Source organism: Hippopotamus amphibius, chromosome 16 (assembly GCF_030028045.1).
Source record: "Hippopotamus amphibius kiboko isolate mHipAmp2 chromosome 16, mHipAmp2.hap2, whole genome shotgun sequence".
In the NCBI taxonomy this organism is placed as follows: domain Eukaryota; kingdom Metazoa; phylum Chordata; class Mammalia; order Artiodactyla; family Hippopotamidae; genus Hippopotamus; species Hippopotamus amphibius.
Genome location: NC_080201.1, coordinates 57,892,576 through 58,014,471, shown reverse-complemented (window position 1 = coordinate 58,014,471; position 121,896 = coordinate 57,892,576). Strand labels below are relative to the sequence as shown.

Genomic DNA, 121,896 nt, shown 5'->3' with positions numbered 1-121,896 from the left:
CCTGCTGTGTGCTAGGGCCTGTTCATAATACCATCCCATTTAATCCTCACCAGAGGGTGGTTAGTGTGGTATCTCCGCTCTACTGATGAGGAGACAAAGACAGAGAGAGGCCAGAGGAGGGTGCAGTTAGGGACACCTCCTACCTATATACTGTACCCCACCCAGGGTTACACAGGCTGAGGCAGGCGACCTGTGGATCTGCCCACACATGTCTGCTGCAGGAGCCTGTGGGAAATGTGGTCCTGACCCCACCCCACCCCCATCCTTCTGCCCAGTTTGTGCTCTAGTGACCCCTTTGACGGTGGGCTCTCTCCAGCTCCCATCAAACCACCACCGCCAAGATCTTTGTGGAAAGCATGTCTTTATTTTTTATTTAATTTAATTAATTTATTTTGGCCATGCCACGCAGCTTGCGGGATCTTAGTTCCCCGAACAGGGATTGAACCTGGTCCCCACCAGTGATAGCGCCGAGTCCTAACCACTGGACTGCCAAGGAATTTACCAGCATGTCATTATTTATTCAGGGCATACATCAGCGTTTGTCTTGGGGGAAGGTGATTCCAATGGCCTTCCTCACCTCCTCAAGGACGTCAGCCAGGAGCTCACTTTCTGCCAGAGGAATCACAGGACTTTCCTTCAGGCCTGGGAGAGAGTGCAGTTAGTAGGGACTCCTCCTACTCACATCCCAAAGAACAAAAGAACTACAATTCCCAGAATCCCATGAGGCACAGCAATATGTGGTTCCAGCTACATGGATGCCACAGCGGGTCCTGGGAGATGTAATTCTAAACAGTTGTTTGAGTGGCTGAAGGGTGGGGAGGACACCCACCTCCCCTACCAGACTTGCCCTGCCACCCTGCCACCCTCCCATCCCTGTCCTCCACATCCTTACCCTTCTGCAGGCATTCCCGGACGTGCTTGGCCTCATAACTCATGCCCATTCCATTTGTATAATTGAACTCCTTGCCTGGGGCGGGGGGCAGTGGGAACTCCTTACGCTCCCCCTTTACCACCAGCTCTGTTGGACACCAGCAGGGGTTGAGGATCTGAGGGGAGATAAGAGGTGGTCCTTACAGCCCTCACCAACAGGGCTGCAGGGGCTCCTGCTTGGGGATGCTTGGGAGCATCGCTCTCATCAGCTAAGGGCTGATCGCCCTCCATCCTCAGGAAGGTTTGGGTCCCCACCCCCAACCCCTGCCCTGATCGCTGGGGGATTATTCCTTAGCATCAAGATTGCCACACTACAAGCCTGTCGTGTTTGTTCATTTCCCCAGTAACAAACCCCTCTTTAACCCTATGCTCAGGCTTTGTGAAGCCAGCTTATCTTTGCATCTGTGGAATCCCCTTTGCAAGGAGGAGGCTTAGACAACCTATGACCTTCTTATCCACTGGGAGACTTGTTTTTGTTTTAGCCCTGGGGAAGCCTAAATTATTGCCATAGCCAAGTCAAAGTCAAAATGGAAATACAGAGATACAGCTGGGGCAAATTCTGCAGTTCACGTTTGGGGCAAGGTCCCAATTCTTCTGCTGGGAACAGAATTTCTTTCTAGCAGCATGGCTCCAAGCCCCATGAAGCTTCTCTTTGATAATCCCCATATCCTGTCCTGAAAACAATTCCAAAGCTGCTCTCTGAGAAGGGTTGAAAAGAACTGGTTTCTCCTAAGAAAGGGCTAAGGACTTTTGACAAACCAATCGGTTCACCCTCAGGAAGGAGCCTGAAGGTTCAAACCCCATCCCATGGGCAGGTGGTTGAGGATGGATTCCTTAGCAATGGTGTGGGAAGAGGCTGGTTCAGTCCCTATCCAGCTCCAACAGCCACAACTAGCCTACCCCTCTTGCTAAGCGCCATGGTTCCCAATACTTGGATCCATCCCAGCTCGGCCAGTCGTGCCTCACCTGGGCCATGCCCTTGGTACCACTCACAGAGACCGTATTGGAGAGCTGGGCAGTGATGCTGCAGGTGAAGCTGCCGTGGACCCCTCCTGGATACTGGAGTAGCACAGTGACAGTGTCATCCACACCTGGGGGAAGGCACAGGACAGGGGCAAGCCTGGCCTCAAATCCTGCCTTTGGAACCTTGGGCAAGAGATCTCATCTCTAATATGGCAATGAAAGACACTGAAGCCAGAAGCGGTGATGTGTCCTACCACATGGATGAACCCTGAAAACGCTTACATTAAATTAAAGAAGCCAGACGCAAAAATCGCATATTGCAGGATTCCATGCATGTGAAATGTGTAATATTTGCCAAATCCATGCAGCCAGAAAGTAGTAGGGCTCAGGGGGATGGGAGAATTGGGTGTGAGTTTTTAGTTATTTATTTTCGAATAATGAAAATATTCTGAAATTGATTATGGTGGGGGGAGGGATAAATTGGGAGACTAGGGTTGACATATACACACTACCATATATAAAATAGGTAACTAATAAGAACCTACTGTATAGCACAGGGAACTCTACTTAATACTCTGTAATGACCTCTATAGGAAAAGATTCTAAAGAAGAGTGGATAGATGTATATATATAACTAAATCACCTTGGTGTACTCCTGAAACTAATACAACATTGTAGATCAACTCTACTTCCATAAAAATTAATTTAAAAAAATAAAATTGATTACAGTGATAAATGCAAAGCCCCATGATTATACTAAAGCCACAGAATTGTATATGTTAAATGAATAAATTGAGTGGCATGTGAATTATATCAGTAAAGCTATTATCAAAATAAAGAAAGAAATAAACAAAAATATGCTAAAAAAAAAAGAGGGAGAGAGAGACTTCACCTCTCTGAGCCTCAGTTTCCTCCTCTGTAAATACCTGTTGTATAGGTTTGTGAGAATCAGTTTTCTCATCTCTAAAATATAATAATAGAACCTGCCTCATAGGGCCATACACTACAAGTAATACATCACAAGTATTACATAAAATGTACAAAGTACTTAGAAGGCTATTTAGATTACCATAAGTGGTATGTAAGCATTAATTAAAAACTAAACATAGCAGGTAAAGTACTAGCCTTGTTCTGGAACACATCAGGCAGGCCATAGATGGAGGAACCTACTGACTCAGCTCTCTTTGATTTCAGATAAGCCCAAGTTCTTATCCTGGATCTGCTGTGTGAGCCTGGATAAATCACTACCCCTCTCTGCACCTCAGTTTCCTCATCTGTAAAATGGGGACAACCTTAATATATCAGGGAGATCAAATCTATAACAACCCTAATGCAGAAGTAGCACATGATAAATCAGATCTGTTGTTATAGCTACAATTTAGCCTAGAAATTGGGCAGATGTTAGATGGAGACAGTTTTTGTAAAGAGTGACGTTGATCCCATGTATTATTTTCCTGGTTATTCATTGCCTTCTGTGGTACTGTCTGCAAAGATGGCTACCATAATTCCTCTTCTTCCTCTGAGTGCCCGTTTGCAGTAGCACCTTCCATCAAGAGGTCAAGTCTATTTGCCCACCTCTGAAATCTGAGCTGACTTTGGGCCATGGAATAGTGGCAAATATGGTAAAGGAAAGGTTTGAAAAGTGCTTGCACATTGAGGCCTGCCTTCTTTTTGCTACACCTGGAACTCTGAGCCCACAATGTGAATGAACCTGAGCTAGCCAGTTGGAGAGGCCATGTGGGGGAGAACCAAGACTCCCCACACAATAACCAACAGCTGCAAGACATAGTGAGGCCATTCTAGAGCACCCAACTCTGGTGGAACAGCCAGCTGACTGCAGCTGCATGACTAAGACAGCAGAAGAACCACCCAAGCTGAGCCCAGCCCAAATTGCCAACCCCACAGAATCACAAACTAATAAATGTTTGTTATTTAAGGTCACTAAGTTCTGGGGTAGTTTGTTATGCAGCAAAGGCTAACTGAGACAAATTCAAAAAATAATAATTAGTAACTGCTCACCATTTGCCTCAACAGTTACTTCATTAACTCCTTATGATAAGTCTATTATTGACATTTTACCAGGAACTAATTAAGACTCAGAGATGTTGTATCCCTTGGCCAAGGTCACACAGCAAAGTCCCAGCACAGAGCCTGCCCACACTCTCAACTCTGATCCTCTTTGACTTCATGTGGGAAGTTCCTCCAGCTGTCTAACCTGATTCTCATGGATGAGACTTATTCCCAACTCAGCACTCCCAGTAAGAGAGGATTACTGCTATTACCATCGTATAGTCCAGGATAGACTGTACCTGTTTCATGGTGCCTTCCTACAGCTGAAATCTTCTCCGGCTTCTGCCCACCGAAGACCATAGAGATGAACTGGAGGCAGTAGATGCCAATGTCTAACAAGCCACCTCCAGCCTGGGCCCAGTCTACGGCCCGGTGAACATGGGTGAAATTCTTCCCAAAATCTGCTCGAACAACCCGAAGGTCCCCCAGAGTTCCCTGGGCCAGAACAGACCTCAGAGCCTCTACAGCAGGAAAGAAGCGGGTCCAGATGGCCTGCAGACCACAGAGGGAAGAAAGCAGAATGCAGTAAGGGAAGGAAAGGGGTCAGGAACCAGGAGTTAACTAAACAGTCCTTCTCCCTTCGAGGGCCCAGTCTTGAGGGGATATATGCTGCTCCCCAGTCTTCAAATAAGACCCCTCCCTCTTCCTTCTGCAACCCATCAGTCCCCAATTTATGTCCTGCCCCTGACACTCTCTGCCCTCTTCCCTCCTCTCCACTCCCATAGCCCCAGTGCCAGCCTTGTCTTTTCTCATCTGGACCCTTACACGAGTCTCCCAATGTTATGGGCTGAATTGTGTCCCCACCAAATTCACGAACCCCCCAGTACTCCCAATGTGAGTGTATTTGGAAATGGGTTTCTTTTCTTTCTTTCTTTTTTTGGCCTCACTGCGAGGCATGTGGGATCTTAGTTCCCCAACCAGGGATGGAGCCTGTGCCCCCTGCGGTGGAAGCGCAGAGTCTTAACCACTGGACCACCTGGGAAGTCCCCAGAGATGGGGTTTTTAAAGAGGTAATTAAGTTAAAATGGGGTCATTAAGGTGGGCCCTCATCCAATTGGGCTGGTGTCTTTGTAAGAAGAGGAAATGAGGACACAAATGTACACAGAGGGAAGACTATGTGAAGACACAGGGAGGAGACCACCATCTACAAGCCAAGGAGAGGCCTCAGGAGGAGCCAACCCTGCTGACACCTTGATCTCAGACTTCTGGCCTCCAGCGTGTGAGAAAATATTTTATTTGTTTTAAAAATTTTTATTTTATTTTAAAATTAAAACAATTTTTTACATTTAATTAAAAACTTAAAAAAAATTTTTTTTTGGCTATGCCACGAGGCTTACTGGATCTCAGTTCCCCAATCAAGGATTGAACCCGGGCCACGGCAGTGAAAGCCTGGAATCCTAACCACTAGGCCAGCAGGGAACTCCCCAGAAGAGTGAGAAAATAAATCTCTGTTTTTTAAGCCAGCCAGTCCATGGTGGCACTTTTGTGACGGCAGCCCTAACAAACCAACACTCCCAGTCTCTCCCCTCCAGTCCATCCTCTATGTGGCCCATTGGGATCTTTCCTTCTCCTAGAGCTGACCCTGTCTCACCCATGACCAATCCCCTTTCACTGTTCCCCATTGTCCAGCATCAGCTCCCATTTATTGGGACTATATTATGAGCAAGACAAAGTGTACATGCTTTGCATAAAGATGCGCCCCAACACCCCTGCCACACAGCTATCATTATGTCCATTTTATAGATGAGAAAACTGAGGCTCAGTTGAATCAAATTACTTGCCTGAGGTCACAAAGCTAGGAACTAGGGAACTGGAGTCTAGAGTCCTCTGACTCTAAAGCCAAAATCTTGACCTGTCCAAGATAAATTTCATACTAAATACATGGAATCTCTCCATTCTTGTTTTCTTTAAGCCTTAACTCTGCTTTCCCCCTCGGACCTATTTACCTATGCAATTGACTTTTCCTTTAGGGCACTGGTCAGTCCCTACCTGCAGGAAACCTCCTTGACTATCACCCAGGCTGGCCCAGGGCCTCTGCGCTCTGTCAACTGCTCAGTTCTAGGTCCACGGAAGTCCATGCAAGTGGTCACTGGGGTTGCCCATTTCCACCACCATAGGAGACCTTGAGGTCCTTGAAAACTGAGCCTGCGTCTTATACATTATAAGTCCCCAGTTCCTAGAATTGGATCTGGCACACATTAGGGGCCAATAAAAATGAAGAAGCAATAAACTCACAAAATTTTGAAACTGACATCTTGACTACTTCTTGGGTACGTGGAACTTTGCAGATTGAGAGGCTCAGCAATACTGGGTATAGGACAGCTAGATAGGACAGGGGGAAGTAAGAGGTAGCTATTGCAACTACTGGCAGAACCTATAGCAAAGTATTTAAGAACCACAATACTCCTTAACATGAAACTAACCTGGGGGGTGGGGTGGAGATGTGGTCATATGGTGGCCATCTTTTTTTTTTTTCTTTTGTGGTGGCCATCTTAACTGCTGGCATTATCCATTGCTGTTTGGTGGCCATTTAAATTACTGGCAGTGTGCAAGATATCAAGATGTTTTGGCTATACATAGCCAAGTCTGACAAGGGCAAAGACAAAGGCAGCTTGACGTTGAGTGCTGGTAGGGGATTCCTTGGTACTTCTGATCTCTATCTCTGTAAATCCACCCAAACTAAGCCCATTGCCATTTTATGCCACTTTCATTTTTGGCATCTTTTTCTGAAAGGCTGACAGAGGATCCTTCAGGTGGCGGTGTTTGCTAAGGGCCGACAGCAATGACTTCCACCCAATGGGAGATGTTCCTAGTAGATTCCATGACACAGCTCGGCTACATCCTGACAATCGCAAGGACCCCGGTTCATTTTGTGGTCATCTTAACTTTTGGCAACCCACCCTTGTGTTCCTCCAAAAATGCCCACCGACAACCACGTTTAGTAGTGGCAAGTAGTGCTATGTTGGGTTTTGGAAGGGTCCCTCCACACTCACCTCCATAAGGAAGAGGCCCCGGGATCTGGCCTCAGCAACCATTTCGTGCACTTCCAAGGCGTTCACGCCCATGGGCTTCTCGCACAGCACAGCCTTGCCCGCTGCTAGGCAAAGCAACACCGCAGCCTTGTGCTGGGGGTGTTGGGTGCCAATGTAAGCCACCTCTAGGGCCAGAGGAAAGAGGTAGAGATCAATAGCCCCACCCACTGAAACCTCCGGGAACGCCCACCACTTAGAGGCCCCGCCCCCAGCATCCGAGAACGCAAGTCCCTCCAAGCGGGGACTACGTCCTACCACCAGTGGTCAAACCCTAACCTTCTATTAGGCCGGAGCTAACCATTCTCTACCATTGCTCTGTTTCCTCCAGATTATTTCCAGCCTTTTAAAACTATCATATTCAATCATTTAATCCTCACAACACCACCAAGAAGTAGAGAAGATCATCTTGCCCGTTTCACAAACGAGGAAACTGAGAAGTGCTAGCAAAAGAGGGAAATGCCAACTCAGGCAGTCTGACTCCAGAGCCGGGCTGTTGTCCAAATACACGGTCCTGCCTCTCCATCCAGGCTATTCTGGAACGCAGAAGCCTGGGCTACAGGTCGTATTCAAAGCCTGAAAGTCCTCCCTCAGAAATGCAAGCTCCGCTTTTACCGCGGAGGTGTGGCCCCTAGTCTCAGTTTCACACCGGACAGATAATTTCGGACGAAACCGGTACCTTATCGCTTAGCCTCCCAGCCCTAAATCCTTCCAGGAGCCCAGAGGGTTGGCTTATTTCGCAGAACCTTGCATCTTCTACGGAGCAGCCCGAAGGCAGCGCCCGGGTGGCCCTCCGCGGCCTTCCCAACTCACCCACGTTCGGGTCCTTGGCCAGCTCCTCATAGGATCCGTAGGCTTTGGGGATGTCGTGTTTCCTCGCAAACTCCTTCGCCCGGCTCAGGTCACGGGCCGCTACTGCCACCACCTGGAGGGGCGCCTGCGTCAGACTTGAGGGGCTGGGGCAGGTGTGGAAGACAGGTGGATGGAAAGGAGGTGATGGAGAAGGTCTCTGGGTAGGGTGAAATTACATCCCCCAAGATAGGGGAGGGGGAATGTGGTCCTGGGGGATGAAGTCACCGGGGGCTGGACACTTGGGTCTTGGGAGGGAGAGATCTGGGGCAAGCGATTATTAAACCCCGTGATATCTAAATTTCTTCTTTTCACAGCAAATCAGATCAAGACCCTCCCAAACCTCACGGAATTCGTGTTTAAAAGACAGAAGGGGATAAAGGAGTGAGTACGGAATTTGAGGTTATTTCACTGTCTTGTGGACTCAGAAGTCCAGAACCCTAGCTCCCTCCTCCCTCAGACTCAGGAGTCCCCCCTACCCTCCTCCCGCGCTTCCCCAGGACTCCGGAGGGAGGACGGACCTGATGCTCAGAGGCAGGCAGTGTCCGCAGCACCGTCGTGAAGTCGCTGGAGATAAGGCCAGCTGACACGATGCCCCAGCGAAGCGCCATCGCCGCAACCCGGAGTCGCAAAGGCCCCTACCTTCGTGGCGCGAGTTAAAGACGCGATGCCCCGCTCACCGCGAGCGTGGCCCTTTTCTCCGCCCCCTTGCTCCTACGCCGCTCCTCATTGGCTACGGGGCCCCTTCGGGCCCTACGCAAAGGAGGAGGTTTTTTAATTCTAGCGTCCCCATTGGAAGAGCGCACCATTGGCTCCGCCTAATGGGGGTGGACTAGAAACACCTCCGGAGTCGTTGCCTGTGGAGACGTCTAACCACTTGGTACAAGAAGCCGGGGAGGGAGCGTCCTTTTTTTGTCAACGTCGACCCTTGGAACTTACCCCTCTTTTGCTCGGAAAGACGCGCATCCTTAGGAATTGTTCAGAGGGAGAGAGAGGATAGTAATAGCAAAGGTAATATTTTTACGAATTTTTACTAATATTTATTAATGTATGACTATTTATAGAACGCTTGTGGTAGCCCACGCCCCCAGCTCCGCGCTTTACTTTCCCCATCCCTAATTTCTCACCACAAACCTTCGAATGAGGTTCTTTTGCGCTCTATTTACAGAGGCAGAAACAGACCCAGAGAACCATGTTCTTTTTTTTTGAGGTCTCACAGCTAGGAACACGAAAGACCTGCACGTTGGCTGTTTCCAGAGAAATCAGGCGGTACGTACTGCTTCTTAAGAGCCCTGGAGCCATGGCCCTGATGGGTTGCAAACCTCTCCTTGTCACTTCTTGGCTGTATTGCTTTGCACAAGGGGTTCCTCTCTCTGAGTGTCAATTTTCTATTCTGGAAAATGGTGATTTTAATAGCATCTACCATAATAGGGTCCCACTGTACAGCACAGGGAACTGTATTAAATATCCTAGGATAAACCATAACCGAAAAGAAGACGAAAAGAATGTATATATGTGTATAACTGAGTCACTTTGCTGTATGGCAGAAATTAACACATTGTAAATCAACTACACTTCAATTAAAAAAGTAGCATCTATCTATATAGAGTTAAGAGGATTAACTGAGCTCTGTGGTTTATTATGTAAAACATAGCAAAGTATTATTGTCTAAGTCAATTGGCAAAATGTCAGTCAACTTCACAACAGCAAATTAGTCAATTACCCTTGTAGACACTTAATCAAGATTTGAGTTTCACACAGGGAATCACACAAACTGCTGAGTAAAAATATTAATGGATTGCACCAAGGACACAATATCACTACTGTGAAGAAAAGGAAAAAAGGCATTAAAAAAAATGGATACTTCTGGGTATTTATCCTAGCAAGGTCAAAACTTAACATTCACACAAAAACCTGTACACAAATGTTCATAGCAGCTTTATCTGTAATAGTTCAAACCTGAAACAGCCCAAATGTCCTTTAACTGACCAGATAGGCAAACTGATATATAGATACAATGAGATGGAGTGAACAACTACAGGAGCAACAACTTGGATGGATCTCAAAGGCATTTTCCTGAGTGAGGAAAGTCCATCTCCAAAGGTTGAATACTGTACGATTCCATTTATTTAAGATTCTCAAAGTGACAGCATTATAGTGCTGGAGAACAGACCAGTGAGAACAACCAGGCATTAGGGTTTGGGGATGGTGTGATAAAGGGGTAACATGAGAGAATTTCTTTGTGGGGATGGAATAGTTCTGTATCCTGATTGTGACGGTGGATATGAGAATCTTTGCATTTGATAAAATTTCATAGGACTCCACACATAGAACAAAGTTCTTTTTTTTTATAAATTTATTTATTTAATTTATTTTTTGGCTGCGTTGGGTCTTTGTTGCTGCTCACGGGCTTTCTCTAGTTGCAGAGAGCGGGGGCTACTCTTCATTGCAGTGCGTGGGCTTCTCATTGTGGTGGCTTCTCTTGATGTGGAGCACAGGCTCTAGGCATGCAGGCTTCAGTAGTTGTGGCACACAGGCTCAGTAGTTGTGGCTCGTGGGCTTAGTTGCTCCTCAGCATGTGGAATCTTCCCAGACCAGGAATCAAACCCATGTTCCCTGCATTGGCAGGTGGATTCTTAACCACTGAGCCACCAGGGAAGTCCCAGAAAAAATTTCAAGCGTGTATAAATCCAAGTAAAAATTTTCAGGTGCTGAAATCTGAATCAGGTCTGTACCTGATTGAATAATGTATCAATATCAATATCCATAATGTATCAATATCAATATCCATAATGTATCAATATCAATATCCATAATGTATCAATATCAACTCCTGGTTTCCAGGATGTATTATGGTTACCTAGGATATCATTATGGTGTGTAGGGGGAAGCTGGGTGTAAGGTACAAAGGAACTCTCTCTACTATTTTTGCAACTTCTTAAATTAGTTCAAAATAAAAAGTCATAATTAAAATTTGTTGGCAGTGAGTTCGGGTACCCAGAAGAATCATTTGCAGTATCAAGTAAAGTAGAAAATATGCAATATTTCGTGGTCCAGCGATTTCTATCCTGGGTAGAAGATATATATCCTTGTGAAGCTCTCAAACCTGTTCCAGAAAAGACATGTGTTCGAGTATTTATTGCAGCATTGGGTGTGATCACTCAGAATTGGGATTAGCCATCAGTAGAAAAATGGATGAATAAACTGTGGCAAATCTTAACATAACAAGGAAAATGGATGGGGACTAATTCCACATTGTTGACATGGAATCTTGAAAACTTCAACTTTGGTTAAAAAAAAAAACACCAAGTGACATCACAGGGATATATTCTTTCGTATGAACTTTAGAAGCATGTATCAGAGTACTGTGCATTGTTCATAGGTATATTCCTATTTAATAAAGAATTGGAGACATTTATGGGAGTGAAAACCCCAACTTTACGAGTGTGGTTTCCTCTGAAGTCAGAAGGAGAGTAACGTGGTTGGGGAAGGGCTATAGGGAGCTTCAACGTCTACCTGTGACATTCTGTGTCATTAGAAAAGAAATCTGAGGCATTATGGCTATTTAATAGGTTAAGGCTTGATGCTGCATCTGGGCAGTATATCCAAGGGTGTCTGTGATTTTTCTCTAGACTTTTCTCTGTGTTTTTATTTGCCTGGGAATCTACTCTGCAAAGCTCTCATGTGGGGTATCCTGCCTGCCTCTGTTCTAAAGCCTTCCTGAATATTTCTCATATAATCCTCACAACAGCCTTCTGAAGTAGGTCCTGTTATTCGCCCCATTTTACAGATGAGGAAACTGAGGCACAGGGTGGTCAGGAACTTTGCCAGAAGTCACACATCTAGCCAATGTGAGCCCTCAGATTGAAGCACAACCAGTGTAGCCCCAGAGTCCATGCGCTGAACTGTGTCCACTGTGTCTGATTTAACTCAATTAAATAAGGAAAACCACTGACCCAGGACGGGAATCCTCTGCCCAGAAGATCAGGCACCTTCCATGCCAGGGGGCAGATCACAGGGGTTAAGCACATGACAGCAATCGTGGAACCTGAAGTGAGGACCAGGAGATTAACAGGGGGCATAGAAGGGAAGTGGAATTTAGAGGCAGAGGGCCAGTGAATACACAGGAGCTCATTCTCTGGATGTCTTTTGGCAACAGCTGCTTGACTGGGACTTGGGTAGCCACACTGTGGGACTGTACTCTAAGAAAGACCCCCACTGCCTAGCCCTCTTGCTCTCTTTAAGAGACAAGCAAAAGGATGATGTTGGAAATGTGGCAAAATCCATTCTGAACTTGGGTACCAAATTATGTGAGTCTGGATGCCTGCATTTTCTGGGAATTGTTGGCGACACCATTCAGAGACCTTTGAGGAAAATTGAAATCATAGGGAGAGGGGAAGGCCCTTTCCCTGGCAGCTCATAGCCAGGAATTCCAGAAAGAGCTTCCAGAGCCATTCAATAGACAGTCCTCCCCACAGAGCACAAATATTTACTGAGCATCTAATCTGTGTCAGGTCCTTGGGATACATCTGAGATGAGACAGATGCTTTCTCTGTCCTCATGGAGCTGTCAATCAGCCATGGGGGGATGGGGGTGGAGGGGAGGGTGGCATTGGTAGTGTGGGGAACAGCAGCAGAGGGAACAGCATGAGCAAGGGCTCTGAGGTGGGAAAGAATGCTGTATGTTCTAAGAACTGAAAAAAGGCCAGCGTGGCTGAAGAAAAAAGATGGCGGACGAGTGTGATGGAAGATGGGGCTGGGGAAACTGCCAGGGGAGAAGCCATGACGGGCTTGGAGAGGACCCTGCAGGAATGGCAGGGGGGTGGGTGGTCCTCTAATTTGGACAGCTGCTGGTTGTGGCACTGGCCATTGGCATGACTCACATATTCATTCAGCAAACATTTCTACTCTTGTCTGGGCCATGTGCTGGGCAATGCTGGGGACCCAGAGGTGAACCTCACTCCACTCCCTGCTCCCCTCTGGTGGAGGAAAGAGACACGGTCTGTAATGATGCCCCCATCCCAGAGACTTCCCTGGTGGCCCAGTGGGTAGGACTCAGCACTCCCTATGCAAGGGGCCTGGGTTTGATCCCTGGTTGGGGAGCTCCAGAGTGGTTGGTTTGCATGGGAAAGGTGCCGTCACGAGTGGGTGAGTGGTTTACTATCTCTAGCAACTAGCTGAATCTGAGAGGGGCAGTCCCTCCAGGGTCTGCAAGCCCCCAGAGGTCAAAACATCAGAATTACATGGTTACTACAAGGGGGGACAGAGACCCAGAATATGGGGTGAAGGCAGAGTTGGAATCCCTGACTCTCCATTTCATCTCTTCTCTGAGACTCCCAAGTCCTCTCTCCACCTACTCTGAGTCTGTTTACAGCAGGGGTTCCCGACCCCTGGGCCACAGACTGATATATAGGGCTGCACAGCAGGAGGTGAGCAGCAGGTGAGTTAGTAAATCTTCATCTGCCACTCCATCACTTGCGTTACCACCTGAACATCCCCCCGCCCCTGTGGAAACATTGTCTTCCACAAAAACTGGTTCCTGGTGCCAAAAAGGTTGAGGAACGACTGCTTTACAGCACACAAGCTACAGCTCCTGTGCGACAGAACACTCCAAAGACAGTAATCATTTTAAAACCTTTGCGCACAGAGATCAAAAAGGAAGTCATTTTCAGATTAAACATGAAGGGCCAAAATAAGACGAGGATGAAAGTCAGACAGGAGGCAGGGATGGGGGCTGTTGCTCTAGGGAAGAGGTGACTCTGTTCTTGACCATGAACGCAGGGCGCTCTGTTGTATGGGGCGATGAACTTGATGTGAACCCGTCCCACTGCTCTTTTTTGGAATTTGGAGTTTATTGGCGGAGACAGGGAGTAACCAAGTGGACACACCTCCAGATAAAGAATTACAAAATGTAAAAAGCATCCTGAGTGACTAGAATGGATTTCTAGACATGAGAGTCAGGGACAGGCTCCCAGAGACCCTAGTTGTATAGTCATGTCCATTTAATAGCAATAACAGTTATTACTTGCTAACCTTAAATTTCAGGCCAGAAGCTACGCCACTCATGGATACTGATTGTCAGATCCTTCAAAGAATGATGGGAAGCGACTACCATTTTATGCCCATTTTCCAGATTGGGTCACTGAGGCCCAGCTCCCAGTTTTCCAAGAGAAGCAGAGAGAGACTGGGGCTGATGTTTGTGAAGGTCACTGGTGTTGAGGTTCAGCAGGGGAGAACGGTGGGTGTGGCATATGTATCTTCCCAGGAAACTTCATTGGACATTCCAGGGTCTCAGAATATGTATTGCTAATGAGCCTACCAGATTTTTATCATTGGGGCCTCCTTCACATTTCTTCTTCTCTGTGGATGCTAGACTTGTCTCATGCCTAGTGACATGCTGGTAAACAGGCTCCGGGGCGGGGGAGGAAGCTCTGATTTGTAGTCTCTGCCAATTTCCTTTGTCAGCTGTTAGTGCAGACAGGTGTGACAACCAGAGCAGCTGCAGCCACTTTGGGACAAGAGGAGTGCAGCCCCCACACCTGCCACAGCAAGACTAGGAGATGGGAGAACCTGGTTCCCTGAAGGCTTTGGAGTCAACCTACCTTGGGACTTCTTGTTTGGGGCAATAATATGCTTTTCTTTATTGTTTAACCCTAGGTTTGGGTTTTTTGTCCTTGTGGCTGAAGGGATCCTACTGAAGGTGTGTGTGTATGTGTGTAGGCAGCAGACCCATCAGGAGACGACAAGGATACCACGGCAGAGCCTCTCAGAAATAATGCTTGAATTGATTCTTAAAGAATGAGGAGGACTTTGGCAGGTGAAGCGCAGATGGGGTTTCAGAAAGAACAGGATTTACAAAGAAACAGAGAGAGGCATGGATTTGTTCTAGAAAGTCTATTTGGATGGAACCAGAGCACAGAGCAGGACAGGGAGCCATGTGAGATAAGGCCAGAAAGACTGAGGGGTTGGAACCTGATCCTGGGGTGGGGTCAGCTCTGTGACCCTTCTGGGGCTGTGTGAGGAAGGGGCTGGGACCAAGACATCAGGGGGGAGGCTGAGTTGGCTGGAAGCCAGGGGTCAGGAGAGTCAGGCCTCCTGGTCTCAGAGTTGATCAGCTGTGCTGAGGACTCTTCTGGCTCTCACACCCAGCTGTGGAGGAGACACTGTTTTTGAGGCATCGCTAGTGCCACAAAAGGTAGAGAAAGGTCTTGAGGGACCACCCAAGCCCCATAAACCAAGCCCCATAAGCCCAAGAAACTGGGCCTAGAGCAGCAGGCAGGATTCCAGCAGCTGTAGGGATGCGGGATGCCGGAGTGGCCATGACCTGGGCAATGAGGCCAAACCAACTAGAAAGGCAGGCATGGAGCAGACCCTCTCGGGAGGGAGGGGGCTTCCCTAAGTTAGGCTGAGCCAGTGAGCCCTCGACTGGACAGGAGAAGGCAGGTCCCTTGGAGGGGGACAGAAAGAAGGGACCACAGACTGGAAAGGCTATGGAAGCTGAGGCAGCAGATACAGGGCCTGGGCAGCAATATGGAAAGTGCCGTCTTGTCCCCCCACCCCACCCAGGAGGCCACAGGTGTTGCCAGGCCCCCGGAGGAGGTTGACTGTGACACTTCCTCCCCCTTCCATCAGCCTCCTTAGGAACCCAGAGTACTGGGGTCCAGGAAGGATCACACATGCTGTGAATCCGGCTGGGGCAGCCTGGGGGTCTGCTCTGGAGCTTTCTTTTCTGAAGCATCCGCATCCTTCTGGTCACCGGCTGGAGCTGGGACAGGTGCATCACCTGGAACCAGAGGGAGAACACGGCAGCGCTAGACGCTGCAGCCCCTCTTCCCGCAGACCCAGGAGTCCGGGCCCCCAGCTCCCTCCCTGCCCCCTGGGCCCAGGGGCATGCACCTGTGTCCGGGTGGAACTTGAGCTGTCCCTCGGGGCCGGGGGCGGGGTTGTTGTGGACTTGCTGCTGCTGTTTCCTCTGTTCCATCTGCAGAACAGCCTGCGGGGGGTGGGGGAGATCACAGAGGCAACAGGGTATAATGGTGAATCTCCATGACAACCTGCTAAGTGGGGATGGACCAGCCCCTTCTTGATGAGCCTCAGTTTTTCTCTCTCATTGAGAGTTGGGCTTAATACTAGTTAAAGATCCAGTTCTCCCTCCCGTCATGGCTTGGGTCACACCTTGGGACAAGGAAGCCTCCTCCTCCCTCTTTGGCCTTTCCTCCCTCTCCTGCTTACAACCTCACTGCCCTTATCCAACATGGCAGCCGCAGAGCAGCCAGGGATGGGGACCATGTCTGCCCTACCTCAACATGGTGGCTGCTACCCAAAGATTTACTGGTGATTAACATAGTGGCTGTAACCTTCCGCGCTTCAGGACACACTAGGACAAGGGCCACCGGGGACTCAGAGGATGGGCCCACTTCCCTGGCCAGTCACCTGCTGCAGCTCTCTCTTCTGGGCCTCCAGGCGGCCCTGGGAGCGCCCCAGAGCCTCGGTTTCCTGACTGAGGCGCTGGGCCTTGGCATTGAGCTCTGCCTCCCGGGCGGCCAGCTCCTCCTCGAAACGCCTCAGCTCTTCCTCCGTGTAGGCAGGGTGCATCTCCACTGTCTGCCGGGGTGAGGACAGGGGCCATCAGCAGGGTGGCCCTAGCCTTGGCCTTGCTAATGGAGGAGGTTCAGGGAAGGCTGGGAGGCCTGGGCTATGCGTGTGGTGGCGAGACCTGAGTGACAGGTGGCAAGGGGGAGAAAGACCCAGAGTGGAGGGGAGAACAGGGACCCAGAGAGCAGGAGACAAGACCCGGTGGGGGGGGGTGGGGGGGGGGGTGGACAGAGACTAAGAGAGAAAGAGAAGTGGCCAGAGACCCTGAAAGCAGGGTTAGGTCTGGGAGAGAGAGACACTCACGACCCAGAGTATCGCCCGTGTCCTCACCTCCCAGCCCTCCCCGGTGTCCCCAAACTCCTTCCTCTGTGTGGATGCCAGGAACTCCTCCAGGGTCACGAGGCGGTCCTGGTTGGTGTCCACCTGGGGAGCCAGGTGAGGGTAAGTAACCGCTGGACTTCCCTCCACCCCCACCCCCACCCCCACCGTCGCCCACGGCCCGGGTCCCTCCTCTCACATTCTTCATCACGTGCTCCCGCATGCGCAGCCGCTCTTCCTCCATCTCCCGCATGTCATCTTCCTCATTCTTTGGGTCATACACCTTCTCCAGCTGCAGGATCAAGCAAAAGACAGGATGTACTGAGAGGTCCAGGGCAAGCTCCTTCCCAGGCTACCCCATCGCCTCACATACACAGACAACTTCAACTCCCATCAGTCCTTGGGACGCCATGCTACCCCTGGCAGCCTCTTTTTGCCCCAGGGGCTGCTGGGAGTTGTAGTTTCCCCCCTGAACTCACATCCTGAGGGCCTGAGGGGACCACTAGGATCCCGAGGGGCCACATGGCTGATCTGGGCATCCTCTGTGCCCATGGCTTCCGAGACGCTCACCTCCTTAGTGAAGAGGGCCTCTAGCTCCTGCTCATCCAGGACACCATCACTGTTGATATCTGAGGAAGAGACAACAAGGTATCTTGGGGGACTGAGGATGGAGTGGGTCAAATCCCTAAGTAACCTGCTGGAGAAGGAATTTTGGGCTGATGCAAGGTCTGTTCTCAGAGAACAGGTAACAACAGTAGGGTGGTGGTGCCCCATAGGCCCATTGCTAGAACAGCCCTTTCCCTACCAGGGTCCTGAGAATGCAGTAGATGAAGGTCAGGCTCCACTGGGGCCATTCTTTGGCCCACTGTCATGCAGATGACTTGATCTCTAGCTCCCAGTGATCTGGGCACAGGATCAGCCCCTTTGCCCAGGAGCTGGTGGTATCAGAGGTGCCTCCCAGAGAACCAGCCCAGGGCCGACTCCGATTGCCAGGGGAGCCTCTTCCTGCCCATCAGGCTCCTCGGCCACGTGTGCCTTGCTCACTGCTCTACCTCCTCTGCTCACTCAGACCAGCACCCACACTGGCCCACAGAGGCAGCCAGGAACCCTGACCTTGCACATCCAATTGTCAGTCTTTAGCCTGCACCGTCCTTGACTTTCTGCCTTTGGCTCCCCGAATATCATCCTCTCCTCTCCAGCTGCCCTTATTTTCCTTCGCTGGCCCTGTCATCTTTCTGACCTCTATAGGTTGGTGCACCCCAGGGGTTAAGGTCTTCTTCCCTATCAGATATTCAGATCTGTCCAATATGGTTGCCACTAGCCACTTGGGCTATTTAAATTTACATTGATTAATATTAAATAAGATTAAAATTTCAGTGGGTCAGTCCGACTTGCTACACGGTGAGCACTCAATGGCCACATGTGGCTGGAGGCCACCACAGTGGGCAGCATGGAACATTTGCCATCATTATAAAGAGAGCTGGACTGGCCAAGCCTTCCTTAGATGGGTTCCTCCACATCTAATGCCAACCACAAGCTGCCTCCACACCAGCATACCCAACCGCCTACTCTCCACCTCCACGTAAATGTCTAACAGACACCTCTAACTTGACATGAAAAGACCCGGTTCCCAATCTTCCCTGCCAGACATGCTCGCTCTTCCTTCTCCATCCATCCAGTTGCTCAGGCCAAATATCGCAGAGTCAACCCTTGACTCTCTCGTTCCATTACAATCCCCATCCAGTCCATCTGCAAGTCCTACCAGCTTGACCTTCAAGATGAATCCAGAATCCGATGACTCTTCCCTTCTTCCAAGGTCCAGCTATCAGAATCTCTCACCTCCTAACTAGGTTCCTGGCTTTGGCCCTTGGCCCCTACAGCCTGCCCTCAATATAGCACCCAGATGGATCCTGTCAACCCTTAAGGCACATGCGATCAGTTTCTCTGCTCAAAATCCTTTTGTGCTATCCCACAGAATAAAATCCAAATTCCTTACCCTGGCTGTAGGGCTGCTGTTACCTCCCCAACAGTCTCTCTTATTCTTCTTCTTTTTTTTTTTTTTTTGCTGCACAACACGGCTTATGGGATCTGAGTTTCTCAACCACAGATAGAACCCACGCCCTTGGCAGTGAAAGTGCAGAGTACTAACCACTAGACCACCATGTAATTCCCTTTCTTATTTTTCACTTCAAGCATTCTGCTTCAGTGACCTTGGAAACCCACCAAGTTCATTCTCCCCTGCGTGAGCTTGCTATGTCTCCCATCTAGACAAATATTTGCAAGGCTCAACCCCTCACTTCACCGAGGTCTTGGTTCAAATGTCATCTCTCTTGAGCGGTGCTGTCCAATCCAGCAGCCGCTAGCCACGTGGGGCAAATGAAATTTAAATGAATAACAATCAGATACAATGAAAAATTAATTTCCTTGACATTATGCTAAGTGAAATAAGGCAGTCACAAAAAAAGACAAATACTGTACGGTTCCACTTACATGCGGTAGCTAGAAGAGTCAAATTCATAGAGAGAAGAGAATAGAAGTTACCAGGGGCTGGGAGGGGGGTCATGGGGAGTTGATGATTAATAGAGTTTCAGTTTTGCAAGGATGAAAAGACTGCTGCACAATGATGTGAGTGTGCTTAACACTACTGAAATCTACACTTAAAAATGGCTAAGATGGTAGATTTTATGTCAAGTGTATTTTACCACAATTATACATTTTTTAAAATTTAACTAGTCAAAGAAAAAAATCCAGTTTCTTAGTTGTAAAACCCACATTTCAAGGGCTTAATTAATAGCCATACAGGGGCTTCCTAGGTGGCGCAGTGGTTAAGAATCTGCCTGCCAATGCAGGGGACATGGGTTCGATCCCTGCTCCAGGAAGATCCCACATGCCGCGGAGCAGCTAAGCCCGTGCGTCACAACTACTGAGCCTGTGCTTTAGAGCCCGTGAGCCATAACTACTGAAGCCCATGCGCCTACAGCCTGTGCTCTGCAACAAGAGAAGCCACAGCAACGAACAGCCTGTGCACCACAACAAAGAGTAGCCCCCGCTCACTGCAACTAAAGAAAGCCCATGTGAGCAACGAAGACCCAACACACCCAATAAAATTAATTAATTAAATAAATTTATTTTAAAAATAGCCATACAGGAACTAATAAAGACCTACTGTATAGCACAGGGAACTCTACTCAATACTCTGTAATGACCTATATGGGAAAAGAATCTAAAAAAGAGTGGATATATGTATACGTATAACTGATTTATTTTGCTGTACAGCAGAAACTAACACAACATTGTAAATCAACTATACTCCAATAAAAATTAATTAAAAAAAAAAGATCAGGACTTCCTAGGTGGCGCAGTGGTTAAGAATCCACCTGCCAATGCAGGGGACACGGGTTCAAGCCCTGCTCTGGGAGGATTCCATATGCCGCAGAGCAACTAAGCCCGTGCCCCACAACTATTGAGCCTGTGCTCTAGAGCCTGTGAGCCACAACTATTGAGCCTGTGTGCCGCAACTATTGAAGCCCATGCACCTAGAGCCCGTGCTCCACAACAAGAGAAGCCACCGCAGTGAGGAGCCCATGCACCACAATGAAGAGTAGCCCCCGCTCGCAGCAACTAGAGAAAGCCCATGTGCAGCAACAAAGACCCAACACAGCCAATACATAAATAAAATAAATAAATAAATTTATAAAAAAAAAAAGAGCAAATGATGCTGGGTTAATAAACTGCCTCATTCCTTTAAAAAAGGAAAAAAGAAAAAAAGGGACTTCCCTGGTAGTCCAGTGGTTAAGACTCTGCGCTTCCAATGCAGGGGGCGTGGGTTCAATCCCTGGTCAGGGAACTAAGACCCCACATGCTGTACAGTAGAGCCATGTGGGGCTGGTGGCTGCTATATTGGACAACAGAGATGCAGAACATTTCCATCAGCATAGAAAGTTCTATCAGGCAATGCTGGTCTAGCAAGACCTTTCCAGACCAGGCTATCTAAAATCATCGCTCTAGACCCTTAATCCCGCTGTCCTCATTTCCGTGGTACATGTGACTGCCAGGTCATCTCCAATAGGACCTACTTCACTGATTCCAAGATGTACTTTTTTTCTCCCCATATTTTATCATCCATAAAATTAGGAGGCATCTTATCATCGATGGTGTGTCAGTTTAATGGGCAGTTTATGTAAAATTCAAGTGTATCTTACACTCCACGGTCACTTAGATTCACTGCAATACGGAATTATCTGTTTGCCTAATCACGGGCTCTGTGACGCCGGGGGACTTTCTTTTGTTCACAGCTATATCCACAGGGTCTCTGTGAAGCTTGGTCCTTAGGGCTCACTTAGTAAACATTTGCTGAATGAGTGAATCAGACCCTGCGAAGCTCTGGTGACAGGCTATAGCATTTGGGTCGGGGTCCTGGGCACACCTGAGGGGCTTAGCAAGAAGTGATATCGGGGAATTCCCTGGTTGCCCAGTGGTGAGGACTCCGCACTTTCATTGCGGCGGCCCCGGTTCAATCCTGGATTGGGGAACTAAGATCCGGCAAGCCGTGCAGTGCAGCAAAGAAAAAAAAAAAGAAAGGAAAAATGTAGTGACATCAGGACATAAGACCCAGATTGAGAGCCAAACGCCTGGTGGTTGGAGATTGGAATTAGAGGCTGGACACAGAGGTGATGTTTCCAGACAGGAAGAGAATGGAGGGGAGTATGCCCCTGAATCAGCATGGAGAGGGACTACTCAAGTCCCTGGAGGCCTGGTTACTAGGCAGCCGCGCCTCCTTAGTGATAGGGCTCCCAGAAGGGACCAGGGCTTCTGGGCTGCTGTCGGGGTTGGGGGCAGCCAGGCCTAGCCAAGCCTGGTTTGCTCAGTTAGGGATACCAGTCAGTCCTTAGAACCCAGAGGTCTGGTGTATCCTAGAAAAAAAGGACCAGGTCTTCCATGGAAGCTCCTACCCCAACAACAGGGAGGGACAGGGCCTTCTAGACCACCTGGGGAGAGGGGCTCAGACCTCTTTGGCCTGCCTAAGCCCCGTGAGACAGGGAGATCCCTTCTTAGCATTCAGGCCCCAGGAAGGTCAGAGCCTCAGTGGTAGCCTGGGTCTTGGGACTCCCTCTCCACCTTACCATGCAGTATGAAGAAGGTCTTGGGGTTAAACCTGTTGGGGTCCAATCCATCCAGTTCCTCCCACACCTCCTTCAACTGGGCTTGGCTGCCCTGTGGAAGGGAGAGCCAGGGGCTCATGAGCAAGAAGTCTGGGTCCCACAGGATAAAGCTAGAGAACCCTTTACCCCCATCCCTCAAATGTCATTCCCCTCAAGCAAGAAAACTACAACTCCCAGCAGCCCCTGGAGGGAGCCAGGTACATTAAAAGGGGCTTTTGGTCTCAAGATCTGCTGAGAGTTGTAGTTTTTCAGCTACTTTCTTGTGGAGCTTGGGAAGTTGGACACGGGTGGACCGTGGGCATGCATGGGGGTCCTTACAGGCACGTTGACTTTGGGGTGTTCTCGGTGCCGGCGCTGTTGCTCTTCCAGCTTCCTCTCCGCCTCCTTTCGTTGCTCCTCTCCCAGGGACTCCAGATAACGGCGTCTCTCATGTTCCTTGAGCATCTCGTAGCGTTTGAACTCTTCATGATGGGCTGCATCGTACTGGGCTAGGTCCCGGGTGGCCTGGGGAGAGGCAGACGGTCACTCTCATCTCACCTCTATGCCCAGCCCAGCCCCTAATTCCAACCTCCAAATGCCAGGCCTCTGGCTCTGAATCTGGCCCAACCTCCACAAGTGCTGGGTCTCATGTCCTGATGTCACTTCTTGCCCCATAAAACACAACCTCCCCTCTTGCTCAAAAAAGATGAGGGTGGTTACACCATAGCAACTTTACCTCACCTCTTTCAAGTCCTCCACAATCTCAAGATCTTGGAGGAATAAATAATAAGGAATAGCACAAGAGGTGACTTAATAGGGAAAGCAGTACAGCTAGGGGGTAAACAACACGAGGTCTCTAATTATTCTGCCCAGAGTTCAAATCCAGGCTCTGCCATGTGAACAAATCCCACTGGCTGTGTGACCTTGGGCAAGTTACTCGTTCTCTCTGTGCTCCAGCTTCTGCCTCTGGAAGATGGAGATAACAATACTATACTGGGTTGTATAGGGTCCCCCATCCCCAAGAATTCATGTGCACCCAGAACCTCAGAATGTGACTTTACTTGGAAATAGGATCTTTGTAGATGTAATTAGTTAAGATGAGGTCCTCCTAGATTGGGGTGGGCCCTAATTCTAATGACTGGTGTCTTTATAAGAAGGCTACAGAGAAGATACAGAGAGACACGGGGAGAATGTCGTGTGATGGTGGAGGCAGAGATTGGAGCGATGTGTCTACGAGCCAAGGGATACTGGTAGCTCACAGAAGCTGGAAGAGGCAAGGAGCAGATGCCGCTAAGGAAACCTTGGTTTTGGCCCAGTGATACCGATTTTGGACGTCTGGACTCCAGAACTGTTGTTTTTAAGCCACTGAGTCTGTGGTACTTTGTTATAATTTTTGGCAGCAATGGAAAACGAATACAGCTGTTGTGTGGGGAACAGACGGAGGTTCTCAACCTGGGGCGACTACAGCCTCCAGGGGACAGCTGTCAATGTTTGACAATATTGTTGGTGTCACAACTGGGTAAGGTCTACCGGCATCTAGTGGGTAGAGGCCAGGGGTGCTGCAAAACATCACACCATTCACAAACAGCCCCACAGCAAAGAATTATCCAGTCGCAAATGCCAAGAGTGCCCAGTTGAGAAACCCTGATGGCGAGCTTGGAAGACAGACGCAAAAAGCCCATCTCCCAAGACAGGAGGGATTGAGATCAGAATGACAGAGCAGCTGGAGGAAAGCGAACAGTTTCTGGATTGTTCTGGAAATAAGCGGTAGAACCATCTCTCAGAGACAGTGGTCAGGCATGGACTCAGTCAAATGGCTGCTGTTGTCTTTATGGCCACTAGATGGCACTCCAATCAGCCAGAAAAGTAGGCTGAGGCTCAGGGCAGGCTGAGGGGTGGGTTCTGTCCTGGGGGTGCTGGGGAGCCACAGAAGGGCTGTAAGCAGGGGAGAGGCAGAGGCAGCCCTGAGCATCCCCTGGCACTCCCCAGCCCCGAACTTGGCCTTCCCCACGATGCAAGGTTGTAGATCCTACTTCTCACATCAGGACTGTATTATTATTTATCGTGGCTTAACACACTCATCATCTTACAGCGTGGAGGCCAGGGCCTGAAATCACTCTTAATGGGCTGCGATTAGAGTGTTGGCAGAAATGTGCTCCCTCCGCAGACTCTAGGAGAGAATCCTCTTCTTTGCCTTTTCCAGTTTCTAGAGCTGCATCCGTGCCTGTGGCCCCTTCACCAGTCTTCAAAGCCAGCAGCAGAGCCATCTTTGGTCATCACACTGCTGCCCTCTACTGTAGTCAGATCTCCCTTTGCCACCCTCTTTTTTTCCGTAATTTCTCTTTCTGATCTTTCATCATTGGTGTATAGAAAAGCAAGAGATTTCTGTGTGTTAATTTTGTATCCTGCAAATTTACCAAATTCATTGATTAGCTCAAGTAGTTTTCTGGTGGCATCTTTAGGATTTTCTATGTATAGTATCATGTCATCTGCCAACAGTGACAGTTCTACTTCTTCTTTTCCAATTTGGATTCCCTTTATTTCTTTTTCTTCTCTGATTGCTGTGGCAAGGACTTCCAAAACTATGTTGAATAGTAGTGGCGAGAGTGGACATCCTTGTCTTGTTCCTGATCTTGGAGTGCCACCCTTTTTTTAAATTAAATTTAATTAATTTATTTTTGGTCACACTGCACGGCCTGCGAGATCTCAGTTCCCCAGCCAGGGATTGAACCCAGGTAACAGCAGTGAAAGCTCAGAATCCTAACCACTAGGCCACCAGGGAAATCCCTGCCTTCCTCTTACAAGGACCCTTGTGATGACACTTAGGACCCACTCAGATAACTGAGGCTCATCCCCCCATTTCAAGATCCTCGGCTTAATGACATCTGCAAAATCCCTTTTGCTACATCAGGTCACACAGCCAGAGGTTCTGCAGACAGGATGTGACATCTTTCAAGGGGCCATTGTTCTGCCTACAACAAGGACGCAGAGGGGATTCCTTCCCCCAGTCATATGGGAGGGACAAAGCCGAGAAGGGATTGGAATCCAGGCATGAGTGGAGCCAACCACACAGCCCCGCCCCCACAATACCCCCCTTTCCTATAGAGAATCTGGGGAAGGTTTTTAGGCACCACCAGCCCTCTGCAGCCACTGGCCTCAGAGAACACCAGGCAGGGGCAAGCAGCCCATATCCCAGGCTCCGCTCCCTTCTCTCCCTCGGCAAAGCTTCCCTCAGGCCTCTGCCTCCAGGTCCCCCTCAACCTACTGTCTGGATCAGCAGCTCCAGGTCCCGGGCCTCGAATGTGTGTTGATTCTGAGGGTCCAGGTGTTCAAACTGCTTCAGGAGGTTCAGGTGATCCAACTGTACATCTGGATGAGAGGGAAGATAGGGGGCGGGAATGAATATCTTATGGAACGTTCTTTCTTTCAAAATTCCTATCCTGTGGGAATTCCCTGGTGGGCCAGTGGTTAGGACTCGGAGCATCCACTGCTGGGGGCCCGGGTTCAGTTCCTGGTTGGGGAACTAAGATCCCGCAAGCCGCGGGGTGAAAAAAAACAAAACAGAAAAACCAAAACCAAAACTTCCCTATCTTGGGTCAGACATGTTCTAAAGGAGGGCACATAGGGCATGGGAGAAGCCCACAGGATGGCTTGAATAAGTCTGGAGCAATTTGGGAGGGCTTCCTGGAGAAGGCGGTGCCACTCACATCTGTTGCTGAAAATAATAACCAGGATATTAACCAACATGTATCAAACATGTACTATATGCCAGGTCCTGCTCTAAACACATTCAATATGTTAATGCATTTACTGTTCACAAAAATCTCACATAGGTTCTGTGATTAGCCCATTTTATGGATATGAAAACTGAGGCCCAGAGAGGGGAAGTGATGTCTAGGTCACCATCTAGGAAGAGGCAGAGTGAGGATTAATTGGGCTCCAGAGCACATGACACTCAACCTCTCTTACGGGTTGAACTGCATGTCCCCAATTTCACATGGGGGTTGAAGTGCTAACCCCCAGTCTCAGAATGTGACCTTATTTGGAGAGAGGGTCTTTACAGAGGTGATCAAGTTAAAATGAGGTCATGAGGGTTGGCCCTAATCCCATATGCCAGAAGTCCTTATAAAAAGGGAAAATTTGGACACAGAGACACACATGGAGGGAAACGATGTGAACAGACATCGAGGTGGGGAATGGCCACCTCTGAATCAAAGAGAAAGACCCAGAACAGAGTCCCTCGCTCAAAGGAACCAACCCTGCTGACACCTTGATTTTGGACTTCTGGCCTCCAGAACTGAGCCAGTGTTTGTTGTTTAAGCCACCCAGTCTGTGGTACTTTGTTACAGGAACCCTAGCAGAGTAACGCAGCCTCCTTGTATGAGAGTTTCCAGGCAGAGAGGGAGAGAGCAAGACACACTCATTGCCCACTCATTCACTGGACACACACCTCTCAAGGCCTCCTGGGGGGGTCCCATGTGAATTAGACCTGGGGCTGGGCCTCCAGTGGCTCCTGGACTGGTGGGGGTGAAAGGCACACACACAGGCGGCTGGAATCCAGGTGACTCGGGCTGCGGTGGCAGCAGCTCTGGGCCTCAGTGAGCCCAGAGGAGGGACAGGCACCCAGGAGACAGGCACAGATCAAGTCTCATGATTCGTTCTTCATGCCACAGATATGTGTTGAGCCCTACTCTGGGGCTGACCCTGTGCCTGGCACCGTGCAGACAGCAGGAACCAGACGGTGGCAGCATCCATCCCCTGGAGCACCCGGTTGAGATGGAGAACAGGTGAATAAATACACAACCACAAAGGACTCAAACAAATGGAGGATCCTTCATGCAGGACGGTCAGGGCAGGACTAGGGAGGTGGCATCTGGGCTGAGACCAAAGCTCAGTCAGCCATGCCAAGCGCCCCAAGAAAGAATGTCACAGGCAAAAGTCCCAAGGTGAGAAAGATGTGTTGCCCTCCGGCACATACTAAAAACGCTGATGCCAAAGGGTTGGGTGAGAGGCCACACACACGAAGGGAGGGGCTGGGACGGGCATGGCAGGGCTCGGCTGGGCCTCCAAGTAGCAAGGACTTGGACTTGATCCTGAGGGCACTGGGGAGCCATGGCCGGTTCTGAGCAGAGGAGGGACGAGATTTGACCTGGGTGCTGTGATAGGCTGAATAAAGCCCCTCCCTCAAGGTGTCCACATCTGAAACCCTGGGACCTGTGAATATGTGATCTCATGGGGAAAAGGGACTTTGCAGATGTGATCAAATTAGGGATCTTGGGATGGGGAGCTGATCTTGGATTAACTGGGGAAGGGGCTCAATGTAATCCTTCTGAGAGGGAGGCAGCAGGAGATCTGACTACAGAAGAATACCACGTGATGGCTGGAGAAAAGCGCTAAGCTGCTCACTTTAAAGAGGCTCTCAGCCAAGGAGTGCAGCTCTAGAAGCTGGAAAAGGCAAGGAAACAGATTCCCCCCATAGCACCTCCAGAGCTAACAGAGCCCTGCAGACACTTTGATTTTGGCCCATGAAACTGATTTCGGATTTCTGATCTCCAAATAAATGTGTCTTAAGCCACTACATTGGTGCTGATTTGTTATAGCGGTCACAGGAAACAAATCCAGGTATCAACAGGATTCTGCTAACACCAGCTGCTCTATGGGAAATAGAACAAATAGCGGGAAAAGCAAGGGCAGAGGCAGGGAGCCCAGGGAGGAGATGACTGCGCTGATCCAAGAGGGACCCAGTGGCAGCAATGGACGTGGAGAGAAGTGGTCAGATTCTGGAGACTCCTGAGTTGTTGAAGGGATAAAAGTTGAAGTATCAATACATAGCTTAGTGCATGAGGTATAATAAGCAGCCAACTGATGGGAGAGATTTTTTCTCATTCATGGCAAGCAAACATCCAGTTTACCAGAGATCAAGTCAGACTTTGAAACCATAGTAATTAAAACATCAAGACAGAGAAGGCATGGATGCTTATGCAGAAAGAGGCCAGGGACTATGCCCATCTGGTCACCTTAGAGCCCCAGCTCCCCACTCAGTGTCTGGCACAGATCAGGACTCAAGACATATTGGATCAATGGGTAAAAGGCATCAGATAGGAATGAAAACAGAGCTCAGCTCTCTTATTGACCCTCAACACCATCCACCAATGTTCAGGGTCCCCATCTGTAACATGGGAGCCTCAAGGGGTGTCAGGAGATGAAAGAAGAAGCTGGAGGTAAGTCTCAATAAAGTGGGCTGGTTCTCACACTTAGTGATGGGTCAAAAGGTGCCCCAGCAGTACTGGAATATCCCACAAAGCTACAATGAAAAAACAGCATGGTCCATTGTAGCCAATAAATGTAAACAACCCATATCCATCAATGGATGAACGAACAAAACAGATATGGTAGATCCAGACAAGGGAATATTACTTGGCCCTGAAAAGTAATGAAGCAGTGATACACGCTATAGTGCGGATGAACCTTGAAAATATTATGCTAGAAGAAGCCAGACACAAAAGACCACTTATTGTGTGATTCCATTTATGTGAAATGTCCACGATAGGCAAATTTATAGAGACAGCAAGTAGGTTGCCAGGGGTGGGGTGGGGGAATAGAGGGGTGATATCTACATGGTCCAGTGATTCTTTTGGGGGTGATAAAAATGTTCTAAAATTGACTTTGATGGTGGTTACACATACCTGTGAATATACTAAAAATCACTGTACTGTACACTTTAAATGGGTAAATTGTTTGGTATACGAATCATATCTCAATAAAGCCATTTAAAAGAAATAGCATGGTCCAGATGCATGCTCTGACAAACTATATCCAGGAATGTTAGAAATAAGATGGGATCCTGGAATTTAAATCCACTCAAATCTCTCTCTGCCAGGGTCTTCCTAGGTGGCGCAGTGGTTAAGAATCCGCCTGCCAATGCAGGGGACCCAGGTTTGATCCCTGCTCCAGAAAGATCCCACATGCCGCGGAGCAACTAAGCCTGAGTGCCACAACTATTGAGCCTGTGAGCCACAACTACTGAGCCCATGTGTTGCAACTACTGAAGCCCACGCACCTAGAGCCCATGCTCTACAAGAGAAGCCACGGCAATGAGGAGCCCGCGCACCACAACAAAGAGTAACCCCCACTCACTGCAACTAAAATAAAGCCCGCACACAGCAAAAAAGACTCAACACAACCAATAAAATAAATAAATTTATTAAAAAAAAAAACCTCTCTCTTCCAGGCATATTTTTCTTTTCTTTTCTTTCTTTTTCTTTTTTAAATAATTAGACTATAAAATATAGCCTCACATATAAAGGCCAGGAAATTAGAATCATTCTAGCAGGGGAGAGAGAGAATAACTAAGTAAGGAAAAATACAGTGTAACCTGCTGAACTTCCTGACCTTGATCACTGTACTACAGTATTGTAGGAGAACATTTTTGTTCTTAAGAAAATCACACTGGGCCTTCCCTGATGGTGCAGTGGTTAAGAATCTGCCTGCCAATGCAGAGGACATGGGTTCAAGCCCTGGTCTGGGAAGATCCCACATGCCACGGAGCAACTAAGCCTGTGCGCCACAACTGCCACAACAGCCACAACTACTGAGCCTGTGCTCTAGAGCCCTCCAGCCACAACTACTGAGCCCATGTGCCACAACTACTAAGCCCGCACACCTAGAGCCTGTGCTCTGCAACAAGAGAAGCCACCACAATGAGAAGCCTGTGCACCGCAAGGAAGAGTATCCCCCGCTCACCGCAACTAGAGAAAGCCCGCTCGCAGCAACAAAGACCCAACACAGCCAGAAATAAATAAGTAAATGTATTAAAAAAAAAACCACACTGAAATATTATGTCTTATTTGGGCATAAAGGAATATGGTATGTGCAAGGAACTCACAAATGGGAATGACAGTTAAATGGAGCAAATGCTAACGACTGCAGAATCTGGGCTAAGGGTATTCGGGAGTTTTTGGTAGTATTCTTGCAACTTTTCCGTATGTTTGAAGTAACATCAAAATTTTAAATGACCCTGATTTGTTAAAATGAAAATTAAAAACAAACCAAAAACCACCCAAGCAGCTAACAACAGAGTAATGTTAATAGTAGACTGTGCTAGGAAAAAAAGTCGATCCATCTTCCACGCAGATTTTACAGCGGTGGATAGAATGAGGTCCGGGTTGGCCCCACCTGCCCAAATCACCTTGAGGCCCGCAAGGGATGCGGCTCCGCCCACCCCGCCGGCTCCGCCCACCCCACCAGCCTGCTCACTGGGCTCCTGCTGGGCGTCCATCTTGGCCTTGAGCAGCATCCGTAGCCTAGACACCTCCTGCCGCTTGAGCTCGTCCAGTTTGGTGCGGACATGGTGGCTGACGAAGTCCAGCTCCCGGCTCAGCTTCCCGCTCTGCCCGGGAGAGACGGGACACCGATCAGGCTGCCCTCTCTGGAGCCTTCTACAAGCTTTCTGCTGCCTCCTGGTGGGGTTCTCCAGAGCCCCCAAGACAAGATTCCAGCCCCTCAGCCTAGCATTGGAGGCCCTTCTCATCTCCCGTCACTCATCAAATCACACTCATGGCTCGTGGCTGTTTCCCACCTCTGGGCTTTTGCACACGCTGGTCCCTCTGCCTGGGATTCTCCCCCGCGCAGCTGCTCTTCAAGCCTAACCAGATCGTCACTGTCCTTCAAAACTCAAAGCATACTGCACAGCACAGGGAACGCTATTCAATATCCTGTGACGAGCCATAATGGAAAAGAATATGAAAAGGAATATATATATGTGTAACTGAGTCACTGTGCTGTGCAGAAGAAATTAACACAACATTGTAAATAGACTATATCTCAATAAAATTAAAACAAACAAAAAAAGCTCAAAGCATTGTTTAGAGAACTTGGGGTGGATCCCCCAGGTGGGATGTTCCAGTATGCACCTGAACGGGGAGGAGGGTATGTGTGGGGCGGGGAAGAGGAGCAGGGGCAGGCAGTGCTGTCTCCTCATGCAGAGAGAGAGAGAGAGAGAGAGTGTGTGTGTGTATGCGAGAGAGAGAGAGAGAGAGAGAGAGAGAGAGAGAGAGAGAGAGCGAGAGAGCATCTTGAGGGAAACTGCTTGGGGGATGGGGTGGGATGTGGGCTCTGGGCTCAGTCCAGGGATTGAGACCCAGGCCGGCAGGAAGGACAAACACTGCTACCAGGGCCTCAGTGTCTGCCTCTCTGTAAAATGGGGAGAATCACAGCTCCTCTAGAGGCCTAACATGGTAGTTAGAGGTGATGTGAGTGATGACAGCATCGCCCATGTTTTGAATTCTTCCTGTGTAGAGAGCACTACGCCAAGAACTCGCAGAACCAGCCCTCACACGGCTCTTCCTGAGGACGGCCACTGTGCACATCCATGCCTTTTACACGTCTTACCTTGGACAGTCCCCATTTTACAGATGGGGAAACTGAGGCACAGTGAAGGGAGGCTACACAGCTGGTAGAGCTGAGACTGGGAGCCTGTGCCATTTGCACCCATGCATTCTAACCATACCCTAACCCTAACCCTGCACCCACACATTCTGTCTTCCCCAGATCCCTTCCCGGCTGTGTGACCCCGAGAAGTGACTTCTCCCCAGTCTCAGTTTTGTGGTGGCTGGAAGGTTCCCCTTTAGGGAACTCCATCCTTTCCTGAACTCTGCCCTGTGAGCACGCATCCCCTCCCAGCACACTTGCACCCAGCCGCACCTTGATGTCCTCAGCGTTGGCGGCCTGCAGCTTTTCCCGGAAGTGCCCATCAGTCTCCAGCACGTTGATGACCTCCTGGAGGTACCGGTGGTAGTACAGGCCTGTGTCCTGAGGCAACAAAGGATGAACATAGTAGCCCCAGCCCTGGTCCCTGTCTGGTTCTTCCCTGTAGGTAGGACCCAGAGACCATCCCCCAACCCTGAGCAGGAGGCCTGCCCCATGGGAAAAAGGCTCTAGAGGCAGCAGACCCCAGTCGCTCTGTCACCCCAGGCAAGTTGCCTGATCCTTCAGGCCACAGGTCTCACCTCTTCGCAGGTCTGTCTGCAGTGGAGATGCAATGGAAGTCACGTGGGTAAATGCCTAACCCAACACTGCCCACAGAGTGGACACACTGGGGTTTGTTGGCAAACAGTGAAATATACATTCATTCATTCATTCAACAAGCAGGCACCGAATCCCTACCGTGTCCCAGGCACTGTTCTAGGGGACACAGCAAGTGAACAAGACAGGCAAAAATCCCTGCGCTCCTGGTCCTAGCTCTATCACGCATAAGTGGCTAGCACTTCCCTCTTCCTGGACCTCACTCTTCCATTTGTAAAATAGGCAATAAATTCCCTACCTCTCAGAGTGGTGGTGAATAGTAAATGAGATAAAAAGCCTGGCACCATGGTAAGGCTTTAGAAGATACTCAATCTACTGTAGCTATCATTACAGATGTTGAGGAACACACTGTAGGTGATAAATGGGAGCAGATCACCCAGCTACCGCACTGTGGGTGTACTAGTTTCCTGTTGCTGCTATAACAAAGTATCACAAAGTAAGTGGCTTCGAGCAATTAAAAATGTACTCTCTTAGGGAATTCCCTGGCAGACCAGTGGTTAGGATTCCATGCTCTCACTGCCAAGGGACTGGCTTCAATCCCTGGTCGGGGAACTAAGATCTCACAAGCTGAGGGGCCAAAAAAAAAAAAAAAAGAAAAAAAAGAAAAAGAATTTTCTTAGAGTTCTGGAGGTCAGAAGTTCCAAATGGGTCGGCAGGGCTGAGCTTCTTTTGGACACTTTAGGGGACAATCTGCTTCCTTGCCTTTTCCAACTTCTAGAGGCTGCCTGCACTCCTTGGCTCGCGGCCTTGCATCACTCTGGCCTCTGTTTATATCATCACATCGCCTCTGACTCTAACCTTCTTGCCTCGCCCTTACAGGGAACCCTTGTGATTACATTGGGCCCACCTGGATAAGACAGGATAATTTCTCCACCTACCTCAATCACACCCGCAAACACTCTTTTGCCGTATAGTCACAGGTTGTGGGAACTAGAACATGGACATCTTCAGGGGCCATCATTCAGCCAAAGACAGCGGGCTGGAATCCCAAATCTGCCAATTACTAGCTATGTGACCTTGTTAGGACTGCTAGGATGCCTAATTAAATTTAAATTCCAGATAAAACAACGAATAACTTGCAGTAGAAGGACACTGCATGGAGTGCACTTATACTAATAATTATTCATGTGTATCTGAAATTCAGTTTTAACTGCGTGTCCTTTATTTGCTAAGTCTGGCAACCTTAGTCCTTGGGCAAGTTACTTAACCTCTCTGTGCCTCAGTTTCCTCAGTTGTAAGGTAAGGTTAATGACTACCCACCTCACAGGGACTGCTGTGAGGATTAGAGAAGTTAATATCTTTAAATATTTAACTCGGCACTTAGTAAGAGCTGTCAATGTTATTATGATAGTTGTTACTGATGTTTATAACACTCTATCAGCCTCCGAATAAAGAAAGTCTCCACTGTGGCCCACAAGGCCCTGTGTCATCTGCCCCTGTTCCTTCTCTGACCTCAACTCTCCCTTGTTCACTCTGTTTCAGCCACACTGGCCTCCTGTAAGTCCTTCTACTCACTCTGCCCTCCTCCATCACGCAGCCTTTGTTCAGGTTGTTTCTTCTGCCTGGAAATATTCTTCCCCACACTTCAGATCTCAGCTCAAATGACCTTTCCTTCCTCCCTGACCACCGTCCCTGGGGACCATTCTCAGAGGGCTCCGCTGTTTGTCTTCCCAGCGAGCTCAGCTGGTCTGTGAGGGCAGGGGGCTTGCTCTAGCACTGTGCCTGGCTCATAGAAGATGCTCAAGAAATGTTTAGAATGAATGAAGGGAAAGGAGACCCAAGCCTTCTGTGTCTGCAAAGATTTCACGGAGCAAAGTCCTCACTTGCTGGGTGGGGATCTGCCACACAGGAGCATGGAATGATCTGTTCCAGAAACAGTGACCTGTCCATTCCTAGTGGGAGCTGTAGGATTCAGGCCACAAATCAGGGCATTAGCCTTGAGGACTTTTTTTAAAGTTCCAAATTCCCTAAGACCAAAGGTTTCACAGTGTTTGATAAACACACGTTGGAATAAACGAGCATTTTCCATGCCCCTACCATAATTTAAACTACAACTCCCATGAGCTCCATGATATGAGAACACCCCAGTTAGTGAACACCACCTGCTCAAGGCGCTACTGGGAAATGTAGTTCTTCTTCTTCTTTTTTTTTTTTTCCAGTTTCCTTCTTGAGGGGAGGGAGTCTTAAAAGAGCAGAGAGGTTTAGGTGTGTGTTGGGGGGGGGGGGGGTGTGATGCCGATTTTTCATCTAAAATCTGACCTGATTCCCCATACCTCAAAGTCAGGGACTTAGAAATCTGACACACACACACATACCCGCTCCACCCCCCCGCAAGTTTTTCACCACGTCAAAGCCCTGGGGCTGTAAAGAATGGCACGGAAACTCCAAGCCGCATCCCTAGCCACCCAGGGGCCACGGGGGCGCGGGAACTGTAGTGCCACTGCAAACACCTGGCTGGCGAGCAGGGCAGGGCCACTCACGGGGCTCTCGGTCGCGGGATTCTCCTCCTTGGGCGCCCCCCGCTCCAGGGGCACGGCCAGAATAGCGCGCAGCAGCAGCAGAGGTGGCAGGAGGAGGAGGGCTGCACGGGGCCCAGAGGGAGGCATGGCGGCCTAGTCTGTGGGGAGACGAGAGGTGGAATAAGTCTGTTCCAAGCCTCCTCCTCTTCCCTGGACTCAGGAGTCCGGACTCGCAGCGCTACTCCCCGCCCCCTTCCAAGAATCAAGACTCAAAGCGTCTCGTTTCCCGGGAGCCAGGATTCCGAGCCTCCAGCCTTTCCTTCCTCAGACCCAGGAGTCCTGGCTTCCAGCACCCTCTTCGTTTAGACTCAGGAAACCGGGAGCTCGACCCCCTTTTTCCCCAGACCCAAAGGTCCAGGGCCCCAGCCTCCCCTTTCCCCAGGATCTATAGGTACTGGTGTCCTCCTCCGAGACTCAGTTTTCCAGCCTTCTGTTTCCCGCCTTCCTCCCCAGGACCCAAGAGTCTAGGACCCTCCAGCCCCTTACCTCTCCTTCACCCAGAGGGCGTTTTCCGGGACTAGGACCTCCGGTGCGTTCTTGGTGATTTCCCCCCTACACCACGCCCACTTTCCCGCAGAGGACCAGCTCTCAGCAGCCTGATTGGTCCACGCTGGCTCCAGGTTCCTCGGCCCCTGTCTAGCGGCTCCGCCCCTTGTCGAAGTCGCTGGCCTTTTCTCGAAAGCCTAGCCTCCTTTCTTGGAAGCCCTTCCTTTTGACGCCACATTTCCTGCTTTTTAGGGGAAAGAACGGAGACTTTCAAAGAGAACTACAACTCCCTCTTGGGTCGGGGGGAAAATGAGTCAACTTCCGCGGGCATCTTTGCCTCTTCGCCTCATGGGAGTTGTAGTTTTTCCATTTATTGTCTCGCCTAGAAGTGGCTGTAAATTACAGATCGGTAGTAGTTGGCACAGGTCACGTTATAAATTTCTTATATAAGAGAGAGATGTAGAGCGAGCCTGCAATGCGACCTCTGTCAGGTCGCTTTAAGGAACACCTGCATGCTCTTCCAATTCAGAACCCCTGAAGCAGGGTTGCCTGGCTGCAGCAGAGGCCAGGGGTCATTGTTTTCTTGGAAGTGGAGCGTGGGGGGCCAGGAGGGAGGGGATTAGGGCAGGTCCCAGTGGGAATCCCCCCCTCCCTCTGAGCCCTCTTTTTTCCCCCTGCTTACTTCCCAGAGACCCAGAGATTACGTCCCTTGTTCCCAAAGAGGGGGTCAGGTATGTTTAGAAATTGGCCAGAAAGGCAAGGAACTGAGGTGTGAATGTGAAAAGCCTCTCCAGGCAGGAGAGGAGGAGAGGGAGTCTCCAGGATCCCAGGCAGGTGTGTGCTGGGGGTCTAGAATCACTGGGGATGGGGTGTTTGGGGTCCAGAGTCCTGAGTTCTCATGCCTGGGTGAAGGACAGAGTTTGGTGTTTGGGGATGAGAGAGCTGGACTCCAGGGCTCCTGATGGCGATGAATCTGCAAACAGGCTGCTGGGTCCCTAACCAGTGTTGGTGCTGGAATTCGGGCTGCCTGGGTCCAGGGGAAAATTTAAAGCTTAAGGTCAGGTGTCGGAGGGCAGAATCCATTGGGATGTTGGGTCTGGGTCCTGAGCCCTCGTTTTGCTTCTCCAGGATGTCTCGGGAGAGTGATGTATGGAAGAAAGAGTGAGTGGGGGAAATGGGATGGGCAGGGGTGGAGATGGGGGTGCAAGGGGGAGCTCAAAGTTTGATTTTGCCCACACCTACTCAGCTCTGGTCTCATAATGATGTCTGCAGGTTCAGCACATCAGCCTTGAAGGAAGGGGCTGGGGGCTTGGACTTCTGGGTCCTAGCTAAAGGGAGGGAGCTACAGATGAGGACTCCTGGGTCTGAAAGAGGAAGGGATGGGGGGGTTGAGTCTTGGGACAGGAGGCGCCTGGGATTTCTGACTCCTGGATTTTAGACAGGCCAGTGCTGCAAGAAAGAGCTTCAGAACGGGTGGAGCAGGCTCAGGTTCTGCCTCTGCTGTGACCTCACAAGTGTTCAGAACCCTAAGTTGGGTGGGGAAAGAAGCGGAGGGGCTCTTGGGCAACTGGTGTGCCCTGCTTGCTGTCACTCTGAGCCTGCACCTCTCTTAGGGCCCTGGGGGATGAGTTTGCCGCCATGAGGCTGCAGAAGCTGGAACAGCAGGTACTGTGCTCAAGAATCCTGCCACCCCCCTCTTCCATCTTCCATACCTCCCCAGGAGCCCCATCTCCAGGACTTGCTCCAGGACTCCTAGTCCTTGTTGGCTTTCTCAGAGCCTCAAGTTTTGCAATTGGGAAATGAGAAAATAGGAATTCAGGATCCTCAAGAAGCAAACCAGGATGATGAGACTCCAAAATTTCTAAGGAACAAGGGTTCTGGAGAGCAGGGCTCCTAGCTTCTGGGGGAGGAGGGTCCTGGGGGCCTGGACTCCTAGATCTAAGGAAGGAGTTGCTGAGGGACTGAAGGCCTGGAACTCTCCCACCGATGCAGGACTCCCCTTGCCCCAGGTCTCCGTTCACCCCTGTCTTCCTAAACCCCCCAATAAACCTTTTTCCCGCTCCCGCAGCGGCGGCTGTTTGAGAAGAAGCAGCGACGGAAGCGCCAAGAGCCCCTCATGGTTCAGGCCAATCCTGACGCTCCCCTGCGGCCCCGGCGACCGCGGCGGCGGGAGGAGCGCTTCTCGGGTGACAGCGGTGAGGAAAGGTTCCCAGGGTCGGGCAGGAGCACAGGCCTGGAGGGGAGGGGTTTCTGGGAGTGCGGGGCCTAAAGAGCTTAGAGGGGAGGAACCTGGAGGAGCTCTGGGTGGGGACCCAGTAGAGCAGGGGGGCGGGGCCTAACAGAACCCTTGGGCGGAGCCCAGGAGAGTCAGAGAGCAGGTCCTGTGAGGGTCCAGGGACCGGACCTGTGAGAGTTCGGGGGCGGGGCCCGGGAGAGCGGGTGTGCCGGGTGTGATGCAACTAGAGGTGGGGACCGAAAGAGCCCTGTGATTGGGCTTGTTAGAGCTCTCGGGCGGAGCCTGGGAGAACGGGGGACCGCCCAGAGAGTGCTGGGGCGGGGCCTGGGGGAGCTGGGGGCGGGGTCTGGAAAAGGGCCAGGATGCAGTTAGACGGAACCCTCAGGGCTGATGCAGGCAAAGCCCCAGGGCCGGGCCTAGGTAATTTAGAGCCGAGGTACTGGAGAGCCCCTGTGAGATTGTTTACACACGGAATCGCTACAGTTTAGCCGTAGGGCTGTGCTTTGAATCTTGGGATGCAGTTAGGGTTTTTGAGTGAGTCTCGGGGGTTTTGGTAGTCGGTCAATCAGGGGACCGTGTCTGGGAGACCAGTGACGAGGTGGATCTTCTCAGAGGACCAGAATGTGTACATCGTGTTAATGGGCCTCGCATCACACTTTCTCCCAGGCCCCGGGAACCCTTTCCTTCAGGAGAAGGTGCCAGAGGCACATCTGCGCCCTGGTGCCCACAGTGTGCTGGGCATCCTGAGCTGCGTTGGAGATGGCAGTGGCGAGCGTCGCCCCCTGGTGTCGTCTGCAGAAGCCGGTAATCTCAACGCATTGGGCCGCCTATACAGTACGACTCCGCTCCCACTAGAACCCTGGAGTCTGAAACCTAAGTCCTTGTTCTCCAAAGGATCCCTCCGGGCCCCGTTATCCTTCACAGCAAGGAGTCCAAGTCCTGAATCTTCTCCTTCTCCAACACCCAGGAGTCTGAATCTCCAGCCCTTTCCTCCCCCAGTATTCAGAAATCCAGTTTCCAGTCCCCCTCCCTATCCTGACTACCAGAGAGTTCCGACCCGGAGTTGGAGGAAGTCTCCGTGGAGGATGTTCCTGCCTCTCCACCTGCTTATGAAGAGCCTCCAGGGACTCGGCGCAGGGGTTGGCCAGCCCGCCAACAGCCTGGTAATTTCGAGGACATTGGGTGAAATCTGGCCCCCTGGTCCATGTGGCAAATCCTCCCCCTTTTTTGTAACAGCTCTATTGAGCTACATTTCACATACTATACAATTCACTCATTTAATGTTCACAATTCCATGGTTTTGCAGCATTTTGGAATATTATCATCGTCCACAAAAGAAAACCCTATGCCTTTTTATCAGTCACCACCCCCCCACCCCCACCCCCATTTCTCCCAGACCTAAGTAGCAACTAATCTAATTTGTCTCTTTAGATTTGCCTATTCTGGACATTTCATATATAGGATAATACAGTATATAATCTTTTGTGATTGGCTTTTTTTTGCTTAGCTTGCTTGCAATGTTCATCTATGTTGCAGCATTATCAGTATTTCATTCTTTTTTATTTCTTAATAATATTCCATTGTGGTGACAGTCCCTTTTATTCTTATGACACGACCAATCATTTCAGTAACAGGACTCTGGGTTATCACCCTCCAACTCCGCTCTCCCCTCCCATTTTAGTTCCCTAGTCTCCTGGATGCTCTCTCTGGGACAAGGGAAAGGGAGGACTCTAACCCCTCCCTGTCCTTAGATCCAAAGCAGTCCGAGACTTCTCAGCTTGTATAGACCCCTGGTGCACGTGGGGGAGGAGGAGGATCTGGCAAGAGAGGTTGATGAGAAACTAGGGGTCGGAAACGCAGGAGTTCTGGCCTTCTCCAGCTAGCACTGATGCCCTTTCCCGAGCTCCTGGGACCCAGGTGTCCTGAGCTCAGTCTTCTTAGGGCTTCTTTCACCCTTTAGGGGGCACTGCTGAGGACAAGAGCGAATCCCAGCATGTTGGAGATGAATGCAGGGTGCCCAGTCCGAGACCAAATCCTGGAATGGACGGTGATGGGGGCCATGGAGACTTGACCTCCAACAAGGTGGGAGGTGGCACAGGCAATAAGGATATAGGAGGAGGATGGCTAGTTTCGGACTCTAGGGGAGGCGGGGCACTAAAATTCTGCAGCCCAATCAAGGGCCCTTTTTACTGGTGAGTGGAACTTGTTATGTTTGGGCTAGCAGAGGCTCTATGTGTGCACCATTTATTGAGTCCAAGTAGAGGATTTGAATTGATGCGAGCATATACATTAAAACCCAGCCTACCGAAAGGCAGCGAGCTTTGGAGGGGGTGAAACAGTGATAGGAAAGGGCCAGTTGGCACTCACTTTGGTATTGATGAAAGTGAGATAGTTTCAGTTGAGTGGATCTGCGCGTTATTATATGTTATCTAGACCCGATGAATACTGGTATTGGAATGGGCAGTGCTTTCAAAGGGATTGTCCAATCGGTAGGTGGAATGGGTGTGGCTGCAGAGGGAGGCATATGGTGCTGGCCAATCAACAGATGAAGAGGGCTTGGCGGGGTGGGCCCTTGAACGTTCTGGCCAATCAGCAGGTGGCTGAGATGTTTGACCAATAGACAGAAAACTTGGTCGAGAGAGGGCGTAACCCTGAGCTGGGATGGCCAATCCCTAGTTGGCAAGGCGGGGGGAGGCCGGGTCTCAGCCGTCCCTCCACTTGACTTTGGCTCGCGGGCTAGGGCGAAGACCTGGAAGAGAAGAAAGAGGAGTCGGAATCTACAGTGAGGAACTCCCCAGAGGCGGCCGACGAAGACGTTTCCGAGGCCCCGGAAGGCGCGGGCGGCGCGGGCAACAGCGATGTGGGGAGCTCGTCCCGCTCGCCTCCCCACGCCCCAGGCCCTCGGCTGGGCGAGGACATGGAAGCGTATGTGCTGCGGCCGGCGCTGCGCGGTCGCACGGTGCAGTGTCGCATCAGCCGCGACAAGCGTGGGGTAGACAAGGGCATGTTCCCTTTCTACTATCTCTACCTGGAGGCGGCCGACGGTCGGAAGGTGCGGTCTGGCAGCCTCGGAAGCAAGTCCCACCTCCCAGGGGCAAGTCCCGCCCCTCTCTGAGCTAGGTCAAGACTTACGCAAATCCAGGCCTTGCTCGTAATTGAACTAGGACTGGTCAGCTCCAACGCCAAGCCCCGCCCCTCACAGAGCTAGGCTTCTTTCGTCTCAGAGCCCTCCCCATCCCATAACCCAGCCGTGTCCACTCTCGAGGTCGGCCCGCCTTTCTCAGTTAGGCCACGCCCTCTCAGGGTCCCAAACCCGACTCCTTACAGACACTCTCCTGGTATTGGCCCCGTCTTTTTTTTTGTTTGTTTTTTTGTTTTTGGCACACGGGCTTAGTTGCTCCGCATGTGGGATCTTCCTGGAGCTGGGATCGAACCCGTGACCGCCGCATTGGCAGGCGGATTCTTAACCACTGCGCCACCTAGGAAGCCCTGGCCCTGTCTTTGTTGGTCCAAGTCTGGCCCCTCAGTGAGCCTTCTTGTTATCAGGCCCCACCCAATCCTGAGACAGGCCTCTCCTTTCAGGAACCAAGCCCCTCCCTTCTCGGATTTTTCCTTCATAGCCAAGCTATGCCACTCTCAGTCTGACCATTCCACTCTCATGAGTGGCGGTCTCTCAATTACTCATTCTCTCCCAGAAAGAGGTATTTCCCCTACCAGTGCCAGACCTAGTTTTCCCGGATGAAATACCTACTAAAGTCCTGCTGCAATGTTCCAAGTGAGGCTCTTCCCTATTCTCCAAAGCCAGGCTCTGCCTGCCAGGCAGACTTAACCCCAACCCTGGACCCAATGGCCAAAGGAATCAGGGGGAGGTGTGAAATGAATCTCCCCATTCAGGACCCAGCTGATGACTTCCTTCAGTGAGAATCGCATCTCCCAGCAAGCCTTGGGATGCTTATTACTCCATTACCCTTTCCTCTGTCTTGGGGACACGGTGTTTCCTTGTCTTTGGACCCCCTAGCCCTAGCCAGATACCAGAAATCGATTCTAATGAGCTGTTTCTCGCATCCACAGCACTTCCTTCTGGCTGGGCGCAAGAGAAAAAGGAGCAAGACCTCTAATTACCTCATCTCCCTGGACCCTACAGACCTGTCTCGGGATGGGGACAATTTTGTGGGCAAAGTCAGGTGGGCAGACTTTTGATGTGTGTGATAAACAGGTGGCAGAGGGCCAGGGGGTTGTGGTGGGGGGGAAGGGGACAATTGAATTACATTTCCCAGCAGGCCATAGTACAAGTTCCATCTGCTCTAGAACTTTTTCTCTTAGGGACTGACAGGTTTTGTATTTCTTCAAGTTGTAACCCCAGGGTTGTTGGGAATAGAACTGAAGGCTTTGGAGCAGAGGCTGGCATTTAAGACATTTGACCTCTTGAGAGGCAAGGGGCTGGGACTCCTACGTTCTTGTGGGAGAAGAGGGCTGGGATCTGTGAGTTCTTTCATTTTAGAGGAAAGAGCATTCCCAAAGGGCCAAGGCAGGAGGCTAAAAATCATTGCTCACCAAAGAAAGAGGGGGCTGGGACTGGATGCCTGGAACATGAGTGTTTTGTAGAGGATTGATCGAGAGAGTTGATGAGATGACATGGGAAAGCAGTTAATGTACAGCAGAACAGGAATATTATTTTTATTCTATTACTTTACACTTTCCTCCTGGAGCAGATCTAATATCTTGGGCACCAAGTTCACCATCTTTGATAATGGGGTGAATCCGGAAAGGAAGAATTTTGTCCTGGATACTGCTCGGATCAGGGAGGAGCTGGGGGCTGTGTGCTATGTGAGTGTCCGGGAGACAAGAGAGGGTGGAGCCGGACGGTGGAGGGAGGGGAAAAAGAACCAAGCCAAATGGAGCATACTACTCCTAGGAGACCAATGTCTTGGGATTTCGAGGGCCCCGGAAAATGACCGTGATCATTCCAGGAATCGACGCCCAAAACCAGAGAATCAGTGTCCAGCCACAAAATGTGAGTCCGCCAAGGTTGAGTATGTCTGGGTGAATTGGGGAGGAAGGGCTGGGGGACTGGCCACAGGTCCTAAGGGGAGAGGGGGCTGATGGGTTGCATAAGGTCACAGATGAAGCCAGGAGGACGTCGTCAAAATTCTGTTTCTCAGGAAGGAGAGACTAGTGACTCAAAATTCTGCCTCCGTTGGAAAAATAGCTGGTTGGTAGGTGGTTAACCACGCCCCGTACTTTACCCTCTAGGAACAGGAGTCGCTACTTAGTCGCCTCCAACAGGGGGCCAGCCAGGGGCTGGTCCTGCTGCAAAATAAAGCCCCATCGTGGAGCGAGGAGAGCGGCGCCTACGTGCTCAATTTTCATGGTCGCGTCACTAGGGCCTCGGTCAAGAACTTCCAGATCGTGCATCCGGATGACCGTGAGCTCCTAGGAACCGGTTTACCTGGGCAAGGGGGGCAGAGCAGGATGAGAACTATTTCTCCCATTAGCACTTAAGCGTTTTTCTAGGTAGGGCTAACTCCGCGCTATTGCAAAGCCTATTGGGAAGTGTAGTTTACCTGACTGAGTTTACACTTTCGGGATTTCGGGAATAGTAAGGGCTCCGCACAGCCTCTCGGGAGTTGTAGTTCTCGCGGCTCAGAGGCCTGCGGTAGGGAAATGACACCCCCTAGGCTTAGTTCCTGACTTCCTCCTCAGCGGACTACCTGGTGCTCCAGTTCGGTCGCGTAGCCCCAGACACGTTCACCATGGACTTCCGCTTCCCACTTTGTCCGCTCCAAGCCTTCGCCATCTGCTTGTCCAGTTTCGATGGGAAGCTGGCATGTGAGTAATTCAATGAAATACTCTCATCAGCTTCTGTGCCTGCTTATTGGGAGAAAGGGCCCCAGCGTGCCTTCTTTTGCACCAGTTTACTAATAACCAACACTTATCAGACGCCGCCTGGGTGCCCCGTCCTGTGCTCTAGGGAGTGGGGTATATGCGGCAGCACTTGCTCTCTTGAAATCACAGTCTGATCATGGCGGATGGGTCTTCACAAAAAAATCAAAATGCCCGTCTGCTGTGAAGGAGGAAAGCACACAAGTTGGCTGGGACAGAGCAAGGCATCTCTTTAAAAAAAAGATTTTCATACTACATCTTGAAGAATCAGAAGGAACTAGCTGAGCCAGTAGGGTCAGAGATGGGAACATCAGGCAGTAGCCACAGCTCATACAAAGGTCTTTTTTTTTTTTCTTTTTAATTTTATTTGGCCATGCTGCGCAGCATGCGGGATCACAGTTCCCCCAACCAGAAATCCAACCTGTGTCCCCTGCCTTGTGAGCGTAGTCTTAACCACTGGGCCACCAGGGAAGTCCCTCATACAAAGGTCTTAAGGTGGAAGGGGGCTTAGTCGTTTTTGGAATGAAAGGGTAATGTAGCAGGAGCATGGGGAACCAATGGGGGGGTGTATATGAGGTTGGACAGGGTGCAGGACATTTGGGCCACTCTTGTTTGAACTGGTGAGAAGAGCTGCAGAAGTAAAGTAGTAGGATGGGTAATTGAAGATATGAGTGGATGAGCATCAGAATAATTACAATACTAGCCCACACATATGTTATTTGACAAACTTTTTAAAAAATAATTTATTTATTTATTGGCTGCATTGGGTCTTCGTTGCTGCGCGTAGGCTTTCTCTAGTTGCATCAAGTGGGGGCTACTCTTTGTTGCAGTGTGCTGGCTTCTCATTGCCGTGACTTCTCTTATTGGGGAGCACAGGCTCTAGGCACGTGGGCTCAGTAGTTGTGGCTCGCGGGCTGTAGAGCACAGGCTCAATAGTTGTGACACAAGGGCTTAGTTGCTCTGCAGCATATGGGATCTTCCTGGACCAGGGATCAAACCCGTGTGCCCTGAATTGGCAGGCAGATTCTTAACCACTGCGCCACCAGGGAAGTCCTGACAAATATTGTTTTAACTATGACTTCCTTTGAGGCCTTAGAAACTCATAAGGTATGTACAATTGTTAGCCACATTTTACAGATAAGGAAACTGAGTCTGTGGACACAGGATTTATAAATGTGAAATCAGGCACATTTATAAATGTGAAAGCCTTAAGGAACTCACCACATCTGCCAGTAGGAGGATGAGTCTTTGTATTCCAGGGACACACAGAAAACTGGAGCTTAACCCTTTTTTAGGAATTAGTGAGTCTTGCTCCCAGCCCCCTTGGGGAGATAACTGTCCTAGGTTTAATAAAATTTAGGCAGAAGCCATGGAACAATGACCAGACCCACCAGTCAGTTCAAAAGAAGCTTCAGGATGGGAAGAGGCAAATTCAAGGGATGATGGGAAATGTAGTTTATCCTCTATTGAGGCGCTCACCTTTATGCTGTTCCCCCCACCCCCAAAATGTCCTGGGGACCCAGGAGTAGTGGATACTGTCAATTCAGACACACACGGAGACGCTGCTCACTACAAAAAGCTTTATTCCTTATATAAACCAACACTTAAAAAAAATAAATAGTTAACAACATGAAAACAACTTCATATTAGCCACGCCTCCCAGTGAGGTCCAGGCAAGGAGACACACAAGGAGGGGAGGAAGAAACCAGAGCATGGTTCAAGGGCGTGGCCTGGATGGGGGACATTGGTAAGGTCTGGGTAGGGGCAGCTATGGTGGCCAGAGAAGTGGGAGGGTTCCCAAGACGTGCCCAGGCTCTGGCCCGGGCGGCAGGGGTGAGGTAGGGGCCCAGCTCCTCTTGGGCCTGGGCGATGCGTCGTGCGAAGCGGCTGCGATCCCGGGCGAACTGCTCCCAGGGGCCTCTGCGGGCAGCCTGGGCCGGTCCTGCCCAGACAGCCAGGAGGTGAACGGAGACCTTCTCAGAGAAGTGCACCTGGAGGTGGATCGGCACAGATGTGGGGAGACATAGAGATACAGACACAACATACAAACAGCCACAGGTGTGGGGGAGGGGAGGGCGGGGAGTGGGGAGGGAAGGGGAGAGAGAGACAGAGAGAGAACCAAACAAAAACTGGTTACGCAACAACACTTTGTTATCTGGCTAGTCACTGCCTGCCAGCAGATCCTCCATCTGACTCACTGAAGGTGGACGTGATTCCCTGGGGCTGACATAAGCACAGCTGCTCTTTCCTCCCACAGGGGCCCAGCCTCTTGCAAAGGATTGCATTACAGTGAACACAGCCCTCCCAACGGAGCTCACATGCAACCCTCTGGAACACGGGGGACCCAGGAGTCAGAGCCTCCAGCCCTTTGGCCCTCAGGCCCAGGAACTCCAGCTCCCACCCCTCTCCTCCCTAACTTCAAGTATCTGAGCCCTCAGCACCCACCTTTCTGGTCTTTAGGGGAGGCTCAGGGTCCTGATGGCTGGTGGGCGTCTCTGCAGACTTGAGCCGCCTCTGTAGTCGGAGGGGCAGCCGAGGAGGAGACCAGGGAGGTGGCGGCTTCTCTCCAGGTAAATAGATGGCCACTCGGAAGGGGCAGGGCTCAGTTTCTTCCCACTCCACAGCAGCTTCCCGTCCCTCTGTTTCCCCTCCAGGCTGATGCATCCAGTCCCTGAGGAGGGCACTCTGGCCCTGAAGGGGGGGACTTGGTCCCAAGTCGGCTGCTTCTGATTCATCATCTTCGTCCTCGTTCTCATCCTCCTCCTCCTCTTCCTCCTCTGTGTCTTCTCCTGGTCGATACACCCAGGCCCTCAGGAAGGCACTTGTGGGAGGGATGGAAGAGAAAACCTCAGATTCTCCCTCCTCTTCAGCTGCTTCTGAATCACTCTCCTCCTCCTCCTCCTCTTCCTCCTCCTCTGTGTCCTCTCCTGGTCGATACACCCAGGCCCTCAGGAAGGCACTTGTGGGTGGGATGGAAGAGGAAGCCTCAGATTCTCCCCCCTCTTCAGCTGCTTCTGAATCACTGTCCTCCTCCTCCTCCTCTTCCTCCTCCTCTGTGTCCTCTCCTGGTCGATACACCCAGGCCCTCAGGAAGGCACTTGTGGGTGGGATGGAAGAGGAAGCCTCAGCTGCTCCTGAATCACTGTCCTCATCCTCCTCTTCCTCTGTGATCTTACTGCATCCATGCTGCCAGGTCCTGAGTGGGGACCTCTGGGCTAGAACTGAGGAGTGTGGCTCTGGCTCAGCTTCTCCTTTCTCAGCCTTTCTGTCCTCCTCCTCCTCCTCGGGCTCCTCTCCTGAACACCACTCCCAGGCCCTGAGGTGGGAGCCTGCAGATGAGGGGGAAATGGAAGTCTTCGTGGCTGCTTTATTCTCTGTTCTTTCTTCCTCTGTGTCTCCACCCACCGGGCGGCACACCCAAGCTCTGGGCTTGGATCTCAGAGCTAAGGGAGAGGCAGATGTTCTAGGAGCTTCTTTATTTGCAGCTTCTCCATCCTCCTCCTCCCCTGGACAACACTCCCAGTGTGACAGAGGAATAGAGAACGTGATCACGTGCTTATCTTCAGTAACCTCTTCCTTAGATTCTTCCTCTTCAGGAAGGTCTTGCAGCGATGTTATCAGAAGGCTGGGGGACAGGGGAGCAGGCTGGCCATCCATAAATTCACTTCCCTGCTCTCTAGGGACACTGGTTGCTTCTTCCCCTCCATACTCCTCCTCATTATCGTCTGAAAGTCCCCAGCTTTCCAGAAGAGAACACTCAGCTTTCAGGTCAGGGCAGGCCCCCTGGGATGCTTCTCCATCCTCCTCAGCAGCTCCAGTGTCTCCAGTCTCCTCTTGGGGGTGCCTGCCCCAGGGGGCATGGTGAGTGGCCGCAGAAGACTTAGCTTCTCCCTGCTCTGCTCCAGTTACTGTTTCCACCAACCAGGGCTCTGGAGGTCCTGGGCCTCTCAGGCGGCTCCAGGCCCGACTGAGAAGACCCATCAGCGGGGACAGGAGGAAAAAGGGGTGGGTATCCCTCCAGGGGGCAGGCTGATGGGGCGCTTGGCCTGGGGCCATCTGTCTAGGCTGCGGAAAAGGGAGGAAAAAAAGGAATCGAGTTTAGAAGCCATTTAGGGCATAGCAGCCGAGGATGAATGACCCTGAGTCACAGCAACGGAAATAGTAACACAAATAGCAACAGGAGAGTCCCTGCCCCACATTCCTTTCTGATCCCGGCCGCTCCCATCTCTGTCCCTTGTTTCCCCGCCCCTTCTCGCAACATCCAGGAGTCTGGGTCCCCAATTTCTCTGTCCTTACCCCAACAAGCCCCCAGCACCTTCTCCTCTCAGACCCATAAGTCCTAGTCCCAAGAAGCGACAACACAGGTCCTCTACTTGCTTCTCTTGGGGACAAAGTCCTAGTCCCTGCTTCTCGCACCCTCCTGAGGATCGACAAATCAGGCCCCCATCACCCTCATCCCTCAGAGACTCAAAATTCAAAAAAAAAAAGTTCCGATTCCCTATAGCTCCGTCATTGGGACCCAAGTGTCTGGCTCCCAGACCCCTCCTCCCTCTGGCTCAGGCCTCCAAGTTCCCAATTCCTTCCGCTTCCTAAGTCCGAGCCTTGGGGGTTCATCCCACCCCTCCAGACACAAGAGTTCAGGTTCCCAGGCCCTGCTTAGGACCCAGGAGTCCGGGCCCCGAACCCTCCTAATTTCGGAACCCGGAAGTCCGAGCTCCCTCCTCGTAACTGACCAGGAGTCTGACCCAAGTCCCCAATCCCCGGGGGACTTAGGTGTTCCGATCCCCCCCAACTCACCGGTTCGGGACTGTGCGTCACCCTGAGGGCAGGAGCGCCGGCTGGGGCTGCCACAAGCGATCACAGGTTCGGACGGCTCGGGAGGCCAGTGCGTTCATCTCGCCCTCCGTCGTCGGGCTCGGGGACTCAAGTTGTCACCGGCTGCTGAAAGCGCTGTCGCGACAAACGGACGCAGGATCGCGCAGGGAGACGCATATAAACAAACAGCCTGGAAACAACTGGTTTGTGCTGACGCTACCCGCGGGGGTTTTTATAGGCAAACGCAGCCAGACGTGCTGACGTCAAGGGGGGAGGCGGGGTTTCGGAACGTAAACGTGAAGAACCGAACGGAAAACAAGTTCGGACTTCTCGCGGAGATTCCGGGTTTCGCGGAGATTCCGGCGGTGGAGATTCCAAGCGTGGCCACGCCCCAGGCAAGCGAGCTGTCACTCAAACGCGTGAACTGCTTAAGCGGCGCGGGAGCTCGCTTCACCCCTGTTCCAAGGCAAATGCCTCCCCTCGCGTTTAACCAGCAGGCCCCCGTCTAGAGTCTCCCACTTTCCCATCCGGTCGGCTTCCTACCCAGGGTGGGAGAGTATGATTGTTTCCATTTCACAGATGGGGAAACTGAGGCTTAGGACTGAAATCATGTGCTCAAGGTGGTCACAGCAGAGTCTAGATTCACTGTGAAAGAGACAGAATGTGAAAGCCCCCTGAAGGCAGGCACTTTGCATTTGCTCACTGCCTGGCACATAGTAGGTGCTTAACAAATATGTGGTGAGGGGATACTAAACCAAAAACTCAGACCCCTTGCCTGTCTCAGGCGCAAGGCTCCACTCCTAGGTTTCACCTGCTTCAGATTTATACAAAACCTCTGCTTACACAAACTGAAATTCTGGCTGGGTAGCACCAACGGAACCTCATGGGAGTAGAGGGACTTCTGCCACAAATTCCAGGCCCAGGGACACAATCCCAGTCCCCCTGCACCCCCCCACCCCCCACCTGGTCTGTAAAGTTGTCCCTCAAAATACACCCAGGACCTATGTCTCCATCCTGAGGGGGTCATCGTCAGTCTAGAAGAGAATTCTCATCTGAATCTGAGGTGGAGAGTGACACTGGCCAGTTGACCAGTCTCTTGCCAGAACCCAGGAACCCGGGGTCACTCCCTCCTTACTGGAGGCCTTGGGTCCATCCACTTAAAGCCACACTGCCAGACCCCCAGCTCCATTCACAGCTCAGGAGTGCTGACTCCTAGCTCACATTTTCCCAGGTACCCAGGAGTCTGAGCCCCCCACCCCTTCCAAGATCCTAGCAATCTCCATTCGGGGGAGGGGGCGTGGGGCCAAAGACCCAAGCCCCTGACTGTGACCAGCCCACTGAGGCCCTGGAGTCCAGGCCCAGCTCCTACTCTCCAAACATGTAGGAGCCCCAGCTTCAGCCTTTATGGGACCCTGGCTCCCCAGGCTCCAGTCCAGCAGGGACTGGGAGTTGAGGAGGGGGGGGTGTGTGTGTGGCCCCCCAGCCCCTCCCCTCAGCGGTGGGGGCAGCTGAGCCAGAGGTCAGGCTGTGCTGGGGAGGCCAAGAGGGGCGGGGTCAGCCGGGATTGGGAGGGGACACAGCCGCGTGGGCGGCTGGCAGAGCGAGGGAAGGACCCACAGAGAGGAAGGAGAAACTGGGAGAGCCGGGAAGAGAGAAAGTGAGAAGGGACATCTGAGAGAAGAGGAAACAGCAGAGGTGGAGGGCCACGGCGGGGAGAGAGAGAACGAGAAAGAGATTGAGTGTAAGGGAGAGAGAGAGAGACAAGGCGAGACAGAGAGGGAGAGCGAGCGAGAACGGGATGGAGACTTAAAGAAGAGACTCCATGAGTCCCAGAAAAAGATTTGGACAGAAAGGGAAAGAGTGGGAGAGAAAGTGATATGGGGGTGGGGGTGCCTCAGAGGAGAGAATGAGTAAGAGAGAGACTGGGAGAGACAGAGATTAGAGAGTGAGAGAGACAGAAGGTGAGACTGTATAAGAGGAAGGGAGAGCGTGAGAGGAAGACACACCATCAGAGACAAAGAGACAGAAAGGGTGTGAATGAGCAGGTGAGAACTGTGGGCTCTGAGAGGCAGCCCCTAAGGGGCAGAGGGGGAGGGGGACTGTGCCTGGGTGTCCCAGCATCCACGCTGCCCTCTTGTGCTCTCTGTCCTTGGGACTCCAGAGCTGGTAAGTTCCCCGGCTGGGCTGGAAGGGAGGCGCTGCCTGCGTGCACATTCCTGGTGCCCAGGGCTCGGCAGGGATGTTTTGGGGGTGCACGTGGGAGGGCAGGAGACAGGTAGCTGGGGGGCAGCTGGAAAGAGGCAGAGAATGGGGGGTTCTGAGCACAGAGAGGGTCAAATTCCTGGCCAGAGTGTGGGGGGCGGGGGGGCCAAGAATAAAGGGGCCCCTATTCTCTGTCCCGGGCTGCAGACAGCTGCCCCCCTCCCCGCAGCTGCCAGTGCCGCCCACCTCTCTTGGCATCACTCTTGGTATGCAGTCCCGGGCCGAGGCCTCCTCCAGCACCCCCCAGGTCCCAAACAACAGGCTCTTTCTCCTCAGCCTCCTCCGACCTGCAAGCCCCTGACCCCGTCTCTGTCCCCAGCCGGGTCATCTGCAGAGAGGCACACACAGCCCCCTTTTTTCCCTCCCCGAGCCCTTGATGGAGGAAGGCAGACCTCGGAGTAGCCTCAGCCTGGCCAGCAGCGCCTCTACCATCTCCTCACTGGGCAGCCTGAGCACCAAGGTTCGAACTTCTTGGTTGGTCTGGGGAGGAGGGGGTGCTCCGGGCTGCCCCATCGTCTGTTCCCGAGCTCTGGTTTCCTGGACACCCGAGGGACTCCGGTTGTCAAGAGCAAGGATCTTTAGCAACAGGGTCTGCCAGATCTAGCAAGGTTCCAAACTGCCCACCCGCTGCAGCTAGGAATTCAAAGGCACTCCCAGCTGTCCCCACCCCTCGTATTTTCCTCGTTCGAAGCCAGAGTAACAACCCTGCTTGACTCTGGTTGCTAAAATAAGGCCACTCCCCAGCCACGACCTCCCCTCTCCCGGGCCAGGAACTCAGTGGCTACTCTTATTAGGACTGAGACATCCGTGTCCTATCTCTAGCCATCCCTCCTACCCAGTTCTGAAATCTGGTAAAGGAAAGACCCTTCTCCGACAATAAATATGTCCCATGAGGCCTGAGATACTTGCGTCCCAAATCATCACCCCAGCCCAAGGTTCAGTGATGACATTCATTATCTTGTCCTCCAGCCATTCCCCTCACTCATTTCTAGCTTCCCAAGTTCAGATTCTGTAGATTTGATTTTGACCTCGATCAGCACCATCGCCAAGGAAGGGCATCCTGTGGGAATCTGGCCATGCGTGGGTGCCTAGGATATCTGTGTGGACAGGAGAGGGGGGCCCCTCTATTGGGATGGAGGGATTTGGAGCTCCCACCACCACCCTGGACATGGTCGCTAAGGAATGTCATTCCCTGGCACTGAGGTGTCTTTGATTCCATCTGACCCAGCACCTGGGACTCAGCATAGAGGTCCCTCCTGATTATGGGGACCTCCCAGGCAGTATTGCCAGTTTGGATCCCAAAGGCCCTGCTGCATCTCTGGCTCTGGTGGCCAAGGGCATCCTCTCCTTGGCAGTGGACCATTGATTCCCTCCCCAGTGGCCTGTAGCCTCTTCTTTGCCTCCAAACATCTCCCTCCACCCATGAAAAGTGTCTGTCAGTTGTGCACTATGCACACGCAATTCTGATCCCCAAACCCAGCTGCCTTCTTTTTTGTTTTAATCTCAGTTCCCCGACCAGGGATTGAGCCCAGACCTCGGCAGTGAAAGCGCCGAATCCCAACCAATAGGCCACCAGGGAACTCCTTCAGCTCCCTCCTTGACCCAGGTTCTAAAGGCAGCTGAATGAGGGCCTCGGGTTTCCCAGGTCCCACTGCACCACCTCCCCAAGCCCCTCCCAAGGCTCTGTTCACTTCTCTCCTCCTTGTCTTCTTAGAAGTCCACCCGGGCGGTGAGCAAGGTGCATGCCTTCGGGAAGAGGGCCAATGCGCTCAGAAGGGATCCCAACCTCCCTGTGCACATCCGCGGCTGGCTTCATAAGCAGGTAGAGTGAGCGGGAGAAGGGAAAGGACACTCCAAGTGATGTTAGAGGCTGCGCCTCTGGCTGTCCAGCGTTTCTCTCCTTCCACGTCTTCTCCAAATATATATATACGTTTTTGATCCCTGCTTCCTCCCTTATTCTGTCATTTCATTCATTCATTCATTCATTCATTCATTCAGTGATCACTTCTTGAACATTTACAACGTGCCAAGCCCTGGGGCACATTTCATGCAAATAAGACAAACAAGTATCTATCTACATTCAAGATGGGGGTGGGGCAGGGATGGATAATAAATTAGTATATAAACAAATGGACTCGATTTCAGATGGTGGGATATGAAGCACTGTGAAGAAATAACAGGGGGGAATGTGCTGGAAAGTGGCTGAGGGATGAGAGCTACGTTTGACTGTTGGTCAGAGAAGGCGTCTCTGAGGCGACGACCTTTGAGCTCAGAATTATGAGAAGGAGCCCATTGTGTTAAGATCTAGGGGCAGAGGGACTCTGAAAGCAAAAGGCCCTGCCGCAGGCCGAAGTTTGGTGTTTGGAGCGAGCCCAGGTGAGAGAGAGGAGAGGTGACAGGGCGGCAGAGAGAGGTTCTCTAAGTATGGTCCCAGACCAGCATCACCTGGAACTTTCTAGAAATGCAGATTGTCAGCTCCCACTTCAGATCTACTGACTGGAGAACTCTAGGGATGGGACCCAGGAATCTGTGTTTTCATAAGCCTTTCTGGTGATTCTTATGTGCACCGAAGTTTGAGAGTCCCTGTAAGCAAGCAAATTAGGGTAAGGAATTTGAGATTTATTCTAAGTGTGACGGGAAGCTCTGTTTTGAGCAGGGGACGCACGTGGTCTGATTTATAATTTTAGAAGATCGTGCTGCTTCTGTGGGAATGGATTGAAGAGGAGAAGAGGGGCACAGGGTGGAGTAGTTCTGGCAGAGGAGATGCAGAATTAAAAAAAAAAAAAACTTATTTATTTATTTATTGGCTGAGTTGGGTCTTTGTTGCCGCACGCAGGCTTTCTCTAGCTGTGGCAAGTGGGGGCTGCTCTTCACTGTGGTGCGTGGGCTTCTCATTGTGGTGGCTTCTCTTGCTGTGGAGCACAGGCTCTAGGCACGTGGGCTTCAGTAGTTGTGGCACGAGGGCTCAGTAGTTGGGGCACGTGAGTTTAGTTGCTGCATGGCATGTGGGATCTTTCTAGACCAGGGCTCGAACTCGTGTCCCCTGCATTGCCAGGCAGGTTCTTAACCACTGCGCCACCAGGGAAGTCCCGAGATGCAGGATTCAGGGTATGACTCAGCGTCACCTTCCTGGCCTCCCTGTGTCTCACACTCCATAATAATCAGGCCAAGTCTTCCTATATAAAGCTGCTGCCCATGTGTGGTGCAGTATCTTCCTGTCACTTCTCAGTCCCCAATTGACAGATGAGAAAATATGAGGTCCCTAGGGGGGAAACGACTTGCTTAAGGGCACAGTTTGAAAGTGGTGGAGCTACCACAACTAGAGAAAGCCCGTGCGCAGCAATGAAGACCCAACTCAGCCAAAAATAAATGAATAAATAATAAAATAAATCTTAAAAAAAGGAAAAGAAAAGAAAGTGGTGGAGCTAGCAAACTCAGAATCTATGTGTCCAGAGTCTGTGTCCCCTCAAGTGCAACCCACTGGTTTCCACTTCTCCATCTGAATCGATTGCGTCAAACACAAGTCTCTGTCCCTGTCCTTTCTCGCAGTCTTTGCCCCCAAGTGTCACTGTCTCCATCTCCTGTTTTCCCTCCCCTCTCTACTCCCACTCTGTCTCTCCAGGACAGCTCCGGGCTCCGGCTCTGGAAACGCCGCTGGTTCGTCCTCTCTGGCCATTGCCTCTTCTATTACAAGGGTCAGTGTCTCAGCTGGCGTGGGGTGGGCGGGCCCCCCTCCCACAGTCCCTTTCCTCTAGCCTCTGGGCCTCCAGATCCCTGTGTGATCCCTAACCCCAGCCCCTCTTTTGCAGACAGCCGCGAGGAGAGCGTCCTGGGAAGCGTCCTCCTCCCCAGCTACAGTATCAGGCCAGATGGGCCAGGAGCCCCCCGAGGGCGGCGCTTCACCTTCACTGTGAGTCCATCCGTCCCCCATGGGCACTAAGGCACTAGGCGATGGGGGCAGGCATGGACATCCATTACTGGAGATAAAAGACCTTGACCAGTGTCCATGGCATCCTTCTTTTTGAAGGGCCCGGGCGTGCGGGTCCCCCAGCTCTCTCTTCCCGCAGGCGGAGCACCCGGGCATGAGGACGTACGTTCTGGCGGCTGACACGCTGGAGGACCTTCGGGGCTGGCTACGGGCGCTGGGCCGGGCCTCCCGCGCGGAGGGGGACGATAGGTACAGGTCACGCCCCTGACCTTATGCCTCCAATCTGGGTCCGGCTAATTGTCCGGCTAACTCCGCCCCTTGAGGCCCTGGCTCCACCTCCAGGGGAGCTTCATCTCCTCCAATCAGCAAAAAGTCTGTCTCTTGTAAGCTCCGCCCACCATTTTGTCCATCAATATTGTTCACTCTCTAATTGGCTCCCGCAGAAGTCTCCACCCCCTGAGGCTGCCACTTAAACAATGTCAGATTGAAGAGAAAAAAAAGGCTCCAGGCTGTCTTTGCCCGCCCCAATTTTCAGGCTGGAGACGCATAGCCTAGGGCATTGGACCCAGCGACCTGGACGGAGCTTGTGGCCCTGCACAAGTCAGTTGCAACTCGGGCCTCAGTTTCCCCATCTGCAAAATGGGGACAGCGATTTATTGTGCACCTCCCCTTTTTTCTTTGTAGGTCCCTGTGTCCTTGTCTATGAAATGGGAGTAAGGGCTGTTATAATGTTGAAAGGAGTGACGTCTTTTTCTCTGTCTACTCGTTAGTGGGCAACCCCGGTCATCTGCACGTCCCCAGACTGGGGAGGGCCCTGGCGGTCCCGGTGGTCCTCCAGAGGTGAGCAGAGGGGAAGAAGCGCGCGGCTCAGAATCACCGGAGGTGGCTCGGCTTTCCAGAGGTCGTGGCCGGCTGCTCACTCCCAGCCCCACGGCTGACCTCCAATCTGGACCCCGGATTCGGAGGACGAGGAGCCCAGAGTGAGTTGGACGAGGGAGTCTGGGACGAGAAGGTTCTATAGGGCTGAGCTTCAGAGGAAAGGTTACGGGCGTGGCCGAAGGGCGGTGCTGGTACTGATTAGGGGCGTGAATGAGTGCTTTCTCCCTGGTGTGTGTGACTTTCTGGGTTCTTGGGCGGTCAGAGCCCGTCGGGGAGAAGTCCTAAGAAGGGGATACCACAAAGGGAGAAATTATTCAGGATTTGGCTAGTCGAGGAGTGTCCTACTCATTAGGGACCGTGAGACACACTGAAGGGAGACACGTCTTTGAGGCTGGCTTGATGGGTAGCGGGGTAAGGAGGCTCTAGTTGATGCAATTTGCCTGTTCTCTCTTTCCCACAGCCTGTTCACACCCCTCTCTCGCCCTCCCTCCCCTCTGAGCCTCCCCAGGCCCCGTTCTGCTCCTGCACGCAGACCCCCTCCCTCCTCTGGAGATACAGCACCTTCTGCCAGACCCCATACCCCCCTGAGTCGCATTGATGTCCGGCCTCCCCTGGATTGGGGCTCCCAGCGCCAGACTCTCTCCAGGCCCCCCACTCCCCGCCGAGGACCCTCCTCCGAGGCTGGGGGAGGAAGGCCGCCCAGGAGTCCTCAGCACTGGAGTCATGAGGCCAGAACACCGGTGAGCAGAGGTGACACGGAGAGGGACTACATCTCCCATATGGCCATGGGGCTGTCTTTCCAGGCTGGTCTCTAGGCCATTGGCTCCTGGGTATCATAGGGATTGTAGTTCAGCCTAATCACAGATGGGTTCAGTTGTGAAAGGGAGAGTGAACTTTATCTCCCATCAGTTCTCAGGGTGGTCTTCAGGCTGGTCTTTGGCCATTACGCCTTAGGCATTATGGAGGTTGTAGTCCAGAATACTGTCCTCTAGGACAGTGCTGTGAGAGGTAGTGTGGAGTGCATCTGCCTGGTGTCTCCAGTTTATCTTTCCAAGTTGGTCACCTGCTATTTTTTTCTGAGCATCACGGGATTGTAGCCCAGAAAATCCACAGGTAACCACAAATGTGAGAGAGAGTAGACTGCAACTTCCATTGATCCCTGGGACTGTTACTCCAGGCTTTCCATTTATTATCATTCTTTGTGTCTCCACGGGGTGCACATAGCCGGAGAGCCGAGAGTTGAGGAAGTTCCGGGGGCCCAGTTCTGAACCTCAAAGAGTCTCCTAAGGCTCTGCAATTCCGGACACATCCATTTTAATATTTGTTACTAAGACATGCCAATTTCTAAACATCTCTATTTCAGTACTCTTCTCAGGCCCCGTCTGGTTCCTCCACATATCTCCAGCTCCCTCCGCGGCCTCCTGGGACCCGGGCTTCCATGGTTTTATTGGTAGGTATCCTGGGGCACCTCACATCTACCAGAGCCCTCTCCCTTGCTTTCTTTGCTTGGGTGACTGTCATCTCCTGGTGCCCAGAGAAAACTGGGTATTTCAAAGTGCCTGGATATGTGCTTATATTAGTTTCCTAGGGCTGCTGAAAACTGGGTGGCATATATATAGAATATCTCTCCATTCATTCATATACTCTTCTAGGTCTTTCATTTGAGTTTTTCCATAGAGATTTTTGTGTGCTGTTAGTTAAGGTAATTCCTAAATTCCTGATAGTTTTTTTGGGGGGGAGCAGCCCATGCTGTGTGGCTTGAGGGATCTTAGTTCCCTGACCAGGGTTTGAACCTGGGCCCCTGGCAGTGAGAACACCGTGTCCTAACCACTGGACCACCAGGGAATTCCCTCCAGATAGTTTGTTTGTTTTTCTTTTTTTGGCTGCACTGGGTCTTTGTTGCTACGCATGGTCTTCCTCTGGTTGCTGCGAGCAGGGACTACTCTTTGTTGCCATGCCCGGGCTTCTCATTGCGGTGGCTTTTCTTGTCGTGGAGCACGGGCTCTAGGTGCAGAGCTTCAGTAGTTGTGGCACGCGTTCTCAGTAGTTGTGGCTCACAGGCTCTAGAGCACAGGCTCAGTAGTTGTGGCGCTCAGGCTTAGTTGCTCCACAGCATGTGGGTTCTTCCCGGACCAGGGCTCCAACCCGTGTCCCCTGCATTTGCAGCGAATTCTTAACCACTGCACCACCAGGGGTGTCCCTGTTAGTTTTTATAGTTATTTGAATGGTATATTCTTCTTCTTCTTCTTCTTTTTTTTGATGGTCTTTTTTAAAAAATCTTTATTGGAGTATAATTGCTTTACAGTGTTGTGTCAGTTTCTGCTGTTCAACAAAGTGAAAGAGCCACATGTATATGTATATCCCCACATCCCCTCCCTCTTGAGCCTCCCTCCCAGACTCCCTATCCCACCCCTTTAGGTCTTCACAAAGCATCAAGCTGGTCTCCCTGTGCTCTGTGGTAGCTTCCCACTAGCCATCTATTTTACATTTGGTAGTGTGTATATGTCGACGCTACTCTCTCACTACGTCCCAGCTTCCCCTCCCCTTGGTGTCCTCAAGTCCATTCTCTACGTCTTCATCTCTATTCCTACCCTGCCACTAGATTCATCAGTACCATTTTTCTAGATTCCGTATATATGTGTTAGCATACGGTACTTGTTTTTCTCTTTCTGGCTTACTTCACTCTGTATGACAAACTCTAGATCCATCCGCTTCACTATGAATAGCTCAATTTCATCCCTTTTATGGCTGAGTAATATTCCATTGTATGTATATGCCACATCTTCTTTATCCTGAATGGTATATTCTTCTTTTTTAAAAAGTATTTTCTAGTTTTCAGCGGTGTACAGATATGTTATTAATGCTTGTAACTTCATTTACACCTAGCATCCTTGCTGAAATCTTTTATTTGTTCTAATAATTTTTTTATGCTGTTGTTTTTTTCTGGGTAGATGAGCACATCATCTATAAATAATGGTGGTTTTATCATTCTCCTTCCTATCCTTCCACTTTTGTTTTCTTTTTCCTATCTTATAGCATTGGTCAAGATCTTTAATACTGTGTTAAACTATAACAGTGGTAGTGAGCGTCCTTGTTTTATTCTCAGTCATAAAGAAACTTTCTAAGTTTTCTCTGTTAATTATTATATTTGCTGTAGCTATTTGGTAGCAAAGCCCACTTCCTAAAGCCAAAAATCTGGCAGTTGGTCTACTGAGGTTTGCTAAAGCTTGGAACAGAGCTAATAAGGACAGGGGTGTCTGTCATTAGAAATAGGGCTCAGCTCAGCACTGAACTACAGAAGGACCTATTTGGGCATGTGACCTCCAACTTTTCTCTTTCTCCTCAGCCGGGTCCCCCTCTAGACTCAAGCTTCCATCAAAGCTTGGAGACGGATGTAAGTTCTCCTGATCAAACCCTTGCTGAGTTCCCAGAGTTGCGGAGAGAATGTTTTAGATGGTGGGACAGGGTGGGCAGGGGAAAGAGCCAGATCTAGTCCATAAATAGCTCCTGTCCTCCTTTCTCCAGACTCTATTGACCAAGTTGTGTGGGCAGGACCGGCTCCTGAGGAGGCTGCAGGAGGAGATAGATCAGAGGCAGGAGGAGAAGGTACAGGGCTCTGGGACAGGGGAGGGACAACTGCTCTAGCCCATCCTGGTCCCCAGCATACCCAAGGGTATAGGAGGACAACTTTTCTCTCTCCCTGAGGCAAGATGTGGTTCCAGAAGTCTAACCGTCTTCCCTCCCGGTGCAGGAGCAGCTAGAAGCAGCCCTGGAGTTGACCCGACAGCAGCTGGGCCAGACAAGCAGGGAAGCTGCAGCTCCTGGGAGGGCTTGGGGACGCCAGCGCCTCCTGCAGGACCGACTAGTCAGTGTGAGGGCCACTCTTTGTCACCTGACCCAGGTGAGCATCTGGGAAGGGATATACATCCCAGGAGACCCCAGGACTCTACAGGTTGTTTCTAAAAGGAACTTTCCCCCAAAGGCTCTTAGGAAGGTACTTCTTGAGAATCTCCACCCCCTCCATTTAAAACCAATGATCTTGACAGGACTAGAGGGTCAGGGGCAAGCAGCCAAGAAACAGCAGTATTTAATTTAGCCATTTAAAAGCATGATTTCGATATGGACTTCCTGGCTTTGACTCTCAGCTCCCATTCATAGTTGCTATGTGACCTTAGAAAAGTTACTTAACCCCTCTGGGCCTTAGATGCCTCTTACGTAAACTTGAGAGAGTAAAAATAGTATTTATTTCATAGGGCCATTGTGAAGATGTCATAAATATATGTAAATGAATGAATGTTTAACACTTTCATACCTAGTATATAGTAAGCAATACTTGTGTTAGCTGTAATTTGTATTATCTGGAAAATGGAGACATTAATAGTACCCATCTCACAAGAATTAAGTAAGATTTTAAGAACAGTGCCTGGCACATAGTAAGTGTCAAATAAATATTAGCTGCTGTTATTATTATTGGTATTAGCAAGGAAGTTTCTGCTGCCCAGGGGTGCACAGGGCTCATGGTCTTGTCTTGTCTGTTCCAAGAATTCATTAGATCTGTAGACCCTGCTGCCCTAGAGCAGTACAGAGGTAATCCAGAAGATTCAGGGAAAGCTGTTGTTTGTCTACACTAGCAGTTCATTGGAATGGCAGGTTCCCTACGGACTCAGGGGTTCCCAATAGTTTAAGTAAAGAGGCCCTTGGGATTGTGGTCCGTATACCCCCCAGGGCACCCGGGGCCAGGCTACCCTTCCTCGTGCTCAGCTAGGAAAAGATGGAATGGGGAAAGATCTGGTGGCATGCTAACTCTGTGTCTCCTCCTTTCTGGGACCTGAGGAGCGAGAGCGGGTTTGGGACACATACAGCGGCCTGGAGCAGGAGCTGGGCACCTTGAGAGAGACCCTTGAGTATCTGCTGCACCTCGGGTCCCCCCAGGTACACCCATGCCCCAAGCCCCCTAACCCCACCCTGCACTCCAAATTCACTTGGAAACCCTTTTTGCATTTAAGCCCCTCCCACAGAATCAAAGCCACTCCTGTGTTATCTTAAGCCCCTCCCCCTCTGTCTATTCCTTTCATTTAAAACCCCTTGTAGTGAACACATTGCCCTTCACTTCAAGACCTATCTTCAGATTCAGAACCATTCCCCTCTCTGGTTCTAAATCTCTCCTCTTATTTTGAAGCCCTACCCTCGGGGTCAAAACTCTGCCCCTCAGCCCTGTCCCATCCTCCAAGTTCATCTCTTGCATTCTGCATCCTGACTTTTGCTGTTAAATTTGTCCTCTGGAGACTCCAGTTCTAAATCCAATCCCTTAGTTCAAGCCTCACTCCTGAAGCCCCATTGCTTGGCCTCAGACCTATGTCTTCATTCTAAGCCTAGCAGTAGAGTTTCTAAATCATATACCTTCAGTTAGAATCTCTGGCTTCTAGTATTAAATGCATACTCACAGATTTAAGCCACATCCTCTTCATACTAACCTCCTCCCACCTCTTCCTAAAATCCACCCCTCAACTCTAATCCCTCACCTATTGGTGTTAGATGTTACTCAGCACCAGCAAGATATGAAAAGAACAATACATCACCACCAAATTAGGTTTATTACAGGAATGCTAGCTTAATTTAACACTTGAAAATAGGTCCATGTATTTCACCACATTTAATAAAATAAAGGAGAAAAACCACATGGTCATCTCAATAAGTGCAGGAAAAATATTTTTAAAAATGTAATATCCTTTCATGTTAATAATCTTCCAGTGGGGCTTCCCTGGTGGCGCAGTGGTTAAGAATCTGCCTGCCAATGCAGGGGACATGGCTTTGAGCCCGGGTCTGGAAAGATCCCACATGCCGAGGAGCAACTAAGCCCATGAGCCACAACTACTGAAGCCTTCGTGCCTAGAGCCTGTGCTCTAGAAGAGAAGCCACTGCAACGAGAAGCTCGTGCACCATGACAAAGAGTAGCCCCCGCTCACCAGAACTAGAGAAAGCCTGTGCATAGCTACGAAGACCCAACACAGCCAAAAATAAAATAAATAAATAAATTATTAATTTAAAAAAATCTCTCAGCAAAGTAGGAGTATAAAGCAACTTCCTTAATCTGATAAGGCATCTATAACAAACCTACAGCAAGCATTGTTGTTGGCAGTGAAATACTGAAAGCTTTTCCCCAATATCTGGAAGACAAGGATGTCTGCCATTGCCAGTTCCAGTCAGCATTGTACCAGGGATCCTAGACCGTGCAAGTGAGTCTGAGAAATAACTCAAAGGTATAAGGACCAAAGAGGAAGAAGTAAAGCTGTTTTTGTTTACGGATGACAAAATCATGTATGTAAAAAATGCAAAATAATCTCCAGATAAACTCCTAGAATAAGCAAATCCAGCAAGGTAACTGAATGCAAGGATAACATGCAAAAAGCAATTGTCTTCCTGAATGCTAATATCAAAGAATTAGAATGTAAACATTTATAAACAATAGTGTTTACAATTAACATAAACAAATTAACTATCTAGAAGAAATCTAATGAAAGACATGCAAGACATCTGAAAGCCACAAAATGTCACTGAGAAAAATTAAAGAAGACATATAAATGGAGAGATGTACCATGTTCATGGATAGGAAATATAAAGGTGTGGTCTCCCCAGGTTGATTTCCCCAGTGGGGACCTGCAATCCCAATACAATATGTGGAGATTGACAAGCTGACTCTAAATTGTATCTGGAACTGCAGAAGACCAACAGTAGCCAAGGCAGCCTCTGAGAACAAAGTTGGAGGACTAACATAACTGGACGTTAGTCTAACTGTAAAGCTACAGTTAACAAGAAGGCAGTGTAGTATTGACACAAGGTTAGACAAATAGGGTATTCAGAAACAGACTCACATGTATTTATGTGGTCACCTATTAATAACAGAGGTAACAATGCAGAACAGTACAAAAATGACAATGTTTATGATAAATGGTGGTGGATCAATGGGATGGGGACGTTTCAGACCCTTTCCATGGCCTATCAACTTTAACCCTCCTTGCATTTTCCCACCTTTGAGTAACAAATTCCTTTCCTCTCCTCAGGACAGAGCATCTGCTCAACAGCAACTGTGGATGGTGGAAGACACACTGGCGGGTCTGGGGGGGCCCCAGAAACCACCCCCCCACACTGAGCCTGACTCCCCATCCCCTGCACTTCAAGTCGAGGAGTCCTCAGAGAGGGAGGTGAGACTCACACAGCTCTTTCCCCACCCTCAGCTTGCTGTCCCATCTGCCCCTAGCCCAACTCATTACCCCTTCACCTCTTTCTCTCTCCCTTGATCAGCAAACCAACCTCAGGTATGTATCCTAAGCTGTGGAAGCTTTTGTTTTCTTATTCGTCATACTTTGATCATCATCCAGTGATGTGCTGGACCCAGTTCCCAACGCCTCCCAAAGTCCAGTTGCCTGCATCTCTTCTCAACTCCACGTTCAGTGATGGCATGTTGGTAGCTTGAAATTGACCATGGTAGGAGGATTTACAACACGGAAATTGGCAAATGCTACAAACCAGGGCTCTTTTCTCCCAGAGAGGCATTTGTTTAACACTTACCAGACACCACTGATCTTAACCCCTGCCTTGCAGGGTACTGTGAGAAGGAGAAATTGTGATTAGGAAGCGCCTGACATAGAGTAAGCCCTCAGGAATCAGGAGCCACAATGGTCATAGCTGGATAGAACTATTGCCGGCCCTGACCATCAGAGCATGTATCCGGGAGACCTGGCTTTAGATCTCAACTTTGCCATCTTTGTGACATCAGTCATTGACCTCATTCTCTGAGCCTCAGTTTCCCCCATGTCAAATAGGGATAATAAGAGCTCTCTTGTAGATTTACTGAGGGGATTCAATGAGATAATGCTGGTTAAGTACTTAGCACCGTGCCAGCTGCATATTCATTGTAAAACCTCACATGTATAATGCGTTGCCATGTGCCAGGCATTGTTCTAAGTGCCTTACATGTATCGATTCAATCCTCATATCAAAAGGTGAATTACGGCACTGAGAGGTAAAGTAACTTGCCCAAGTTCACACAGCAAAAAAATTGCAGAGCTGAGATTTGAAAACCAGGTCTGGCTCCTGGTTTTCAATCTTAAACCTACTTATGCAGTGTTTCCATTGCTAACTGCTTGAAAATGGTAATAATAGTGATTATTATTCTCCTTTCCTGACCTCTCCAGAGCCTGCCTGAGTCCTTAGAACTGAGCTCACCGCAGTCCCCCGAGGCTGACTGGGGTCGACCGCCAGGCGGGGACAGAGAGCTCACCAGCCCTCGCTCAGGTGAGCATCCCAGGTCGGGAGGTTGACTTGCTCGGCATTCCTCCTCCTCACCAGTCCCGTTCTGCCCCTCCAGGTCTTGGATCTCCAAGGGTCTCCCGGGCTTCCAGCCCTGAGGGTCGCCGCCCTGCTTCCCCACGGCCAGGAACCAAGGTAGGCAGTCCATCCCTCTCCTCAGGTCCATTGTAACCCTTTGACCCCCACAGACCACTCATTCTTGGGGAAACATATGGGAGAGGAGAGTTCTAAGGCCACATCCCAGAGCAGAGAGAGCAAGAATTTTCAAGAGCATTGGGATTAGATTTTTTCTCTGCCACTTTTAAACTGTGTGACTTTGGGTCCATTATGAAACCTCTCTGCCGCCATTATTTCATCTGCAAAATGGAGCTAATAGCGGTGTCTACCACCTAGAGCTGGTGTGAGGAGTCAAACTGGATGAATGTCCCTAAAGCTTGAAAGTAGTGCCTTAGAGCAAGCACTTCATTCATTCACCAATCATTCATTCAACAGATATTTATTAAATATGTAGCCACATGGGACTATGTAAATTTAAATGAAATAAAATAAAATTCACTTTCCCTTGCCACATTCAAGTGTTCAGGAGACAGTGAAAATATAGAACATTTCCATCATTCAGGAAAGTTCTATCACATAGAGCTGTTTAGGTGCTTAGGACCCAAACGTGAACAAGATGAGGAAAAAAAAAATCGTTCTCTCATGAATCTGACAGTCTAGTTGACAGAGGCAGATAATAAATAATTTACTATAGATTATTTTATGTTATAAATATTGCTCATTTTACATAAATAAAAATAGCATGGCGAGGGGATTTGGGATACTTGGAGAAGGGATGCAATTGTAAATGGCTTGGTCTGGGGAGGCTTCTGGAGAGGTGATGCTTCTGCAGACACCCGGAGCAGGTAAGGGAGTGAGCCTTGGGAATGTTTGGTGGAAGAGCATTAGGGACAAAGGGAACCATGTTTGCACAGATTCCAGGGCGGAAGAGTCTGGCGTGTTGGAGGAGGAGCTAGAAAGCCGGTGTGGGTGGAACCGAGTAACCGAGCAAGACAGAGAGAGGTGCTGATGCGGACTGAGGGGTAATAGGCGCAGATCGTGCTCGGCCTTGTGGCCCAAGATGAGGACTTTGATACTGGGTGAGCCCGGAGCCATGGAGGGTTCTGAGCCGGGACTGGAGCCGCTGTAAGTGGGAACCGGCGCCCTCTGGCGGCCACTTGGGGAACAGACAGTGTGAACAAGGGCTGAGGCAGGGAACCAGCGAGGGGGAGACTGGGCTAATTCAGGGTGGAGATAACAGTTGTTTGCACTAGGTTAGAAAACGTGGAGACGTCGAGACGGAGTCAGATTTTAGATATATCAGTTTTCAAACCTTATCCAAAAGCCTTGTGACCAGATGTCGTTTAAAATGCAAAGTTTTGCAGATTATAGTAATTTGGTGCGTGTACTGTGTGTTCTGTAATACGGCCCGCCCCATCTGGAGCAGCACACTTAAGCAAACACATTACCATTTCTCCAATAAAATGTATGAATATGCATACGAAATGGGATGAAGGCTATACATAACATCACCATTTAAATGCCACGTTAAAAAAAATAGCAATGAATTACTTAAATGAAGGAGTCAGTGGAATAAAAATAGGCTATAAATATCAGGCGCTTTTTATTTCTAAGGAAAAGGTTTAGTAAAACATCACATCACACATCCAAGTACAAAGGAAGCCAAGTACCTAATTATTCACATACAGTGAATGTGTATGACAACTGGTGGCTTGAAGACTCGGGACAGGGGTCATTGGTCGGACCAGCAATGTCATCATGGAGTTGGAGTTGGACATCTGAGGCAGGGTTAGGGGTGGGATTTCCTGAGGACGAAGCAGGTGGCCTTAGTAGAGTTTCTTGCCGTGTCATCTGCTCCTCCCCTCCCCCCCCACCCCAGTGTGGCATGCGGGATCTTAGTTCCCCCACCAGGGATTGAACCTGGGCCACGGCAGTGAAAGTGCGCAGAGTCCTAACCACTGGACCTCCAAGGAATTCCCTCATCTGCTCCTTAATAAAGGGTCTTGTCTGGGCAGTGTCCTTTTAATTGAGTAAAGTGGTTAGACACTCTTGTTGCTCATAAATATATACCGTTGAAGGTCAGCATTGAACTGATGGCCCATTTCACGATTTTGTCTGTGGGGAGTTTTCTGCCCTGTGTCCCCAATGTCATCAACAGCATCGCTGTAATCCTCTCCCATCTCTGAATCTCATGCCACATCAGCAGTTTATCTGTCCCCCGACTAATACCCACCAGGCGAGTCATTCCTGGGTCCAGTGGGAGCTTCCACTTTTACCCTATCACCTTGGGTGAAATGAATAAGGTTCAGTTTCATCCTCTTCTCATCAGTGACACCAAATCTGGTTGCTTGAGGGCTTTGAGAAAAATAGGTCCTTTTGTTTTCACCCTCGGAGTCATCTTAAAACATCGTCAGAGCCCTAAGTCTGTGCTTGCATTTGTTGGTGATGATTTATTAACCTCATCCTGAGTATTTGAAGCTGCAGAGATGGCATCCCTAAGAAGTCTTGGGTCCTGGGTTCCTGATGCCTGTAGCCAGTGTGGAGTTTTGTGTGTGTGTGTGTGTGTGTGTGTGGTGGGCGGTTTATCCTTGCTCTTCACGGAGTGTAAAATTCCATCATTACAAGCTGTGTGTAGAGATGCCACAGTTTCTTTTTTAAATTTTTAAATTGTTTTCTACCGATGTACAGTTGATTTGCAATGTTATGTTAGTTTCAGGTGTACAGCAAAGTGATTCAGTTATATATATATATATGTATATATATATTTTTTTCTCAGATTCTTTTCCATTATAGGTTATGACAAGATATTGAATAGTTTCCTGTGCTATACAGTAGGTCCTTGTTTATCTATTTTACATACAGTAGTGTGTATCTGTTGATCCCAAATTCCTAATTTATCCTTCCCCCTGCCTTTCCCCTTTGGTAACCATAAGTTTGTTTTCTATGTCTCTGCCTCTGTTTCCATTTTTTTGTAAATAAGTTCATTTGTATCATTTTTCAGATCCCACATGTAAGTGATATGGTATGGTATTTCTCTGTCTGACTTCACTTAGTGTGATCATCTCTAGGTCTAATGCTGCAAATGGCATTATTTCATTCTTTTTTATGGCTGAGTAGTATTCCACTGTATATATAGACCACATCTTCTTTATCCATTCATCTGTCGATGGACATTTAGGTTGCTTCCGTGTCTTGGCTATTGTAAATAATGCTGCAGTGTACCTTGGGGTGGAGATGCCATGATTTCTTGTTTGCATAATAATGCCCAGGAAAATTGTAGACATCTTCCAAATATTTCGGATGTCGGCTTTTCCCAGGCATTGCCAACTGTGTCTTGTGTGTATGCCCGTGGCTCCAGCGGACCCACGAGCAGACCACCTGAGCCTGGCATCCTTCAAGGCTGTCATTGTCATCTCTCATTGCTGTCGGTGACAATTTTACAGGAGCACAGCATCACTTCAGAGCTCTTTGATCCACCATATACCTTTTTTTGAGAACTCAGTTTTTATCAGCTGTTATCTTAGCAAACTCATCGATTATAATTTCTGACCTGCAGAGGCTCTGCCACCCCAGATATTCAAATATTTTACATCATATACTTCTTCAGTGTATGAAGAAGCCAGCCAATGCACACGACCAATGGTCTTCATGGAATGTTCTAGCTTGTTTCGTGACCAAAAGCCAGTCAGTGGCATCCAGTTAGTTCCTCATCAACACAGGGTCCAGGTCTTCAGGTTTTGTCTTCTGCAGAGTTTCTCTACTTGTCATCAGTTCCTGGTGTCACTGTCCCAGTTAAACTTCCTCAATGTGTCTTTCTGTTTCCATCACATCACATGTCGAGGGTCCTATTCAGTGAGATGTCCCCGCAGAGGCTCCACAGTCCTATTCCTGATGTGTTTCTACTTCCTGAGCTCTTGGAAGTGACAGATGTTTCTGTTTCTTTTCACTCTCTTTGGAGCGATCTTTGGCTCTTTTTGACATCTCCAGAGAGCAATTAAACCAGAAGTCATAAGTAACAAAACAAATCACAAAGCAAGAAAATTACAGTTGATGGCAGAAGCCTGGGTGACAGAGGGTGTGACTTAGATAATGCCATACATCACGAACACCGGGTGCACATTGGCACCGATTTAGAAAAACAAGTGTCAGTATCAGATTTTTTTTTTTTTGGAATGACAGATAAGAGATTTGGGGAACTGGCTTTGAAGGTGGAGCCAACAAGATTGCCATTCTCATTGGTGCTGGGGTGGTCCCTGGCTTCTTGTGTACTGGGTTTTATCCGGGCACTGGGGTTCCTGAACTGAATCAGGCCAGATCCCAGGCATCGAAGAACCTCGGACGCAAACACTATGAGAACAGGGGGAGGTGTGTGCTGAGATGGGGAAAGCACGAGGCACTGGGGACTTCAGGGGACAGCTCCCAGGCAGCCTGGGCATGTTGAGGGTGGTTTCCTGGAGACAGACCTTGAAGGATGAGCTAGACTTTATCCATGGCAAAGCAGGGAAACAACGGGGTGCAAATGTCCAGACCAAGGTGGGGATTTAGGAAGCCAGGGCTTCTGCTAGCCTACAGGATGCCTTTTTGTGAATTAGAGACAGACACCCCCTTCTGTGTGGGCGGAACCTGGCATGGCCAATGGAAGGCTCAGCCCTTGGGCAGTGAGAAACCTGAACAACTGTGCACGGTCTCTTGGGAGCACAGAGCTCTGACCTCCAGAACGCGATCCGCCAACTGAAGGGTTGTTCAGTTCAGGTCGATGAATTTCTCAGACCCTTCTTGACTATCAGGCTTTACAAGGTGAGGTCCCCAAACCAGTCCTTGTTTTCAAGGACCTACTCTTCTGAGTTTGCCGTGTAGTGAATCTCTGTGTCATGACCCCTATTTTTCTGTGGCTTCCCCCATCCTGAAGCTGGCAAAGGGGTCCTGCAGGAAGAGTATGGCTGATGGGCTTAGCAGGACCATTCTGAGGCTCACTAAGCCATCAGCAGATGACCAATCCAAGTAGAGTGTCAAGAGGAGCTGCTGTCGTTCCCCTTCTCCCTAAACTTTGGCCAGTGCAGGAAGAAATCCCGAATTCCCTTATTTGCTCATCATAGATGGGCCAGCCCCTGTGGAAGGTGTTGGGGGCCCTGCCATGAATTAGTCCTGATGCTGGAGTCCGATGCGGGAGGAGCATGAATGCAGTCCTCATACACATCCAACAGGGATGAGACATATCATAGGGGAGCTTTGTAGGCATTGGGAAATCTTTTAAATGTTAGGTAAACTGAATCTGGATGAATGAAGAAAGCTTGGCCATGCAGGAAACTACTCCAAACAGGGAACAGCCTAGGTACGCAAATACATGGAGGGGATAAACAAAGAAACTGATGCTCTGTATCGGAAGCAAAGCTGAATTTACTACTTGCTTAAGCAAGACAGACCTCTTGTAAGATACAGTCGCTCTGAGCAAAGCCAAGAGTTGAGGTCAGCCAAGAGCTGAGGTCATATGGCGTAGAGTTCGGAAACCGGTGGACTTTGGGAACCAGGAGTGTTTAGCAGTTGTTCGACCTTAAGATGGGGGAAGCTTTGTATCTGTTGCTGATTGGCTGATTTTTCAGAAACGCGGGGCCATCGCTGATTGGCTGGCTTTCAGGAGCGCGGTTCGGGGATGCTAGTTAGGACAGCTTGTTCGAATAGGTGCTTTTTTCCTTTTCCTTTTCCTTTTCTCCTTCCTTCCTTCCTTCCTTCCTTCCTTCCTTCCTTCCTTCCTTCCTTCCTTCCTTCCTTCCTTCCTTCCTCCCTCCCTCCCTCCCGCATGGCATGCGGTATCTTAGTTCCGCGACCAGGGATCGAACCCATGTCTCCTACAGTGGAAGCGCAGAGCGTTAACCACTGGACCACCAGGGAATTCCCCTCGAATGCATTTAAAAGCATTTCTGGTGCTTCCTTATGGCACTTGATCTTAGCCAAAAGGCCAAGAAGCGATGTCTGTTGCTTCTTTATTGTCTGTGGAAACCAAGTACTCAATCTGTCTTTCTTAGGAAAAGAGGCATTTTATTCTCAGGGGTGTGTGTATAGGACCGGGATTGTTGGGCCAGCGCCGAATAACTCTAATCTTGGGAATGGCTCCTCCCTCAACACTACCGCGGCCAACATCCGGGGGTAGTGTTAGGAGTTCCAGGGATTTCAGAGCCGATCAAGGAAAAAGATATGACCACTAGGTGGCAGTAGCACACAGAGCTTTAGTCGGTCCACGTTGACAGATGTGCCTGTGGGAAGAGTCCCTTACAAGCATGAGACCCTCCAGGGTTTACTGCGTGGGGGCCACTGCCCTGGGGGAGGGGGGGCGGACAAGGAAACTCTCGGAAAGAAGGAGATTGGAGGAGGGACTTAAGGGTCTAGGTGATGTGCTTAGGAGCAGAGAGGGGAGTCTCTGGGTCAGAGAGCTCCTAAGGGAAGCAGCCGGTTGGGGGCTTTTGTAGCTACAGGTTGATCTTGCCTATGGCTAGTAGATACTGGGTAGGGCTTCACGGAGTAGTCAAAGCAGGCAGGCTCTACATGGTTAAAAATATCCACATATTTGGGCTGTCTTTGAAACAAGTGGATGTGTAAAAATTTAAATTTGGCCACGGCAGGCTTTTGGGTCAGTGGTCTGGCCTGCCGTGAAGAAATAAATGACAGAGGGCCAGGGAATTCCCTGGTAGTCCCGTGGTTAAACCTCCGCACGTTCACTGCCAAGGGCGTGGGTTTGATCCCCTGGTTGGGGAATTTAGGTCCCACAAGCCCCACAGTGCGGCTGCGGCGGGGGCGGGGACACAGGGCTAATTTACAGGGGCCCTGATGTATATAACAGGTGGGCCTGTGACTCAGGATCGACCAAAGCAGAGTCAAATAGAGTAAACTGCAGTGATTGATCCTACACTAAGCAACAGCTCTAAGCTGTCTGCCTAGAATTTTCTAGTTGGAGACTGCAGTGCAGCGTTCTCTCCCCACCCCCACCCCCCTTTGTTTTTTGCTTAAACAATAAATTTATTGTCTTACAGTTCTGTAGGCTAGAAATTTGAAATCAAGTGCTTGGCAGGGCCATGCTCCTTCTGAAGGCGCTAGGAAGGGATCTGTTCCATGGTTTGTGGCTTGATAACCTCAGTTGTCGCGTGGCGTTCTCACTCCGTGCATGTCTGTGTCCAATGATAACACGTTTGCAGCTCTATTGGCCCATTTCCTGCCTGTAGCATCCCAGATGTCCAATAGCCTTCCTTCATTTTGTCCCACCTCTGTCCCCTTCAGTTTGACTTGGCAGCTTTTTCTGCTGAGTTGGTTTACTGGAACCACACATCACATGCTTAATCTCTTGGCAAATGGTTTTCCGGCCACACCCTTGGTTTTCTCTTCAGAGCGAGCTTCCTTGCAATACAGATAGGCTGAGAATATTCCAGATGTTCAAGTTCTCCTTTGATTTATTTCCGTCCTCTTACATTTTAAGTTCTTAAGCTATAAATGTGATCAAGATGTCATCAGGACCGTACTTCTGGTAGCTTCTAGTAAAGTTCCTTGGCTTGAGGCAGCGTAACTGCAGTTGTCACGTGACAGTCTCCCTGTGTGTCTCTTCCCTCTGGTTTTGAGGGCGAGAGAGCTTGTAAAGTCCTCCCTCAGGCAAACCCAAAGTTATCCTCCTGATGATCTAGTTACACCATAAATCTCATTTTTACTTTTAATGTTTTCAAAGCTGATTCAGAGTTTTTTTTTTTTTTTTTTAATTACAAGTAAGCCAAAGTCCTGACTACTACTGCGAAGAGACTTGACATGTCCAGGGAAGTGTGGGTGTTTATCAGGCTGGGCCTCCAGGTTTGAACAGGGCAGCTGATGGAGTTGCAGCCAGAAAGGTGGGGAGGGACCAGGCCACACGGGGCCTCCAATGCCCTTGTCCTGAGAGCACTTGGGGACCATGGAAGGACTCGAGCAGCAGAGGGACACAGCCTCTGCCCCTGGTATAGAAATGGCCCTCGAGATCCAGGGGTGAACTTACTGGGAAGGGCAAGACAGGAGGCTGAGAGGTTCAGGGAAGAGAGAAAACAGAGGCCATGGTTGTAGTCTCGCGGTGTTTCTCATCTCCCCAGGTCCCCCTGGCCCGGCCCCGGATGAGTGCCCAGGAGCAGTTGGAGAGAATGCGGAGAAACCAGGAGTGTGGACGGCCTCTCCCTCGCCCAGCCTCCCCCCGGCTCCTCACCCTGGGGAGGACACTGTCCCCAGCCAGACGCCAGCCTGACCTGGAACAAAAAGTGAGGGAAGCAGGGGTGGGGCAGTGAGGCGGCAGTGGCTTCTCAGTTCCAAGTTGGTGCCTGTTTCCCTCCTGTAAAATGGGGATGTTTCCTTCCTCCGTACCCAGAATGGGTTTCCAGATTTACCCCGCTTGTACCTGTGCTGAAATCAGCATCCTGGCTCCCTTATCGGTGGAGGACAGGGTGGGCCAGTGACAACATCTCCACCTCACCAGCATTCTCCCTTCTTGGGGAGGCGGTGAGCGGTCACAGGCTGGATTCGAAGCCCAATCTTCCGTTTCAGTTACTATGTGTTGTCAAAGGCAAAAAAAAAAAAAAAAAAAAAAGAAAAGAAAGAAAGAAAAAGAAAAAGAAAGAAAATGGAGCACATAAGGAAATCAACTTTATCAGCATTATTGTGATGAGGAGAGCACTTCAGATCCGAAGATCAGAACATCTGCAGGATGTGTTTTTTGTTTTTTGTGTTGGCTGCACCACTGCATGGCTTCTGGAAGTTTAGTTCCCCGACCAGGGATTGAACCCCGGACCCTGGGCACTGAAAGCACGGGGTCCTCGCCATTGGACTGCCAGGGAATTTCCCATGGGTGGTTTCATCTTAGACTTTTCTAGGGAGAAATTAGACAAGGGGGGTGATTTTACAGTTGGGATTGTTTTTGTAAACTGGGGGCATCTCAAGTCAGCTGAACACCAAACGTTTATCTCTATGTCTAGCTGGCTTCGGGGGACAAAGAGTTCAGCTAATCATTTATGACAAAAGGAATGTAAATTTGCAGGGTCTGTTTCTGCTCTTGTCACAGGTAAACAAGGTGGGGGTCAGCTGTGAATCTTGTCCATGAAAATCCTATTAAAATCAAGTTAACAAGAAAAAAAGGGAATTTTATTTGAGCCGAACAGAATTGTAACCTGGGAGACAGACTCTCAGAAAGCTCTGAAAACTCTTCCATCTGTTAGAAGTCAAAAGGCACACTCATATCTATTTTCCAAAGGATCATATGTCAAAATGGCATACTGATATTTTACATAAAAAGTTCACCAAGGATACATAGTGTGGGAAAGCACACACAAAGCCAGCAGCAAATCACCACGGTCTCCTGCAGAGTTGGGAAAGAACGCTATTCTTTTTTTTAATATTTATTTATTTATTTTTGGCTGCATTGGGTCCTCCTTGCTGCGAGCAGGCTTTCTCTAGTTTCGGAGATCGGGGGCTACTCTTTGTTGCAGTGCGGGCGCTTCTCATTGCGGTGGCTTCTCTTGTTGCAGAGCATGGGCTCTAGATTCACAGGCTTCAGTAGCTGTGGCTTGAGGACTCTGGAGTGCAGGCTCAGTAGTTGTGGCACATGGGCTTAGTTGCTTCGCGGCGTGTGGGATCTTCCCGGATCTGGGCTCAAACCCGCGTCCCCCGCATTGGCAGGTGGATTCTCAACCACTGCGCCACCAGGGAAGTCCCAAGAACGCTGTTCTTGTAAGAGGTTACATTGGTAGTGTTAGAAGACAGAGAAAAAAAAATTGATCTTTACCATAGAGCAGTCACTGCCATCTCTGAGGAGCCCTGGTTAATGTGTAAGGCAGATGCACACTGCACATTAGGGAGGGAGGGAGGAGACTCAAACAAGCACACAGAGAGACTTATGTTTAATTTTTCTTGTCCTGCTTTAAAAGAGCAATTTTACCTCATCCGTCTCATCTAAGTCATATGGAGAAGAGGGGTTCTTTGCAGTAAGCCATTTACCAGAACACAAAAGGGCTGTGTGTTGGCGGGGGTGGGGAGTGATTTTCCGAACTCTCCCTGTTTTCCAGGAGTTCAGGTAGTTAAAAATTGGCAGTATCGTTGGGGCAGTTTTATCCCTTCTCTGAGCTCCTTCACCCTCAAAATGAGAACGTGGGGACTTCCAGGTGAGGAATTCTAATGCCCCAATTCCTTTGCAGCCTGTCCTGGGACACTCAGGAGCCCAGAAATGGCTCAGAAGCTCCGGGTCCTGGAGCAGGTAAGGAATTGGAGATCGGGGCAAGGACCAGGGAAATCAACAAAGGGGAGGAGACTAGTATTACTATTAGTGTCTCCTGAGTACTCGTGAGTACTAAACTACAGATCGCAGAACCTTTTAGAGACCTTTGAGTTCCTGGGGAATCAGAAAGCGCTAGTTCGCGGCGAGAACTGCGGTTCTTTGGTCGATATCACACTCCGCCCCTCTGTCAGGAAATCGGAGGAATTTTCAGGCAACTGGACTACAAATCCCACAACGCACACAGGATTTTAAAAAAGAGGGTCGCACCAAGTTGAAAATCCTCTAGAGACACGTGCTAAGAACTACAACTCCCAGAAGGACACGCGCCGCACTGTGGTCCTCACCGTACTGGCTAATCACACAAGTTCCCCAAATCTCTTTTTTTCTAGTCCAAGGAACACTATCCCTTATTTGCCGACATCCGAAGGGCACCGGGAGCGAGTTCTCAGCCTCTCTCAAGCCCTGGCCACTGAGGCGTCGCAGTGGCACAGAATGATGACAGGTGAGAATGGGCTGGGGACTTTGGGCTCCTGAGTTTTAGGGAAGCGGGCCGAGGCCTGGAATCCTAGCTCCTGATGGGGAGGGGTCTGAGGAATCCTTTATATTGATGAGGAAAGAGCTGGAGAGGGCTTGAGAGTTTTAGATCTCAAGCAGGAGGGAGCCGGCGTCCAGGAATGCTGAGTCTGGGAGAGGAGAGGGCTGGGAGGCCGGACTACTAGATCTGCGAGGAAAGGCCAGGACGGGAAGGGGTGGGTGGGTCTGGACTTCTGGGTCCCCGAGTTTGCCATTCTCATTCCCCATTCGTCTTCTCCAGGTGGAAATTTGGACTCTCGAGGAGACCCTCTTCCCCCTGCCCCGCCGCCTCCGGCAGACCCCATGCCCCAGGTGTCCTCACCCCCAAGATCTCCTCCAGCGAGCAATTCCCGCTCCACCGGGTTCTCCCACAGAGGTAGTGGGCGCGGGACAGGCCCCGCCACATGGGAGCCGACCTGGGATTCCGGGGCCGCCCCTCCGGCCCTAACCCAGGATGAGGGGGCGTGGCCTCTGCGAGTCACACTGCTGCAGTCCAGCTTCTGACCCGCCCAAACGTGGCAGCCAATCAGAGAGTGAGGGCGTGGCCTGCGGTACCTTTCGGAGTTTTGGAGCCTCTCCTGGAACCTGGGGGTGTGATCTGGTCCCCTCTGGTGGCCTAGAAGGGGAGTGGTTTCTATTGCCTAAGCTTGGGTTTCCCAACACTTGTCCAAATTTGGATTAAAACTTTTAGTCGATAACTTTCTTTCTGTCTGTTTGAGGTTGTGCCACGCGTGTCTCTGAGGGGTGGAGCTGGAGTCGTGGACTTCTGGGTCCCCAGGGAGGAGGGGACAGGGACCTCGGACTTGTAGGTCTCAGGAAGGAAGAAGTTCGGGTCCGGATTCCTGGGTCTGAGGGAGGAGGGGGCCGGGATCAAACGTCCAGGCTTCTGGCTTTCCTGGCAGCTCCCCCCGCTGTCCAGGGCCGGTCTTACCAGGATCCAGCCCCTATTTAAGGGTCGACCCCACGACCTCACCGGACTTTGGAGGGGGATAGAATCCCGGAGTGAGTGACAGAGGGAGAGACTGTCTCACGCGGAATGGCAGCGGGAACGCGCTATGCTGGGAAGGTGGTCGTCGTGACCGGGGGCGGGCGGGGCATCGGAGCCGGGATCGTTCGAGCCTTCGGTGAGTGGGGCCCGGCTGGCTCTGCATATTGGGAGTCTGGGAGAGGAGGGACCGCGGGGGCTAATTAATGAGTGTGGGCAGAAGTATCTTCTGTGCTGGAATCTAGATTCTTATCTTAGAAACTCCCATTTGCAAAGTTAGTCAGGCAGCGGTAGCCAGGGGCCTGGGATTTTGGCGGATTTCCAAACGCCATTGACTCCTTTTTGTGAGTCTCGTTTACAGCTACAGAACGGGTGGTTTGGGGGAACATGTCTCTTGCAGATTTAGGTTTTACTCTGGAACCCAGGGATGGAGGCTCAGGAGCCCCCACAGGCACCTGGAGTAGCCAAGGATAATATGTGTCAAAGCTTCTGCCCTTTGTCCTGGGGGATCATCATGAGACTGGAGTCACGAGGGGAGCAGAGTAGGAGACGTCATCACTTCAGGTGGCCACTAGAGGGCAGCAGAGGGCTTCGCCAAGGTCCGAGTTGGGGTAACCTGTTCTCTTCCTGTTTTCAGTGGAAAGCGGTGCCCAGGTGGTTATCTGTGACAAAGATGGTGAGTGAGGGTCCCTCAGACCTCACCCCCACCCCTCCAGGAGGAGCCCAGGCCCCCAGCCCCCTCCTTTCTCAGACCCAGGAGTCCAACCCCCTGGCCCCCTCCTTCCTCCGACCCAGGAAACCAGGTCCCCAGTCTCCTCCTCCGTAGACCCAGGATCCAAGCCCTCAGCCCCCTCCTCCCTCAGCCCCAAGAGTCCAGACCCCCAGCCCTTCTCTTCTTGCAGAGTCAGGGGGCCGGGCGCTGGAGCGGGAGCTTCCTGGCACTGCCTTTCTGCTCTGTGATGTGACCCGGGAGGAAGATGTGAGGGTGAGTGTATTTTCTGTCCCTACCCTCCTCCCTATCTCCAGTTGTTTCTCCCCCCCCGCTAGGGCTTTTGCTCATGCTTTTCCTCTGCCTTTCCCCCTTCTGGCTAAATTGTACCGGTCCGGAAGGTTTCAGCTCAGTATCATTTCAAGGCTTTCCCTAACTCGGCTGGCCAGGTCCTGTGCCTCCTGGGAAGCATCTCTTTTCACGCCCACTCCTTCAAGGCTCTTGTCCCACCTGTCACGTGGATTGGAACAAATAAATTCCTCACAGTGGGTCTCCTTCTGTAAGAGTTTTTCTCTTTCCTCGGGGTTTCCATCCCTTCCCTTTAGTCGGTATCTCTGACATCTGCCCCCACACCCCAGCCCCAGGTCTCTGGAGTAAAGACCACCGTGTGAAGGTCACCAGCCCCCTGGTCTCTGGCCCCTCAGCTGCGACTCCTGTCCCCACCTCGCTTCGGGGACCCCCGGCTCCACAAGGCCTGGTGCCAGCACTGCTCACTCACAAGATATCTTTCTCCCCAGACCCTCATTTCTGAGACCGTCCACCGTTTCGGCCACCTGGATTGCGTGGTCAACAATGCTGGCTACCGTGAGTCATGCGTGAGGCCTGAAGGCCGTTCTCCACGGGTGTCCACCCACCTCTTGGCTTTCCACCCCAGTCCTGGCTCTGTTCCATTCCTGCTGTGTGTCCCCAGGCCTGTGCCCTTAGCCCTTGGAAGTGCATCTGTTTCTATATTTCTAAAATGAAAATCACCATCCTCTTCATGAGTATAGGGTCGTTGTGAGTATTGAATAGTGCAACTGCTCAGCCTCCTAATTACCGGAACCGTCTTGGGCAAACAGCTTCCATCTAGTAGCCTCAGTTTCTTATCTCTGAAGTGAGGCCGATGGCCCTTCTCTTTTTCCATGACTGAGGAGATATACTCTTCACACATGATTTATCAGGTTTGGTGTGGAGGCTTTGAAGGGAAACTGCCATCCGCTTAATGACTACCCTTCATAAGAATGCCTCACATTGGTAAACCGAGGCTCAGAGAGGTGAACAGATTGGATTGGGGTCAACACAGCAAGGCTGAGGTAGAAAGAAGCCTCTCTTATTGGCTGGGCAACTTTGAGCAATTGATTTACATTCTTTGGGCTGCACTTTCCTTCTCTGGTAAGGATTTAAAGAGATGGCAGACACTACTGCATCCTTGCTCTCTGTGTCCTTGAGCCATTCAACAGATATTTATTGAGCATCTACTATGCCCCATGTTCTGTGCTAGGGACTGGGGATTTAGAATGAACAAAATTGACGAAACATTCCTGTCCTCATGGGATTCACATTGTAGAGTAAGGAAATAGACAGAAAAGACAGATACAGTTAATCCTCATTATTCGCGGATTCCGTATTTGCGAACTCACCTACTTGAGGGGTGGGTTGCAACCCCAGAATCAGTACTCACTGTGCCCTCCTGGTATTTGCAGACATGTGCAGAGAGGCAAAATTTTGAGTTGCCTCTAGCACATGTTCCCAGCTGAGGTCAAACAAGGTGATGTTCTTCCCTCTGAGTTCAGCTTTCAAACAGAGAGGTGCCCAGAGGGGAAGATGGGAGAGGGCGGTGTCCTGTAGCTCCCTCTGGGGCCAGCTAGACTGGTTTGAATCCCAACTCTGGCACCTGTGAGTGGGGCAGCCTCAGACAAGTCACTTAACACTCCTGAATCGCATCTCCTTATTTGCAAAATAAATAGAGCCCACCAGTGTGGGTTGTTTTTAGTATTTAAGATTATAATCTATGTTAGATAGCCAATATCACTATATACGTATACATATGTACATATATACATACATATATATGTCCTGTCTTAGTCTGTTTACGCTACTGTAGCAAAAATAACAGGCACTGGGTGGCTTAAACAACGAACATTTATTTCTCACAGTTCTGGAGTCTGGGAAGTCCAAGATCAAGTCAGAGGCAGATTTGGTGGCTGGTGACGGCCTTCTTGCTGGGGTGTCTCATGGTGGAAGGAACGAGGGACCTCACTGGGGTCTCTTTTATAAGGGCACTAGGAGGGGTCCATTCTCATGACTTAATCAACTCCCACGGACCCACCACCTCCAAATACCATCACATTGGAGATTAAGATTTTAACATACAGAATTTGCTGGGTGGGGGGGGGACACAAACATTCAGTCCATAGCATGTATGTGACATAAGGTAATGTTGTATATAAATATTTCCCCCAGAAGCAATGGGTCAGTATTCACTAATTCAGTGTTTGGTGTGACTTTTTGGACTATAGCTGCCTCAAATAACAAGAATTGATTGTATATATTAGTATGTCCAATAGTAATAAAGGCTATGAAGAAAAATGAGGCTGATTGGGGGCTTAGAGAATGGAAGGGGCTGTTTTGGACGCAGGCTCTGGGGTGAGTTCTCTGAAGGAAGCAAGGCCATAAGCCCTGGGTCTCCAGGAGGAATAACCCAATATTTCCTTAACTTTCCATCATCTTGTTTCCCATCTCTCTGTCCCTTCCTCCACTTTGACTCCTAAAGCCTTTCGAAGGTTCAGGGTTCATTTTTCCCAGTTTCTGGGTCCATTTTTCCCAGTTTCTTTCTTTTTTTCTTTTCTTTCTTTCTTTTTTTTTTTCTGTTCTTACTGCTATCTTTCCTGCTTCTTTTCTTTTGAATGTTGATCTTTCTGTCCCTCTACCATCCACCCAGTTCTTTCTATTTATTTATTTGGTTTTTTAGTGTTTATTTATTTGGCTGCACTGGGCCTTATTTGCCGCATGGATCTTTTAGTTGCAGCATGCAGGCTCTTAATTGTGACATGCAGGATCTAGTTCTCTGACTAGGGATTGAACCCGGGCCGCCTGCATTGGGAGCACAGTATCTTGACCACTGGACCACCAGGGAAGTCCCCTCTTTCTATTTACTTAACAAACACATTTATAGTACTAAATGTCAGGTACAAGTATTGACTTGTGAAATTTCTAAGCCCAAGAACAAAGTGTTATCCTCATTCTGAAGATGAGGAAACAGGCACAGAGAGGCAAAGTGACTTGCTTAAAGTCACACAGCTAAGAAGTAGCAGAGCTGAGTTGAACCCAAGGCCTTCCGGCCCTGAGATTGTTTTTCTTTTTTTTTTCTTTTGCTGTTTATGTAATTTCTTAAATTGAAGTGGGGTTGATTTACAGTATTATGTTAGCTTCAGATGTACAGCATGGTGATTCAGTATTTTTGCAGACTATATTCCATTATAGGTTATTTCAAGATAATGGCTATAATTCCCTGTGCTATACAGTACATCCTTACTGCTTACCTATTTTATACATAGTAGTTTGTATATCCCTAATTAGTCCCTCCCCACTTCCTTCTCTCTTTTGGTAACCGCAAGATTGTTTTCTATATCTGAGTCTGTTTCCATTTTGCTTATACATTTATTTGCATTATTTGTTAGATTCCATATATAAGTGATATCATACAGTATTTGTCTTTCTCTCTCTGACTTATTTCACTAACCATAATCTCTAGGTTCATCCACGTTGCTGCAAATGGCAGTATTTCATTTTTTAAGGCAGAGTAATATTCCATTCTTACATATAAACTACATCTTTTTTTTTTTTTTGGCTGCACCACAGGGCATGTGGGACCTTAGTTCCCTGATCAGGGACTGAACCTGGGCCCCCTGCTTTGGGAGCACAGTCTTAACCACTGAACCACCAGGGAAGTCCCTAAACCACATCTTCTTAATCCAATTGTGAGACTGCTTTTTCAGTAGCCACTATGAAGCCTCCTTTGCTTTTCAGGACCCCTGACCCTCTTGTCTGCCTCTCCTCCCCCCTCCTCCCCCCACTCCCTTCCCTGTTTCCCTGTCTTCGTGGTTCCATCATCTCTCCGCTCTCTCTCTCCCACCCCCACCCTTAGATCCACCTCCGCAGTGGCCCGAAGAGACCTCTGCCCAGGATTTCCGGCAGCTGCTGGAGCTGAACCTGCTGGGGCTGTACACCGTGACCAAGGTGAGGGCTGGGGTCCCGGCTGCCGGGCCCAGGTGGCCTCCTGACAGTAAGATTATCAGACTCACTTTGTCTCAGAGCCAAATATTTTCTGTGCCTTGCTTTGATCTTATTCCAGAAGGACCCCCTTCTCTGCAGAAAAGAAATGCATGCATCTGGCCAAAGCTGCCTGTGTTGCTACATAGCCCAGTCTTTTTAGGAACCTTCCAGAACCTTCCAAAGTGGTGTGGTGGTAGTGGTGGGGGATGTTAAGAGTATGGAGGGAGGGGCTGGACAAAGACTCAGTAATAGACAGTTACAGCTTTGCCACCCAATGAATAGCTGTTAGGAGCAAAGAGCATCTCCCTGTATGTCCATGCCTTTCTCGTCCCAGAATCGCCGCCTACTTACCATCTCTGTCCAAATACCACCTCTTCAGAAAGGCCTTTCCCAACCATCCTTGCTTATGTGGTGCCTACACATACCTATTCATTCTCTATGATAACAGCTTGTTTATTTTCATCAAAATACTTCTATTTTTCATTTATTTCTTTGTCATCATAACATATATATATATTTTTTGGCTGCTCCTTGAGGCTTACAGGATTGTAGTTCCCCGACCTGGGATCCAACCTGTGCCTCCTGCTGTGGAAATTTGGAGTCCTAACCACTAGACCACCAGGGAATTCCTCATCATAATACTTTTTTTTTTTTTTTTTACTTTATTTATTTATTTATTTATTTGGCACACGGGCTTAGTTGCTCCGTGGCATGTGGGACCTTCCTGGAGCAGGGATCGAACCCATGTCCTCTGCATTGGCAGGCAGATTCTTAACCACTGCACCACCTAGGAAGCCCCATAATACTTTTTAATTAATTCATTCGACGAATATTTATTTAGCACCAGCCATGTGCTAAGCAGTGGCCATGCAGCAGGGGACAAAACAGACACATAGCCGTGACCATGGGGAGCTGACATTCTCGTGGGGGGAGACAGACAGTAAGCCCGTAAATAGAATATAACATCAGGGAGTGATAAATGCTGTGCCGAAAAGCAAAGGGAAATAAGGGGATAGCCAGCATAAATAGCTATGCTATAAAACTTTTTATTGTGGGATTTTACAAGCACACATGAAAGCAGAGAGAATTATATTACTGAACCCACGTGCCCACCACCCAATGCTAACAATCAACCTCCTGCCATTCCTGCTCCTTGTTGAGAAAGAAAGGAAGGAGTGGGTGGGGTTTTTCTGGTTTGTCTCCCCCACCCCATCCCTAGCAGGATGGCGTTCTCATCTGCTGCCCTGGGAAAGCCTGGGGAGGAGCAGGCAGGGTGGGGGGCTGTTGAATGAGAGATGCTCGCCAGACATCTGCGTGGGGGCCGTGGGTCTCGGTCAAGGGTTGAGGCCTGGAGATGTCAGTTTGGATTGCATTAGCTTGAGGCTAGACGAGCTCGGAAAAGTGAATGTAAACAGAGGGCATAGGAGCACGGAGTGGGTCAGAGGTCACCTGTGTGGGGAAGCTCAGGTGCTTCCCCAGATCGCCTCTGAGATCCAGGCGAAATACCTCGGGGGGCATTGGATAATCTGTCGCTCAACCAGTCCACCCTGGCTCTTGTCTCCAATTTCTGTTCACCTGCTAGGTTTGGCACCTCCAGGGAATTCCCTTGCAGTCCAGTGGTTAAGACTCCCTGCTCTCACTGCCGAGGCTGTGGGTTTAATCCCGGGTCTGGGAACTAAGATCCTGCAAGCTGTGGTGTGAGGCCAAAAAAAAAAAAAAAATAATAATCATAATAAGATTGGCACCTCTGTGTTTTTTGTTTGTTTTTGTTTTTTAAACTTTTTTATTTTCTTGGCCGCGCTGGCGGCATGTGGGATCTTACCTCCCTGACTAGGGATCGAACGCGGGGTCCTTGCATCTGGAGCATGGAGTCTTAACCACTGGACCACCAGGGACGTTCCGTTTGTGTGTGTGTGTGTGTGTGTGTGTGTTTTTCTTTGCCTCCCTTCCTCATTAGCTGCCAGCGTTTTAAAAAATGGAGAAATTTCTCATAACTGGATTTCTGATTTCTCTTGCAAAGTTGGCCAACTGGACCCATGGGGAGGGTGACAGTCTGCTAAATGTGGCGTGGCTCTCCACTGTACCCCAATCCCCAGCTCTCCCTCCTGGGCCTCCTGGCTCTGTTACCTGTGACTGGCTGGTGCAGAAGCCTCACCTGAGGGTCTAGATACGGGGTCTACCTGCCCGGGTTCTTTGTCACATCCTACTTATAGCATCGGGCAAGATACTCAATTTCTCTGCACCTAGATTTTCTCATCTGTAGAAGGAGGCTAATAGTGGTAGATGATTCACAGGGTTGTCCTGAGAATTGAATGAGATTAAATTAAATGTCCACAAAGCCCTTAGAACATGCCTGGCACAGAGTTTACTGTCCGCAAGGTATTATTGTCTATCGTGAACCTTGCCCTGTTCTATTTCTTGTGGCCAACCCACCTCACTCAGTTTGCGGTCTCTGAGACACATATTGGGCAAATGAAGCCTGGGAGAAAGGGAAAAGGTGACGTTTGAGCTGAACCTTGAGTGAGAGGGAAGAAAGTAGAGAAGTAGGACACAGGGTGTTTCACTTGCCGAAAGAGTGTGCAAAGGCCCTGGGGCAGAAACAACCTTGGTGTATTTTAAGAAGAAGAGACTCTCCATCTCCATCTCCCTCTAGCAATTGTAAGCATTTTGTTAAGCTTGTTCTGTCCATTACCTCCTGCCATCCCCTACCTGGACATCATATAATTTCATTAGTAAGAACTTCATAAATACTACCAATGGATTAGAACGTTTATTTTTATTTTGACATAATTTAAGACTCACAAAATATTGCCTGGATAATAGAGAGAAGTCCTATATACCCAGACTCCCCATGGTTAACATTTTATCACATTTACTTTATTCTTCTATCTCTCTGTTTGCGAGTAAGTTGCAGGCATGAAGTCTGTTTACCTCTCGGTGCTCTGGAGGGTATTTCCTAAAAACAAGAACATTCTCTTCCACAATCAAAGTAAAATTAACATTGATATCATGGTCTTAGCTAACCTAGAGACTTTCTTATTCAGATTATTAGAATTATCATCCCAGGACCGTGGCCACACCTGTGTCAGTTGGGGTTCCCCCCAGAAGCAGAGCCCAGGTGGAGCTTGAAGGGCAGGATGAATGGAAGGCGATCCCAGGAATCGCTGCCTTCAGCCTGGGGAGTAGTTGCCAGACAGCTGATGAAAGGCTTCACCAAGCAAGTTGCTACCTGGGCAAGTGGGGCGCCATCCCCTGGGGGCACTCTGGGAGTCATCGAGAAACATGGACCTCAGAGTTATCCGCCCCCTCCCCCCGCCCACACGGCCCAAGAGGCAAGGGAGAGCCAGGTATTGTTTTAACTTAAAAATACATATGGGGGCTTCCTAGGTGGCGCAGTGGTTAAGAATCCGCCTGACAATGCAGAGGTCACCGGTTTGATCCCAGCTCCAGGAAGATCCCACATGCCACGGAGCAACTAAGCCCGTGTGCCAAAAAAAAAAAAATACACATGGGACTTCCCTGGTGGTCCAGTGGTTAGGACTCCGCACTTTCACTGCTGAGGTCCCGGGTTCAATCCCTGGCAGGAGAACTAAGATCCCGCAAGCCATGTTGGGTGGCCAAAAAAAAAAAAGATACATTTATTAAGACTTTTTTACATGACCAAATTACTGTTAGATCTAAGAAAATTAACAGTAATTTCTTAATACCATTTAATACCCTATTTAAATTCACCTAGGTGTTCCCAAATGTCTTACTACAGTTGGTTTGTTCACACCAAGCTCCAAAGTCTGCCCATTGCATTTGACTTTTCAGAGGGCAGAGACTTTTGTCTGCTTCTTCTTGCCTCTATCCCAGTGCCTGTTGTAAAGAGATTTGTCAACATGCATCAGTTGTTGCTGTTACCACCATTGTCAACATTATAATTAACCATCACCACCATCACCACCACCAATGTCCCTTGCCAGCTCTTTTTTTTTAAAATAAATTTATTTATTTTATTTGTTTATTGGCTGCGCTGGGTCTTCGCTGCTGCACACGGGCTTTCTCTAGTTGCTGCGAGCAAGGGCTACTCTTCATTGTGGTGCGCGGGCTCCTCATTGTAGTGGCTTACTCTTGTGGAGCACGGGCCCTAGGCACGTGGGCTTCAATAGTTGCGGCACACAGGCTCAAGAGTTGTGGCTCATGGGCTCTAGAGCACAGGCTCAATAGTTGTGGCCCATGAGCTTAGTTGCTCCGTGGCATGTGGCATCTTCCCAGAGCAGGGCTTGCACCCGTGTCCCCTGCATTGGCAGGTGGATTCTTAACCACTGCGCCACCTAGGAAGTCCGCTTGCAAGCTCTCTAAGTGTCGATTCTGGGACCCCAGTCCAGGCCTCCTGAATGAGCATCTCTGGGTCTTTGGCCTCCCTGGTAGATTCTGACACAAGCCAAAGTTAGCCATTCCCTAGGCTAGAGAAAACAACAGAGGAATTAGGGATATATATATATATAGTTAAGGAAATGAGATCTTGTCAACAGGGATTCACAGAAGATGTTTGAGCACAGGAGTGTACGTTGTAGACTCTCAGAGCTGGATTGGTTCTTAGAGATCTATCCATTCATTCATCTATTCACTCATCAAAGACTGATCGAGCGTTCATAGGTGCTGGGGATACATCATGTAGTGTTTGCCCTTGTGGAGTTTATAGTCATGGGGCAGCCAAGTGTAACTAAGTAAACAAGAAACGACTTTATGTGGGTGAGTGCGTTCTGGTGCTGGTTTGTCCTGGGGGTCAGCGTAGGCTTCTTGGAGGAAGTGAAAGATGAGCGGCATTAACTAGGGGAGAGGTGGGGGAGATGGGTGTCCGAGGGGAGGGAGTCAGGCCATTAAAAGTCCAGTGACTTCTTGATGGAACTACAGGGAAGTACAGGTGTTCTTGGCAGAGAGTACAGCCTGTGCAGAGGCCTGACCCTGAGAGAGAGTTAGGAGTTCTCAAGGTGCTAAGTACAGTGAGTGAAGGGGGTGGTGCAGGAAGGGGTTGGGGGGCAGATATGTGGGGCTTGGGGGGCCATGCTGAGGCATCTGGTCTTGACCGCAAGAGCAGTAGGGAGCCATAGAAGGTATTTGGGCAAGGAAGTGATGTGAGCCCGTTAATACTAACGTGATCGTTAGTAGTGACAGATCATTCTGGCTTCTGTGTGAGGAACAAATCAGTGGGCAAAGTGAGGTGGGAATTCATACCAGGAGATGATTGCACTCAGGCCTATGAAAAGAGGTGGCCTTCAAGGCCTCACACAATCTGGCCCCTGTTGCTCCTCTGATCTCACTTCCCACCACAGTGGCCTCGTTGCTACCAAACACACCCAGCCTGGTCCTGCCTCAGGGCCTTTGCACTCACTGGTCCCTCTGCTTGGGCTGGTTTTCTTTAAGAAATGCCTGCCCACAGCTCACACCTGGACTCACAATGCTCAAATCTGGGACTTCTCTCTCCGTCCAGTGGTTAGGACTCTGCACTTCCACTGCAGGGGGCGTGGGTTCGATCCCTGGTCAGGAAACTAAGACCCTGAACGCCACGCATGTGGCCAAAATGAAAGGAAAAAAAAAAAAAGAATGAAAAAAAATGATCAGATCTCACCTTCCCAAAGCCCTCCCTTGGACACCCTGTTTGAAACTGCACCCAGCCCAGTACTCCCATTCCCCCTCCTCCTGCTCTCCTTCTTGTTTCATCTCCCTAATCACACTCTAGAACATTCCATAGTACACTTGTATTTGTTTCTTGCTGCCTCCCCATGGAACTTGGGCTGCATGAGGGCAGAAATCTCTCCAGGTCTTGTTTCCTGAAGTATCCCCCATCTTCTACCCCAGTACCTGGCACATAGCAAGTCCTCATGGTGCCTTAACTTTATTTGTTAAATGAATTAAAGAGGCACAGGGAATTGTAGAGATTCAGGAGCTCCTTGGTGATGGGTCTGATGAGGAACTGAGGGAGAGCGAGGCTCTGGAAGACCCCCGGATCTCCCCAGTCTCCGACTGGAGAGGCTGGATGAGAGCTGGCCCCACGTCCGAGGCTGGGAACCAGGAAGAGGGGTGGACTTAGGGGGAGACATGGGGTAAGTTCTGCACTTGAGACAGGGAGATGGAAATGCTCTGGGCCCGAGCGGGCGGGGAGGGAGGTCAGGAGCTCCAGAAGGGGCTCCAAGGAAGATTTAGGACATGATGGTGGAAAACCAGCAAAGGGGGGTGGGTGGGTGGGTGGGGGAAGTTCCGCGGCAGAGCGCAGAGAGTGAGAAGCAGGCACAGGAACCCCAACATTTAGGGGAAATAGAGCCCGGCCAGAGCGCGGCGGCCGGATGCCCTATGAGCTAAGTCAGGCCCTTTCGGAGCCGGCGCCTGAAGAGAGGGAGGGAGGGAGAGAGTCGGGCCGATAAGAGAGCAGCGGGTCCTTGACGTAGCTCTAGGGAGGTGTGGGCGACCTTGGCAGGAGTGGGGGAGGATGCTGGCCAAGGAATGCATGGATTAGGGTTGGAAAGGGGCCACAGCAGTGCAGGACAGATATTTATTGAACGCTAGCTGTGAGCCCAGTGCTGAGATGAGGGTGGGGAATATACAGTCTCAGCCTCCACGGACCTCACGTTTGCAGGGTAGGGGAGGGGAAGGAATGATAAAGTTTAAGGAGAGAAATACGCCGGGGCAGGGTCTGGGGTGGGGGCTTGGGAACTTGGTTTCAAGGCTGGTGAGAGTGAGGGGAGACAGGGGAACACTTAGAGTTGTCAGAAGTTTTTGGGGTTTTTTTTTTTTAAGATTTTTTTTGATGCGGACCGTTTTTAAAATCTTTATTGAATTTATTACAATTTTTTTATAAACTTATTTATTGTATTGGCTATGTTGGGTCTCTTTTGCTGTGCACGGGCTTTCTTTTTAGTTGCGGTAAGTGCGGGCTACTCTTCATTGTGTGTGCGGGCTCCTCTTTGCCGTGGCTTCTCTTGTTGCGGAGCACGGGCTCTAGGCGCGTGGGCTTCAGTAGTTGCAGCACATGGGCTCAATAGTTGTGGCTCACAGGCTCTAAAGTGCAGGCTCAGTAGTTGCAGCACACGGGCTTAGTTGCTCCGCGGCATGTGGGATCTTCTTGGAGCAGGGATCGAACCCGTGTCCCCTGCTTTGGCAGGCAGATTCTCAACCACTGCGCCACCTAGGAAACCCTGAATTTGTTACAATATTGCTTCTGTTTTATGTTTTATTTTTTGTCCATGAGGGATGGGGGATCTTAGCTCCTTGCTGCAGTGGAAGTGCAGAGTCTTAACCACTGGACCACCAGGGAAGTCCTGAGTTGTCAGAAGGTTTTATTTGCTTATGGGTTTTGGTCTCAGATGGCCAAGCCACAAATACTGACTCGTGACTGATCACGTGACCCTCTGAGCATCAGTCACCCATCCGCTCCTCAGTCTCCTCACCTGGAGGAAGGGGGTGTCGGCTGGACCTCCTTCGAGGGTTGTCATGAGGATTAAATGAGGTCATTGGTGTAAAGACCTGAGAACAGGGGCAGGCACATAATAGATCCTCAATAAATTCATTCATTGATGCTAACGGTATTTATTGAGCACCTACTATGTGCCAGACACTTTAGTAGGGGGGATGAATCAGAATAAATTTCAACCATCCCTCATGGGTTTTGGCATTCTGGTGGGAGAGTCACAGAATAAGCAAATAAGTAAGTAAAAAATATACATGGCATGTCAGAAGGGTGTGTGTGACATAGGGAAAAGGAATGAGAAAGCGAGCTGGGGAGCCAGGGGTGGGCAGATTGCAGTTTTAAATAGAATGATCAGGGAAACCTCGCTGAGAAGATGAAATCTGAAAAGGATTTGAAGTTGCTGAGGAGATAGGATTGTCCCACTTTAGCTCTGAAACCTTGGACTGAATGTCCTATGTCCCCAGAAAGCCTTCAGTCCTGGGCAAACTGGGAAAAGTTCGTCATCCTAGGAGTGAGTCACATGTCAGGAAAAACATTCCAGGAAGTGGGAGCAGCAAATGCAAAGGCCCTGAGGTTGAAATACGTGGGGAGTGTTTGAAGATACAGACTGAGGACAGGGTGGAGGCTGTTTTTGAGGCAGTGGAGGTTTGAAAGAGCTGGTGGGGTGAACCGGAGAGGGAGCTAGTTTAGCTTCCCAATCTGGGCCAGCTTGTGCCCATTAATCTTTTGTGGCAGCAACAGGCCTTGCCCAGGGTAAGCGAGGGGAGGGATAGAATTTGAGTTTATTCAAGGTCATGTGTAATGGAAGAACGGAGAGACAGGCTGGGAAGGAGAGAGAAGGAAAGGGAGAGAGAGTTGAGAGTTAGTTCAGGGACCTCTGGGGGGCCATGGAGTTGCAGGGGAAATGTTGGCAGAATAGGAGGTGCATTTCATGAAGACCTCATATGTCACATTCTGACCACAGAGCTTTGCCTAAAACTCAGAGAAACCATCTTCCCCTCCATGGATAAAAGAGATTTTCTCCCATTTTTGTAAAATATGCAGCTATCTTGGTCTCTCTTGAGTTTTCCTATCCTGCTGTGGACAGGAATTTTGAGTAATAGAGAAAAACCTAGATAGAGAGGCACAGGGACCTTGGGAGAGGGGGACAGGGACCCTGAGAGAGGGAGACAGGGACACAGAGACAGAGAGAGAGACAGGCAGTAGAAGAGACAGAAAAATCCCTTCCAGACAAGGAGAGACTCCTTAAAGGGTGAGACCCAGAGACCCTGGGGCAGACCAGGGAAGGTGCCCCCGGAGCCCTGGCTGCTGTCCCTACAAGGCACCCAGGTCAACGAGTGAGCTTACCAGGGAGATGGCCACCAGGATGCATTTCAACCCAGCACTGGGGGGGATCCAGGGGCTTGGGCGGCTTACTCTGCCTTCTGTCTCCCCAGCTCGCCCTCCCTCACCTGCGCAAGAGCCGGGGAAATGTCATCAACATCTCCAGCCTGGTTGGGATGATTGGCCAGACTCAGGCGGTTCCCTATGTGGCCACCAAGGTACACTGCCAGGGTACCCTGCCCCTTCCTTCAGGAGCCTCAGCCCTGGGGCATGGCCACCTGTGACGTGTTGTTATACATTAAGGGTCTCCCGAGAGACAGAGCCTGGTACAGCCCAATGAAACTTGCAGGGAGAATGTGACTTCTCTCTCCTGATGCCCCAGCTTGACGCCCCCCGGGTTGGGAGGAGAGGACAAAAGGAACTTCATCTTCTGTTTTGAACTTTCTCCTTGCCCCATCATCTTCAGGGGGCAGTAACAGCCATGACCAAAGCCTTGGCCTTGGATGAGAGTCAATATGGTGTCCGTGTCAACTGGTGAGCAGCTCCATGTGGGCCGAGAGCCTCCTGGGAGGGCTGGGAAGACTGGGAGTGAGCCCAGGAGGCAGGGTTTGCAGCAGACTTCCTTGACCTCCCTCTCCTCCCTCACCCCAGCATCTCCCCAGGAAACATCTGGACCCCTCTGTGGGAAGAGCTGGCAGCCGCGACTCCTGACCCCACAGCCACAATCCAAGAAGGCACACTGGCCCAGGTAGGGGTGGGGGCCGGGTCCAGGTGGTGTGGGGGTTGCAGTCAGGTGAGGGCTCCTCCTGACCCTCCTTTTCCCCTTCTCTCTCTCCAGCCCCTGGGCCGCATGGGCCAGCCAGCTGAGGTGGGAGCTGCTGCTGTGTTCCTGGCCTCTGAAGCCAGCTTCTGCACAGGGATTGAGCTGCTAGTGACCGGGGGTGCGGAGCTGGGGTTTGGGTGCAAGGCAGGTCGGGGCGCCCCCTTGGAAGCTCCCACCATCCCTTCCTGATCTCCCACATGTCCACTTGGGCCTCCCTGACTAGGGCTCTCCCACCCAAAACTCAGTCTCCCAAATTCTAGTTTCCACCATCTGCCTCTCAGGTGCTGCGCGGCCCCTGCCCCTCTAGACATCAAGCCCACTTACCAATGTGCTAAACCACCCCCACAGGTTCCCATAAAAGCACTTTGCAGCCAAGAGGAGGAGGGCGTCATTACATTTATTTTCGGCCCTTTATGAATCCTAGCACACCAGGACCCCTTCACCCCCCCATTCCACCCAGCCCCACGCATTCCCACGCGCAGCCTGGACCCCAAGGACTACAGCCCCCGGCAGGCCTTGCAGCAGGAGCCTGTAGCCAGGGGCTCCTGGGAAAAGTATTGCAGATCGGCTTCTCCTGCACGCTAATTAAAAAGGCCCGTAGAGGAGATTAAATTAAGCTCTGATTAGGAGATAAAGGAGGAGGTAAAGCAAAAAGGCCTGTACTTTACTCTTGGCCCTTAGGGAAAAGGAGTTTTGACCTTGCTGCCAGAGGAGTAGGAGGCTGGCCAGTACGAAAAGTCCTGAGAGAAAAAAAGCTGGGGGTTGAAACTCCCAGGTCAGAGGGAGGAAGGGCTGGAGTCCGGACTCCTGGATTCAGCGAGCAGGAAACTAAAGAGCGTGGACTCCCCAGCTGGGAGGGTGCGGAATCTGGTTCCCCACGGTGGTGGGAGGGGCCGGGCCGGGGCCGGTAAGTCCCCAGGTGTGGAGGTGGAGCTGCATCTGTGCTGCGGATTGGCCGCGGCGGTGGTGTGTGAGGCAATCTCTGATTGGCGGAGGCGGAGCTGTCCGGGCGCTGCACCCTTACCATATCCAGTCTTGGTGGTGGGGGAAGACGGGAGGAAAACAGGGAGCCCTGCGGAGGAGGGCTCAGAATTTGACTGCCTTTGGGAGCAAAATGTCCCAGGGTAGAATTACACAGACACAGTAAACAAGGACCGGAGTTTGAGGATACAGGAGGAACAATAGTTAGGTGTCACAGTAACCCAGATGCAGGAGTTGCGGGAACTCTGACCACGGAAGGTTTGGGGGGCACAGTGACCGCGGAGCACGATATGGGGGACACTGATGCAGGTTTGAATTGCTAGCGATTAGAGGGACCCTGAGGAGCTGTAATCGGCTAACTCTGCCTCTGGGGGTCATGAAGTTCGGGAGATACTCTTGAGGGGGCGTGACCAGGAAATCCTGATCTAGGGGCTGCTCATTGATGAACTGGGGGATTGAACATTTTCGGGCGTCACTGATGAAAGGGGCTGGAAGGAGGCATGGTGAACCGTGTGTGTGTTTATCTCTTAAAAAGTTACAAAGAATACACACATATCTTTTCGTTGGAAAGAAAATCTATATTCGAAGAGGGAGGTATCCGGACAGAGTGAAGCTCCCCCTTTATCCCTGCCTGCCACCCTGTTCAGAGTCCTTTCCCTTTAACGGTGCGTTCTTACATGCTATCCGCGCCCACCGACATTTATATCGTGCTTTTTGTTTTCACCAAGAATCGTGATATGTGCAGGTTTCTGCTCCCTGTCTTTCCCCTCTTTTACCTCGGGTTGCTTATCCTCTTTAGCGCTCCACAGCAGTACTGTGCCTATGAAGATGCATTTTTGAAAACCGATGCATGCACGCTCTAACGTGGGGGCTGGGAGGAAGGGTGTATTTCAAGTTACTCCCTTCGCCTCACGGGTTCCAGCGCATGCGCTCTGCAGCAGGGCCCAGCTCCCCGAGGGCGCCCTACAACCGCGAAGGCCAGGGCGGCCGGGGTGCTAGGCTGGCAGCCATCCCACAGGAGGAGGCGTGAGCGGGGCGGGGCCGGAACGTCTTTCTCCCCGGCCGCGCCCAAGCCGGGCACAGATACCCGCCACATAGACCATGGCTTCAGCGGCACTGAGGCAGGTGGGTTCGCGGCCCGGTGCCGGGCGCTGGGGAGCCCTGCGGGGAGGCGCACTTCCGGGTGGACCCCTTGCCCGTGGCCCGTCCGGCGTGGCGCCGCTCCTCCCTCCGTCGGGTTCCGCTGCGGGGCGCGTGGGAAGGGGACCCAGATGGGACATATAAAGAAGGTTACATGGACGAGGAGAAGGTAATGGGAGAAGCATGGGACTGGGGGGGGGGGGGGGGGGAATGGATTAGGAGGGAATAGTCAGCCTTTGGGGGCGCCGGGATAAGACGCCCAGGACCCCTAGGGGTGGGAGTAGGATGAAGGCACGGAGTTCAGTCTCAGATCTGGACTGGGAATTGGACCCAAGGCCCTTTTTTCTTGGAACTAAAGACAGAGGTAAAATGTATCCCCGAAACCCCTTATCTGAAACTCAGCATCTGGATTGGAAATCGAGGCAGCCTCTCATTGTCAGTGACAGAGATCCTCCAGCTGAGAGTGGGACCCTCCATTCTTGCTGATACGATGTCAAAAGGCAGAGCTTCGGAGAGCCTGTGACTTTAGAGAACAGGGTCTCTCAGTGAGGAAGGAAACAATAACAACTCAAAGAAGCGGGTCTTTACAACCCTTGACAGCTGCAGCATAGCGTTGGGAGAAGGGGTTCCTGTTAACTTTGCACCTGATTTTATCTGGGACTCTCATCCCAGCCTGATGGATAGCAGGACAGATGTTTACTTTCTGGGTCTCAATAACTGAGACAGACCTGGGCTTTGACTGGGACACTCTAGGCTTTGATGCTGACAGTCCTGGGCTGTGTTGGGAGGGTAGCCCTGGGCTGTGATGGGGTGGGTGGAAGTTGCATCATATTACAGACCCCTCCCCCGTGCATACCCCCCCCCCACACCCAACCATTTCTCATTTCCTAATTCAGCCCCAATCCTTTTACGCTCTTTGTCCCAAAGGCCCATTATCTGAGGTCTCCTTTGGGCCCATTCCCCGCTATGGTTTGGGGTATCAGAGGGTGAGGCACCTTCCCTGAGCTGAGGTGAGACCCTGGCCCCTAGAAAAATGTCCTGGGAGGATGAAGGCAGCTTCTCCCAGTGTGACAAGTTCTCTATGGCCAGTGAAGGTTTATAATCTGGAAACAGTGCCCGGCACCTTCTCTCTGCCCTATGAGTGTGTTTTTCTGCCTCTCCTCTCTGTCTCTCCTGGGTATCTCTGTCTCTAAGCCTCACCGAGACAGTTTCTCTCTGGGTTTTGGCATCACTCTCTCTCTCCCAGTCTTTCCTCTTTTCCCTAGGTCTCCCTTTCACTTTATGCTGTCACCTGAACTTAGGTCTTGGTCTATTTCTCTCCTTTTTCTTGTTCTCTCTCTTGTGGCTTCTGTTCATCCTGCCTTCAGTATTTTTTCTTGATTTCTCCTGTCTTTACCTTGTCTGAATTTCTCTCCCTCTTGTCTCTTGTCTCTGTTTCTCTCTCTCTTTATAATCATATCTATTTTGACATCTCTTGGCCTTGATTTCTGTTCTTTAAAGTTTTCTATTTCCGTGTCTCTTTTCCGCATTCTTCCTCTTCCCTATTTTTTTCCCATCCTGCCTCCCTCTGAGGGCTGTTTTCCTGCCCATATGCTGGCTGCCTCTGCCCTGCATGTCCATATTTTCTCATGCCAAGTGTGTCCGGTCCCCTCCTGGACAGAAGCTGGCCACTGGCTTGGGCAGGCCACTCAGCGCCACCTAGAGGCCATGCCCAGGACCCACACCCACACTCCCATCATCCCATAAGCCCTCGGGGGCCCCCTACCATTCAGGACCACTCCTCAGACTTCATGGCCTAGACTTTAGGACATTACAACCCCACAGCCCCCCTCTCCCCATGACTCACCTACTGACCAGTGACTTCTGCCATTCACATCCACTTTCAGTTCCCCCAGCTCATACGGCAGGAGCAGGCTAGGCTGTTCTGTCTCCCTGAAACCTCAGGACACAGCTGCCTTCCCACCGGGCTGGGGAAAGAGGTATTGTGAGGTCAGAGACTACTGGGGAAAAGCCATCCTGCTGGACACAGCCAGACCTGCTCTCCCCTGCTGGCCTCGGGCAGGACCACAAGGGAAGTGTGCATCTGAGCAGTGTCTCTTGATGACTGGGGTGGTCCCCAGGTCCATGTGGCTGCGCCTCAGCCCTGGGAACTGAAGGGAATTGGAATTGCTGGTGTCCAAGATGTGGGACTGGGGCTTCAGGTAAACTGAGCCCAGTTGATCTAATACCCTGAAAGAGAAGGACTTGTAATCCTGGGTCTGAGGGAGGATGAGGCTGGGGGCCTGGATCCTGGGTTTGAGGGAGGAGGGGCTGTGGGCCTGGACTCCTGGCTCTGAGGGAGTAGGGGTCTGGGGGTGTAGTTCCTGGGTCTTAAGGAAGAGGGGCCGGGGGCCTGGACTCCTGGTTCCTGTGGGAGGAGGGGCTAGGGGCCTGGACTCCTGGTTCTGAGGGAGTAGGGGTCTGGGGGTCTGATTCCTGGGTCTTAAGGAAGAGGGGCTGGGGGCCTGGACTCCTGGTTCCTGTGGGAGGAGGAGGTGGGGTCTGGATCCTGGGTCTGAAGGAGGAGGGGCTGGGGGTCTGAATCCTGGGTTTGGGGGAGGAGGGAGCAGGGGTTCTGGGGCCTGGGTCTGAGGGAGGAGGGGCCTGAGGGCCTGACTCCTGGGTCCTGGGGGAGCGTGCCCTATAGGCCCCTCATTTTTCTAACTCTTCAGGATTTGGGTCCCCCGGGGAGGCCTTCACTTACCCTGTGCACCTTCCCTTGTAGTCTTCTGTCTGATCTGGTCTCAGGGCTGGGGCCAAAGTTCCCTGGGGTAGGAGGCGCTTGGGTTTGACTTTGCCCCAGCATGGAGGAAGGGATGGGAGCTGATTCAGCTCTTTATCGGGATGGCCGTTGTGGGGACAGGGAGAGGACTTGGCCTCCTTTGGGATCTCCTCCTGCTACATGCTGATCAGGACCGGGGAAGGGACTTGGCCAGGGCCATGTACCCTGTCTCGAATGCACTGGGCCTGGGACAGAGCCGGCCAGAGGGACCTCCCACGAGCAGGAGGTGGCAAAGATAGTGCCAGGGCCCCCTGATCTCTCTGTCTCTTGGCCTCACCACCTTTCTTACTTCTGTCCCCACCCCCAGATTTGGACCCGAAAATTTCTCCCTGCCTCTTGGCTTCTGTGTGGTCCCAGAAGATATGCCTCATCCAGCTTCAAGGTGCTAGGAGGGGACTGTACTTTTGGATCTCAGAGAAGAGGGGCTGGGGCCTGGACCACTGGGTCTGAGGGAGGCGAGGGCTGGGGGCTGGATTTGGGCATCTTCAAGAGATCCAAGGTCCAAAGGTGAAGGTGGGTGGCCATGGGGTAGCCTAATTGCCCTCCATCAAGCTGTGGAAAAAAGAAACTGCATGTCCCAGGAGCCTCTGGGGCTACAGGTCCCTCTGCTCACTGGATCTTAGCCCCAGGGATTTATGGGAATTGTAGTTTTTCAGATTGGCAGTTGTGATTAGATTCCAGGACACCTGTCTTTTCTCAGGCTGCTGACCTGCAGCTGGAAATGACACAGCAACCTCATCAGAAGCCTGACCCCAGCGAGCCCCTGCTGTTCGGGAAGACATTCACCGACCACATGCTGATGGTGGAATGGAACAGGGAGAAGGGCTGGGCCCAGCCCCGAATCCAGCCCTTCCAGAACCTCACGCTGCACCCGGCCTGCTCTGCTCTCCATTACTCCCTGCAGGTGGCAGGGCGACTGCCCTCCATCCCCATCCCTGTCTGCATTTCTTTCCTCTTGCTGTGTCTTTTGCTGAGTCTACCTCCATAGGTTTGCTTTTGATGTGTCTCTCATTTCTGTGCACTCCTCATCCATCTTCTGAGTTTGTCATGCTCCAGGCCCCACGTTGGGTGGTACCAAATTCCCCGAGATGAACAGACCCAGTTCCTTCACTTGAAAACCCCGCCCCGTGGAATCTGTGCTCTGACGGAGGCAGCCGAGGCATTGTGGGAAACCAGAGGAGGAATCCCCACCCTACTTCCAATCTGAGAGAAAGTGGGGTCTTTCCTGGCAAAGAGGGGAGCTTAGGCTCTTAGAGGCAGAGGAGACATCAGTGCAGAGACACATGACAAAGAAAAGCCCAGCATATTTGGGGGGAAGCGTGGGGTTGGAGCCTGATAGGGGAGGCTGAGGATGTCATCAGGACCCCAGTGAAGCTGGGATCTTGTCAAGGGTACTGGGAGCCCTGGAGGGCTCCGAGCAGGCATGGAACAGGTAGAGCAAGACCCTTCTCAGGCCGTGTGGAGGATGACCTGGGGCCAGAGCTGGGGGGATGGCCAGGAGGCAAAGAGATTCAGGGACACAAGGGATTGGCTGGCTGGGTGAGAGAAAGGCAGGGAAGGTGGAGGACAGTGCCCAGAGGTTTACTCGGGTGACCATGTCGACCACGTGCCCGTTCCCATATAGGAACCCAGGAAGAAGATCAGCTCTGCAGGACTTGGTAAGGGGCCTGTGAGGAGAGAGACCCAGGAGGCATTTGGTTTACAACTTCAAGCTATGGCCGAAAGCAAAACCTTTCCAAGGAAGCTTTAGTTGTGACAAAATTTGGATGAACGCATTGCAGTTCTAGTAGCTGGTTTGCGTTTAAATAATTTTTGTCCCTTAGGGCATGGTTCTGTGACATTAGGCATTTTTTTTTCCTTTTCTTTCAGAATTTTGAGGGTTTTTTCCTTCCCACCTACTCCAGACATTTGACTAGAACCGATCAGTTCTGTGCAGAGGAGACCCAGTCTGGGGAGCAGTTACAAAGGATGGACAGTCAGGATATACACAGAGATTCCACTCCACCGCCCCCCCCACCCCCCCAGCCTCAGGAAGGTGGCATTTGGAGACCACCATTTATGTACCTCTCTTTTCAGCCCAACACGCTAGAATGTTCTCCAGCTGGGGACCCAGTACTTTTTCTTTAGTTGAGGCGTGCCGATGAAGGGGTTGCACTGAGGCCCTGGCATCTAAAACATACGTTTTTGTGATGCCTCTCACATAGGACACCTGGGGACCTGAGGCCAGCTGAGGGCAAGGGAAATTACATCCCTTTGTCATCCTGACTCTGGGGGCTGTGTGGAATAACACCCAACCACTTGTGTTGTTATTTTTTATTATGGTGGTAATAATACACATACATGATAATACAAATCACATCAAATGTACCATTTTAACGATTTGAAAGTCTTCATTTCAGCAGCATTGAGTACATTCCCCATGTCGGGCAGCAAGCATCACGACTCTCTAATTCCAGAACTTTTTCATTATCCGAAACAGAAACCCCATACCCATTAAGGAGTCACTCCCCAAGCCCCTGGCCCCAGCCCCTGCCAACCATTAATCTGAGAATTCTGTCCTTATCTCCCTGTATGTTCATTTAATTCATTAATTAATCTGTCTATTATTGGCCACGCAGCTTGTGGGATCTTAGTTCCCCAACCAGGGATCGAACTTGGGTGCCAGCAATGAAAGCGTTGAGTCCTAACCACTGGACCCCCAGGGAATTCCTTTTCATATTTTTAAACTTTTTGGACATAATTTGGAGTGTTTTTTAATTAAAAACAAAAGGGTCATATATTTACACAATTCAAAAAAGTGGGAATGAATATACCTCCCCAGCCACCCCCAGCCACCTCTTTGCCCTCCCTGCGTGGCAGCCCCCAATTCCAGTCCCCAGGTCCTTCCAGAGTTCTGCTTTCTGGATGGCAACGTGGATGTGTATAATTGTTTCACTCCATTCTTCCCCCGTAAAAGTCAGCATATGGTACACTCACTGTTTGACATCTTGCTTCCTTCTTTAATGTAGCTTAGAGATTCTTGAGCAGCCCTTGAAGAGCTTTCTCTTTCTTTTTTGCTGTTGTGTAGTATTCCATTCTAACAATGCCTCATGTAGGCGATTCCCTGTCATTGGACACTTAGGTTGTTTCCAGTGTTGTCTATTATAATCAGCATTGTTTTATACAATGCAATAAACACATTACAGTGTTTTATACACATATACAGTGTAAACACATCACCTCCTTTAAGAGCAAGTGTATCTCTCCTCTCAATTTCTGGAACTGTTGGCTCAAAGTGTATGTGTGCTTGTAATTGTGACAGATGTTGTCATATCCACCTCTACAGAAGTTGTATCAATTTCCACACTTACCTGTTTTCCCCATTCCTTGGGTGACCCTTGTCAAACTTTTAGATCTCTTCCAATCTCCTAAGGGGTTTTAAAGGTAACTCAATGTAATTTTAATTTGCATTTTTCCCCAATTATGAATGAAGTTGACCATCTTTTCACAAGCATAAGAGCCATTTTTAGTTCTTTTCTGTGAACTGTCCATTTTCTTGGCTGATTTTCCTCTTGGGGTGGGTTTCTGTATTTATTTGTTTATTTGTAGGAGTACTTTGTATATTGACTAAACCATCTGTGATATGAATTGAAAGTCTCTACCCAGTTTGTTTTACTTTTAGGCAGTCAAATGTATCAGTCTTTTCTTTTTGGTTTCTGTGATTTGTCATATTTGGAACACCATCCCAAATTCAAAATATAAAATGGTCATCATGTGTTTTCTTCTATTGCTTTTATGGTGGGTTTTTTTTTTTTTTTCCATTTAAACGTTTAATCCACCTGGAGTTTTTCCTGATGTGAAGTATGAGATAGGGATCCAACTTAATTTTTTTTCCCAGAGATGGATATTTGGTTGTTCTGTACCATTTATCATGTTTTTAAATTTTTTATTGAAATATAGTCGGTGTACAATGTTGTGTTGGTTTCAGGTATATAGCAAAGTGATTCAGTTATACTATAATCCACTTTCTAGTCTCTTCCATTGTTCTTTCTGTCAATTCATATATCAATGTCACTTTAAGTGTTCTGGTTGATAATGTTTTAATATCTGATAAGGCTACTTCCCCTTCCTACCTCTTGCCCTTATTTTTAAATTTTTTCCAAAATATCCCGACCGTTTTTGTTCATTTTGCACTCTTCGTTCATTCATTTATTTCTTCAGTCAGCAGAAACCTACTATGAGCCATGCATTGCCTTGGGCATAGTGGGGGTGAGGAGGTTCTCTAGCGACATGTCAGGTGTTGTCCCCATCCATGGCACTTCTGATCTGTAGTGAAGCAGACATGAAGGAAGCAAAGAGGAAACTACGAGGGAGGACTCAGGGTGCCCTGGCCTGTCTGGGAGTGAGGCTACACCATGGTGACAGCAATGGAGGCCCAGTAGGCAGTGGTAGTGTTACTACAGGAGGTCAGAGGTGAGAGAGGTCGGACCTTGTAGGGCCTGGAAGGTCAAGGGGACGATTTGGGCTTTTTCCTGAGAACAACAGGGTAGGGGTGGGGACCAACTTTCTTATTATTAAAGAAATATTTATTTTGAGAAGTTTCAAAACATAAAAGTATCATAATAATTCCCCTCTCTCCCCATCACCCTTCTTCATCAGTTAGCACTGGTTGGTCATCATCTTCTTTCATCTGGACTTCCACTAACTCTTTTACCTTCTGTATGATTTGGAAGCAAATCTTGGATTTTTTTGTTTTGTTTTTTGGCCGTGTCACGTGGCTTGTAGGATTTTAGTTCCCCAACCAGGGATTGAACCCTGGGCCCTTGGCAATGAGGTCATGGTGTCCTAACCACTGCACTGCCAGGGAATTCCTGGACACTGTATTTTTAAAAAATTTATTTTATTGAAATATAGTTGATTTACAATCTAAGTTAGTCTCTGGTGTACAGCAAAGAGAGTCAGTTTTATATATAGATATAGATACAGATAGATATATATTTTTTCTTTTTCATATTCTTTTCCATTATGGTTTATTACAGGATGTTGACTATAGTTCCTTGTGCTCTACAGTAGGACCTTGTTGTTTATCCATCCTATATATAATATTTGCCTCTGCTAATCCCAAACTCCTAATCCATCTCCCCCCCCACGCCCCCCCACGCCCCCACGCCCAGCAATCACAAGTCTGTTCTCTATGTCTGCAAGTCTGTTTATGTTTTGTAGATAAGTTCATTTGTGTCATATTTTACATTCCACATATAAGTGATATCCTAAGGTATTTGTCTTTCTCTTTCTGGCTTACTTTGCTTAGTATGCTAATCTCTAGGTACATCCATGTTGCTGCAAATGCGTTATTTCATTCTTCCTTATGGCTGAGTAATATTCCATTGTATATATGTACCACATCTTCTTTATCCATTCATCCGTTGTTGGACATTTAGGTTGCTTCCATATCTTGGCTATTTTAAATAGTGCTGCTATGAACATAAGGGTGCATGTATCTTCTTGAATTAGAGTTTTGTCTGGATATATGCCCAGGGATGGGAATGCTACATGCATTCTCTTTTTAGTTCTTTGAGAAACCTCCATGTTGTTTTACACAGTGGCTACACCAATTTACATTCCCACCAACAGTGTAGGAGGGTTCCCTTTTCTCAGCATCCTCTCTGGCATTGCTTATTTGTAGACTTTTTAAATGATGGCCATTCTGACCCGCATGAGGTGGTAACTCACTGTAGTTTTGACTTGCATTTCTCTAATAATTAGTGATGTTGAGTGTCTTTTCATGTGCCTATTGGCCATCTGGATGGACATTTTATTATTTCACCCATAACTATTAAAGTGTTACTCAAAAACACAAAAGCTCTTTAAAAACATAACTTCTGGGAATTCCCTGGTGGTCCAGTGGTTAAAACCGGGAGCTCTCATTGCTGAAGGCCCAGATTCAATCCCTGGTGGGGGACCTAAGATCCTACAAGCCCCATGGTGTGGACAAAAAAAAAAAAAAAAAAAAAAAAAAGATTTTAATTAGTTAAAATTTAAAAAAAAAGTAACTTACACATCATCCTCATTCCTGAGAAAATATTCCTAGTAACATGGAAAGGGTTTAAAGAAAGCATTCTCCCTGCCCTGGGTCTCTCTCTTCTGCTTTCTCTGGCCTCTGCCCTTTGCTCTCTCCTCTCTTAGTCTTTCTGGATCTTTCCTCTCTCTTTCACCTCCTCTCTGTGCTCAGCGGGTTAGTCTCTCCCCTGCCCTCTGCGTGTCTGTATCCCTGTGTATCAGCCTCTGTCCCTCGCTCGCTGGTTGAGCTGATCTCCAAGTCCTGACCTCCAGCCCGCGTGTCCCCGCAGCTCTTTGAAGGCATGAAGGCGTTCAAAGGCAGGGACCAGTGCGTGCGCCTCTTCCGACCTTGGCTCAACATGGACCGGATGCTGCGCTCAGCCGTACGCCTCTGTCTGCCGGTGAGGGGTCCTGGCCGCCCGGGAAGGGGGCGGGGTGGGGGCGGGGGGCGCAGGCTGGGTCGGGTCCAGGGTCGCGACGGCCCCCTGACTCATCTTCATCCCGCCCAGACCTTCGACAAGATCGAGTTGCTCGAGTGCATCCGCAGGCTGGTGGAAGTGGACAAGGACTGGGTTCCCGACGGCACAGGCACCAGCCTCTATGTGCGGCCCGTGTTAATTGGGAACGAGGTGGGCCGGCTCCCAGGGCTGGGGGTGGGGTGGGGAGCCACACATGGGAGGCGGGGGGGTGCAGTGCTGAAGGGGAGGACTGGGTACCCAGATGTGGGTCAGGGGAGGGGCCGGGGGCCTGAACTCCTGTCTCCCTGATGCCCCCTTCTGCCCATCGCAGCCCTCGCTAGGGGTCGGCAACGCCACGCGAGCCCTCCTGTTCGTCATTCTCTGCCCGGTGGGCGCTTACTTCCCTGGAGATGCCTTGAGCCCTGTCTCCCTCTTGGCCGACCCATCATTCATCCGGGCCTGGGTGGGTGGGGTCGGAGACTGCAAGCTGGGGGGGTAAGTAGTCCCTTGCCCCCCCCCCCCCCCCCGCAGGTTTGGTGCACTGGGCGTCAGAGACACAAGGTGTGTCTTTGGATGTCCATTAGCCTTCTCATCCTGTTCCACGTGGTTGGGGACAGCTTTGCTTGCATGTTGGGTTGCAACGTCACTGGCACTATGGGGAAGCGATGGGGGCGGGTGCCGCCTCCTATGCTGAGCACTGTGGACAAATTGGCCCAGATGCTGCAAGGGGTTGGGTGGAGGTATGTGGAGAAACCCGGACTGACCTCCAGGGAAGCCTCCAGAAATGAAGTTCACACGTAAGCTCACTGGTCTCTCCTCCAGGTAGCCTCCCCTGAAAACCCAGGCTCTGCCAGCTCCCATAGTTCCCTGGGGCTCCAGCGCCCATCACCCTGTGTGTAGACTTTCTGTGTAAATCTGTCTTGCCAGGGGCCTTGGCTGCGCAGGGCAAGGAGTGTTAGGACGGGGATAAGGCAGAGGGCGGGGGCCCCAGCTGGGAGTTTATGCACGTCCTTTCAAAATACATCTTGTAAGGTCTCCTGAGGGCCAGGCCCTGTGCTGGGTGACGCTGGGGAACACAGATGAATCAGATCTGGGCCCTGCCCTCCAGGGGATCCCAGGCTGGTGGGACCCCCAGTATCCAGGGCAGCCATGTACTCTGATGGAGGTGACTGGGACATTGTAAAAGTCTTCACGGGGAGGTCCGATGGGTAGCGAGGAGATGATTTCCTGGATACCAGAATGGTAAGCAATTTCCAATCCTGGGAACAAATGCATCGAAGCAGGGAGGAGGGGCAGAGTCATAGAAGTTGTCAGGGAAGAAAAATGAGTCTGGTTTTTGCAAAAGGCTCAGCAGGTAGTTCCAGACCAGGGCCAGCCCTGAACACCGGACTGAAGGGCTGGGATCTTGTCCCAGAGGCAGTGGGGAGCCATGGGAGGCTTGTGAGCAGGTGAGGGGTGAGGTCAGCTCTGGGTGAGAGACAGTGCACGTTAAAACAGGGCGATGTGGGAAAGCATCGAGGTGGCCCAACTTATTGGGAGAGCCCAGAGAAGGCCTGAAACCCAGCCTGGAGGCTCGGAAAGCCTCTCAGAGGAGGTGACATCACAGGTGGTTTTGAGGCCCAGGGAGGGATTTGATCCGTTAGGGAACTGGGCGAGGAGGGCGATCTGCAGAGGAAACTGTGGTGCATTTGTGATCTGGAGAGGGGGGAGGTGGGGGAGGGGTGACTTAGAGCCTTGATCCCAACCCACTGGCCAGGGAGTCTAACTAGGGGCTCACGGAAGGGCTGTGAGTGGGGGAGGAGCAGGGTCAGCCCTGGTCTGGAGAGACCCACGTTGGGCCGCGTCAGGGAAGAACGGGGGGTCCCTTGCCCTGATCCATCGGGTTGCCATCCCCCAGGAATTACGGGCCCACCGTGTTCGTGCAGCAGGAGGCAAAAAGGAAGGGCTGCGAACAGGTTCTCTGGCTCTACGGGCCTGACCACCAGCTCACCGAGGTGGGCACCATGAACATCTTCATCTTCTGGACCCACGAGGATGGGGGTAAGCCCACCCACGACCCACCCCAAGCCCCAGCGGGAGTGGCTGGGAGCAGAATTCTCAGCGGACTGCAGGTCTCAGGGGTTGGGGGTGGGTGGGGTGGCTCCTGAGGGGACGCGAGGGTGTGCCTGAAGGTGTGAGGTAACACCCCCGTCCCTTACACCTGACCCAGCACTGGAACTAGTGACTCCCCCACTGGACGGTGTCATCCTGCCTGGAGTAGTCCGACAGAGTCTGCTGGACCTGGCTCGGACCTGGGTGAGGGCGTGGTGTCTTCGGGTGGCCAGAGTGATGGGTTAGTGCTGTGCTGGGGGGGCGGTGGTGGGGGCTGGGGCACGAGGGTGTGTCTCTGCCCCACCCCCCCTCCGGGGGAGGAGGACTCTGTCTTTCTCGCTATCCGTATGGATGGCACGGCAGGGCTCTGCTGCAGGGCGGCCCACTGGGCTCAGACGTATCTGTGTCTTGCCCGGCAGGGTGAGTTCCGCGTGGCAGAGCGTAAGATCACCATGAAGGAGTTCCTGCGGGCTCTGGAGGACGGCCGGGTTCGAGAAGTCTTTGGTTCAGGCACCGCTTGCCAGGTCTGCCCCGTGCACCGAGTCCTGTACGAAGGCAAGGTGAGGAAGGGCTGCCCTTGGCCATGGGAGAGAAGAGGGGGGAGGGGCCCCTCCTCATGGCCCTTTCTTCTGCAGCATCACCACATTCCCACCATGGATAAAGGGCCTGAGCTTATCCTCCGCTTCTGCAAGGAGCTGAAGGCGATCCAGGTCAGGTGCACTTGCTGGGAAATGGGCGGGATGCTTGTTCCCCACGCGAGTTCACGTCGCATGAGCTTCTGGACTGAGGCTTCCCCTCCCCCTCCTGCATAGTCCCACAAGCTGATAACCTCTCCCCTCTTCGACCACTGGGCCTCAGCTTGAGTTTGCTTTCCTTGAGCCTCTGTGGCCTAGAACACTTTTGGGGGCTAAATGATCCTTTTTTGTGTGAGGCTCTGGAGCCCTGGCTTGAGAAATCCTCATTCTATGAGCCTCTGGGACCTCAAGCCAGCCTTCTGGCCACTGAGGTCCGATCCCCAAGGATCCCCAGAGCCCTGGGCTATTCCTCCTTTGGCCTGAGAAATCTTGCTCCTACAAGCCTTCAGGACCGTGGCCCCCTCTGTGGCCTGGGAATGTTTCCTCTCGTAAGCCTCTGGAGGTATCTGCATTCGTCCGGACCGAGGTATCTTGCCTTTCTGGCACTCATGAGCGTCTGTAAACTCCTGTACATCCGGACCTAGAACTACACCTCTTGACTATCCAGGCTTTCTCAGCTAAAAACGACTTTCCCACGGCCTTACAAGAACTCCTCTTTGCAGAACAACGTTTCCTTTGAGCCTTGTGCCTTCTCTGCCACGACTCCGCCTCCCGATGATTGTGGGCGGGCTTCCGGGAAACGGACTACATTTCCCACGAGGACCTGGGGCTCAACTTCTCCAGAGCTTAGCCTGGGATGCCCCAGCACCTGCTGGGAGTTGCAGTGTGGCTTCTTCTCACCGCCGCCTATTTTATCCCGCAGTACGGAACAAAGGCCCACGAGTGGATGTTCCCTGTGTGATGCTGCGGGCTATGCTGGACCACTCCGCGGATCCACCGACCTGTAGCATCCAGTCCCATTGGACCGTCACCTCCATACCAATGACTCACCTGAAGTGCAATATGAATAAAAGGCGGGGAGCCGGACGCCTGGGTCTCTGGTGCCCCCATGTTACACTCCCAAAGCCATAAGGGCCCGACCCAGGCGTCTTGGCCCCTAGCCCCGCCACTGAGGCCTTGGGGACCTGGACTCCCCGCTGCTCCGTGTTGTGGGGTCAAGGATACACCTTGATCCTGACTCTGCATCTCCATTTTCAGGCCGGATCTTCCGGTGCCGCCGTTGATTTTTTTTTTTCCCTAGCTGCAATTTTGAAATAAAATGCCAAAGAACAAGACATTTGGTGTCATCTCGAATGATGCAACTCAGGGACTCTAGGATCTTAACCAGGAATCCCCGTATTCAGCCCATTTCATTTTCAAGGGTCCAGCAATCCAAGCCCATAATGTCCTGGCGGTTTCTCTGACAGGAGAAGTTTTTCCACGTGGTCACAAATTGAGCTTAGCAACTTCCCCCACTAAGCCGTGCCTGCCCCACTTCCCCATCTTGGGGACAGCTCCATCGTACCTTCCAGTCACTACACCAGACCCCTGGGCACTACACCCCTTCCCCCAAACCACATGAGTCCCCAGCTCTGTCCTCTTTCCCTGGACTCAGCCCTGTGTGTCTCTTCTTCTTGGCCTCAACTCAGATCTTGTCTCCTGCCTGGACCCTTGTCCAGGTCTCCAGTTTGACCCAGAAGGGGTCTTTCTACACCCAGAGCTGTCCCTGCAGGACCAGGCATAACTAGCTGTAGATCGGGATTCAAACCTGCCTCTGTTATTTGCCTGGTGTGTGACCTGGGGTATGCCACCTGAACTCTGATTTGGTTTGTTGGAGGGAGACCCTGTGGGACTATTGGGCAGACTCTTTTTGTGGCCTGCAGCCATCAGCTTTGGGACTAGAATTTTGATTTTGGGGACAGCAGCCAACCATTGCCACACCCTCTCATTCTCTTTTGTTAATGGTTGCTCAAGGGAGGGCCACCTGCCAAGGTGACACAAGTAGAAATTTGCCTGGAGGCCTCTGGGGAAGCTGTCTTCCCTCCATGAAATACTCCAGAAGGGCTACCTCTTCTTTTCTTCTCTTCCTGCTTTGTCTGGAATTAACTGCAAGTGTGATGCTTGGAGCTGATGCAGCCATTTTGTGGCCAAGAGTGCCAAGGCCCACTCACTGAATGTGGCAGAGCACAAAGAGAAGACCCCAGCTCCTCCAACTGGGAAACCTGATTTCTGGATTGTTTTGTTAAGAAAAAAAAAAAAAGTCAAAACAAAAACCCATTTAATTCACTTTTGCCAGGTCCTTTGTTTTTTGTTATTTGCAATTATATTGTGTGTGTGTGTGTGTGTGTATGTGTGTGACTTGCAGTCAAAAGCTTCTTTGCTTCCCTGTATCTCCAGATGGCCAGAGCTGATTGCATCCAGGGAGAATCCCTGACTCTAGTAGCCAATGCATTTTCTGGCCAGTAACTGGGTCCCAAATGAAGACCTAGGCCAGATTTTTATCTTAGATTTGAATCCAAAGAGAATGATCAGGAAAGAGTAAGTAGGAAAAAAAAGCACAACTGAAGAGGCAGGGGCAGGGGGTAGGGGTGGGCGTGGAGCCAGGATACATAGGAGTTTTTGCAACAAAGACCAGGTAGTTAGAATATGGGCTTCTCTGGTGGCGAGGTGGTTAAGAATCTGCTTGCCAATGCAGTGCACATGGCTTAGAGCCCTGGTCCGGGTAGGTCCCACATGCCACAGAGCAACTAAGCCCTTGCGCCACAACTACTGAGCCTGTGCTCTGTAGCCCGAGCCACACCTACTGAACCCACGTGCCACAACTACTGAAGCCCACGCACCTAGAGCCTATGCTCTGCAACAAGAGAAGCCACAGCAATGAGAAACCCACGCACCGCAACAAAGAGTGGTCCCTGCTCCCTGCAACTAGAGAAAGCCCACATACAGCAATGAAGACCCAATGCAGCCAACAAATAAATTAAAAAAAAAAAAGAACATTAAGAGAGTACTGTTAATTAAAGAAAATCAAATGCCTCAAGTTAAGGAATTTAGCTCTTTTCTATGTATGGGAAGATGCAAGGGTCTGGGCTCGTTGAAATCATCCCTTTGGTATGCACCTTGGCTATCTAGGGCCAGTATCCTGTTCTTTTCCATTCTGAGTCTGCCCTGGGTGCACCACAGAGGGGGGGTGGGGTTAAGGGGTGGGGGTGGCTGCAGCAGTTGACTGCTCGGTGGCAGGCATCCTGTTTCTATCCTGAGTTCCCTCAGGGCTCACTGTCGGGGCAGCTGTAATGTGTTGGCTCGAGGGCTGCAACATTCTTTGTTTACTGATATGGCAGGCGATATTTTTTTATTGATACAGCCATTGTTATGAGATGAAGGCAGAGGCCCTCCTGAGGAAACGGAGGCTCAGAGAGGTAAACCCACTTTTTGAAAGTCACTTGAGGGACTTGCCTGGTGGTGCAGTGGTTAAGAATCTGCCTGCCAATGCAGGGGACACGGGTTCAGTCCCTCATCCAGAAACATCCCTCATGCCACTGAGCAACTAAGCCCGTGTGCCACAGCTACGGAGCAGGGGCTCTAGAGCCCGCAAGCCACAACTGTTGAGCGCGTGTGCCACAACGACTGAAGCCTGTGCGCCTAGAGCCTCTGCTCCGCAACAAGAGAAGCCACCACAGTGAGAAGCCCGAGCACCCCAACAAAGAGAAGCCCCTGCTCACTGCAACTAGAGAGAGCCTTGTGTGCAGCAACAAAGACCCAACAGAACCAAAAAAATAAATAAGTAAATAAATGAATAATTTAAAAAAAAAGAAAAGAAAGTCACTTGAGGCAGCAATATCTGAGATTAAAGAGACATGTTGACATAATAGGTTAAGTATTGTTATTTTTTTAAACATTTAAACATTTTATTTATTTAACTTTTTTGGATGTGTTGGGTCTTTGTTGCTGTGCACAGGCCTTCTCTAGTTGCAGTGAGCCGGGACTGCTCGATGTAACCCACATGAACTAAAGGTCTTAAATATTCTCAGTGAATTTTAAGAGTGTAAAGTGGTCTCAGGACCAAAAAGTTTGAGAACTGCTGTCCACAGACAATGCCTGGCACTTAGCAAGCTGATGTGTCGGTTAAATAACAGAATAAGCAACAAACATGATATGATAGCAGTTTATCTCATAAAAGAACTTCGTTTCTTGTTTTGCATTTGTAGGCATTTTAAAAGGGTCCAAGCTTTTTCTGTGTGAGACTGACATTCTGGAGGAAGATTCCACAGTCTGACTTGGCATTTTTGCTTCATTGGATAACTTTTCAATATGAATAAGACACTTAGGGTGCAGATGAGAATGATTGGGAGACACACATTCACATTTCAGATAACTCTCACACGTTGTCTAATTAAAGATCAATTCTTTTCTTAAATCCCTTAATAGCTGTGCGTCGATGGGGAAGTGAGTGCACCTCTGTGAGCCTCGGGTTTTCTCATTTCTAAAATGTGGATCACGCTACCACCCATTAGGGCCATGCTGAGGATTAAACGAGTTATTAAATGGAAAGTACTTAGAACTGGGCCTGACATGTAGAAAGCACTATAAAATGCTCTATTTTTGACAACAGAATTTGTCTTGTGAATCTGATTTTTCAGCTTTTTAAAAAATTAATTAATTAATTAATTAATTAATTAAATTGGCTGTGTTGGGTCTTTTTTGCTGTGTGCGGGCTTTCCTTAGTTGCAGTGAGTGGGGGCAACTCTTCGTTGTGGTGCGCGGGCTCCTCATTGCCATGGCTTCTCTTGTTGCGGAGCACCGGCTCTTGGCGCATGGGCTTCAGTAGTTGTGGCTCATGGGCTCTAAAGCACAGCCTCAATAGTTGTGGCATACAGGCTTAGTTGCTCCACGGCATGTGGGAATCTTCCTGGAGCAGGGATCGAACCCGGGTCCCCTACATTGGCAGGCAGATTCTTAACCACTGCGCTGCCTAGGAAGCCCTAATTTTTCAGCTTTATTTAAAAAGTTGTTGGGACTTCCCTAGTGGCCCAGTGGATAGAACGCCTCCATCCCAATGCAGAGACTGGGTTCGATCCCTGGTCGGGGAATTAGATCGCACATGCATGCCGCAACTAAGGAGCCCACCTGCCGCAGCTAAGACCCAGCACAACCAAATAAATAAATAAAAATAAATATTAAAACAAAAGTTGAATTCTGTGGAAAGATGAATATTTTGAAAGATTAAGTGTATTTAATACAACTTAACAGTACTTAGGGGACTGTAGATCTTAACGGCTTCAGAAGATTGATTTTTTTTCAAAATATTACTGTCATCTTCATGCTTAAGTATGTTCTTCATTAGAAAACAATAAATATACACTAAGTGGAAAGAACCAACATGGGAATTTTCATTTAGTTTAATCAGAGTTCTGAAAAGTTCACCAAAAAAAAACAACCTTGGATTCATATATAATAAAACCACTGTGTAAATTTGATTATCTAACTCTGTAAATGCTTCAATTTCACTAATCAGTTTCAATAATGATGCTTTTGGATACAAACATTTTTACTGGCTTATAAAAAACAAAAAAGAATTAATAAGCCCCCAAAATCAAATTTAGTCTAACTGTGAACACTAAACACCAATTCTAAGTGATGAGTCAAAGAAATTTACAAAAATCACTTTTGTTCTAAGCAGGCATATCCAGTAATACACAAAAATGATTGTGTAAATATTAAATAAATAAAAATGTCTTGTTATAAGACAAAACAATGAAGAATAAGATTAAGTTGAGGAAAGGAAAAACTATATTTAAAATAAATGGTAAAGAAATCTCAGCTAAAGGTATAACAATCACTGTCAGCTTCAGCCTCGGGCTCTGCGGCGAGGTGCCTCCACCGCCATCTGGCGGCCAATGTTGGGATAAAGTCTCAAAGGCGGAAAGAGCAGAAAGAGGGGATTTACAGTGGGAGCGTCCAAAAAAATTGCAGCAGGTTTCAATGTGATTGGTTAAAAACAGTTTTATTGCACTATAAAAATTTACAGACATCTGGAGGGACACCTGTTTGAGAAGACGCCTTTTAGGAGATGTTTAAGAAACACTGGCTTGCTGCGGGGAAGGGGATTGGGAGTCTGGGATTAGCAGATGCAAACTATTACACATAGGACGGATAAACAACAAGGTCCCACTGTATAGCGCAGGGAACTATATTCAACATCCTGTGATAAATCATAATGAAATGAATATGAAGAAAAGAATGTATATATTATATATGCATAACTGAATCACTGTGCTGTACGGCAAAAATTAACACAACATTTTAAATCAACTATATTTCAATAAAATTAAAAGAAAAAGAAGCACTGGCTCGGGTGTTTAAGAAAAGCCCTCAGCATACATCGCACTCAATGGGAAAAGACTGAAAGCTTTCCTTCTAACATCAGAGCAAGAAATGACGCTGCCTCTGCATCTTCGAAAATGTACTGAAGTTCTATCCAGATCGATTAAGCCAGCAAAACAAATAAAAGGCAGGTAAGTTGTAAGGCAGCAGTAAGACAATCTATTTGCAGATAACATGATCTTATACATAGAAAATGCTAAAGAAGCCACACAAAAAACCTTATTAGAGCTAATAAATAAATTCTGCAGAGTTGCAGATATAAGATCAACACACAAAAATCAGTTGTATTTTTTACACTAGCAATGAATGATCTGAAAAGGAAACTAAGAAAACAGTTCCCTTTACAATAGCATCAAAAAGAATAAAATACTTCTAAATAAATTTCAGCAAGGGGAGAAAAGTCTCATGTACGGAAATGTGCAAACATGGCTGAAAGAAATTAAAGGCAACATAAATAAATGGGAAGGTGTCCTGCATTCATGGATTGGAAGACAATATTATTAAGATGGCAATACTCCCCCAAACAATCAAGGGATGCAATGCAATCCTTATCAAAATACCAAAACCAGACAAAACAAAAACCCAGCCTTTATTTGCAGCAGTGGAAAAGGTGACCCTGCACTTCACATGGAATGGCAAAGGACCCTACATACTAAAACAATCTTGGAAAAGAACAAAGTTGGAGGATTCACACTTCTCGATTTCAAACCTGACTACAAAGTTACAGTAATCAAAATAATGTGGTACTGGCATAAAGACATAGAAATCAATGAAGTACATTGCGAGTCCAGAAATAAGCCTATACACCAATGGCCAATTGATTTTTGGCAAGGGAGCCAAGTCCATTCAATGGGGGAAAGAAGAGTCTCTTCAACAAATGGTGCTGGAACAGCTGGATATCTCCATGCAAAATCTGAAGCTGTACCCTTACATCACACCGTATACAAAAGTTAAATCATTAAAGTCTTCAACGTAATAGCTAAAACAGACAAGAAGGACTTGTCTGGTGGTGCAGTGGTTAAGAATCCACTTGTCAATGCAGGGGACATGAGTTTAAGCCCTGGTCAGGGAAGATCCCATATGCCGCAGAGCAACTAAGCCCATGTGCCACAACTACTGAAACTGTGCTCTAGAGCCTGTGCTCTGCAACAAGAGAAGCCAGTGAAATGAGAAGCCCACACACCGCAATGATGAGTAGCCACTGCTCGCTGCAACTAGAGAAAAGCTTGCAGGCAGCCACTAAGACCCAATGCAGTCAATTAATTAATTAATTAAAAAATAAAACTCTTAGAAGAAAAAATAGGGATAAATCATCATGACTTTTGATTTGGTGATGGTTTCTGGTTTCTTAGGACACCAAAAGCACAGGCAACAGAAGAAGAAAACAGATAAATAGGACTTCATCAAAATTAAAAATTTTGTGCATCAAAGGACACTATCAAGAGAATGAAAAGACAACCCACAGAATGGGGAAAATATTTGCAAATCATATATCTGATAAAGTGTAGATCCAGAATCTATAAAGACTGCTACAACTTCCCTCCCCCCCCCCCCCCAATGAGCACACACAAGATTCCTACAACTTAACAGAGAGACAACCCAAATTAAAAATAGGCAAAGACCAAGACTTCCCTGGTGGTCCAGAGATTGACTCCGAGCTCCCAACTCAGGGGACCCTGTTCTCCATACCTGGTCAGTGAACTAGACCCCTCACGCACGCTACAACTAAGACCCAGCACAGCCAAATAAATAAGTAAATAAATAAATATTTTTAAAAATAGGCAGAGACCTTGAATACACATTTCTCTAAAATAAAATATACAAATGGCCAACACATATATGAAAGATACTCAACACGCAAATCATTAAGGAAATGGAAAGCAAAACCACAATGAAATAGCACTTCACCCCCACTAGGATGGTTATGACAACAAAAAGAAAGAAAAAAAAGGAAAACAAGTGTTGGTGAGGATGTGGAGAAATGAGAACTCAAGTTTTGCCAGTGGGAACGTGAAATTGTAAAATAGTGCAGCTGCTGGGGGAAAGTGGAGTATTATTCAACCTTAAAAAGGAAAAAAAAAAAAAAGGAATGAAATACTCAAACACATTACAACATGAATGAACTTTGAAAACATCAAGCTAAGTGAAAGAAGCCAAACACAAAAGGCCACACATTGTATGATTCCATTTATATGAAGTCTGCAGGATAGGTTAATTTATAGAGACAGAAAGTTGATGAGTGGTTTTCAGGAGGGAGGGAAGGAACAGGGGAGTGACTGCTTAATGGCTTCAAGGTTTCCTTTTGGGATGATGAAATGTCTGGAATTAGATAGTTAAGGACAGTCGCACAACTCTGAGAATGGACTAAATGCCACTGAATTTTACACTTTATTTATTTATTTATTTGTTTGTTTGTTTGTTTTTTGGCCGCAGGGCTTTGCGAGATCTTAGTTCCCCCACCAGGAATTGAACCCGAGCCCCCGGCAGTGAAAGCACGGTCCTAACCACCCAGACAGCCAGGGAATTCCCAGAATTGTATACTTTAAAATGGCTGGGGGGCGGGGGTTCCTAGGTGGCGCAGTGGTTAAGAATCTGCCTGCCAATGCAGAGGTCACAGGTTCGATCCCAGCTCCGGGAAGATCCCACATGCTGCGGAGCAACTAAGCCCGTGTGCCAAAAAAAAAAAATGGCTGAGGGACTTCCCTGGTGGCACAGTGGTTAAGAATCCACCTGCTAATGCTGGGGACACGGGTTCCATCCCTGGTCTGGGAAGATCCCACATGTCTCGGAGCCACTAAGCCGGTGCCCCATAACTACTGAGCCTGCGCTCTAGAGCCGGCAAGCTACAACTACTGAAGCCTGCACACCTAGAGCCTGTGCTCTGCAACGAGAGAAGCCACTGCAGTGAGAAGCCCGAGTACCGCAAAGAACAGCCCCCACTCCCAGCAACTAGAGAAAAGCCCACGCACAGCAACGAAGACCTAAGGTAGCCAATAGATAAATAAGTAAATAAATAAATTTATTTTAAAAAAATAAAATGGCTAAAAAAGTGAATTTTATATTAATTTTAACACACACGGACAATGTGTTAAATGTGCAGAATGCTAAAGGCTGCCCCTAATAGTTAAATAATCGCTAGCATTTTTCCGAAGCTTTCCCTGAACTGGTACTAGGCACCGACCCTACAGTATTTCTTTCCTCTCCGTTTACAGATGGCAATGCTAAGATTCAGAGGTCCCCTGCCCACGTGACTTCAGTGATAAGGGGCTGGATAACTCAGGATGTCTCTCCTCCCAGCCCCTCACCAACCCGCGCCTATATCCTAAACCAAGGTTTAGGCTCTGTGCCCACAATTTGCATGTGATTTCAAAAAATTTAGGAGTCCAGCCCTGATCTATAACTCCTGATTAAGATCCGTGTTCCAGCCCACCTTGCCCATTTCGCATATGACGGAGTAGCTCGCAGAAGGCGTAGCCAATCGGGTGGCTGAACTCTCATGACGTCAGGGATCGCTAGGCTAAGGCCCCAGGTCGCGGCTCTGGGTGGGTGGAAATCTACGGATGCGGAAAGTGACCTAGGAGGCATTGCGCCTTCGTTATTGAGAGGTGGACAGTCCACGCGGCCAGGGGGGGTTAATGGGATCCCTCTCCCCACACATTCTGAAATCCCAGTGGCCAGGAAATGTTTCTTCCAAGAAACTAAATTTATTAAAGGCAAGAGATTGCATAGCACGTTAGACTTAACCCACAGCCCTCCCCGCGCCCTCCCAGGAAATAAGGTTTAGAGGTTAAGAACATGGACTTCGAAGCTAGACTGTGGACTAAAATCTTAACGCCTGCGTGGATTTTGGCAAAGTGACCCCTATTCTGGGCCTCAGTTTCCCCATCTATAAAATGGGAATAATAATAGCCCCTGGCTCAAGGGCTTGTTGGGACATTAAATAGGACAATGGTGCCCGCCACACTGTCCGGGACCAGGCAGCACCCGGGAGGCTCAGGAGCAACAGGGGTGCGGCAACTCCAGGCACTAAAAGTTGGTGGGGCTGAGCTAGACGCACACAGAGGAGAGGAACTGGGGCTTTGCCCTCTGGGCACCGTAACATCCCGAGTGAAGCAACTACTTGCTCCGAGGGAACTTTGATCCTGCTGCTGAGACCGGGGAAGGGGAATTAATTCAAGCCGCAAATGTTGTTTAAGAGCCTACTGTGCCAGGCCCTGGGCTGGGACTGCGGATCCAGCCGGGACCAAGAGTAAATACCACACATTGGTAAACTCATTATTATAAACTACATACTTTCTATTGTATAATATATTTCTATGAGTGTATTTATATACTTATAGTTGTATTTCTTGTAAAGTATACATATCTATATTATAAAGTCTGTATATATTATATATCAGTAAGAATTTACATATTTATATACTATTAAGTATAATATGTTTAGGTGCTATATTATGAAGTTCATTTATATTTCATGAAGTATAATATATTTGCACATTTAAATGTATGTATTTATTATAAAGTATATACAGCTCGTATGTATGTATGTTAAATAGAGATGAGTGTTATGGGGAAAAAATGAAGCAGGGAAAGATGATGGAGTATTGGAAGGGAATATGTTTTTAAATATTGTGGTTGCGAAAAACCTCACTTAGGTGTCATTTCGAAAAACTTTTTTTTCGAAAATGTCAAATGCACAGAAAAATAGAAAGAATAGTAGAGTTCGTACCTAAGCCCACCACTAGCATTCAGCAATTTGCCACATTTTGCCACATTTGCTTATTCTGTACGATATTTCCATATTTGTTGAACCAGATTAGAATCCGTTTCACGTCTTCACTATCTGCACCTGCCCCCCCCACCCCCAGCCAGCTTCAATTTGTATTTCCAACAATGAAGGCATTCTCCTCTGCTGTAAATCCTTTTGCCACGCCTAATGAAATTAACAATTCCCTAATATCATCTCATTCCCCATAGAAAGTGGCATTGAAGGGGCCACCTGACGCAGGTGAGAGTTGAGCCATGTGGGTTTCTGGGGGAAGAGCATTCCAAGCCACGAGAACAGGCAGTGCAAAGGCCCTGAGGCTCGAGGGTACCATACGTGCCCCAGGAATTTGGAGGCGGCCAGTGTGGCTGGAACAGTGAGCGAGCCAGGAGAGGGTGGACCATGAGGGCAGAGACAAGAGGGGCCAGATCCTTCAGAGCCTTGTAAGCTCACTGTGAGAATTTAAGCTTTTGTAGGAATGAGCCAGGAAAGAGCTCGGAGCAGAAAAGGACCTTGACCTGCTGTAGATGGGAACGGGCGCCCTCTGGCGGCTGTATGGGGGAATCGACGGAGGGCGCTGAGGGCCGAAGCCAGGAGCTTCCCTTGAGCAGCAGATGAAGCGTCCAGGTGGGCGGTGGTGACAGCAGAACCATTCTGGTAACTGTGGGGCGAAGGGCAAGAAGTGATCGGATGCTAGGTGCATATCGAAGATAAGATCAACAGGATTTGCTGATGTGTTAATTCACGCCCTTACCAGCCACGAATGAGAGGAGAAAGTGAAATAAAATAGGACTTCTTCCACTCAGCTCTATTTTGTGCGGATTTTTTTTTCATGCTGTTTTGTGTTAATTGGCTCATTGAAAACTTGAATTTGCTGCGTGCTGGCAACTACTAACACAGCATTTACATGGTATTTATAACTATTTACACAGTATTTACTTTGTATTAGGTGTTGTAAGTCACCTAGAGAAGATTTAAAGTACAGAGGAGGTTGCAGCCGCTGTGGAAAACAGTAAGGAGGTTTCTCAAAAAATTAAAAATAGAACTACGTTTTGACCCAGCAATTCCACTCCTGGGTATATATCCCCAAAAAACAAAAACACTAGTTTGAAAAGTTAAGGGAACCCTGATGTTCATAGCAGCATTTTTTATGCTAACCAAGATATGGAAACAACCTGTGTCCATCAGCAGATGAATGGATAAACACTTGGTGTTTTCAGTTTTGTTTTTATTTTAATTTTAATTTAGGGTGTGTGTGTGTGTGTTTTGGTTTTTCATTTTGTCTTTCCATTCTGATGAGGTGCTGATTTTTTTTTACACATCAACTTGTCAATTTGGAATAACTTCATATTTACAAAGAAAAGTTGCAAAGCTGGTACAGAAACTTCCTATACCCTTCACCCAGCTTCCTTTAATGCAAACAACCTGATAATGATGGTGTAATTGTCAGAACTAAGAAATTAACAGTATGATATTATTAACAAAACGACAGACTTTATTTGAATTGAATGTCAGTTTTTCCACGATTGTCCTTTTTCTGTTCCAAGATCTATTGAGGATGCCACATTGCATATAGTCCTATGTCCTTAGTTTCCTCCAATGTGTGAGTTTTTCAGTTTTCCCTTATCTTTCACAACCTTGACAGTTTTGAACGAAATTGGTTGAGTATGTTGTGGAATGCCCTTCAATTGCAGTCTGTCTCATATTTTCGCATGATTAGACTATACAGTAATTTTCCTCTAGTGTGTGTGGGAACAAATGGGGGTGGCAATGTTCTGTTGCTTAACCGGGGTGGTGGTGGCTAAGGAGTTTGCTTCATACTTATTTCTTAAATTGTACATGATCAGGCTGCAACATGTTCTTCTAGATGGCATCCAAGTCCTAATTCCTGGAACCAACAAATATTACCTTATATCATAAAACAAAAAAAGATTATTGCAAATCTGATTCAATTAGTGTCTTGAGATAGTGATTATCTTAGGTTATCTGGGCAGCTTCTCAATGTGATCATGTGTATCCTTACATGAGGGAGGCAGAGGAATATTTGGCACACACAGACGAGAAGGTGATGTAAAGGAGCAGAGAGAGATTTGAAGATACTAGCCTCGAAAATTGGAGTCATGTGGCCACAAGCCAAGGAATGCTGGTCACCATTAAAAGCTGGAGGAGGTAAGGAACAGATTCTCCCTTCAGGGCCTCCAGAAGCACCATAGCCTTGCCCACACCTTGATTTCTTTCCTTTTTTTTTTTTTTCTTTAATTTTTTTGGCCTCACCACATGGTGCTGCGGCAGGCGGGATCTTAGTTCCCCCACCAGGGATTGAACCCGTCCGTGCCCCCTGCATTGGAAATGCAGAGTCTTAACCACTGGACTGCCAGGGAGGTCCCCACACCTTGATTTCAACCTAGTGATTGATTTTGGACCTCCCAGCCTCCAGAACTGTAAGAGAATAATTTCTTGTTATTTTAAGACACCAAATTAATAATAATTTGGTCGAACAACCTTAGGAAAACTAATTGACCATACATTTCAGTTTTATTTATGTAGTAAGTATTTATGTTATATGTCAAGATAAAAAGTTTAAAAATTTACCTAACAGCTTTCTCTTTTCTTTCATTGACAAAAGTAATGTTGACAGTTCTTGTGATAAGGCAAATGGATTTTACCCCAGCTGAACTTTCTTCTGCTGAGTGTTTCAAAATAATGACTCTCTAATTTACAACTCAGTCTGTTTTTGTGTGTTGTTTATGTTTTATTTGGCTGCATTGGGTCTGTGTTGCTGCCTGAGGGCTTTCTGTAGTTCTGGCGAGTGGGGGCTGCTCTCCCTTGCGGTGTGCGGGCTTCTCAGTGTGATGGCTTCTCTTGTTGCAGAGCATGGGCTCTAGGCACGTGGACTTTAGTAGGTGCAGCGTGTGGGCTCAGTAGTTGTGGTGCATGGGCTTAGCTGCTCTGTGGCATGTGGGATCTTCCCGGACCAGGGGTGGAACCCATGTCCCCTGCATTGGCAGGTGGATTCTTAACCACTGTGCCACCAAGGAAGTCCCTGCAACCCAGTGCTGCATGAGTAAAGCAGCCACCTGCTAGCTTGGATGCCATGAAAGGGAAAAATGAATCAAACAGGCAGAATATCTGACATACCCTGCTTCGCTGATCTAAGGGGCACATTTGAACATCTCTGAAGTAGGGATGCCTCTTTTAATTCATGGTGTCTTATACATTTTCATTGCCTTGTGTGTGTGTGGACATCAAAGTATGAGCTTCACAGTGCTGAGTGGAGATCGGCAGCTTGGAAAAAAAAATCCCAGAAGCAATGCTGAAACACACTTTTAATGCCCCGGGCAGCAGGGTTGTGGGGAGGTTGTATAGATGGATGGTGAATCAGACATTTTTAGCAGCAAACTCAACCCTAACCCCAATTTTACACATCTCAGTGAGAATCTAGTAGAGTGAGAGTTGTCACTGAGAGGTGGTGTGGGCTCATGGACTGAGAAAGTTCTCCTCAAAGAGGTGACATTTGAACTGGGTCATGATGGAGAGGAATCCTCCAGGCAGAGGAATGTTGATGGCAGAGAAGCTTAGCTGACCCCCAAGGATTTGTGTTCCCCTCGCATAGTGCACATGGAGAGACTACATTTCCCTGCCTTCCTTGCGTGAACGTTGGGTCATGTGACTGGTTCTGACCAATGGAATACAAGCGAGGGAGTTCTGCTCCACTTCCAGGTCTGGTTCATCAAAATCTTCCAGTGTGTCCATCTCTCTCTTCTGAATCTGGTGATTGGATGTGGATGCTAGTGTATTAGTTAGCTATTGCTGTGTGACAAATTACCCCCCCCCCCAATTCCTCACAGTTTAAAATAACCAACATTTATTATCTCACTTAGTTTCTGAGGGTGAGGCATTCACAACAGCTCCAGCTGGGTGGTTCTAACTCAGGCTTTGTTATGAGGTTTCAGTCAAGCTGTTAGCCAGGGCTGCAGTCATCTGAAGACTCAGTGGGGCTGGAGGAGTCAGTTCCAAGCTCACTCATGTGGCTGTTGGTTGGAGGCCTCAGTAATTTTCTGACAGTGTGGAGACCTCCATACGCTGTCTGGGTGTCCTCATGGCACGGGAGCTAGTATAATAGGGAAGAACAAATCCGACTCCATATCGGACCTGTTTCTTTTACTTTAATCTTTGTATTATATGGACCTCCCTGGTGGCACAGTGCTTAAGAATCTGCCTGCCACTGCAGGGGACACAGGCCTGAGCCCTGGTCCAGGAAGATTCCACATGCCATGGAGCAACTAAGCCCATGCACCACAACTAGTGAGCCTGTGCTCTAGAGCCTGTGAGCCACAACTACTGAGCCCACCATGCTGCAACTACTGAAGCCCGTGCACCTACAGCCCATGCTCCACAACAAGGAAAGCCATGGCAATGAGAAGCCTACACACCACAGCAGAGAGTAGCTCCTGCTCACCACAACTAGAGAAAGCCTGCGTGCAGCAATGAAGATCCAGCACAGCCAATAAAAATAAATTAATAAATACATAATAAATAAATAAATTAATTAAATAATAAAATAAATCTTTTAAAAAAGATCTTTGTATTCTATTGGTTTTGCAACAAGTTAATCACTAAAGGGAAGTTGCCTATAAGCTTAGATTATACATAATGGCCCATCTCTGGGAACCCTGCCTCCCAGGTAATGAGTGTTAAGCTAAGATGCCTTTATTTAGCTCATAGGAAACCTTCTGACCAGGTCCACCTGTGAATGGCTGCAGGAAGGAAGAAATTAATGCCCCCCCTCCAGAGTCTGATCTGGAACCAGGACTTTACCTCCTCTCCTTTTAGCATAAAAGAAGCCTAAATTCTAACTCAGGGAAGATGGTTCTTTGGGACACTAGTCCACTGTCTCCTCAGTCTGTGGGTTTTCTGAATAAAAAGTTGCTATTCCTTGCCCCAACAATTAACCTCTCAATTTATTGGCCTGTGTGCAGTGAGCAGTTTTTGCTTGGACTTGGTAACACTAGCTTCCCCCAGAGTAAGTGATGACAGAGAAAGAAAGAGCCCAAGATGAAAGCCACAGTCTCTATAATCTAATCTCAGAAGTGCTACCCCATCACATGGACCAATCCTAGTACACTGTGGGAGAGGACTACACAGCATGTAGCTATCAGGAGGTGAGAATGATCGGGGTTCATCTTGGAGCCTGGCTATCATACCCAGGGAAACCTTGGGAGATGCGTGTTAAGACAACACAGCTGCCATCAGCCTGGGTTTCTGCCCTTCTTCCTCTCTGCTGATTGAATTTTACATGAACAGAATATAAAAATCAGTTGCCTAAACCATTGATATTTTGGAGCTTATCTACCTCAGTGATTAACATTTCCTTCACTAATTACAGGGATCAATTGCTAAAGGGACAAGATGTGGAAGTTTAAACAGAACACACAGCACTTTGTGACTTTACCATGTGCATAGATAACTTTGATTAAAAAATAAATAGGAAAAAAAGGGGAATATAGAAAACCCCATCAGGGACTTTCCCTGGTGGTCCAGTGGTTAAGACTCTGCGCTCCCAATGCAGGGGGCATGGGTTCAATCCCTGGCTGGGAAACTAAGATCCCACATGCTGCAGAGTGCAGCCAAAAAAAAAAAAAAAGAAAGAAAGAAGACCCCATCAACCCAATAGAAGGGAGGAAAAGAAAAAATAATATGCTGGATAAACTCCAAATGGATCAAAGATTTCAGCATAAAATATGAAATCATAAAAGACTTTATAATCTGGAGATTATAAAGTGGAGAAAAACCTTGAGCTATGACTCAAAATCCAGAAGCCATAAAAGAAAGCACTGACACATTTAAATGCATAAAATAAGATCCAGTGTTCTTCCCTTTCCTTTTCTTCCTAAATAATACAGTCCTAAGGCTCTTGTGTGAGGGAGGCAAGGCCAGCTTGGGTGGGGGTGGGGACAGTGGCCCAGAATAGGGTGTCAGGACCTTAGTGGGGTAAGAAGGGAATCTACTCATAAAGCAACTAAGCTTGTAGGAGCACCCCAGTGGGAGGTGTGCTGGGAGAGGGGGCCCTCTGGAAACTCCCAGGTGGGTGATGAGCATGTGGGTAGGGGTGGGGGAGCAGATGGGTAACATACAAGGGAATTGATCAAAGAAATAAATTAAGGAAAATGGAAGTCAGATTTCTCAGTGCGGAGGAAAGAGGGTATACATATGAAAGAGAGAAAACTAGAGGTGTCAGCTTTGCATTGGCTATATCATCGTAAATTCATGGTTTCCAATATACATAAATAGATATGGAAACATATAAATAATAATAATATAATATACACCTAATATATATGTGTGTGTATATGTATATATACCTAATATATAGATGTGTGTATATGTACATACATATACACACCCAATATATAATACATACATTATATATGCATATATGATATACAGTGTGAGATATATTTACCTATTTCTATATTTATACCCATAATTATATCATTTATAAAATCTGTTCACTGGGAGGACCTCCAGGCAGCAAAACCCCCAAAGAAGTAATGAGCTCCCTTAGGGTTCAGATCTTGGCTTTCCTTTCTCTAGTAAAAGGACTCAGAGTTCCTTGGAATAATGGCTAATCCTGGAACTAACAGAATGAACAGAATGCGCCTGGAACATTTTGCTGTATCAGAAAGCAAGGGAATACTCAATGGATGATGGAGGCATGCCAGAAGGACACAGAAATCAGCTGGTAGAGACTCCCATTGAGAAAATAAGGGACTCAGTTAGAGCACCTCCCCAAATGGATTAAATAAGTAA

General features: G+C 49.5%; 7 protein-coding genes, 2 long non-coding RNA genes and 1 other non-coding gene across 20 annotated transcripts; 5 read left to right on the top strand and 5 right to left on the bottom strand.

Annotated features, from left to right (window-relative positions):
• Positions 1-346: 346 nt before the first annotated feature.
• On the bottom strand, positions 347-8,530 carry DHDH (dihydrodiol dehydrogenase). Of its 2 annotated transcripts, none has more exons than XM_057713462.1 (7): positions 8,363-8,530; positions 7,806-7,917; positions 6,957-7,120; positions 4,203-4,455; positions 1,897-2,021; positions 893-1,046; positions 347-642 (listed from the first exon to the last, which is right to left on the bottom strand). In XM_057713462.1, exons 1-7 carry the CDS (start codon positions 8,450-8,452, stop codon positions 533-535), a joined length of 1,008 nt encoding a protein of 335 aa, XP_057569445.1. In that variant the 5' UTR covers positions 8,453-8,530; the 3' UTR covers positions 347-532. The 2 variants fall into 2 exon arrangements, with proteins under 2 accessions (XP_057569445.1, XP_057569444.1); XM_057713461.1 differs by having other exon boundaries at positions 7,806-8,001; positions 8,363-8,527.
• Positions 8,531-8,699: 169 nt separating this feature from the next.
• LOC130838566 (uncharacterized) lies at positions 8,700-30,017 on the top strand. Its single transcript, XR_009049693.1, has 4 exons — positions 8,700-8,852; positions 9,010-9,110; positions 26,568-26,681; positions 28,775-30,017. It is a non-coding gene; the product is annotated as an uncharacterized LOC130838566 (long non-coding RNA).
• On the bottom strand, positions 14,720-35,138 carry NUCB1 (nucleobindin 1). 2 transcript variants are annotated; one of them, XM_057711851.1, is made up of 13 exons: positions 34,983-35,138; positions 34,428-34,594; positions 31,597-31,704; positions 30,151-30,283; positions 25,160-25,263; positions 22,234-22,419; positions 21,877-21,967; positions 17,324-17,382; positions 16,953-17,045; positions 16,766-16,858; positions 16,274-16,444; positions 15,737-15,833; positions 14,720-15,623 (listed from the first exon to the last, which is right to left on the bottom strand). In XM_057711851.1, exons 2-13 carry the CDS (start codon positions 34,581-34,583, stop codon positions 15,511-15,513), a joined length of 1,404 nt encoding a protein of 467 aa, XP_057567834.1. In that variant the 5' UTR covers positions 34,584-34,594; positions 34,983-35,138; the 3' UTR covers positions 14,720-15,510. The 2 variants fall into 2 exon arrangements, with proteins under 2 accessions (XP_057567834.1, XP_057567835.1); XM_057711852.1 differs by having other exon boundaries at positions 34,458-34,594.
• A 1,456-nt stretch (positions 35,139-36,594) lies between these two features.
• On the top strand, positions 36,595-43,076 carry TULP2 (TUB like protein 2). Its single transcript, XM_057711850.1, has 11 exons — positions 36,595-36,647; positions 37,051-37,177; positions 37,885-38,022; positions 38,265-38,381; positions 39,179-39,300; positions 39,959-40,270; positions 41,290-41,402; positions 41,931-42,045; positions 42,134-42,232; positions 42,472-42,643; positions 42,922-43,076. The coding sequence occupies exons 1-11, from the start codon at positions 36,621-36,623 to the stop codon at positions 43,053-43,055; spliced, it is 1,476 nt and encodes a 491-aa protein (XP_057567833.1). The 5' UTR covers positions 36,595-36,620; the 3' UTR covers positions 43,056-43,076.
• Positions 43,077-44,667: 1,591 nt separating this feature from the next.
• Positions 44,668-48,111, bottom strand: PPP1R15A (protein phosphatase 1 regulatory subunit 15A). Its single transcript, XM_057711849.1, has 3 exons — positions 47,899-48,111; positions 45,547-47,166; positions 44,668-45,092 (listed from the first exon to the last, which is right to left on the bottom strand). The coding sequence occupies exons 2-3, from the start codon at positions 47,155-47,157 to the stop codon at positions 44,748-44,750; spliced, it is 1,956 nt and encodes a 651-aa protein (XP_057567832.1). The 5' UTR covers positions 47,158-47,166; positions 47,899-48,111; the 3' UTR covers positions 44,668-44,747.
• A 1,382-nt stretch (positions 48,112-49,493) lies between these two features.
• On the top strand, positions 49,494-74,890 carry PLEKHA4 (pleckstrin homology domain containing A4). 8 transcript variants are annotated; one of them, XM_057711846.1, is made up of 20 exons: positions 49,494-49,961; positions 50,549-50,638; positions 51,893-52,000; positions 53,801-53,873; positions 53,988-54,088; positions 54,246-54,355; positions 54,877-55,086; positions 55,446-55,725; positions 56,349-56,435; positions 58,332-58,379; positions 58,490-58,591; positions 58,737-58,886; positions 59,819-59,917; positions 62,047-62,187; positions 63,181-63,280; positions 63,354-63,430; positions 71,452-71,613; positions 73,540-73,598; positions 74,009-74,121; positions 74,434-74,890. In XM_057711846.1, the coding sequence occupies exons 2-20, from the start codon at positions 50,555-50,557 to the stop codon at positions 74,694-74,696; spliced, it is 2,367 nt and encodes a 788-aa protein (XP_057567829.1). In that variant the 5' UTR covers positions 49,494-49,961; positions 50,549-50,554; the 3' UTR covers positions 74,697-74,890. The 8 variants fall into 8 exon arrangements, with proteins under 8 accessions (XP_057567829.1, XP_057567825.1, XP_057567830.1 ...); XM_057711842.1 differs by having other exon boundaries at positions 50,498-50,638; XM_057711847.1 differs by having other exon boundaries at positions 50,455-50,638; positions 58,511-58,591.
• Positions 56,758-56,830, bottom strand: TRNAE-CUC (transfer RNA glutamic acid (anticodon CUC)). The gene has a single exon. It is a non-coding gene; the product is annotated as a tRNA-Glu (tRNA).
• Positions 74,891-74,935: 45 nt separating the features above from the next.
• Positions 74,936-90,171, top strand: HSD17B14 (hydroxysteroid 17-beta dehydrogenase 14). The gene is made up of 9 exons (XM_057711856.1): positions 74,936-75,316; positions 75,815-75,853; positions 76,080-76,162; positions 76,684-76,750; positions 80,073-80,164; positions 89,087-89,191; positions 89,440-89,507; positions 89,625-89,721; positions 89,812-90,171. Exons 1-9 carry the CDS (start codon positions 75,229-75,231, stop codon positions 89,983-89,985), a joined length of 813 nt encoding a protein of 270 aa, XP_057567839.1. The 5' UTR covers positions 74,936-75,228; the 3' UTR covers positions 89,986-90,171.
• Positions 90,172-90,844: 673 nt separating this feature from the next.
• On the top strand, positions 90,845-105,235 carry BCAT2 (branched chain amino acid transaminase 2). 2 transcript variants are annotated; one of them, XM_057711854.1, is made up of 12 exons: positions 90,845-91,902; positions 93,804-93,896; positions 95,046-95,120; positions 95,439-95,642; positions 101,068-101,178; positions 101,287-101,406; positions 101,567-101,730; positions 103,133-103,275; positions 103,445-103,530; positions 103,746-103,886; positions 103,962-104,036; positions 104,824-105,235. In XM_057711854.1, exons 1-12 carry the CDS (start codon positions 91,879-91,881, stop codon positions 104,860-104,862), a joined length of 1,275 nt encoding a protein of 424 aa, XP_057567837.1. In that variant the 5' UTR covers positions 90,845-91,878; the 3' UTR covers positions 104,863-105,235. The 2 variants fall into 2 exon arrangements, with proteins under 2 accessions (XP_057567837.1, XP_057567838.1); XM_057711855.1 differs by lacking the exon at positions 93,804-93,896.
• Positions 92,364-94,709, bottom strand: LOC130838567 (uncharacterized). Its single transcript, XR_009049694.1, has 3 exons — positions 94,661-94,709; positions 93,764-93,884; positions 92,364-92,440 (listed from the first exon to the last, which is right to left on the bottom strand). It is a non-coding gene; the product is annotated as an uncharacterized LOC130838567 (long non-coding RNA).
• Positions 105,236-121,896: the final 16,661 nt, after the last annotated feature.

Bases quoted from the DNA above. Each gene is read 5' to 3' on its own strand.
- HSD17B14 (XM_057711856.1), top strand. From the start codon at position 75,229: ATGGCAGCGGGAACGCGCTATGCTGGGAAGGTGGTCGTCGTGACCGGG. The intron at 76,751-80,072 runs GTGAGTCATGCG...CCCCACCCTTAG, and splicing joins GGTCAACAATGCTGGCTACC to ATCCACCTCCGCAGTGGCCC. The intron at 89,508-89,624 runs GTGAGCAGCTCC...CCCTCACCCCAG, and splicing joins TATGGTGTCCGTGTCAACTG to CATCTCCCCAGGAAACATCT.
- BCAT2 (XM_057711854.1), top strand. From the start codon at position 91,879: ATGGCTTCAGCGGCACTGAGGCAG. The intron at 93,897-95,045 runs GTATTGTGAGGT...CCCCACCCCCAG, and splicing joins CCACCGGGCTGGGGAAAGAG to ATTTGGACCCGAAAATTTCT. The intron at 103,531-103,745 runs GTGAGGGCGTGG...CTTGCCCGGCAG, and splicing joins TGGACCTGGCTCGGACCTGG to GGTGAGTTCCGCGTGGCAGA.
- PPP1R15A (XM_057711849.1), bottom strand. From the start codon at position 47,157: ATGGCCCCAGGCCAAGCGCCCCATCAGCCTGCCCCCTGGAGGGATACC. The intron at 45,093-45,546 runs GTGGGTGCTGAG...ATCCACCTCCAG, and splicing joins CTCCCCTAAAGACCAGAAAG to GTGCACTTCTCTGAGAAGGT.
- TULP2 (XM_057711850.1), top strand. From the start codon at position 36,621: ATGAGGCTGCAGAAGCTGGAACAGCAG. The intron at 42,046-42,133 runs GTGAGTGTCCGG...TACTACTCCTAG, and splicing joins AGCTGGGGGCTGTGTGCTAT to GAGACCAATGTCTTGGGATT. The intron at 42,233-42,471 runs GTGAGTCCGCCA...TTTACCCTCTAG, and splicing joins TCAGTGTCCAGCCACAAAAT to GAACAGGAGTCGCTACTTAG.
- PLEKHA4 (XM_057711846.1), top strand. From the start codon at position 50,555: ATGGAGGAAGGCAGACCTCGGAGTAGCCTCAGCCTGGCCAGCAGCGCC. The intron at 53,874-53,987 runs GTCAGTGTCTCA...CCTCTTTTGCAG, and splicing joins TTGCCTCTTCTATTACAAGG to ACAGCCGCGAGGAGAGCGTC. The intron at 58,887-59,818 runs GTGAGCATCTGG...CTGGGACCTGAG, and splicing joins CTCTTTGTCACCTGACCCAG to GAGCGAGAGCGGGTTTGGGA.
- DHDH (XM_057713461.1), bottom strand. From the start codon at position 8,452: ATGGCGCTTCGCTGGGGCATCGTGTCAGCTGGCCTTATCTCCAGCGAC. The intron at 2,022-4,202 runs GTACAGTCTATC...GCCTTCCCCCAG, and splicing joins AGGAAGGCACCATGAAACAG to GTGTGGATGACACTGTCACT. The intron at 1,047-1,896 runs GTGAGGCACGAC...ATCTCCCCTCAG, and splicing joins GTACCAAGGGCATGGCCCAG to ATCCTCAACCCCTGCTGGTG.
- NUCB1 (XM_057711851.1), bottom strand. From the start codon at position 34,583: ATGCCTCCCTCTGGGCCCCGTGCAGCCCTCCTCCTCCTGCCACCTCTG. The intron at 21,968-22,233 runs GTAAGGACCCCC...TCCCTTCCACAG, and splicing joins ACCCCAAAGTCAACGTGCCT to GGCAGCCAAGCCCAGTTGAA. The intron at 15,834-16,273 runs GTGACTGGCCAG...CACCCCCCGCAG, and splicing joins AGAAGAGAGAGCTGCAGCAG to GCTGTTCTGCAGATGGAACA.